General features: G+C 48.5%; 2 long non-coding RNA genes across 2 annotated transcripts; both read right to left on the bottom strand.

Annotated features, from left to right (window-relative positions):
• Positions 1 to 19,235: 19,235 nt before the first annotated feature.
• LOC135977863 (uncharacterized) lies at positions 19,236 to 42,763 on the bottom strand. Its single transcript, XR_010595307.1, has 3 exons — positions 42,233 to 42,763; positions 27,390 to 27,655; positions 19,236 to 19,396 (listed from the first exon to the last, which is right to left on the bottom strand). It is a non-coding gene; the product is annotated as an uncharacterized LOC135977863 (long non-coding RNA).
• Positions 42,764 to 52,753: 9,990 nt separating this feature from the next.
• LOC135977862 (uncharacterized) lies at positions 52,754 to 118,548 on the bottom strand. Its single transcript, XR_010595306.1, has 18 exons — positions 118,419 to 118,548; positions 116,809 to 116,932; positions 115,202 to 115,325; positions 112,532 to 112,654; positions 111,131 to 111,273; positions 110,394 to 110,512; positions 104,306 to 104,430; positions 99,724 to 99,848; positions 94,909 to 95,032; positions 92,405 to 92,528; positions 87,501 to 87,624; positions 85,997 to 86,115; positions 84,134 to 84,257; positions 78,613 to 78,736; positions 66,372 to 66,495; positions 64,734 to 64,856; positions 63,151 to 63,269; positions 52,754 to 53,067 (listed from the first exon to the last, which is right to left on the bottom strand). It is a non-coding gene; the product is annotated as an uncharacterized LOC135977862 (long non-coding RNA).
• Positions 118,549 to 144,179: the final 25,631 nt, after the last annotated feature.

The following is a 144,179-nucleotide window of genomic DNA, read 5'->3' as shown; positions in this document are numbered from 1 at the left end:
TCTCTCACAACACTTCCTGGCAGTCTGCTCCAGAACCTCACTCCTCTGATGGGTAGAAACCTTTAGTTCCCAGCCTGAATTGAATTCAAGGCCAGATAATCCCCATTTCTTCTTGATCGATTTGATTGTTAGCTTCAACAGTTCATCTCTCTCCACGTTGTTTACTCCCCTGATGCATTCGCAAAGAGCAATCACATCCCCTCTCAGCCTTCCCTTTGCTACCCAAAACAAGCTCAGTTTTTTTAGTCTCCTCTCTTACGGCAGGCCCTCCATGACCCTGATCATCCTGGGAGCCCATCTCTGAACCTGAAATTCATCCACCTCTGGCTGAGGTTGTGGGACACCCCACAGATGCCAGGACAGGAGAGCAGCCCCTCTTACAAAATATCCAGCTCCTGGGTGCTGATCCTTGGCATTGAGGAGAAGCTACAATTTGCTGCAGAAGTAGAAGAGGAGCCAGGGGAGGGATTTGAGTAGGGAGCGGACGACATGGTTGGAGAACAATTGAGGCAGCTGATTTTGCTGGCACAATGTTCGATCAGGCTCTTCATTTCTCTGGTGGGAGAGAAGAGCTTGAGAAGCAACAAAAGCACCTGGTGCCAGGGCTGAGACCCAACCAGAGTCCCCCTGACCACAGGGGAACCAGCCCCATGTAACCTCCTTGCCCAGCCACATGGCGATGGGGGAAATGACAGCAGGAAAACTTAGAGGTGTTCCAAGCCCCTGCAGCCAGAAGGATTCCTCCAGCAGTAGCCGGCAAAGCAGCAATAGCCTGCTGCCCAGACAGCCTCTGGCCTTTTCAGTTTGCTGGTTTCCTCTTTGCTCTGCTCCGTTCCCTGCCTCCCTCTGCCCTCCATGGTCCTAGGCAGGACCTGAATTGCTAATATATTGAACAATCACATTCTAAAAAACAGTGTTTCAGCCCTTCTTCTTTCATCTTAAAGGAAGAGCAGAAGCTGTGTTTATTTCCCCTTTGCTAGTCTTTTGAATACACCCCACTGGTCCCAGAAATTACCTTTGTCTTTCTTCATTTCAGATCGCAAGGTTGCTAGAAGGAGAAAAAGGCAAATTATGAGCTTTCGTTCTGCCATGGTTATGGTGATATTCCAACGGTTGAACACAATGTGTTGTGCTTGTGAAAGAGAGGGACAGATTTACAGTTAGTGGTTTAAAACACACCTGTCTCAAATGCACCGTGTGATCAAGTGGGGTCAAGTGAAGGCAGGGAGGAGTCGGCTATGTGGGATGAGGATAGAACTTGGGGGCAGAGAGGTGTGATGATCTGGCAGAATTGGGAGGGGAAAGATGAGGAAAGGAAGGAGATGTAGGACTGTTGTTTTTTTGGGGGGATGCACAGGTCAGGAAAGCCTCATCCCTTAGTGGGAGAGGTTTCAGGGGACTCCAGAAACAAGGAATAGGAAAAATTGAACTTACCAAGTTCAGCAAGAATTTCTTCTAAAAGACAAAAAAGAGGAATTAATAATGTGTAATAGCTGTTAAAAATTTTAGTACAGTGGTTCTCTCCCCACCCCTGCTACCTTCATCCATTTTGTTATGTTTGCAAAGTCAAACACAGGCAGTTTTTGTTTGTTTGTTTCCTGTTTTGGGCATGCTCTCTTGTGATGTTTTTTATCACTAGAGTTGGGCAACATTTTTCAGCTGAAATCATCATCATCGGCAGTTCCTTGGTTCGCGGATGATCTCTACCACAGATTTACTTATGGGTCCTGAGATATCTCAGGAGTCCAATCCTGGAACCACAGATCTGCCCGCAGTAGGTACAGACATTTCCTAGCGGGTCAGCTCCCCATTGTGAGAAAGTTCTTTTTCCTTCCTTCAGCTTTGAGGGAAAGGCGCTTCTCCTCGAAGCGGGCCACTACCTGATGGAGGCTGACCACTGAGGTCAGTTGGTGGCTTGCTACCCCCAGCTTGTGATGTCCACATCAGTTTTCTTGAGATACATTTTCAGTGTCTATTTGTAGCGTTTCCTCTGACCACCACGGGATCTCTGACCATGGGTGATCTGAGAGTAGATGGCTTGTTTTGGGAGGCGAGAGTATGGCATCCGCACACAATGTTCAGCCCAATGAAGCTGGTTCATGAGAATCATTGCTTAGTGCTGGTGACATTGGCTTCAGTGAGGATGCTGGCGTTAGCGTAGCAATCTTCCCATTTGATGCGAAGGATCTTCCAGAAGCATTGTCGGTGGTACCTCTCCAGACAGTTGGGTTTGCATCCCTAAAGGAGTGTAGGAGTCATATTTGTCTTATGGGTTATGTAAAAGGCCTGAGGCGGGCTGATGGAGCACTTTAGTCTTCCGAATATTGAGTCAGAGTCCTAGGCTTCGATGAGCTTGTGCAAAAAAATCCAGTGTGAACTGAAGGTCAGTCTTAGTGTGCACGAGGATGTCATCAGCATCTGGCCCTGCTGCCTTGCTGTTCTTCATTTGCATGATGGATCATGTTACTTCTTCAAGGGCAGGAGGATCAGCAAGAGATTCTCTTTCATGTCACTGAGGTATAGATTCGATGGTGGCATTAGAGACGGTTGACTCACGATTCAGGAGTGACTCAAAATGCTCCTTCCATCTGGCTTTGATGGCTTCATTGTCCTTAAAATATGTCAACCCGTCTTAGGCTCGGAGTGGTGTAGGACCATGGGATCATGGATTGTAGACTTGTTCATTTAAATTGCACAGATTACAGCTAATAGCCTTTTTGACTATTGGTACATCTGAATCAGGGCCGGCTCCAGGCACCAGCTTCTCAAGCAGGTGCTTGGGGCGGCCGTTCCGGACAGGGGCGGCAGTTCCAGGTATTCGGCAGCAATTCGGTGGAGGGTCCGTCACTCCGCCTGGGAGTGAAGGACCTCCCGCCGAATTGCCGCCGCAGATCGCGATTGCGGCTTTTTTTTTTTTTTTTTTTTGGTACAAAGGCCCATGGTTCAGAAATCCCTTTCCTAGGCCAGTGTTCTCGACTCGGCTGACACATTGTCCCTGAAAGGGTCAGTTGAGAACTCAGCGTGCGCACAGCAAGCTGGAAATCTGCACAGTGTGTGGAGCGTGTGTATGTGACTTGGAGCTTGGCAGGGCAGCAGCACTGGTTCGTGGGGTTAAGGCAGCTGGGCTGTGCAGGAGCACTCCACAAAGCAGGGTGGCAGACATGGGGTCTGCAGCTGGGAGTGTGTCTGAGAGGCCCAGAAGCACATGGGATCCTGGGGTTAGGCCCACCCACAGCAGACTGGCGTCAGTCCAGAGAGGGGGTGACACAGGGCCTTGAAGTGATTTAATTAGCTAGCAAAACACCCCTACCTTGGACCCATGAGCAGCCTTTGCCATGGGAATCACAGCGTGAGAGCGGTGAGTCGGGGATCCTTTGCAATCTTCACAAAGAGCTTTGGCAATCTCCTTACAGAACCATGTGAGCTCCTTGCCATGTTCCCCACAGACATTCCCTTCCCTTCCCCTTTTTCCTGATTTTAACCCCAGTTGTTTGATGAACTCTGCTATGCTGTCCAGCTGAGTGTTGGAAAGGTCTTTTCCAGAATGTGCATTTGGATGTTTAAAAGCGCGCTGGCGCAGCTTACTGACTCGCTCAGACCTCAGCGAAAAGAATATCCCCATTGTTATTGCTGCTTGCTGTGCACTCCACAATATCTGTGAGTGTAAGGGGGAGACATTTATGTCGGAGTGAGAGATTGAGGCAAATCGCCTGGCTGCTGATTACGTGCAGCCAGACACCAGGATGGTTAGAAGAGCACAGCAGGGCGCGGTGCGCATCAGAGAAGCTTTGAAAATGAGTTTTGTGACTGGCCAGGCTACGGAGTGAAACTTCTGTTTGTTTCTCCTTGATGAACCGTCCGCCCCCACCCCACCCGGTTCACTCTACTTCCCTGTAAACCAACCACCCCACCCTCCCCTCCCACCCTCGAGCAGCACATGCAGAGGCAATAAAGTCATGGTTACTTCACATTCATGCATTCTTTATGAATTCATCACACAACTAGGGGGATAATTGCCAAGGTAGCCCGGGATGGGTGGGGGAGTAGGGAAGGAAAAGGACACACTACAGTTTAAAACTTTAACTCTTATTGAAGGCCAACCTTCTGATGCTCGGGCAATCATCTGGGGTGGAGTGACTGGGTGGCCGGAGGCCCCCCCCACCGTGTTCTTGGGCGTCTGGTTGAGGAGGCTATGGAACTTGGGGAGGTGGGCTGTTGGTTACACAGGGGCTGTAGCGGCGGTCTCTGCTCCTGCTGCCTTTCCTGCAGCTCAACCATACGCTGGAGCACATCAGTTTGATGCTCCAGTAGACAGAGCATTGACTCTTGCCTTCTGTCTGCAAGCTGACGCCACCTATCATCTTCAGCCCGCCACTTGCTCTGTTCATCCCGCGATTCAGCCCGCCACCTCTCCTCTCGTTCATATTGTGCTTTTCTGCACTCTGACATTGACTGCCTCCATGCGTTCTGCTGTGCTCTGTCAGCGTGGGAGGACATCTGGAGCTCCGAGAACATATCAGCCCGAGTCTGCCGTTTTCTCCTTCTAATCTTCACTAGCCTCTGTGAAGGAGAAACATTTGCAGCTGGTGGAGGAGAAGGGAGAGATGGTTAAAAAAGACACATTTTAGAGAACAATGGGTACACTCTTTCACGTTAAATTTTGCTGTTCACATTACACAGCACATGTACTTTCGTTACAAGGTCACATTTTTCCTCTTATATTGAGGGCCTGCCGGTTTGGTGTGAGAGATCACTCACGCAGTGCCAGGCAACAGATTTCGGCTTGCAGGCAGCCATGGTAAGCCACTGTCTTTTGGCTTTTTTAACCTTCTTAACATGTGGGAATGGTTTCAAACAGTGGCACCCTCCTTTCCCATACCAAGCACCCGTTGGGTTGGCCATTTAAAAGGGGCTGCGGTTTCCGGGTTAACATGCAGCACAAACCCAACTAACACCCCCCCCCCAAATCTCTGGGATGATCACTTCACCCCTCCCCCCCACGGCGTGGCTAACAGTGGGGAACATTTCTGTTCAGCAGAGCAGGAACGGGCACCTCTGAATGTCCCCTTAATAAAATCGCCCCATTTCAACCAGGTGACCGTGAATGATATCACTCTCCTGTGGATAACAAAGAGCGATAAGGAATGGATGTTGTCTGCATGCCAGCAAACACCGAGAACATATGCTGCCATGCTTTGTTATGCAATGATTCCAGACTATGTGCTACTGGCCTGGCGTGGTAAAGTGTCCTACCATGGCGGACGGGATAAGGCAGCCCTCCCCAAAAAACCTTTTGCAAAGGCTTTGGGAGTACATGAAGGAGAGCTTTCTGGAGATGTCCCTGGAGGATTTCCGCTCCATCCTCATACACGTTAACAGACTTTTCCAGTAGCTGTACTGGCCGCGATTGCCAGGGCAAATTAATCATTAATCATTAAACACGCTTGCTTTTAAACCATGTGTAATATTTACAAAGGTACACTCACCAGAGGTCCCCTGTGTGCCCTCAGGGTCTGGGACCACGCCTTGGGTGAGTTCGGGGGTTACTGGTTCCAGGTCCAGGGTGATAAACATATCCTGGCTGTTGGGGAAACCGGTTTCTCCGCTTCCTTGCTGCTGTGAGCTATCTACATTATCTTCATCCTCATCTTCCTCATAGCCCGAACCTGCTTACCTGTGTGTTTCTCCATTGAAGGAGTCAAAGCACATGGTTGGGGTAGTGGTGGCTGCACCCCCTAGCATGGCATGCAGCTCTGCGTAGAAGCGGCATGTTTGCGGCTCTGCCCCGGACCTTCTGTTTGCCTCTCTGGCTTTGTGGTAGGCTTGTCTTAGCTCCTTAATTTTCACGCGGCACTGCTGTGCATCCCTGTTATGGCCTCTGTCCTTCATGGCCTTGGAGACCTTTTCTAATATTTTGCCATTTCGTTTACTGCTACGGAGTTCAGCTAGCACTGATTCATCTCCCCATATGGCGAGCAGATCCCGTACCTCCCGTTCGGTCCATGATGGAGCTCTTTTGCGATCCTAGGACTCCATCCATGGTTACCTGTGCTGATGAGCTCTGCGTGGTCACCTGTGCTCTCCACACTGGGCAAACAGGAAATGAAATTCGAACATTCGCGGGGCTTTTCCTATCTACCTGGTCAGTGCATCTGAGTTGAGAGTGCTGTCCAGAGCAGTCACAATGAAGCACTGTGGGATAGCTCCTGGAGGCCAATAACGTCGAATTCCGTTCACACTACCCCAATTCCGACCTGCTAAGGCCGATTTTATTGCTAATCCCCTCGTTGGAGGTGGAGTAAAGAAATCGGTTTAAAGGGCCCTTTAAGTCGAAAAAAGGGACTTAGCCGTGTGAACGTGTCCAGGCTTAATTCAATTTAACGCTACTAAATTTGACCTAAACTCGTAGTGTAGACCAGGCCTCACTCCTGTTGTGTCTGTTGTGTAGATTGTGAGCTCTCTGGGCCAGGGAGTCTCTTGTTACACATCTGTGACTGGGGTTCCTAGGCACTAACACACCATCACTGATACTGATAACCATTAACAGCGAACAGGGGAATAAACAAATGTGCTGACTATACTGTGGCCTTCATCGCTCCTTCATCACTAACCCACCTCAGAGTAATACAGCACCACCCACCCCTCCTGAACTTCCCAGAGAGGGGCCACCAGTACAGATGTGGACAAGGGAGCGGGGTTGGGCAGAGGGAAGGTATTAGAGGGAATTACTGGAGACAGGCCCATCCAGCTCAGCATATCGGGGGGACCAGTAAAGGGCAGGGAGCCATTAGCTCAGCTGTAAATAGGGCCAGAGATCTCCTGCTGTTACCACTGGGCCTGCTGCCTCTGCCTAATCCTTTCTAGCAAAGTTACACAGACAACACACATGGTGACAGCCCAGCCTGGCACACCCACTCTGGCTGCCACCCCTTCCCCCACACACTGCTCGGCCTCGCTCCTATTGAATGTGGCAGTTGCGTTATAGACACACGTTACAGCTTAGCAATATCGCCTGTGTGCCCAGCACCACGTGTCCCTGCTGGGCTCCCCACTCAGCCCCTCTCCCTTCCCTTCCACTGTTCTCTGCTGCCCTTGGCTTGCCCAGCATCGCCTCGGGTTAGAAGCAAAACGAGGTCTGCATGAAGCATGGTCTGAGTATGCCTCTGCCCCACCCAGAGACCAGGGTGAAGCCCTGCCAGTCAGGTTTACTGGACCCTGCTTTAGCGCAGGGGGCTGGACTTGGTGACTTCTCCAGGGCCTATCCAGCCTGACATTTCTATCCATGAGCTCTGCTCTGTTTGAGACGCTCTGGGACTTGGAGCCTGACCAATTGCAATCAATGGTGAGATTCCCATTGGCTGCTGGGTTTGTCCCTAGGGCACATCTCATCACCCTGTGTATTGCAGTGTGTGTTGTTAGGGTCCTAGAGACCCCTGGGTTATTGTTATGGGGGCCACTGAGCTGAGCTCACAGAGTTCTGTCTCCTCTGTGACATCTCCTCTGGGTTTTGCTATCCTGCCCCTGAAAATGAAATTGTCAGAAAGTAACAACATAGATCAATGTATTTGACAAACGTATTTAGCAACTATTTATGATCAGTTCTTGGGCAGCTGACAAACCAGAATGGAGGTTGAGCTCACTGGACACATCACATGCTGCACATTATTCCCCCAGCTCTGCTTTTCAGCCCTTCTGTCCCTCCCCCACAATCCCCCTTGCCCCCCCCCCCACACACACATACACTCTCTGGGTCTTGGTCTCCTGACTTGTATTTACCCCTTAGCTCTGCCTGAGGAATTACTAGGGTTACTCCCATGTTATTTCTGTAGCCCCCTCAGTGCCCTGGGCATGTTCTATGGTTCCTGCCCTGGGAGCTTCCAGGCTGGGCTGGGTTTAGGGGCTCACTAATGGGTGTAAGCAGGGAGGAGGAGGAGACATCTGCAGGCCCAGGGCAGTAGGTCAGGGTGGGTGTTCCAGGCATGGAGGAAGATGCAAAGATAGAAGGACATTGGGCAGGGGCAGGCAAGAGGCTGGCATGGACTAACACATAGGGTGAGGGGCAAAAAGCTTCCTGGGTTCTTTCCTCTATCCCCTTCCCCTGGCCCAGCTACCAGATTCCCTTCCCCAGCTCTCCCCATTCCCCATCCCCTCTCTATTGTGCTGGGACCAACTCCCCTCACACGGCTGAGTCTGCAGCACAGAGCAGACCATCTATTCGACACTGGTGACGCCGCACCTGGAGTATTGTGTCCAGTTTTGGTCCCTCCACTACAGAAGAGATGTGGACAAATTGGAGACAGTCCAGCGGAGGGCAATGAAAATGATTAGGGTGCTAGTGCACATGACTTATGAGGAGAGGCTGAGGGAACTGGGCTTGTTTAGTCTGCAGAAGAGAAGAGTGAGGGGGGATTTGATAGCAGCCTTCAACTATCTGAAGGGGGGTTCCATAGAGAATGGAGCTAGGCTGTTCTCAATGGTGGCAGATGACAGAACAAGAAGCAATGGTCTCAAGTTGCAGTGGGGGAGGTCTGGGTTGGATATTAGGAAACACTATTTCACTAGGAGGGTGGTGAAGCACTGGACTGGGTTATCTAGGGAGATGGTGGAATCTCCATCTGTCAGGGTTCCCTCCCCACGCTGAACTCTAGGGGACAGACATGGGGACCCGCATGAAGACCCCCTAAGCTTATTTCTACCAGCTTAGGTTAAAAACTCCCCAAGGCACAAATCCTTCCTTGTACCTTGGATTAGGTAACGCTGCCACCACCAAGTGATTTAAACAGAGATTTAGGGAGGGCCACTTGGAGACCTACCTTCCCCAAATATCTCCCCAAGCCCCTACACCCCTTTTCCTGGGCAGGCTTGAGAATATATCCTCACCAATTGGTACAGGTGAACACAGACCCAAACCCTAGGATCTTAAAACAATGAAAAATCAATCAGGTTCTTAAAAGAAGGATTTTAATTAAAGAAAAGGTAAAAGAATTACCTCTGTAAAATCAGGATGGTAAGTACTTTACAGAATAACAAAAGACTCAAGAACACAGAGGATCTCCCCTCTAAGCAAAACCTTAAAGTTACAAAACCAGGCATAGTATCAGAGGGGTAGCCGTGTTAGTCTGAATCTGTAAAAAGCAACAGAGGGTCCTGTGGCACCTTTGAGACTAACAGAAGTATTGGGAGCATAAGCTTTCGTGGGTAAGAACCTCACTTCTTCAGATGCAAAACCAGGCATAAACCTCCTCTTACACAAAGGAAAACACAAGCCAAAATAAAAGTAAACTAACACATTTCCTTGCTAAATACTTACTAACTCTATAGGAGTTGGATTGCTTGCTTCCTTGATCTGACTCCAGCAAGCACACAGAACAGACAGACAAAGCCTTCCCCCCCACCCAGATTTGAAAGCATCTTGTCCCTTTATTGATCCTTTTGGTCAGGTGCCAGCTTGAGCTTCTTAACCCTTTACAGGTAAGAGGATTTTGTGCCTCTGGCCAGGAGGGACCCCATAGCACTGTATACAGAAAGGTGGTCACCCTTCCCTTTATATTCATGACACCATCCTTTTAAGGCCCAGCTTGACAAAGCCTTGGCTGGGATGATTTATTTGGTGTTGGTCCTATTTTGAGCAGGGGGTTGGACTAGATGACTTCCTGAGGTCTCTTCCAACCCTGATATTCTATGATTCCATGATGGGTACAGCAACGCTTTGGTGGTCTCAGTCCTGCTCCCTGTGGCTGTTTCACTCCTCCTCATGAGCAAAGAGTCCCTAGGGCGGTAAATGGCAGGACGTTCCCTAACACTCACTGGCCACGTCGCACTCACTGGGCCCCCGGGACTGGCTTCCTTTGGGAGTGGCCCTGAGGGAATCTGGGAATCCCCCTGACTTGGAGCTGATGCCACTGGGATGCTCTTGGAGATTGTGTGGGAGGTGCTAAAATGAGGGGCCCTAGGCCCCAGGACATTCTGAAATCCTGCTGCAATTCTCTGAATTTTATACGATTTAAAAAAAAATTGAGGACAAAAATTGCAAGTGCCCATGTGGGACTCTGTGAGTGTGTGTGTGTGGGGGGGCAGCCTGCGTTGAGCTGGCCTAGTCGTTCTTGTTCTGAAAGGGCCTCACCACTGTACCGAGTCCCTTACAATGGACAGTGTCAGTGTTATGGAGGCCCCGAGAGATTGTGGCTTGGTCTACAGATAAATGTTGTGTTGGCAAAGCTAGCTTGCTTAGGAGTTTGAACCCGCCTCACCCCCAGCCCACATAGGTATGCCAGAAAAAGCCGCCCTGTGGCCCTTTTGTTGGTACAATTTGTTCCCGTCAGGGAGCTGGTGTCATCTCTCCTGGGGAAAGCATTCTCTGCTACTATCCGCTGCATCTCCACTTGGCAGGAGGGGCTGCTGCTCATCTTGCTGCATAGACGAGGCTGAACCATCTCCTCAGCCCACAGCCTCCCAGCCTACCCATTGCAGCAGCTGCCCCCCACAGGCGCTCCCTTGCATACAGGTACATGGGGCTCCCTGCGCAGCTCCAATCCACAGCCAGGCCGTGTCAGCAACTAGCACACGATGTTCTCACGGTGATGTGATTCTGGACAGTCTGGAACCTGTCCCTTGATAATACAGGAAGCTCCATCCCTCCACCACGCTGCTCTTCCCACATCCTGGGGCTGAACAGTTGATCAGGGCTGCCACAGGAAGAGCTCCCCTTCCCCTCCCCCAGCATCCCGAAGCCGTTCTCACGGGAGGGGAGCTGCCGCCTCTGACATTACAAGAGGGTGACACAAGAGGCGATACAAGAGGCTGCTGATCTGGGCCAGGGTTACTGACCAGTGTGTGCTCTAGGGGGCCCAGAGACATTGGGGTCCCATACAGCCCCGCGGTACCAGTACAACCCTTGCCCTCCTCACATGACATACACACACCACACACACACACTGCATTTGGGGCCAGCAAATGAGTGAGGGCCAACACCTGAATGAGAAGCAGGAGGCAGTGGGATTTCGGGGAGGGGAGAGATATAATACCTTTGTGTCACATGTGGATTCTTCAGCCACCCCCTCTCCTGCCTGCAGCCACTGCCCCCTCTCCTCCCCACCCAGAGAAGGGCCGTAGGCCTGGCTGCTTCCCCCCAGCCTGGCTGGCCAAACTCGGCAGTACAGCCAGTGTAGACATGCCCCAGAGCCAGGCAGGCCTGGAGTTATTGCCTGGGCAGATTCCTGGCACATGGCTCTGCTGGCTTCTGCCTTCAGCCACCCCCACGCCCCCACAGATTCCCTGCAGCAGTGGATCCTTCCCAGAGATCTCCTGCTCTAACTACTGGGCCTGCTGCCTCTGCCTAATCCCTTTCTAGCAAGGTCTCACCGAAAATGCACATGGTGACAGCCCAGCCTGGCACACCAACTCTGGCTGCCCCCTCCCCCCCCACCACACACACACATACCCCTCTTCCCCTGTGCTATACTCTGCCTTGCTCCTATTGAATGTGGCAGCTGCATTATAGACAAACACGTTACATCTCAGCAATAGTACCTGTGTGCCCAGCACCCCATGTCCCTGCTGGGCTCCCTGCTGAGTCCCTCTCCCTTCCCTCCTGCTGTTCTCTGCTGCCCTCGGCTTACCCAGCATTGCCTCCTGTGAGCAGCAAAATGAGGTCTGCACAAAGCCTTGTCTGAGGATGCCCCTCCCCCACTGCACCCAGAGACAAGGGTGAACCCCTGTCAGTTTATTGGACCTTGCCTCAGTGCAGGGGGCTGGACTTGGCAGGGCCACCCGGGGTGGGGGAGAAGTGGGGCAATTTGCCCCAGGCCCTGCAAGGGCCCCGCGAGCCCTGGCCCGGTGGTGGTCCAGGTCTTTGGTGGCATTTCGGCGGTGGGGGGTCCTTCAGTGCTGCCGAAGACGCGGAGCGACTGAAGGGCCCCCCGCCGCCGAAATGCCACTGAAGACCCGGACCGCCGCCGGGTGAGTACAAGTGCTGCAGCTCCCCCGCTTTGCCCAAGGCTCCCTGAATCCTCTGGGCGGCCCTGGGACTTGTTGACATCTCCAGGGCCCTTCCAATCCCACATTTGGAACTAGTGGTCACCAAATGAAATTAATAGGCAGCAGCTTTAAAACTAATATAAGGAAGTATTTCTTCACACAATGCACAATCAACCTGTGGAACTCCTTGCCAGAGGATATTGTAAAGGCCAAGACTATAACAGGGTTCAGAAAAGAACTAGATAAGTTAATGGAGGATAGATCCATCAATGGCTATTAGCCAGGGTGGGCAGGGATACAAAACCATGCTCTTGAAGTGTCCCTAGCCTCTGTTTGCCAGAGGCTGGGAATGGGCAACAGGGGATGGATCACTTGATGATTACCTGTTCTGTTCATTCGCTCTGGGACACCTGGCATTGGCCACTGTTGGAAGACAGGATACTGGGCTAGATGGACCACCGGTCTGACCCAAAGTGGCCAGTTTTATGTTCTTATGACATTTCTTATCAGTGGGCTCTGACGTATCTGAGACTCTCTGGGCCTTGGAACTGACCCTAGCGCACAGCTCATCACCTGTGTATTGCTATGTGCATTGTTAGGGTCCTAGCAACCCCTGGGCTATTGTTACAGGGGGGCACTGAGCTGAGCTCACAAAGTTCTGTCTCCTCTGTGAAATCTCCTCTGGGTTTCCGCCACCCTGTCCCTGAAAATGAAAATGTCAGAAAGTAACAACAGCCCTTGCGCTGACCCGAGTGATTCTGCAGGGACACGGTGGTCCAGAGTCTGACGTTCACAGCCCAGCCCAATCCAGGCTCAGATAAGACTCAGGTGCAGCTTTCACTTTGAATGTGGCAAACCCCAAGTTCCTGAAGAGGAAGGAGCAAAGAGAAACTAACAATGTGATTTTATCAGCTGTTCTTTTATGTGGCCATATTATTGTTTCCAAGGAAAGAGGTGAGAATGGGAGAGAAAAATCCTATTTAAAAATTAAGGGGAAAAGCTATCAAGACACCCTAGTTACTGTCCAACTGTTCCCGATCATTACTCAGGGCATTCTCCCCTCCCCCATCATTTACAATCCAGCTGAGATGATGACCTTGGATAACAGCAGCAGAAAGGGGCAAGTGACGAGCATCAGGGACAAAGGGTAACAATAAGCATCAGTTGATTGAGCTGCAGAGGGGAGCGATGTCCAGTGGGAGCCTCTGGGGGTCAGAGTCTCCTTTTTTATTGCACATCATTGAACTCTTATCTGACAGAGAGGCCCTGAGTTGGGGTAATAGCAAGGCTGAGCCCATGTGCTCCAGAAAACACTGATAGGAAATGATAATTAAACACTCCACTGCCTGTGCTGACAGAGCTCAGGGGCTCTGAGATGCTTCAGGTGCAGCTCTGAAAGAAGTTCCAGTGTCAGGCTGCACAATTCCTTGCCCTGCTACAGACGCCCTGGGTGGCCTTAGGCAAGTCACTTGGGCCCAAAGTTTCAAAGGTGTTTTGATGTCTAAAGATGCAGATAGGTATCTAGTGGGATTTTCAAAGGTGTCTGGGCACTGAGCTTCCAATGGGAGTTAGGCACCTCGATGCTGTTGAAAATCCCACTAGACACCCAACTGCATCTTTAGGTGCCCACAGACCTTCCAAACTCTGCCCTTAGTCTCTGTCCCAGGTTTGTAAAGCTATTTAGGCACTTAAAGATTCAGACAGAAGCCGAGTGGTATTTTCAAGAGTGCCTGTGTGAGTGAGGTGCCTGGCTCCCATGAACTCCCTTCAGCTGTGATCCTGCCCCTTCTCTATTCGCCCCAGGTATAATCAGTCGAAGGCGCTTCCTGGTAGGAATGGCCATGCAAACCAGGGATTTCTGCTGAATGTTATAAAATATTCATGGGAAGCAATGTTTGAAAATTAAGGCCCTAATCTAACAAGCATATGCATAACTCTCACAATGCAAGGAAACCCACCAAAGCCTGAATCACAAATATTTGCACCAAAATCCTGTTTATAAGAATTAAATTCATCCATTCAGGACTCAGAAACAATCCCATGTGACCTGTGTGTCCAATCAGAACTAACCCATGCAGATCAATGTATTTGACAAACGTATTTAGCAAATATTTTTGAATAACAAATAAATCTGAAAAAATTGTGGTCAGTTTGTGGGCAGCTGAGAAACTGGAACAGAAGCTGAGCTCACTGGATACAACACATGCAGTACATTATTTCCCCCAGCTCCGCTTTCAGCCCTTCTGTCTCTCCCCCACCCCCACACTCTCTGGGTCTTGGTTTATTTACCCCTTTGCTCTGTCTGAAGAATTACTGGGGTTACTCCCATGTTATTTCTGTAGCCCCCTCAGTGCCCTGGGCATGTCGTATGGTCCCTGTCCTGGGAGCTTCCAGGCTGGGCTGGGTTTAGGGGCTCACTAATGGGTGTAAGCAAGGAGGAGGAGGAGAAGTCTGCAGGCCTGGGGCAGTAGGTCAGGGTGGGTGTTCCAGGCATGGAGGAAGGTGCAAAGATAGAAGGGGTAGGCAAGAGGCTGGGGTGGAGCTAACATGGAGAGGGGCAAAAAGCTGCATGGCTCCTTCCTGTGAGTGGGTTTCCTTCACCCAGCCAGGGCCTATTGCTCACACAGTCCTGGGGCAGGGGTCTCACTCCCCTTCCCCTGGCCCAGCTACCAGATCCCCTTCCCCAGCTCTCCCCATTCCCCCTCCATAGGGTTACCATATTTCAGCAAGCAAAAAAGAGGACGGGAGGAGCCCCGCCCCTGCCCCTCCCACTTCCCACCCCCCCAGAACCCTCAACCCTCCCCCCGTTCCTTGTCCCCTGACTGCCCCCTCCTGGGACCTCTGCCCCTAACTGCACCCCAGGACTCCACCCCCTATCTAAGCCTCCCTGCCTCTTGTCCCCTGACTGCCCCAACCCTTATCCACACCCCCACCCCCAGACAGACCCCTGGGACTCCCACGCCCCATCCAACCACTCCCCACCCCCTGACAGCCCCCCCAGAACTCCCAACCCATCTAAACCCCTCTGCTCCCTGTCCCCTGACTGCTCCGATCCCTCTCCCCACTCCTGCTCCCTGACAGCTCCCCCCCAGAACTCCCAACCCCCCACCCCTCCCGCTCCTTGTCCCCTGACTGCCCCCTCCTGGGACCCCTGCTCCTAACTGCCCTCCAGAACCCCACCTCCTACCTAAGCCTCCCTGTTCCTTATCCCCTAACTGCTCCTTCCTAAGACCCCCCCAACTGCCCCCCAGGACCCTACCCCCTACCTGTACCCTGACTGCCCAAAACTTTCTCCACTCCCCCCAAAAAGCCCCCCCCGAACTCCCGACCCCCCCCCGTTTCTTGACTGCCCCCTCCAGAACCTCCCTGCCCCTTCTCCTGCCCCCCTGGCCCCCTTACCCTGCTGCTCAGAACAGGGTGTTGGGCTCTGCGCGAGCCAGACATGTGGCTGCGCTCCCCAGCACAACACACAACACGGTCCCTGGCCCTGCACAGTGCTGCTGGAACCGGGCGCAGGGCTGCCGGGGAGGAGCTGCCGGCTCAGAATGCAGGGAGGGAGGGAGGAGGAGGAGCTCCTCTACAGCTGCTCCGGAGTCCAGCCCGTGACTTTCCTGCAGCCCTCCCAGCCGCTCGCTCTGCTCTGCCGGGGGGGGGGGGAAATCCCGGACATTTTGAGTGATTTACAAATTCCCCCCGGACGCTATTTTTAGCACAAAAAGGAGGACATGTCCGGGTAAATCCGGACGAATGGTAACCCTAGCCGACCCAGGCTGGAGACGCGCCTCCTCCCCCCACACCCTCCTTACCTGCTTCAGGCTTTCCGTGAATCAAATATTCGTGGGAAGCAGGGGAGGGGGCGGAGTTGGGGCGGGGACTTTGGAGAAGGGGCGGAGTTGGGGCGGGGGAGCATGGGCGGGGCCCCGTGGAGTGTCCTCCTTTTGGAGGCTCAAAATATGGTAACCCTAGACCGGGTCGGCCCGCCCAGCACTGCCAGTCCCCGGCCGAGCACCCGCGGCCCAGCCTCGCCGACCGCCGGCCCCCGAGCCCCCGGCCCGGCACCGCCGGCCCCCGAGCCCCCGGCCCGGCCCGGCCGACCTCCGTCCCCCGAGCCCCCGGCCCCCGAGTCCCCGGCCCGGCACCGCTGGCTCCCGAGCCCCCGAGCCCCCGGCCCGGCACCGCTGACCGCCGGCCCGCATGTCCCGATTTTCCCAGACATGTCCGGCTTTTGGGGATTTCCCCCCAGACGGGAATTTGGAGCCCAAAAAGCCGGACGTGTCCGGGAAAATCCGGACGTATGGTAACCCTACCCCTCCATCACACTGAGACCAGCTCCTCTCACAAGGCTGAGTCTGCAGCACAGAGCAGCCCTTGCAGCAGAGCCTGGTGCTCTCACACCTGCCTCCTGTGCCGTTTCACTCCTTGCCATGGGCACAGAGTCCCTAGGACAGTAAATGCCGAGGCGTTGGGACTGGCTTCTTTTGGGAGTCAGATCAGGCAGTTAATGGCCCTGAGGTGACCTGGGAATCTCTTCAAACCTAGCTTACAGCTGACCCTGCTGGGAGGCTCTGGGAGGCTGTGGGGGAGACACTAAAATGAGGGCACCTAGGTCTGCTCCACTAGGACAGTCTGAAATTTTGCTGCCATTTTATACAATTAAAAACAAAGTTGAAGCCATAAATTGTACGTGCCCATGCGGGATGCTGTGTGGGGCAAGCAGCCTGTGGTGAGTTGGTCTAGTCATTCTAGCTATTGTAATGAAACGGCCTCACTGCCATACTGCGCCCCTTGCAATCACTAACAAGACAGACAGGCAGAAATCAGCAATTTCTCAAAAGGACAATTTCCCTCTGCTTTGCACAGTCTCCTCCCCTCCACTCCCCTCCCCTCTGTCCGGCTGACAGCCCCAAATCCTCCTACCACCCTGCCTACCCCCATAGGAAGATACTCAGCAGCATTCTGGTTGTAGAAGAGGGATTTGAAATACCAGTATAGCCAACCACAAGCATAGGAGCACAGAAAATCATGAGCCTGGCCCCCAAAAGATAAAAAATAAAACATGCCTTCTGGTCTGCTTGGGGATTTTTGAACTCCTACTCCTCCACTCCGTCCCCTATCCAGCCCCTGATGTTCCCAGCCACATCCATCCCCTGAGGAGACCCCTTGCATTTGCCCCCTGGCAGGAGAAACCAGGCAAGCCAGCTGGTAAATAGATGATATGGTGGACTGGCTATTTGGACCAGGATCAGTTATGGTTGGCATCATGTTACCAGGATTGCTGACCCCAAATGTTAGAAAGTCATGAACCTGGCCCCCAAAACACCATGAAATTTATTTAAAAAAACCGAAACAAAACACATTTTCTCCCAAGACTTCTGGCCGCACTCACTTTCAAGCTTCTGTCTGCAACCAGGAGGGCTTAAAAACTGACTTTTTTTGTTTAAATAAAAACTGAGTCTCTCACCTAGTCACCTGACTCCAGGAGCTGGGGTTCTCTGTCAAACACCAAGTATCACGAGACTCACAATAAAATCGCAGGAGCCGGTGACATTGTGTTAGCTCGCTCTGTTGTTCACTTTGTGGCGCAGAGCAGGTCTGTTTGGGCCCCTCCTAGACCTTTCCCCACATCATCGCATGGGGGGAGTGGGCAGGGTTGGCCCTTTGTGAAAAGGCTGCAGGACCTATCCACAAACCAGTGACAGCCTCAGGCACCTGCACTGATCCTAGCCATCTGTGCAGAGCCCCTGGGCTTGATCACTTGATCATTGCCTATTAGGTTCACTCCCTCTGGGGCACCTGGCATTGGCCACTATCAGCAGGCAGGATGCTGGGCTGGATGGACCCTTGGTCTGACCCAGTACGGCCGTTCTTACGTTCGTATGTTCTACACTGACTCTGCTCCCTGATGCCCATCCTAGCTCCATAGCAGCATCAGTCCATTGGAGCCGCACTGCCAGGGCTCCCCTTGCCCATGGCTGCCCTGGCTCACTTGCTGAGGGGCAGGAGCTGGACTCTGAAGGAAAAATGATGCAGCACAGATTGAAAAATCCCTCCCAGGCTAGGTCTCTTCCTGGGGCCTTCATTCTTCCCCTCCCTTGGCCTGAGCCTGCCAGACAGCAGTGCCCACTCCCCCCCTCCCCAGAGGAAGGGAAGGGTGAGAAAAAAGGAACAGAGATCAACTAATTACTGGGGAGAACACAAGAAGGACAGGGCTAAGCCAGAGAGTGCCAGTGGGGTCATCAGGCAGAGAACCATGAATTATGCCTGCTGCTCTGAGGAGATGTCTGGGGAGTGACTGGATGCTGCCTGGGGAGCTCTGCCTGGACTTGTGAGGGAATGAGGAAAAGGAGAGAGCTGCATAGGCTGAGCTGGGCCAATGCCAGGCCAAGCTTATGAAGAGGTCCCTGGGCTTCCTGAGGCTTTGGGCAGGGTGACCATAAATAACCAGGGGAGGGGAGAAGAGAAGCCAGATCTGAAGGGGATGGTCGAGGTGCTGAACCCCAGCTGCAGAAGGGGCAGGGATGTGTGAGAGGCAGGCCACTGCTGTCTGTGAACACCTCAGGGCTCCATGAAGGAGCCTCCAGCTCATGTTGCCAGTGGGCTGTGGGACCCAGGTGCAGTGGGGTCTCTCCCAGGGCTTCATTTGTGCCAGGGCTTGCCAGGATTGAGCCCCAGCACCTCTAGGCTGGCCGCATCAGTTATGAAATTAAAAAAATTGCTTGAGCCCAGGCACCTTTTCATTTCAAATGACCAGTCTGCCAACGATTCTTAAACATAAACATCAGCCATAGCACAATGCTCACTGGGTGCACCAAAGTGCAAAGGAGGAACAGAAAATCAGGAATTGATACTGTTTATCCCCAAAAATGGCTTTTTGTATGAAAAAAAGAATATTTGCTTCCCTCTTTAATTTGTGAATGTGGTGAGTCCTCCATCCCATTTATTTAAAATATATAAAATTGTATTTTTATTTACAAATGTTTGCATGAAAGATATAAAACAAAATCTGAATGCCGAACACTGACGTTTTATAGCAAAGATACTATTCATTCACCAGTATAGCTCATGACCCCTATTAATCACTGAAGTATTGGTTATTCAATTATTCAATGATTAATTAGTAAGCAGGAATTGCTGCACATTGATGGTAACATGCTACTTCAGACACTGAATGAACCCAGCAGAAATGGGCTTCATTGCTGTAAACACTATGAAAAAAATGTGAGAACTAGTGGCAGTACAATTAGGCAAAGAGTCAGACCTTAGTTATGTAAGTCATAACTTAGTTTCATTTTTATATTCCAATACACTAGTGATTCTCCAGAATCCAAGAATAAAACAGTTGATGACCCAAGCACTTGGGACCAGTAGCTTTAGAGAGACGCTGGTCCATGAGGGATTCTCTGGTGAAGTGATCCATGGACTGAAAGAAAGGGAGAAACACTGATCTGCAATCATTCAGCGTCAAGGTAATGTATTGAATTCAACTCGAAGGCTGTTGATGTTTACTGACTTTAATATGTTCACTGTTGTTATATCTATTTCTAGTCATAATTCTATTTTTTAAATCTATTTTGCTATGTCTTCATAGTACACAGGCAAAAAAAAAACCTCTATGTTGAAGGCAAAAGTGAGAATAAATATAATTAATTTCAAGGTAAAAATCCTGACAAGATCATTATAGTTAAGGGGGGAAATCTGTCAAATGTTAAGAATTTCATGATCTTGGTGGTCTTGAATATATTTATCAATAACTTCGACTTGTTATTTAACAGTTCTATTTCTGTAAGGAATTGTAGCAGGGTACTGATGCAAAAGCACCTCATTATCATGTTCTTTCTTCCCTCTGGGGGTACGTCTTCACTACCCGCTGTATTGGTGGGTAGCAATCGATTTATCTGGGATCGACATATCACATCTCGTTAAGACGCGATATATCGATCCCCGAACGCGCTCACCGTGGACTCCGGAACTCCACCAGAGCGAGCGGCGGTAGCGCAGTCGACGGGGGAGCCGCGGCCGTCGATCCCGCGCCGTCTGGACCCCAGGTAATTCGATCCAAGATACTTCGACTTCAGCTATGCTATTCGCGTAGCTGAAGTTCCGTATCTTGGATCGATCCCCCCCCAGTGTAGACCAGCCCTTGGCTTTGCCCCCACCCCCCCTTCAGTGTCAGGTGAGCATTACCTCATCGTAGTCCCAAACTGACCAAAGGAAGGGAAAGGGGGTGACTCACTTGAGAGTCCAACAGATCCTTTGTTGCTGCCTAGGCCAGTGTCCTTTGTTCCTGTGAGGCTGGGCTGGGTTCATCCCATATATGCCTCGATGAGGTGTGAACTGCCCCTCTGTTCCTGGAGAGTTTTGCCTGGGCTTGTTTTAAGCCATGAGGACACATTTTCAGCCTCACAACTATATAGATGAAATTACTACCTATAACATTATTGTAACAACAATGCTCAGTGCATCATAAACCTTCTGAAGACACCCGACATGACAAACTTTGCATTGGATACCACGCAATTATATTACAAGGATGAACATGGGGTTGCAGGGTGTTCCCCCGAGATACAGAGTGTCACACCTACACAAAAGAGGAAATAGTTCTTATATAGCAATTCCCATCACTAGATCTCAAAGGGAACATTTACACTGCAACAAAAGACCCACGGCAGGGCAGCAGGAGGCACAAATCAGCTCACAGGGCTCTATCTCCAGGATTACAAATTGCAGGGCAGACATTTTGGCTTGGTCTGGAATCCAGGCTGTGAAAGCCCACAAGGAGGGAGGGTCTCAGAGCCTGGGGTCTAGTCTGATCCCAAATGTTTACACAGCAGTATTTAGCTCCACAGTCCGAGCCCTAGTCAATTGACCATGGCTCTCAGACTTGGTGCCGGGAATTATTTATTGCAGTGTAGACATACTCAAAGTGTCCTACAAAGGAGGTCAGGGAGTAATTATCATCAATTTACAGATTAAAAGCCTTTAAAATGGCTCATCTAAGAAACTGAAAAGTATCTAATGGTTATTTCCCTCCCTCTGCTCCAGAAAAAAAAATCACGTTATGCCATGAAATTGGACAGTTTTAGCACTGGCTCAAGCAGGTGGCTGGTTTTAATGATCAGAATATTAAAAGGATGCTGAAATTGCCATTATTTGAAACACTACCTATGATTCCCGGTGAGGAAAATGTAGCTCATATAAAAAATCTTTGTCAACAAAGCTGTGAGATTCATTTTCCCTGTTGCATTGATAGAGGGCGTATGTTGGGGCCAGCAATGGTTGAGGAGATTGAAGGCTCTTGTATATAGTTGCAGCACTAAACACTTACTTATGGTAAGCGGGTTTGTGTCAGAATTATTACTGATCACTGCCCCTTTTCCATTAAAGGGCGGGGAGAGAACATAAATCCTTTTAACCTTCTATTAAAAACACAGGGGAAGGAGAAGGGAAAGGAAAACTCTTAAAGCATTTACAACTGAAAGAACTAAATAAGACTTTCATTGTGGCTGCTTCCCATACTCCCTTTCTCTGTACAGCATTTTCTTTAGTGGAAAATCTCCTCACCTTTGTCTAAACTAGAGATCTTGGCCATATCAGACAAGTGACTTGTTTGCCAGCTATAGCAGGGGTGTAAATGGTCATCTAGACACTCTAGAAATGTTTGTTCCTGGCTGGACTATCCTTGGGCTCTGGTGCTGAAGAAGGATTGAATGACCTTGTTGGGGACATGAGGTAGATACAGTAAGATGGTTGCTTTGGGGGTGTTGAATTCCAGTCCTGTTTCTTTTAAAGACAAGACAAAACAAAGCAGACACACACAGGAGAAGAAATATAAGAAGGCCCAGCTTCTGTCCCTATTATTTGCCATTTAGCAGCTGCAAATTCCAAGAGTTTTATTAGTAGAGCAGTGCAAAGAACTGACTTTTAATTTTGCTGGCAGTTCCAAAAAATTTGGCGGGGGGGAATGTTTTAGGTAACCCTGAATGAAAAAAAATTCAAAATTTTGGCCTATAAAATTTTTTTTTCAGTGACATGAAGTGTTTGACATGAAATGTAACATTTCATTTTGTTTTGGAGCTTTTAAAATGTTTTTATATATTTTAAATAAAATTGAAGAAAATTTAAAAAAAAAGTCATTTTGAATTGAGAAATCAAATGTTTCCATTCAACAATGTCAAAACAAAACAATTTCCTTTTTTCTGCATGTTTGTTGGTTTGTTTTTCACCAAAATAATTCTGCAAAATTAACATGAATTCGCAAAATGTTTTAGTCAGCCTAAATCTGCATTTTTTACTGGAAAAAGAGGTTCAGACAAAAGGTTTCACGCAGCTCTACTTATTAACCTGAGATTTAGCTGTTACTGGCTGGGGTGAAAGCATGGCTCTCAGGTTGTCTCTTTCAGTACAGCAGAGTTGCAAAGGTGGAGTTTTTCTGGCTGCCTAAGCTAGACTCTCATGAGACGGAAGGCAAAACAAGAAAAAGAGGAAGCGTAATGTGGAGTGCTCCTGTGTGGGAAGGAAAAATGATGTGCTAGAGCATGGGTGATATTAGGAACTTCAGGTTCTCATCATCCCAGGCATTGCCCAGGATTCAGCTGAACCCAATGGAGATTGTCCCAGTTTTGGGGTTAACTGCACCTGTTCCCCCTTCCTGGCCTCCAGCCATCATCCCACTATGAGCAGGATGATTTAGTTGGGGTTGGTCCTGCTTTGAGCAGGGGGTTGGACTAGATGACCTCCTGAGGTCCTTCCAATCCTGATATTCTATGATTCTATAACCCCTGTCCCTCTCCCTCCAGACCACAATTTTAGGGCTGCAGTCCCCCGGCAATTCCCTGTGACTACCCTAGCAGGTCTGACTTTAGGTTAGCACCTGCAGTTCTGCTCTCCCCCAGGGATAATGACAGGGTTACCAGTGACTAGCCAGCTTTCACAGAACACAGTATCTTGATTTAGTACAAGTGTATGTCAAAGAAAACCTATCCTAAAACAATAGACAGCACAGATATTAACCTTAGCCAGTGTCACCCATCATCCACAGGGAGTCCTGGTAGGTCCATACACTGGTCCAGAGTGAGTCTGACCTAAGTCAGATCAGGCTGAATCGTTATACTATTTGGGGCCTTTGTCGTCAGGCCTCCAGGACCAGGTAAAACCAATCAGTGCTACTTCTCCCCAGGACCAAAGCTTCAAAGGTGCTGGGTGTCTGAGTAACTGGCATTGGGACTTGCATTCATTACCCTCCCCACCCTGCAGTGAGTCCAGATTCTGCTGAAAACTCACTCAGCGAGCCAGAAAAACACAGCTGCATATACCGATTATTGATACAGCAGTCTGTGAACATCCCCTGTGCCCATAGTGGCTATCACATCTCAGTAGAACAGTCTTTGAAGTTTCCATGCTTGCAAGGTCTCACGTTTGTCACAGTGATCTTGTCTGGTTGCTTCCTCTTGTCTGGTCAGGACATCTTTCAAGATGTGATGGCTAAATGAGTGGGCTGATTTTCGGAGATGCCAAGCTCCCATAATTACTTCTGAAATCAATGGGGACTGTAGGTTCTCAGCACCTCTGAGAATAAAGCCACTTACTTTGATACCTAAGTAAAGATTTAGGTGCCTAATTTTAGACACTAAGAGTAACATTTTCAAAAGTATCTAAGTGATTTCAGTGTCTAAGTCCCATTGAAAGTCTAGAACAATATTTTTGGAATAAGAAATTACAATATGAATATTAGTACTAGAAGTTCTCATATTAATTATGATATTAAAATGAATATAGAATCCTAGAATATCAGGGTTGGAAGGGACCTCAAGAGGTCATCTAGTCCTACCTCCTGCTCAAAGCAGGACCAATTCCCAGCTAAATCATCCCAGCCAGGGCTTTGTCAAGCCGGGCCTTAAAAACCTCCAAGAAAGGAGACTCCACCACCTCCCTAGGTAACGCATTCCAGTGCTTCACCACCCTTCTAGTGAAATAGTGTTTCCTAATATCCAACCTGGACCTCCCCCACTGCAACTTGAGACCATTGCTCCTTGTTCTGTCATCTGCCACCACTGAGAACAGCCGAACTCCATCCTCTTTGGAACCCCCCTTCAGGTAGTTGAAGGCTGCTATCAAATCCCTCCTCATTCTTCTCTTCTGCAGACTAAACAATCCCAGTTCCCTCAGCCTTTCCTCATAAGTCATGTGCTCCAGATCCCTAATCATTTTTGTTGCCCTCCGTTGGACTCTTTCCAATTTTTCCACATCCTTCTTGTAATGTGGGGCCCAAAACTGGACACAGTATTCCAGATGAGGCCTCACCAATGTCGAATAAAGGGGAACGATCACGTTCCTCGATCTGCTGGCAATGCCCCTACTTATACATCCCAAAATGCCGTTAGCCTTCTTGGCAACAAGAGCACACTGTTGACTCATATCCAGGTTCTTGTCCACTGTGACCCCTAGGTCCTTTTCTGCAGAACTGCTACCTAGCCATTTGGTCCCTAGTCTGTAGCAGTGCGTGGGATTCTTCCGTCCTAAGTGCAGGACTCTGCTCTTGTCCTTGTTGAACCTCATCAGGTTTTTTTTGGCCCAATCCTCTAATTTGTCTAGGTCCCTCTGTATCCGATCCCTACCCTCTAATGTATCTACCACGCCTCCTAGTTTAGTGTCATCTGCAAACTTGCTGAGAGTGCAGTCCACACCATCCTCCAGATCATTAATAAAGATATCAAACAAAACCGGCCCCAGGACCGACCCTTGGGGCACTCCGCTTGAAACCGGCTGCCAGCTAGACATGGAGTCATTGATCACTTCCCGTTGAGCCCGACGATCTAGCCAGCTTTCTATCCACCTTACAGTCCATTCATCCAGCCCATACTTGGCGGCAAGAATATTGTGGGAGTCCGTATCAAAAGCTTTGCTAAAGTCAAGGAATAACACATCCACTGCTTTCCCCTCATCCACAGAGCCAGTTATCTCATCATAGAAGGCAATTAGGTTAGTCAGGCACGACTTCCCCTTCGTGAATCCCTGCTGACTGTTCCTGATCACTTTCCTCTCCTCTAAATGTTTCATAATTGATTCCTTGAGGACCTGCTCCATGATTTTTCCAGGGACGGAGGTGAGGCTGACTGGCCTGTAGTTCCCCGGATCCTCCTCCTTCCCTTTTTTAAAGATGGGCACGACATTAGCCTTTTTCCAGTCATCCGGGACCTCCCCCGATCGCCATGAGTTTTCAAAAATAATGGCTAATGGCTCTGCAATCTCACCCGCCTACTCCTTTAGCACCCTCGGATGCAGCGCATCCGGCCCCATGGACTTGTGCACGTCCAGTTTTTCTAAATAGTCCTGAACCACTTCTTTCTCCACAGAGGGCTGGTCACCTTCTCCCCATATTGTGCTGCCCAGTGCAGCAGTCTGGGAGCTGACCTAGTTCGTGAAGACAGAGGCAAAAAAATCATTGAGTACATTAGCTTTTTCCACATCCTCGGTCACTAGGTTGCCTCCCTCATTCAGTAAGGGGCCCACACTTTCCTTGACTTTCTTCTTGTTGCTAACATACCTGTAGAAACCCTTCTTGTTACTCATAACATCTCTTGCTAACTGCAACTCCAAGAGTGATTTGGCCTTCCTGATTTCACTCCTGCATGCCTGAGCAATATTTTTATACTCCTCCCTGGTCACTTGTCCAATCTTCCACTTCTTGTAAGCTTCTTTTTTGCGTTTAAGATCAGCAAGGATTTCACTGTTTAGCCAAGCTGGTCGCCTGCCATATTTACTATTCTTTCTACACATCGGGATGGTTTGTTCCTGCGACCGCAATAAGGATTCTTTAAAATACAGCCAGCTCTCCTGGACCCCTTTGCCCTTCATGTTATTCTCCCAGGGGATCCTGCCCATCTGTTCCCTGAGGGAGTCAAAGTCTGCTTTTCTGAAGTCCAGGGTCCGTATTGTGCTGATCTCCTTTCTTCCTTGTGTCAGGATCCTGAACTCGACCATCTCATGGTCACTGCCTCCCAGGTTCCCATCCACTTTTGCTTCCCCTACTAATTCTTCCCTGTTTGTGAGCAGCAGGTCAAGAAAAGCTCTGCCCCTAGTTGGTTCCTCCAGCACTTGCACCAGGAAATTGTCCCCTACACTTTCCAAAAATTTCCTGGATTGTCTGTGCACCGCTGTATTGCTCTCCCAGCAGATATCAGGGTGATTAAAGTCTCCCATGAGAACCAGGGCCTGCGATCTAGCAACTTCTGCTAGTTGCCAGAAGAAAGCCTCGTCCACCTCATCCCCCTGGTCTGGTGGTCTATAGCAGACTCCAACCATGACATCACCCTTGTTACTCACACTTCTCAACTTTATCCAGAGACTCTCAGGTTTTTCTGCAGTTTCATACAGGAGCTCTGAGCAGTCATACTCCTCTCTTACATACAACGCAACTCCCCCACCTTTTCTGCCCTGCCTGTCCTTCCTGAACAGTTTATATCCATCCATGACAGTACTCCAGTCATGTGAGTTATCCCACCAAGTCTCTGTTATTCCAATCGCATCATAGTTCCCTGACTGTGCCAGGACTTCCAGTTCTCCCTGCTTGTTTCCCAGGCTTCTTGCATTTGTGTATAGGCACTTAAGATAACTCATCGATCGTCCCTCTTTCTCAGCATGAGACAGGAGTCCTCCCCTCTTGCGCTCTCCTACTCGTGCTTCCTCCCAGGATCCCATTTCCCCACTTACCTCAGGGCTTTGGTCTCCTTCCCCCGGTGAACCTAGTTTAAAGCCCTCCTCACTAGGTTAGCCAGCCTGCTGGCGAAGATGCTCTTCCCTCTCGTCGTTAGGTGGAGCCCGTCTCTGCCTAGCACTCCTCGTTCTTGGAACACCATCCCATGGTCAAAGAATCCAAAGCCTTCTCTCCAACACCACCTGCGTAGCCATTCGTTGAGTTCCATGATTCGACGGTCTCTACCCAGGCCTTTTCCTTGCACAGGGAGGATGGACGAGAACGCCACTTGCGCCTCAAACTCCTTTATCCTTCTTCCCAGAGCCACGTAGTCTGCAGTGATCCGCTCAAGGTCATTCTTGGCACTATCATTGGTGCCCACGTGGAGAAGCAGGAAGGGGTAGCGATCCGAAGGTTTGATGAGTCTCGGCAGTCTCTCCGTCACATCGTGTATCCTAGCTCCTGGCAAGCAGCAGACCTCTCGGTTTTCCCGGTCGGGGCGGCAGATAGATGACTCAGTCCCCCTGAGGAGGGAGTCCCCGACCACCACCACCCTCCTCCTCCTCTTGGGAGTGGTGGTCGTGGAACCCCCATCCCTAGGACAGTGCATCTTTTGCCTTCCAATCGGTGGAGTCTCCTTCTGCTCCCTTCCCTCAGATGGGTCATCTAGTCCACTCTCCGCATTAGTACCTGTAGAGAGAATATGGAAACGATTGCTCACCTGTATCTCCATTGCTGGTGCATGGACGCTCCTCTTCTTCTGGAGGTCACATGCTGCCAAACCTCTTCACAATCCTTCTGTCCCTGCTGCGCCTGTTCTGAATCTTCAGAACATTGTGGCCGTAGAAGCATCTCCTGACGTCTGTCCAGGAAATCTTCATTTTCCCTTATGCAACGCAGAGTCGATACTCGTTTCTCCAGGCCTCGAACCTTCTCTTCCAATATGGAGACCAGCTTGCCCTTCGTACAGACAAAGTCGCTTCTGTCCTGTGGAAGAAAGACAAACATGGCACAACCTGTGCAGGTGACAACAGCTGATCGCTCACCTTCCATATCACCGTCCTCTTAAGAGCTTCCTCAACTGTTGCAGGAACTACTCAGAGAAACCCATAGATGAAAGCCTCAGTGGGCTCTGCCCAGGCAAACTCCCGCTTTTAGCCTCTGCTGTTCGCCGCTCAGCTGGTTCGCTGCTGACTGGCCTTATATACCAGTCAGGCCCCCTCAAGGCCCACCTGGAACAAAGCACTCCCAATTCACACTTTTCAAACAACCAAGCAAGCAATCAAGCACACGGTCAAACTGACCAACTGTCCCAGCAGCAGACACTCAGATACTCACCAACACAGCCCCCCTAATGCAGCACTTAGCGTACCTCCTCTCGGACAGCTCCCAGGCAAACTTCCTCTGTTAGCCTCTGCTGTTCGCCGCTCAGCTGGTTTGCTGCTGACTGCCCTTATATACCAGTTAGGCCCCATTATATAATAAATATATAATATATATAATAAAAAAATAATAAAATATTGTGCTTAGCTGTCGGTTAATTTTAGATAGCAATTGGATTTTTAAATTAAATTGGTAGAAGAAGAACCATCCTTTGAATTTGCACTGGCCTTTCTGTCTCTGTCATATATTCCTAGAGCAGCTTCTCTCGATGGAGTGACACTTCTGGGCCTAGCCAGTGAGCACAGTCATGGGATCAAATAGCTCTTAAGTCTTGGCATGACCAGCAATGGTCCTAAAACTTTAGGATGCAGAAAGTCACCTTCCTGGAGCTGTGAGCCAAACATTGTCTTGACCTGCAGTGCTAGAACACCAATTAGCATGGAGACATGCGTGGCAATTGCAGTGTGGAGCTTATCTCTTCAGATTGCTGCCACTTGGTGGTGAACCAGTTTGGTGTGGGGAAATCCACAGTGAGGGAAGTTGATGGAGGTGTGCAAAGCTCTTCCCTCCATATATGCTGTTGCATAAGGTGATCAGGCTAGGTAATATTCAAACCAAGTAGCTCAGGTTTTCCAGCTGCGGTGAGGCTAGCGTTGTGATCACTTTGCCCATTCTTTGCCTATCTCATCAAGCATTTGTCCATGAACAAGATGGGGTAATTCTCCATGGTTTTGCAGGCCTCATTGGATCACTGGAGCAAATTCACGGACATTAATGTTGGATGGCTGGGAAAAGCACTGTGTTTTCATAATTATCGTGTGGTAATTGAATTGTGTGGTTTCTATACTTGTGATAAAATATATCAGTCTGTGAGCTATTCATAGATGTTAAGGTCCCAACAGAACATTACATCATCTATTCTGACCTCCCTTCTATCAATCCCATACCATTAAATTTCACCAAGTTAGCTCTGTATGGAACCCAATAATTTGTGTTTGACTAAAGCGTCTTTCAGAAAGGAATCTAGGCTTGATTTGACGACATCAAGAGATTGAAAAACCACCACTTCCTTTAGTAGTTTGTTCCAATGGTTAATCACCCTCACTGTTAAAAATGTGAGCTACTATTTCTAATCTGAATTGTTCTGCCTTTTACTTCTAGTCATTGGTCGTTGTTAGGACTTTCTCTGCTAGATTAAAGAGCTCTTTAATACGCAGTATTTTCTCCCCACAAATGTTCTTGTGCAGTGTATTCACACTGTATTCACATCACCTCTCAATCTTCTTTTTGATAAGCGCAACAGATTCAGCTCTTTAAATGTGTCCTTTTCAGTCATTTTCTCCTGCCCTTGAATTATAGTTCCAGCTCTTTTCTGTGCCCTCTCCAATTTTTCATAATCCTTTTTAAAATGTGGACCCCAGAATTGGATGCAGTATTTCAATATCAGTCTCTCCAATGCTGGATACAGAGGTAAAAATCACTACCCCCCCTGTTTTACACCCCAGGGTCACATTAGCTCTTTTTGAAACAGCATTACAGTGGGAGATCATGTTAAGTTATTTGGCCACTGTCACCAGCTGAATCCTTTTCAGAGTCACTGCAGTACCTGTTTGCTTGCCCTTTGAACAATCATATAACTATAGCTGATTAATAAATCCTTCCATTCTTATAACAACCAAAGCAAATACTTGTGTTTTTATTGCTAGAAAAAAACGTCTTCAACATTGAGTAAAGTTTTCAAAAGTGCCTAAGAGCCAGATTTTCAAATATATTTAGGTGCCTAAACATGCAGCTCGGTGCATAGCAAGATTTTCAAAAGAACCTGGGCACCTAATTCCCATTATCAGAGCTGTATATGAGAAGATGAGAATCAGGTCCAAGAGTCTTCAAACTTGAAACTGTTCACTGCCAGCCTATCAGACCTGAAGAACTGAGTCTGTTAGCACTAATGCTGCCTTTTTAACAACACTGTGTGTTTATTATTCTTTAAGGGGATTTTGATCTCCGCCCTGTAGTCAGCACTTGGTATGGATTTACATTAGTATAACTCTCCAGTATTCTTCTGCTCTCATTCCAGGAATAGGTGAAAGCAGCACAAGGGAGGATATTTCAGTTCAGTTAAATGCATTAAATTAAAAAAGAAAACAACTTATGGACAGTTTAATATCAAGATCTACTGCTATGCGATGAGACAGCTTCAGAAAGTGAAGCTGGATACAGAAGTTAAAACTGTCAACTGAAAACAGACTCTCCTTAAGTAATGGACTATTAGAGAACTGAGAGCCCCTCAGAGTCTCTGAAACTGCTCAAAACAGTTTTTCAGGGTTCAGCAGGTAACTGAAACCTGAACCTTAACTATAGCATGGATATCACACTTGTATACTTAAATACTTAATATATTTTAGAGAAGACTTACAAAAATACCGAAAACCCTAATATTTAATACTAATTGGGCCAGAAAGCAAGTGCAAATGGCTCTGTAGGCCAGGGACTAGGATGCTCACCAGGGAGGGCTGCACATCTGGGTCTCAGACTCTGTGCATATGGCTATTTAATTATTTATACAAGGATAGCTTCGACAGGAGAGATTGCAAAGCACCCCCTTAGAAGAGCCCGCAGCCCTGCAGTTAGGTCACTTGCCTAGGAAAGGGGAGAGGAGGGATTCAAAGCTGGGCTGCCTGCAGTTCTTCTGAGTGACTTATTAACTGGGCTATCAGTGATCAGAGGGGCACCGCCTCCTCCTCAGTGATTAGAATGATTGGAAAAAGGCAACTATAGTGCCCATCTTTAAAAAAGGGAAGAAGGAGAACCCGGGGAACTACAGGTGGTCAGTCTCACCTCACTACCTGGAAAAATCATGGAGTAGGTCCTGAAGGAATCAATTTTGAAGCACTTGGAGGAGAGGAAGGTTATCAGGAACAGTCAACATAGATTCACCAAAGGCAAGTCAACCTGATTGCCTTCTATGATAAGATAAATGGCTCTGTGGATATGGGGAAATCAGTGGACGTGATATAGCTTGACTTTAGCAAAGCTTTTGATACAGTCTCCCACAGTAGTCTTGCCAGCAAGTTAAAAAAGTATGGATTGGATATATGGACAATAAGGTGGATAGAAAGCTGGCTGGATTGTCGGGCTTAACAGGTAGTGTCTATTTGGCAGCCGGTAGCAAATGTGGAGTGCCCCAGGGGTTGGTCCTGGGGCAGGTTTTGTTTAGTATCCTCATTAATGATATGGATGATGGTCTGGATTGCACACTCAGCAAGTTCATGGATGACACTAAGCTGGGGGGATAGGTAGATACTCTGGAGGGTAGGGATAGGATACAGAAGGACCTAGAGATATTGGAGGATTGGACCAAAAGAAATCTGATGAGGTTCAACAATGACAAGTGCAGAGTCCTGCACTTAGGACGGAAGAATACCAAGCACTGCTACAGACTAGGGACCAAATGGCTAGACAGCAGTTCAGCAGAAAAGGACCTAGGGGTTACAGTGGACGAGAAACTGGAATTGAGTCCACAATGTGCCCTTGTTGCCAAGAAGGCTAACAGCATTTTGGGCTGTATAACTAGGAGCATTGCCAGCAGATTGAGGGATGCGATCATTCCCCTCTATTCAGCATTGATGAGGCCTCATCTGGAATACTGTGTCCAGTTTTCAGCCCCACACCACAAGAAGGATGTGGACAAATTGGAAAGAGTCCTGGAGAGGGCAACAAAAAGAATCAGAGAGCTGGGGCACATGACTTACGAGGAGAGGCTAAGGGACCTGGGCTTGTTTAATCTGCAGAAGAGAAGAGTGAGGGGGATTTGATAGCAGCCTTCAACTATCTGAAGGGGGGGTTCCAAAGAGGATGGAACTAGGCTATTTTCAGGGGTGGTAGATGACAGAACAAGGAGCAATGGTCTCAAGTTGCAGTGGAGGAGGTTTAGGTTGGATATTAGGAAACACTGTTTCACTAGGAAGGTGGTGAAGCACTGGAATGGATTACCAAGGGAGGTGGTGGAATCTGCTTCCTTAGAGGTTTTTAAGTTCCGCCTTGACAAAGCCCTGGCTGGGATGATTTAGTTAGTGTTGGTCCTGCTTTGAGCAGGGAGTTGGACTAGATGACCTCCTGAGGTTTCTTCCAACCCTAATCTTCTATGATTCTATGATAACCATGCTCAGAAACTTATCAAATTCCATTTTCCAACTCATTCTGTTGCTTACCCCACAACTCCTGCGGGGACGCTGCTCCAGAATCTCCCTCCTCTGATCATAGAATCCTAGAATATCAGGGTTGGAAGGGACCTCAGAAGGTCATCTAGTCCAACCCCTTGCTCAAAGCAGGACCAATTCCCAACTAAATCATCCCAGCCAGGGCTTTGTCAAGCCTAACCTTAAAAACCTCTAATGAAGGAGATTCCACCACCTCCCTAGGTAACCCATTCCAGTGCTTCACCACCCTCCTAGTGAAATAGTGTTTCCTAATATCCAACCTAAACCTCCCCAACTGCAACTTGAGACCATTGCTCCTTGTTCTGTCATCTGCCACCACTGAGAACAGCCGAGCTCCATCCTCTTTGGAACCCCCCTTCAGGTAGTTGAAGGCTGCTATCAAATCCCCCCTCATTCTTCTCTTCTGCAGACTAAGCAATCCCAGTTCCCTCAGCCTTTCCTCATAAGTCATGTGCTCCAGCCCCCTAATCATTTTTGTTGCCCTCCGCTGGACTCTTTCCAATTTTTCCACATCCTTCTTGTAGTGTGGGGCCCAAAACTGGACACAGTACTCGAGATGAGGCCTCACCAATGTCGAATAGAGGGGAACGATCACGTTCCTCGATCTGCTGGCAATGCCCCTACTTATACAGCCCAAAATGCCGTTAGCCTTCTTGGCAACAAGGGCACACTGTTGACTCATATCCAGCTTTTTGTCCACTGTAACCCTTAGGTCCTTTTCTGCAGAACTGCTGCCTAGCCACTCAGTTCCTAGTCTGTAGCAGTGCATGGGATTCTTCCGTCCTAAGTGCAGGACTCTGCACTTGTCCTTGTTGAACCTCATCAGGTTTCTTTTGGCCCAATCCTCTAATTTGTCTAGGTCCCTCTGTATCCTATCCCTACCCTCCAGCTTATCTACCACTCCTCCCAGTTTAGTGTCATCTGCAAACTTGCTGAGAGTGCAGTCCATGCCATCCTCCAGACCATTAATGAAGATATTGAACAAAACCTGCCCCAGGACCGACATGGAGCCGTTGATCACTACCTGTTGAGCCCGACGATCTAGCCAGCTTTCTAGATGGGCACAAAGCTTCAGTTTCCAGCCTGAATTTCATTCAGGGCCAGTTATACTCCATTTATTCTTTTGACAAATTTGTTCATTAACTCCAGTTCCTCCTCTCCCTCTCTGGTGTTCTCTTCCCCAGTACATTTACACAGAGCTAGCACATCCCCTCTCAGCCCTTCCTTTGCTAGGTAAATCAAGCTCAGTTCTTTTAGTCTCCTCTCCTAAAGGTACGTCTTCACTACCCGCCGTATTGGTGGGTAGCAATTGATTTATCCGGGATCGATATATCGCGTCTCGTTAAGACGCGATATATCGATCCCCAAACGCGCTCACCGTCGACTCCGGAACTCCACCAGAGCGAGCGGCGATAGCGCAGTCGACGGGGGAGCCGCGGCCGTCGATCCCGCGCTGTCTGGACTCCAGGTAATTTGATCCAAGATACTTCGATCCAAGATATTCGCGTAGCTGAAGTTGCGTATCTTGGATCGATCCCCCCCACAATGTAGACCAGCCCTTAGACAGTCACTCCATGTCTCTGATCATCCTGGGAGCCCATCTCTGCACCTTTCCAGTTTGAATTAATTCCCCTCTGGCTGAGGTTGTGGAACAGCCCACAAACCCCAGGGCAGTAGAGCAGCCCCTCTGACAAAGTATGCAGTTCCTGGGTGTTGAGCCTTGAAGTTGAGGAAAAGCTATAATTTTTGCAGAAGTAGAGAAGGAGCCAGGGGAGGGATTTGAGTAGGGAGGGGATGACATGGTTGGAGCACAATTGAGGCAGCTGATTTTGTTGTCACAATGTTTGATCAGGCTCTTCATTGTTCTGGTGGGAGAGGCGATCTTGAGAAGCAACAAAAGAAGATGGTGCAAGGGGTGAGACTCAAGCAGAGTGCCCCTGGCCACAGGGGAAACAACCCATGTAACCTCCTTGCCTACCACATGGGCATGAGGAAGATGAAAGCAGGAAAACTTTCCAAGCCCCTGCAGCCAGAAGGATTCTCCAGCAGTAGCCTTTGCTTCTCCCTTGAACACACCCCTTTGGTCCCAGAAATTACCTTTGTCTTCATTTCAGATCACACAGAGGAAGAAAAAAAGGCAAATTATGAGCTTTCATTCTGCCATGTTCATGGCGATAGTCCAACTGTTGAACACAATGTGCTGGGCTTGTGAAAGAGAGGGACAGATTTACAATCAGTGGTTTAAAACACACCTGTCTTCAATATGCCGTGTGATCCGGTGGGATCCAGGGGAGGCAGGGAGAAGTCATTGGCTGTGGGGATGACGATAGAACTTGGAGGCAGAGAGGTGTGATGGGCTGGGGGAGTTGGGAGAGGGAAGCATAGGAAAGGGAGTCACAGTAGGAGTCTTTGTTGGGTGGGAGGGTCATGGGCGAGGGAAGCCCCGTCCCTTAGTGGGAGGTGTTTCAGGGGACTATGGAAGAAGGAAGAGGGAAAATGGAACTTAAAAATTTCAGCAAGAATTTCCTCTAAAAGAGAAAAAAAATTACTAATGTCTGTTAGCTGTTATGAAGTTGTAGTATAGTGGTCCGTTCCCTGCCCTCTCACTCTGTACGATTTTCAAATTTTTGCAAAGTCAAACACTAGTAATTGTCATATGTTTCTTTGTTTGTTGGTTTTCTGGTTTTGGAATGCACTTTTCTGCCATTGTTTCATTTTTCCCTTGAAATATTTTTTGTATGAAAATGCATATTTGGGTCAACCAAAACATTTCATGACTTCATGTTGTTTTTTATCATTGTTTCAGTGGAGAACAAAAAAAAGCCTTTTTGGGGGGAATATTAAAACATTCATTTTGAGATTTGCAAATTGAAAGATCAGTTTTGGCGCTAGATTCGCAGGGGAATTACACACCATACACCAAATAGGGATAATGGTGCCTCCTTATACCAACAGACCAGTGATTTTTTTTCAATCAACAATCTGTAAGTGAGGAGGCAATTGATCGACTGCCCCAGTTTGATATCACCATATCTCTTACTGACTGAAACTGCGAAAGCAATTGACCTGCTGTCAAATGGTAAAGAACCTGGAGCAGAAGTGATACCAGCAGAAGTCTACAAGGTCAGAGGCTTGCACATGGCTCTGAAACTGACTGAATTTTTCCAGTCAATGTGGGCTCTAAAACTATACCCCAGGAACAAAAGGCTGCATCTATTGTCCACTTGTACAAGTGGAAAGATAACAGACAGACCTGCAACAACTGTTAGGGCATCTCCTTATCAAGATCCAGCAAAATTCTTGCCAGAATTGCCTTGAACAAGGGCTCCTGCCTGCGTGTCAGTGTGGCTTCAGAAAAAGGTGCGGAACCACAGATATGGTGTCTGCTGCGTCTCAACTTCAGGAGAAATGTCAGGAACAGAACTCCAACCTGTATATGACTTTCTGTAGAGGGGCGGACTCACCCCTGCGGCGCCTCCTGCTGGTCTCTTCTGGGAATTAGCTCGATTTCCAGCCCAGAGCACCCTCTGCAGGCCGGTGATCCGCCTGTCCTTTGGCCCCCGTGTCCTTCCCGGACACTGGTGCCCTTTTATCTGGGGTGCTGCCCCCTGGCAGTACACCCCTCAGTACTAGGGTCTCCCCTCCCCGGGGAACGCCCACCCACTAGCCTTACCTTGCCTCCGAATAAGGCCACTGCCAGTCACCAACTAGCCCCCGCTCCCCGGGGCAGACTGCAGTATAGGCCACTCATCTCAGGCAAGGTTAGGTTTGGACCTGCTGCCTGGGCCTACCCCTGGGCTGCCCTCTGCAACCCCCAGTACTCCTTGGCCTCCTACTAGGCCGCAGCCTGGGGCTTTCCAGGCTGGAGATCCCCAGCTCCTCAGCCTGTCCCCAGCCCTGCTCCACTCAGGTACTCTGTCTCTAGCTCACTGCAGCCAGGCCCTTCTCCCTCTGAAGGCAGAGAGAGATTGCTTGGCCTCTGGCTCATAGCCTTTTTATATAGGGCCAGATGAGGCCTGATTGGGGTGTGGCCCAGCTGCAGCTGCTTCCCAATCAGCCCAGCTTAGCACCTCCCAGCCACAACCCTTCCCCTTGGGCTGTTTTAAGCCCTTCAGGGCAGGAGCGAGGTAACCACCCCGCTACACTTTCATTGACCTGACAAAGCATTGGATGCAGTCAGTCGGGAGGGCCTTTGGAAAATCATGGCAAAATTCAGTTTCCCAGAGAAATTCATTGCAGTGGTTCATCAATTTCATGATGGCTCGTGCTGTGGAAGATGGTGAGTCATCTGAACCATTCCCAGTCACCAAGGGAGTCAAGCAGGGCTGTGTGCTGGCACCAGCGCTCTTCAGTATGATGTTTTCTGGCATATTACAGATGCGTTTGGTGACTGTGACGTCTGGATTGGCATCAGATACCGGACTGATGGGAAACTCTTCAATCTGAGGAAACTACAGGCAAAGCCAAAGGTACAGGAAGTGGCTGTTCATGATCTGTTTGCTGATGACTGTTCCCTGAATGCCAGATTTGAGTCTGACGTGTAGCAAAGTGTGGACTAGTTCTCTTCAGCCTGTGACACTTTTGGTCTCACAATCAACATCAAGAAGAGAAAAGTGATGTCCAGCCTGCTGCACCAGGAAAGCCTGATATAGGGCCTGCTATTACAGTGAATGGCCAAGCCCTCCGGGCAGTGGACAAGTTCAGCTATCTGGGCAGTGCACTGTTGTGTGAAGTTCACATGGATAATTAAACCAACACCAGAATTGACAAAGCAAGTGTAGCCTTTGGGAGCACAGAGACATTAGCCAACAAACAAAACTGAACATCTACAAAGTCATCATGTTGCCAACTCTGAGGTATCCATGCAAAACCTGGACAGTGTACCTGAATTACTTTCACATGGGCTGTCTGAGGAAACTGATGAGGATAAGATGGTAAGACAACGTTCCAGATATTGAGGTTCTCAGATGGGTAGGCACTCCAAGCATGAAATCACAGGGGAGATGGGCAGGCCATGTCACCAGACTGTCAGATGAGTCATTGTCAGAGAAGATCTTTTATGGTGAGTTAAAGGAGAGAAAGTGCTCTCAGGGAGGCCAGAATAAAAGTTTCAAAGATTCCCTCAAATTATCCTTGAGGTGTTTCAACATTGACCCAGAGTTTTGGGAAGATCTCGCTCATGCTCGTTCTACCTGGTGAAGTCTCATGCATTCTGGAGCTACCGTCTATGAGCAGAGGAGAACTGCTGAGGCGGAGCAGAAGTGCCAGCAAGGTAACTCTCGTAAGAGCAGCATGTCCATTGTTAATCTAGTTACTCACAGTGGCATTTCTTGTTCAGTTTGCCATAGACAGTTCAAAGCTCTAATTGACCTGATCAGCCACTCACGTGTTCCCAGAAACCAAACCAACCAGTGATGTCATGGTCATCTCCAAACTCGAAGGACAAACAACAGGAAGCCACCCCGGGGCAGAGCGCGGCACAGGCAGCGGCACTGCGATCAATTCTGCTGCCACCGGCACCGATACAAGACTTGCTACCGCCTAACAAGCTGAATCCAGCACCGGTCAGTGCTCCAACAGTTGACTGCAACCCCAAGGCGGGACCAGCGCAACTCCTGTGTCCTGCTCACATAGCAGTTTCTTCGGCACCACAGTCGCCACTGCTCGACACCGAACACACCCCGAGCTACATAGCATGGTACCATCCTTTATCTCCTGCACCATGCATAGTGGTGAGGAAGGATATGTTCAGGACAACGCTCATCCCCATCAGAGATGAGACCTACATGGAATGGAAAGCCTAAGCCTCATTCCTCCGAGCATTCACTGCCCTGGTATGCACAGCAGTAGCCTTACCCATTACCACCTTACCCCATGCAATGGCCACAATGGGGTCCTTGGCCCACATACCAGATCCCCTATCCTTCCCCAGCAACAGGAGGTTCCAGAGTACATCCATCATTACCACACAGAGAAACCTCTTACCCTCCTGAGACAGAGATAGAAGAGAAGAAATACTATCTCAGGCAGACCCGGATGATTCACCACCTGCCCCTTACTCATCTTCTGCACCAGACAAAGCGGTGACGCCGTCTATCCCTACGACACCAGATGACCTGAAACAGTTCCAAGAACTCTTCAAAAGAGTAGCAAATAGCCAAGAAATTTCCTTACATGAGGTGCAGAAGAAACAACATAGGTTGTTAAAAAACTTACAACCAGCATCATTGACCAAGATTGCCCTCCCCATTGAAGAGGCTATAATAGAGCCTGCGGAGGTAATATGGCAAACAGTGGCATCGGTATCCCCGACTAACAAAAGATCTGACAGAAAATACTTCGTTCCAGCCAAAGACATGGAATTTTTGTTTTCACACCATCAAGCCTGCTTTCTAGTAGTAGAGGCTGCTAATCAGTGTAGCAAACAGCCTCATTTACGCTCCTCACTGCCAGATAAAGAACACAAGAGATTGAACCTCTTTGGGCGGAAAGTTTACTCGTCAGCCACTCTTCTGCTTAGAGTTGCTAACTATTCTGCTCTACTAGCAAATTACGACTACTCTAACTATGGTAAAATACAAGAGCTCGTGGAAGACCTCCCCAAGCATAAACGTCCTCAACTCAACGCCATTATCAACGAGGGTCAGTTAATATCAATGGATCAATGGATGTAGCGGACATAGCTGCCTAAAGAACCACAACAGCTGTGGTTATGAGAAGAACATCATGGTTGCAGACTTTGGGAATTCCAAAAGAACTACAGCTAAAAGTGGAGGACCTCCCCTTCGATAGGGATAAACTATTCTCGTCTCCATACCATGAAGGCCTTCTGAACAATGCTGCATACACTAGGCAAACACCCACCGCCTGACAAACGCCCTCACTTTACACCAAACCAGGTCACGAGACACCTCATTTAACCGTCAACAACCACGATACTTCACTCAGAACAGACCCAAACAACGGGCTCAGAGATGACGAGCTACACAGAACCAGACCTCGTCCACCCGTCCATTTACATCTAAGCCACAATTTTGAGGTCTTGGTCGAGGGTATGCACCACCTCCCATATCTCTAGTGACAACAGATACCCCATTCCACAGTTTTGGTCACCGCCTATGCCCATTTTACCATGCCTCAGCTGCGATAACCACAGATCAATGGGTTTTGGAGATCATACAATCCGGCTACACCAGTCCTTTCACAGCCATTCCCCCTACCCTCCCTCGTATCCCATCCTTCTTCAGGGACCCCTATCACGATCACCTTCTACAACAGGAAGTAGACTACCTCCTACTGCTGGGTGCTGTAGAACCAGCACCACATCAATACCAAGGGAGGGGTTCTTATTCCAAATATTTCCTGACAGAGAAGAAAGGAGGGGATGGAGACCAATCTTAGATCTCCGAAAACTCAACAGGTTCGTATGCAACCACAGGTACAAAAATGATCACTCTGGCCACAATAATCCCAGCGCTAGATGGTTTGCAGCCCTTAACCTCCAAGATGCATACTTCCATATTACAATACATCCTGCCCACAGATGGTTCCTGAGGTTCACAGGCGGACCCAATCACTACCAATACAGGGTCTTTCCCTTCGGACTGTCCACTGTTCCCTGCGTAGTCTCAAAAACGCTCTGGTAGTAGCAGCACATTTATGACACAATGGAGTCATAATCTTTCCCTATTTGGATGATTGTCTTCTCAGAGGTGCAAACCGAGAAGAAACGGCAGGCATGCTGAAGACCACAATAGACCCGGTTCACCAACTAGATCTACAGATGAACGAAAAGAAATCCACCCTGGAACCAACCCAGCAATTGGAGTTTATTGTAGCCGACCTAGACTCCATACAAGCCAAGGCAATATTGCCAAACCACAGTTTCACTGCATTGACCAATCTTATTTACACGGTGATCATCAGACCACAAACTTCAGTGAGGACATGCCTTCAGATTCTGGGACATATGTCAGCTACAACTTTCGTAGTAAAGTATGCCAGACTCCATATACGCTGTCTGCAGCACTGGTTGAACATGGTCTATGCACCCAGCAAACACTATCTCAACAGATGTGTGACACTACCACCAAATATTATCCTCACCCTACAATGGTGGACACAGCCAGGGAATGTATGCTCCGGGATTCCCTTTCAACAAGACACCCCCCGCATCAGTGACTATTACAACAGATGCCTCCCGTGACAGTGCCCCCTATAAGGCTTTATGGAATATGCTTATGAATGTATATATGACATAACTAGAATATGTTTTATGCTACATATGTCATGTAACATATCTCTGTAAAGGTTATGATCGACACAATCTATTAATCCTATTTGTATGCATGTATCATTTTTGTACTTGAAGTTAGGAATATTGGCGGTATACTTGCTTGATTTCTATTGAGAAGGGAATGTGCAAATTAAATGCCCAATCAAGAACCACTTAAGCCAACAACGAACTCGAAGATGCCAATCCACATTGAAGCTTTCCCAGGAATGTGGCTTGTCTGGTAAGAAATTCAGTCATGAATGCACATGTGACTTGCCCATGTGACTCCAAAACTCCATCTTGGAGCTGGATTTTGCATAGGAGAGAGGAAGGGGGTCTCCCCCCACAAGGGAAAGTCTAGTTAAGCCTTTGGGAGACCCCTCAATTTTGTCTTCAGCTGGCTAAAGAGAGAGCCTCTCTACTCCCAAGGATACCTGAAAGAAATTGGAACAAAGGACAGTAACTACAGGGGGTGAGAATGATTGTTGGACCCAGACTAGAAGGAGACTAGTCTGTAAAAGGAAGCTTATTGAAACTGGTGAGGTTTCATCTGTATTCAGATTTCTTAGACATAGACTTGCGTGTTCTATTTTATTTTGCTTGGAAATTGACTTTGTTCTCTCTGTTACTACTTGGAACCACTTAAATCCTACTTTCTGTATTTAATAAAATCACTTTGTACTTATTAATTAACTCAGAGTATGTATTAATACCTGGGGGGCAAACAGCTGTGCATATCTCTCTATCAGTGTTATAGAGGCGAACAATTTATGAGTTTACCCTGTATACATTTTATACAGGGTAAAATGGATTTATTTGGGGTTTGGACCGCATTGGCACTTTGGCATCTGAGTGGTAAAGACAGGAGCACTTCTGTAAGTTTCTTTCAGTTAAGTCTGCAGCTCTGGGGCAAGTAATTCAGACCCTGGGTCTGTGTTGGAGCAGACTGGCATGTCTGGCTCAACAAGACAGGGTGCTGGAGTCCTAAGCTGTCAGGGCAGGAAAGTCTTGGCACATTGGTTGGCAAGTCCTAAGGGAGTTTTCTGTGATCCAATCTGTCACACCTACCTGATGGGTTGGGGTACCCACTTGGGTCATCACAATGTACAAGGCAAGTTGTCTGCGATGGAAAATCACCTACATTTCAATCTCCTGGAACTCTGGACGGTACACAATGGATGCCGACACTTCCCTCCACTCACACATGAACCCTCAATCTCTATTCTCACCGACAATGTGGAGTGCATGTTTTATATCAATCGCCAAGGAGGAGCCAGGTCTCACTCGCTATGTGTAAAAGCCATGAATTTATGGAGCTTCTGCATCCGCAACAATATAAACATCACAGCATCATACCTACCAAGGTGCCAAAACACTACAGCCGACAACCTCAGCAGGCACTTCTCACAGGAACACGAGTGGGAAATCCACAACAGGGTTCTCAACACACTATTCCGAAAATGGGGTCACCCAGTAATCGACCTTTTCGCCTCAGCAACAAATCACAAATGTCCACTATTTTGCTCCAGGGCATGGAATGCCTTCCTCATCCCATGGAATGTGTCACTCATGTATGTCTTCCCGCCGTTACCACTGATCCCATGGGTCATCCGCAAGATACGACTCGACACCGCATACATCATTCTCATTGTCCCCACATGGCCCAGACAGACTTGGTTTCCGTACCTCTCACGTCTAGCAGTCTGTGCCCCACAACTGCTGCCTTTCCAGATGGACTTCCTGTCCCAGAACAAGGGCCTGACGCTCCATCCAGACCCAGCGAAACTCCATCTCAAAGCGTGGCTCCTCTTTGGTTCCAACATGGGGAATTGAACTGTTCGGAGAAAGTAAAATAGGTAAAAAAAAGTTGCCTCACCACTAACAATACTTACTGCCACAAGTGAAGAAGATTCTCCCTTTGGTGTCACCAATGACAGCTGGATGCAACCAAGGCGCTTCTATCGATGATCCTAGGCTACCTACTAGAAATGAAGGAAACGGGGTTAGCCATAAGCTCTATTAAAGTACACCTCGCTGCCATTACGGCCCTCCATGAACAGAGAGAAGGGGCTTCAATATTCATTCACCCGATTACACGGTGCTTTCTAGCAGGTATACAGAACATGTACCCAGAAGTACACCAACCTGCACCACCATGGGCTCTCAATCTTGTGTTCAAATGTTTCACAAGACCACCCTTTGAGCCTCTAACAACCTACTCGCTCCTTCACGTGTCACTGAAGGTCGTATTACTAGTGGCAATCACGTCTGCCAGACGTGTCAGCAAAATAGGAGCATTGATGACTGAATGACTGTACACTGTATTTACCAAAGACAAAATCATGTCATGTCCTCACCCAAAATTCTTGCCCAAAGTGGCTACAAATGTTCATATTACCCAAACCATACACTTACCTGCCTTCCAGCCCAAGCCACATAATGACTCCCGAGAAGCAACATTGCACATGCTGGATGTCAGACTGGCTGTAGCCTTCTACTTGGACAGAACTAAACCATTTCGCAAGTCACCAAGACTATTCGTCTCTACAGCAGAGTGCTCCAAGGGCTCTACAATATCGACGCAGAGACTGTCTAAAATGGGTCTCTACCTGTATTCAAACTTGCTACCACCTGCATCACAAAGAACCCACCGTGGGCATCAGATCCCACTCAACGCGAGCCACGGTGACATCGATTGCACTCTTGAACAATGTCCCCTTAATAGATGTTTGTAGAGCTGCAACCTGGACATCGGAGCTCACTTTTGTAAAGCATTACGCTATCACCCAAGGCCTAGTCTCAGACTCTATTGTTGGCCTTACAATGCTCTCATAACACACTTATACATAACTCCTAACCCCTACCACCCTGGAGGGGTACTGCTTTACAAGCACCTTGAGTGGCGCACCCACAGGGACACCACTCGATGAAGAAGAAGAAGTTACTCACCATGTGCAATAACTATGGTTCTTTGAGTTGTGTGTCCCTGTGGGTATTCCACTACCCACTCTCCTCTCATCTACTTCCAGTAGAGAAGGAACTGAGGGGACAGTCAGGGGGGCGCACGCTATAGGAGGTGCCAGTGGCTGCCCTTCCCCCTACCCAGTACTGCTGCGAGAAATCTCTGATCTCCAGCGCACAGACGCACCGACACCTAGAGTGGAGCACCCACAGGGACACACATCTCGAAGAACCATCGTTACTGCACAAGATGAGTAATTTCTTCTTACACTAAATCGATATCATCACACAGTAAAAATCACAGTACACTGGCCAAAACACAGTATTCACAAGGCCTCTCATTTTCAGTTTTTATTTTAAAATGTCCTGGGAATTTATTTAATGTAAAAGTGGGTGAAAATTGGTGCAAAAAAAATAACTTCACAGTTTCCTGGGACAATAATGGGGGCCGGGAGGACAGAAGAAAAGTCAGAGTATTGAAAGTAAAAACAGTTTAATGCTTTAATGTATTTAATAACTGTATTTAGCTGATAGCTGAAAATACAGTCCAGCTTGAGAGAATGCTTAAAGAACTGACTGCGAAAAGTAGTCAAATAGGATTAAAAATGAACCAGTCGAAAACAAAATATATGAGATCAGATGTTCTGCCAAGAACCCAAATTACTCAGGGAGAAGAGCAGATCCAAGAGGCTGACAAATACGTTTATTTGGGCCAGGAAGTCAAGATGCGCCACGATCAGAAAGGCAAACTGTCGCGCAGGAAAAAAAGCTGGATGGTGCACATTCAACGACATCAGGGACATCTTCCAAGGAAAGATCAGCAAAACAACTCGTGCAAATCTTTTTAACTTGACCGTGCTTCCAGCGATGCTATATGGCAGCGAAACACGGTCGCTGATGAAGACTGAAAAATATCAACTGTCTGTCACACAGAGGGCAATGGAATGAACATTTTTGGGCATTTCGCTCCGCAATCGCATCCCCAATGAAATAATTAGGCAGCAGTCTGGAGTCTGAGATGTTGTCAAAAGCAAGCTCCACAAAATGCGGTGGGCGGGACATGTGGCCTGACTCAGTGACAACAGATGGACTGCAGCTATATCTGAGTGGCATCCGCGAGAACTGAAACAGCCATGCGATTGGCCTCCGGTGGGATGATTTCTTAACAAGGACCTATGGACAAACATGGCGAAGGATGGCCAGAGCAAGAGAAGATTAGAAGATGTGTTGTGATCGGCTCAGTCTTAAAGCAACTAGTATGTACAAGTATGCAAGTGGAACCCTTCTGCCAGTCAATACAACACAAAACTGGTTTGAGCCTCCACCCAGTGACCTGGGCACCTCTAGAGGAAATACTGCCCCTCTCACAAACAGAGTCTGAGTGTAGCAGACAAACTTTTAATGAAAGGAGGGAAGTAACTCAGCATTAATTTGGGAAAATGGAGGGTTCATAACATAAACCATGAGCAAAAGACCCACCTACAAATAAGTTGGGCTGTGTCCTTCTCCCTCAGGTTCTTAAGTCCAGCAACCCAAAAGTCCCTTTCACGTGTCCGTCCCTTTTCTGCACACCACACTACCCGCCGGCTCAGCGGGTAGCAATCGATGTATCGGGGATTGATTTATCGTGTGTAGTATAGACATGATAAATTGATCCCTGATTGTTCTCCCATCGACTGCTGAACTCCAGCTTGGCGAGAGGCGGAAGCAAAGTCGACGGGGGAGCCGCGGCCATCGATCCCGCGCCGCAAGGACGCAAAGTAATTCTAAGTTGATCTAGGATATGTCGACTTCAGCTACACTATTCTCGTAGCTGAAGTTCCGTATCTTAGATCGACCCCCCGTCCCCCAATGTGGACCAGGCCTTACAGTGCAGACCCAGAGTCCAGAGGTGCATCTGCAGAATTCACCTCCCACCCTGGGTGGAGGGCGCGGGTAAAAGAGGCACATTACTCGCTCTGTTGCCCGAGCACTTGCGTGCCGCTCCTCTTTGCCAGCTGCATTGACAGCCGATTGGTGCCCCGCTCTTCTTCGTCACTGCGCCTCACCTCCGGGCTCTGCCAATTGCCACCTCGCCAGCTGACTGTCAGTCACCTTCTACTGCCACCTGCCTCTCATGCTGTGACGTCTGCAGGTCAGTCTCTTAGTGATTTTCAGCTCTGGGCACAAACACGGTCCCACCACAAGCAATTTTAGCTCTCAGTGATTTTTAGCTCTTAGCAGGGTGGGCAGAGACACTGCCCAACCACAACTGATTTCAGCTCCAACTGAGATTTTAAAATAACGAAGGGGCTCCTAATGAAGTCTATTTAGCTCTCTCTTTGAACAGTGGGGAGGAACAGGTTAAACCAGACCAGAGACCCTTAAGAAGACTCCACACTTCCTGATTGGTACATCTGTCCCCCCTTACTTTCATAGGCCTCTGGCATTCCAGGCCCTGGCTTAACAAGCTGGTCAGCTGATGGTGACCCCCCTCATTTGGGACAGGTTAAGCACAGTTCTGCTCCCCGTTGTTCCTACAATAATGACATCATTGAAACAATATTTCACTACTCCTTCATTCAGTACTAGAGTGATTTGTAACCCAGCACCAGCCAAAGTTGATTTATTTGAGCAACACAGCTCCATCTGCTGTATATCTAGGCAGAGTAGGGGCATGGCTACACTCGAAACTCCAAGGCGCCGCTGCAGGAGCGCTCCCACGGCAGCGCTTTGAGGTGCGAGTGTGGTCGCGGCGCCAGCACTGGGAGAGAGCTCTCCCACCGCTGCAGGTACTCCACCTCCCCAAGGGGATTAGCTTACAGCGCTGGGAGCGCGGCTCCCAGTGATGGGGCACTGTTTACACTGGCATTTTACAGCGCTGTAACTTGCTGCACTCAGGGGGGTGTTTTTTCACACCCCTGAGCGAGAAAGTTGCAGCGCTGTAAAGCGCCAGTGTAGCCATAGCCTAGGTGTGTTCATGTAAACAGTTTTTTCCTGAACTCTCTCCCACTCCCAGCTAGCTGTCGGGAATTCATTCAGACCCTGCTTACATATGTGGATGCGTGTGTGTGTGTAGATCTTCCACTACATTGCCTTATTTTAACAGACAGCATCACCTTTCCATTTAGGCTAATTTGTTATTGACATAAACACATTTATCTAATATAATGTATTGGCTGTTCTTAACATAATCTGTATTTTCATATACTGGAGAGGTCCAAAAATTGGATGAAAATAGTAAAAACTGAATAACAGCTTTTGTAAAACCCAGGCAATTAAAAAAAATTTGAAAAACTAAAACCGAAGGGCCTTAAGTATTCATAGATTATTACAGGAAGCTCCAAGTGCTTCACACACCTTCAGTCTGGAGAGTCACTACAGCAGCCTAATGAGGCCAGGAGGACTAGATAATGAGGTGAAAGCTGAAGAATAAAAGCCCATCTTTGGAGATACTGGATTACAGCTGCCCTCATCTCAGAGCTTCGCGCCTTCAGCGTTAGCCTCCAAGAGATTCAGTAGCTTGTGTCAGTTCTCTGAGGGACTGGCAGTTGAGCCAGTTCTCTGGGCTAGGGCCCTGTCTCTACACTCTTTGTTTGGGATGCCTCTGAGTTCTGGCCAGGAGTGAATCTGCATTAGCCTATTGACCATGGAGTTACTCAAGGCATCCAGACAATATTTGCACAGCTACACTCTGTTCAGAAGAGAATGAATCCCTCCCTCTTCCCATATGAAGGGGTGGTCCATCGTTCAGTCTGTTTCAGAGCACTCCCCTGTCTAGACTGTGACTGTTCCCAGTCCATCTCCTGTAACTCACATTTCCAGGTGTCTGTCATCCCGTGTGGGGATCCAGGAATGATACGCACCCTGGGCCCCAATGACATTTATTGCCTGTTAAAGGCTCTCTGCACTAGGGCCCTTGAAGGCCTTTCCATGAACTGTGAGACAACTGGCCAGTCTCTCCCAGTCTAGGCCAAGCATTTCCCCACTTGTCTAACAGTTTTCAACACCACCAAACCCAGGTCAGATCCAATCTCCTTTTGTGGTAGGGGCAAAACATCCTTCAAGTTTATTCCTTTGGCTCTGGATGAACGTCGGTTCTTCTCAGGGGAGGAGGTTGGCGTTTGGTGAAAGCAGCGGCGTGTGTCTTACATACTGTGAGGATGTTCCTTACTGCAGTATTTATAACATACCCACATGTGTCCCCAGCTGGGACAGGATTGTACCAGCTGGGAAAAGGTTGGGACTGGCAGGTGGCGTCACTGTCACGATTTTCTAAGTATTCTCCATCAATTTCCCGTTTGTTCAATGTGCCACATCTCAGTCCCTCACCTGCTCTCATATATTCATTGCTCTGTCACATTCCTGATGTGGGTGTTTACCGAGGACTGTGATTGCTGGTTCAGGATTTGCGGATAGTGTAGGCAGATATCTGTTTATCATCATAAATGAGACACAGCTATTCTGGGGGACCAGTAGCGATTCTGCCCCTGTGAGGATGGCAATAGGAACTGGGAATATGGCAGCACCTCACAGCTCCTCCACCTAACTGCCCTTGTCTCTGTGCCTTACTGAGCTCCAGATCAGTGCTCCCATTCATAACATCCCATGGACCCTGGCGGTGCCTGAGTAGCACCATTGAGCTGGGAGATACTTGATGCTGGTTGGCAGAGGTGGAGGGAGGGTAAAGTAATGCAATCTCCCTGAGGGACCACTGAGGGCAGGGATTGAAGGGGGCACCGTTAAGTTTGTCTGTCTGTGTTGGGGGCAGGGGTCCTCTTGACAGCAAAGCAGAAAATGCTGAATGTAGAGTGCTGAGAATTAAACTCTCCCATTTGGGAAGGGCATGAGGGCCCCCCCCCCCCCCAAAATCCTGCCTCCCTACTTCAGCATTGGTGTGAGGGTGAAAGGGGTTTGAAGTACGGCAGAGCATATGCTGTGGCAGGTCTTACCAAGCTGAGATGGTGTTGAGCTAGCCTCCAAGGTAGTAGGTAGTCTGACCATACCTCTATTAAGCTAGGGCAACCTGGCCAAAGTGGAGGGGGTACCGCAGCTACAGGACACAAGGGTTGGCACCCCGAATGCACTGCTGCAAGATTCTCCTGCCAAACAAGCCACACAATGCAGAATAAACTGGAAAACAGCTCAGACTCATGCGTCAGCCTGACCTGGGATAACACAGGACGAAAAACAGAGGCTAGTCTAACTATTTGTTGCAAGTCACAACACAAGAACACTGTCATCCGATTCATATATCGACATTTACATTGAAGTCAGAAAATCAATAAAAGCCGAGGTCATAGGGTTATGTGAAACAAGAATAAAAGACATGCATCTGATGAAGTGGGCATTCACCCACAAAAGCTTATGCTCCACTACATCTGTTAGTCTTTAAGGTGCCACAGGACTCTTTGTTGCTTTTTACAGATCCAGACTAACACGGCTACCCCTCTGACACAAGAATAAAAGACCTCATTGCACAATGGAAAAGCTGAGAGCAAGTATTCCTAGGAAGATCACTTGACAATAGAGCAAGGATTGGCGGTGTAGGAGTCATTGTCAGGAAAGAAACAGTTCCAAGGATAGTTAGCGGCAACATCGTGTCACCCCAAATAGCAGGTCTCACGCTTCAGATAAAATGAAGGAGAACGATTCAAATTATTCAGGTGTATGCTCCCACGCAGCAAGAGGAAGATGAAGAAATGGACCATATCTACGAAGAGCTGGAGGAGGTAATGCAGAAAAGATCCACCTACACAATTATCCAAGGGGACTTCAATGCAATAGTAAGTGGAAAAAAGATTGAAAAAGAAAAGTATGTGAGAAAATTCAGTAAAGGTGTAAGAAATGATTGTCTGGTTGCATTCGGAGAGGCAAACCATCTCCACATAATGAACACAATATTTGAAAAAGAACCTTGTCGGCAGTGGACAAGGAAACATCTGGATGGAGTCGCACAGAATCAGATTGATTATATAAAGACGGATACCAGAAGAATCTTTAATGATGTAGCGACAATACGAGAACGAATCATTTTCACAGGATCAGCCCGCTCAAAATATGTTCCGCTCAAAATATGTGTTGACAATGTCTATGAAGTTGAGAGATAGCCAGAAACTGAAGCAAAAATGGCACTTCAACGAAGAGGCATTTGTACAGGAAGTGAGTGAAATGAACCTTGAGTATAAAGGTCAACAAGGACATCGATGAGGCCTCTGAATAGTTTATCTCACAGCTAATCTCAGCAGCTAAGAAGGGAAAAGCATTGAAAATGTTGGGATGCAAGCAGAGGATCAGTGAGGAAATTGTGAATCTGATGGCAAGGACGGTGCGCATGAAATTAGAAGGAAAAATGGGCAAAGAATACAGAACACTGTGCAAAGGAATTTGTGTGAAGATCAAAGAAGACTACAAAGACTTTAGAAAAGAGAAATTCATAGAGGCGGCTGAAAAGAGTGAGTCTGAAGAAGGTAGAAAGAGATGTTAGACTGAAACGGATAATCCCAGAAGCGCTGTTGTATAGCACATGATTGGATTTTTGGTGTCCTAAGAGATTTGTGCACATGTTTAATTAACTGGTGGCAACAGCTAATTTCCTTTGTTTTCTTTCTCAGCTCTTCCCCAAAGGGGGCGGAGGTGAAAGGGCTTGAGGGTACCTCACCAGAAGGAATTCCCAAGGGTGTCTTCTTGGGTTCCAAAAAGGGTTTTGCATTTGGTTGATGGCAGTGTTTACCAAGCCAAGGTCAGAGAGAAACTGTAACCTTGGGAGTTTAGAAGCCTGGAGTGGCCAGTATTAACTTTTAAAATCCTTGCGGGCCCCCACCCTCTGCACTCAAAGTGCCGGAATGGGGAATCAGCCTTGACAAGGCAATATCAGGTTGCGCGTGCAAACCATCCCCCAAGTATATCTGCTTCTGATCTACCACAGTAGCTTGTATCTTTTTATTAGTCAGTTTGTTAGGTATTTGTTCTCCATTTGATAGAAAATAAAGGTATATATATTGTGATACAGCATGGCCAGATGGCAGCAGGAGAGTGATAGATGGGCTATATGGAAGCCCCAGAATGTTGAGAACCATATTTCCTGTAGAGGGAAGAGACGCTGCTACAGTTTAATTAGTGCACCTGAAGCCAATTAGACCAATTAGAGCACCTGAAGCCAGTCACCTGATAAAAACCCCCCTGCTTCAATCAGACAGTTGGAGGAACTGAAGCAGAGTGCTTTGTTGTTGGAGCAGAGAGCAGTTTGAAGGAGAGCAGTTTGGAGGGAAGCAGAGGAGAGTTTGGAAAAGTGCAGTGGCGGGCCAGAAGCCCAAGACCCTTGGTAAAGGGAAACCCAGCTTGTACCGAGCAGAGGAACTCCACAGACACAAGGGGTTGGGAGAAACTTAGCCCAAGCAGAGAGAGGGCAGGAAGCTCCACAAGCTGAAGGGCCAGAGAGGAAAGTAGCCCAGGGGAAGGAATCACTAGTTCAAGTGGTTTGCCACTATACCAAGGGCCCCTGGGCTGGGACCCGGAGTAGAGGTCGGGCTGGGGTCCCTCCCTCTCCACTCCCTTTTCTGGGATACTAGTGGGACAGTTAATACCCCAGATCGGGGTGAGAAATGGCGCCCTGAACACCCTCACAAGAAGAGAAAGTGCGGGATCCATCACAGACTCCCCTGTAAGGGGCATGTCCGCTTCATTCAGCTCAAATGCTGCCTCTCTTGTAAAGATGCCTGGGTGAATCATACATGCTGCAGAAGTGCAATGTATGCCTAGGCCTGAACTATAGGGCTGGGAAGAACCAGGCAGTCAAACTTTGACACCTTATGATGGAGAATTCCCTCCAGCCTGCTCCTGAGTCAGGTCAGGAAACCCCTGGACGTCAGTTACCAGGGGCAAATAGGGCCCTTCCACCTCAGCTCAGCATTCTTCTGGGAAGGAGAAATTCTCAGAGCCTTCCTCTGAAGTCTCCCAGAAGAGCAAATCTAGTGCCCTTCCCAGGGGTTCCTCCACAAAAAGAATTCACTCCAGCCAGATCTACAGCCTCTGAGAGGTTTTCCTCAAGGTGGAAGAGGCTCCTCCAATATGGTGGACATGGGAAAATGCCACGATTCTAAGTCCAACCAGAGCTCTGGGAAGACCCTGGTAGCACCAAACAAGAAGGAGCAGTACTGTCATCTCAGACTCCACTCTCAATATCCTTACCAACTGCTGAGGTACCATGAAAGCCTTCAACCTCATCTGCACCAGCCCCGTGGCACCCCAGGACTCCATTGCCATCAGAAAAGGACAGACACCTCTCGGTACCACAAAAGCTCTCGGTACCTCAGGACGTCAGACTACAAAAGGAATTGGTGATGAGTGCTGAACCTCAGTCTCTGTTGGTAGCAGCCACAGAGCACCTTTCGGTATCGAGAATCCCCCATCTCCAGATCCCTTTGCCTCCCCGGTGCCATTGTCCCGCCAGTCCCATTCTCTGGGAGCTGCTCCAGATGACCTTCCGTCTACCTCCTCTCTTTTTGTGCAAGGTTCTCCAAAGCATCCTCACACACACACACCCCTTTCCCAAAGGGGCAGGGGAGATGTTTTGGGACCTCATCGATCCTGGTGGGAGCAGCTCCGGATGCTACCCCCTTCCCAGTAATGGCCTCAAGGGACATATTGGAATCCCTATACTGCCTATTGTCAGCAGTTCTCTAGGTCCCAGCCCCATCCCATTGGGATGACAGGGAGACCCAAACTTCCCCTCCCCAGCAGCAAGAGGAAACATTTCAGGAACAGCAGTCCAGGGCAGACAAAGAAGCCACATCTCAGACCTCCTTCCCAGATGAGGCCCTGATGCCTTTCTGCTAGTTCATGATTTTTGCCAGTTCCAGGACCACATTAAGCCAGTGCCAGAATCTGCAGATACCACTGGAAGAACTTGGAGAACTCCAACACAAGCTGCTGGATATTCTGCACTCTGTGACGCCATCAGGAGTCACCTTTCCCATTAATGAGGCTCTATGGGAACCCACTAGAACCATCTGGCAAATCCCAGCTACGGTGACACCCACTTGTAGGAGGGCTAACAAATAATACTATGTCCCCTCCAAGGACTCTGAATTGCTGTTTTCCAACCTCTCTTTGTTGATGTGGTGAACACCATTACAAATCCACCCCATATGACAGAGACCAAAAGCATCTGGACCCCACTAGGCTGGAAGGCCTATTCATCAGCTATGCTGCAATTCCTCTATGCAAATTACCCAGCATTTATGGCCAAATACTTTACCAACTATACATAATTTGAGTCATTTATTGAATGCCTTCACTCGGATCAAAGAGAACAATTCCAGGCAATTGTTGCTGAGGGTCAGTTGTTGGCAAGAATGTCTTTGCAGGCAGCTCTTGATGATACAGACACTGCATCTCTGTGGCGGCAGTTCTGTGCCGGGCTTCCTGGCTGATATTGTCTGGCTTCCCCAGGGAAATTCAGAATACAGTTGAGGCTCTTCAATTTGGCAGATGAAAGTTGTTTGCAGAGAACACTGACAAGTCATTAAATCCCCTTAAAGATTCCAGGACCATATTATGCACTTTGGGCATCTACACTCCTGCAAACAAACAGAGATTCAGTGGATCACCAATGGCTCAAAAATCCCTTTCATACTTATACCTCAGCTCACAGAGTCAGCGAGATTGGTGCATTCATGGCAGCCCCTCCCCACACCCCCTTTCAATGTTTCACAAGGAGAAGGTCTCCTTCCGACTGCATCCCAGCTTTCTCCCTAACGTGACTTCCAATTTTCACCTGAATCAGACCATATAGCTGCCAGTTTTCTTCCCAAAACCACATACTTCCCACCAGGAGACAGTTCTCCACACTCCAGATGTCAGGAGGGCAGAAGCCTTCTACCTTGACAGAACTAAACCATTTCACAAATCCAATAGACTATTCATTTTGATTGCAGATAGATTTAAGGGATTTGTCATTTCCATCCAGAGACTTTTGAATCACAACTTGATACCAAGCTGTCGCCATTACACTCCCTATCAGTATTTTGGCACATTCAACCAGATCACAGTCTACATCTATAGATCTACTTTAAAATGTGCCCATTTCAGACAGCTGCAGGACCGATATGTGGTCTTCAGTAGATATTTTCGCTAGACACTATGCATTAGTCGATGTCTCCAGGTCTGATGCTGCAGTCAGCAACGCAATTTTCTCTTCTGTTCTGGACTCCATTCCAAAGCTTCTTCCTCCTACTGGGGATACTGCTCAGAAATCACCCTGAGCGGTAGTAGGGATAGGACTTGAAGAAGAAAAAGGGGTTACTCCCCCTGTGTAGTAACTGTAGTTCTTTGAGATGTGTCCCCCTCTGGATGCCCCACTACCCGTCCGCCTCCCCTCTGCTTCAGAGTTTCTGCTCAGACTTGGTGGTGCAGAAGAAACTCAGCGGACTGTTTGGCCATGCAGCCTGATATGGCCTAGACCAGGGGTTCTCAAACTGGGGTCAGGACCCCTCAGGGAGTCGCGAGGTTATTACATGGGAGGTCGTGAGCTGTCAACCTCCACCCCAAATCCCGGTTTGCCTCCAGCATTTATAATGGTTAATTTAAAAAAAATAAATTTTAATTTATAGGGGAGGGGGTCGCACTCAGAAGCTTGCTATGTGAAAGGGGTCACCAGTACAAAAGTTTGAGAGCCACTGGCCTAGATGCAGGGCACAAGGGGCACACGCAGGCCCAGTGTGGTGCACCCCTAGGGACACACCCTCTAGAAGAACTACAGTTACTGCACAGGAGAGTAACCCCTTCTTTTGGTTTCGTGGGTTTCCTTAAAGCTGATTTGACTTGTGATGTGCTGCCACTTTGCTTTAATCTGATTCACATGCAGCAGTTCACAGAGAAAATCAAGTTCACCCAGGGCTCCATGTCTAAACTCTAAGCACAAGATTATGATATTGTGCTGCCATTACAAAATGAGATTAGGCCCAGCTCCACAAAGGGACGTTGGCCCGACGGTCTGAATACACAACAGGAGTTAGGCACAGTGATGCTGAGCGTCACAACACTTCACTTCTAGGCACCTAGAAAAATCACTGGGATTCACAAAGCCTGAGTTAGGCGCCTGAGCTCCTGCACAACAAATGGGGGAGAGACTGACGCCTTAGACTGTGAGTCACAAAACCCTGCAGAAGGCAGGTGTGACATACCCAGGGGACAATCTAGACTAGTGCGTAGCTGTGTCACCCTTTCCCCCTAACCTGGGGTTCCCTTTTCACTGCTTTGCTGCTGTACGCACCAGTCAGGACTGCTCACAAACAGCCTCCAGCATGCAAGTCCCTCCCAGCTACGTCTGTGTGTGTGCAGCAGCCAGCCAGTAGGGTTGCCAGGCATCCAGTTTTCCACCAGAACGCCTGGTCGAAAAGGGCCCCTGGTGGCTCTGGTGGACTGTTAAAAGTCCAGTCGGCGGTGCAGCAGGGGCTTGGGACTAAGGCAGGCTCCTTGCCTGCCCCACCGCCACGTGGCTCCTAGAAGTGGCCACTAAGTCCCTGTGGCCCCTAAGTGCTCCAATGTGTAGAGGGTACAGTGACCAATGTGTAGAGCTGCAGGACCACCCATGTGCCCAGAGGCTGCAGGGTCTTGGCAGCTGCTTCCTCGCAGCTGCAGTAACTGCAGCTGGAACCCCGCACCCCTCATCCCTGGCCCCACCCCAGAGCCTGCACCCCCCAGGCCAGAGTCCTCGCCTCCCCCTCCAATCCTCTGCCCCAGCCCGGTGAAAGTGAATGAGGGTGAAGAAGAGTGAGCAACGATTGGAGAGGGGCATGAAGCAAGCAGAGGCGGGGCCTCGGAGAAGGAGCAGGGCATAGGCGGGGCCTCGAAGAAGAGAGAGGACAGGGCAGAGGTGTTCTGTTTTGTGTGATTAGAAATTTGGCAATCCTACCAGCCAGCCACACCTTGGTTATATTTCAGGGTGTTCCCCCAGCAATATCTGTCCTGTAATGCCAAGCCCTCTCTGCACAAGACAAATTCATAAAAAGTCCATATTTCTTTAAAAGAAATAATATGCACAATTTGTTACACCAAATTGAGTTTCCCAGACACTTCAATTTAATCACACTCGATTAGATATAACAATTAAACAAGTTTATTAACTACAAAGAGAGTGATTTTAAGTGAATACAAGTAAGGAGGCATAAACGTCCAAAATGGTTAGAAGAAAAATGACGATAAAACACAATTGGCGCCTAACTTAACAAATTGTGTTACATTCAAAGCAAAGCTCTCAACAGTCTTACTGGCCAAATTTCATCCAGGATCTAGTCTTCTGTTTAATGGCTGCTTCCTTTGTCCCTTCTCTTACCGTGCATAGAGTAGGGTTACCATACGTCTGGATTTTCCCGGACATGTCCGGCTTTTTGGGCTCCAAATCCCCGTCCGGGGGGAAATTCCCAAAAGCCGGACATGTCCGGGAAAATCGGGACATGCGGGCCGGCGGCCGGCGGTCAGCGGTGCCGGGCCGGGGGCTCGGGAGCCAGCGGTGCCGGGCCGGGGGCTCGGGGGCCGGCGGCTCGGGGGACGGAGGTCGGCCAGGCCGGGCCGGGGGCTTGGGGGACGGAGGTCGGCCGGGCCGGGCCGGGGGCTCGGGGGACGGCGGTCGGCGAGGCTGGGCCGGGGGTGCTCGGCCGGGGGCCGGCAGTGCTGGGCGGGCCGGAGGTGCTCGGCTGGGGGCCGGGCCGGGGACTGGCAGTGCTGGGCGGGCCGACCCTAGGGTTACCATATTTTGAGCCTCCAAAAGGAGGACACTCCACGGGGCCCCGCCCATGCCCCCCCGCCCCAACTCTGCCCCTTCCCCAAAGTCCCCGCCCCAACTCCGCCCCCTCCCCTGCTTCCCACGAATATTTGATTCACGGGAAGCCTGAAGCAGGTAAGGAGGGTGTGGGGGGAGGAGGCGCGTCTCCAGCCTGGGTCGGCTAGGGTTACCATTCGTCCGGATTTACCCGGACATGTCCTCCTTTTTGTGCTAAAAATAGCGTCCGGGGGGAATTTGTAAATCACTCAAAATGTCCGGGATTTCCCCGCCCCCTCTCCCCCCCCGGCAGAGCAGAGCGAGCGGCTGGGAGGGCTGCAGGAAAGTCACGGGCTGGACTCCGGAGCAGCTGTAGAAGAGCTCCTCCTCCTCCCTCCCTCCCTGCATTCTGAGCCGGCAGCTCCTCCCCGGCAGCCCCGCGCCCGGCTCCAGCAGCACTGTGCAGGGCCAGGGACCGTGTTGTGTGTTGTGCTGGGGAGCGCAGCCACATCTCCGGCTCGCGCAGAGCCCAACACCCTGTTCTGAGCAGCAGGGTAAGGGGGCCAGGGGGGCAGGAGAAGGGGCAGGGAGGTTCTGGAGGGGGCAGTCAAGAAACGGGGGGGGGGGGGTCGGGAGTTCGGGGGGGGCTTTTTGGGGGGAGTGGAGAAAGTTTTGGGCAGTCAGGGTACAGGTAGGGGGTAGGGTCCTGGGGGGCAGTTGGGGGGGGGTCTTAGGAAGGAGCAGTTAGGGGATAAGGAACAGGGAGGCTTAGGTAGGAGGTGGGGTTCTGGAGGGCAGTTAGGAGCAGGGGTCCCAGGAGGGGGCAGTCAGGGGACAAGGAGCGGGAGGGGTGGGGGGTTGGGAGTTCTGGGGGGGAGCTGTCAGGGAGCAGGAGTGGGGAGAGGGATCGGAGCAGTCAGGGGACAGGGAGCAGAGGGGTTTAGATGGGTTGGGAGTTCTGGGGGGGGGCTGTCAGGGGGTGGGGAGTGGTTGGATGGGGCGTGGGAGTCCCAGGGGTCTGTCTGGGGGTGGGGGTGTGGATAAGGGTTGGGGCAGTCAGGGGACAAGAGGCAGGGAGGCTTAGATAGGGGGTGGAGTCCTGGGGGGCAGTTAGGGGCAGGGGTCCCAGGAGGGGGCAGTCAGGGGACAAGGAACGGGGGGAGGGTTGAGGGTTCTGGGGGGTGGGGGGTGGGAGGGGCAGGGGCGGGGCTCCTCCCGTCCTCTGTTTTGCTTGCTGAAATATGGTAACCCTAGCTAAGCAGAACTCAAGTTTTACTATATAGTCTGCAGTCAATCAGGAAGTAGGGGGGAATGGGAACAGAGACTGTGGGTGGGGGAATTGGGATCATGTTTTGCTAAGGGCAGGAATGGGAACAGGGAATGGGAACAGGAACAGGGACACAGGCAAGGCTCTGTGGTGTCAGAGCTGGGAAGGGGGACACTAGGGTACGTCTTCACTACGCGCCGTATCGGCGGGTAGCAATCGATTTATCTGGGATCGATATATCGATCCCCGAACGTGCACACCGTCGACTCCGGAACTCCACCAGAGTGAGCGGCGGTAGTGCAGTTGACGGGGGAGCGACGGCCACCGATCCCGTGCTGTCTGGACCCCAGGTAATTCGATCCAAGATACTTCGACTTCAGCTATGCTATTCACGTAGCTGAAGTTGCGTATCTTGGATTGAGAAGGAAACTGGAATCATGCTTCCTGGAAGTTCATCGAATTGTTTGCACCTTCGGACTTTGGGTATTGTTACTCTCTGTTCATGCGAGAAGGACCAGGGAAGTGAGAGGGTGAAGGAATAAGCCCCCTAACAATGTTCCCTCAGTTATTGCCAGGCATGAATGTACATTAGCCTACTCAGTTTTGAATTACACAGAGCATCAGCATCCCTCCCTCCCCCTTTTCCAGTACGATGTCCATCATTCACTTGGTGAGGAAAGCTTCCTTGTCCATCGTGATTACCCCGCATTGCCTCCCCGTAACTCACATTTCCAGGTGTGTGGGGAACCATGTTTGGCCTGCTGGGTGCACAGCTCGGCCCCAGTTACATTTGTCTGCCTATTGACTGATCTTCCTTCAGTGGCTCCCGAAGGCCTCTCGATGAAGTGTCAGACAAATGTCTGCTCTATTTCTATCAGTGTCATAGCTTTCAACAACACTGAATCCGATAAGATACAATGTCTTGGCAGATGGTATCCAAGCCATCAGAGTGTTCTTCTCCTTAAAGTATTGAGTCAGGGTAAATGGTGATTCTGAATTGCTTTATATGGCGTATTCTGTATTATTGATTCTATCTAAATAATCTTCATTCCTGGGGAGTGAAGATTCTTGGTAATCAGAATGCAGGTCAAGATAAAACCCATACAGTTTATCTGATTTTTATTTATCTTGCCTCTTGTTAGGTGTTGAGGTTGGGGGTTCTGTCGAAAGCAGCTGTGTGTGTTACATACTGTGAGAATGTTCTTGACTTGTAATATTTATAACATACCCATACGTGTTCATATTAGGGGTCAGGAATGTACCAGCTGGGGGAAGGATAGGATTGGAAATTTAGTTGAAATTTCAGATATTTAGTGGTTTGGTTTGGTTTAATATTTATATAACACATTCGTCTAGTGTGTGTTTTTTCTAATATTAAACCTGACACAAAGTTAACAGAGTTGTCAGTTTGAGATGCTTTGAAGGGAAGGATTTTCATGGGAACAAGGGACACTTCGGTACCCAACTCCCACTATTTAAATTTGAGAAGGCTCTGAATAGAGATTGACTGAAACATATTTTAAGGACTTTATTTGAGTGTTAGAGTAGAAGCTCCCAGGTTATTTACTGTCTATTCATTTCTGCTTGTTTGTTTGTACCGCGATCCTGCCCAAATTTTGTAAATCTCATTAATTCCTAATATAGACTGAAAGTGCATACTATTCAGAGTGTCTATGTTCAGGGGAGTTCTCATCGCTCACTTTCTCCTTGTTTCAGGGAGGAGCAGAGCCACAAGACACCAAGGTAAGTTCAGGGCCGCCCAGAGGATTCAGGGGGCCTGGGGCAAAGCAATTTTGGGGGCCCCTTCCATAAAAAAAAGTTGCAATACTATAGAATACTATATTCTCGTGGGGACCCCTGTGGCCATGGGGCAAATTGCCCCATTTGCCTCCCCCCACCCCCCGGGTGGCCCTGGGAAAAATAAACATTTAAAAACCTTCCACATCTCAGCACAAACTCAGTTTTGAGAAAACTTCTTTTCAAGTCACCTTTACAAGGTATCACTGGTTCTCAGCATCAGCTAGTGCTAAAAGGCACTAAAAGGTTGGGAAAATATTTTCCGTCAAAACTTTTTTTGGATCGAAAACTTAGGGGTTTTTAAAAAGCAGAAAAAATCACGGACAATGTCTGCTTTCCTTCAAAATTTGTTGTGGTTTTTTTTTAATTGAAAAGCTGAAATTAGTCTGCCAAAACCTGAACATGGTTTGGGGTTTCAGAAATGTGTGGCCAAATATTTGCTGCTTGCTGTGTTTGATTGTTTAAAGAAACAATAAAAAATTCTGCTTAAAAAAAATCTAAAACTTTTGAACCACCTCAGCTTGTGACCAAACGCCTGAGCCCATCCAGTCAGAGATTCTTCCAGGTTTCTGATACTCTGCTGGCTTCCTTGACTCATATCTGTCTCCAGAACTTTGGGTTCATTTAGATTAGAACATAAGAAAGGCCGTACTGGGTCAGACCAAAGGTCCGTCCAGCCCAGTATCCTGTCTACCGACAGTGGCCAATGCCAAGTGCCACAGAGGAAGTGAACCTAACACGTAATGATCAAGTGATCTCTCTCCTGCCATCCATCTCCACCCTCTGACAAACAGAGGCTAGGGACACCATTTGAGAAGTGAAAGGGATGGTAGCCCTAAGGGAAAAAAAACAGCTTGACTCATTGTGTTAAATAGCTGTCTGCAAGCCTCCAACTGCTGAATGAGCTTTAGGGTAGGGAAGGCTGTGCCTCCCCAAACAGCCTGGCCCTGCCCCCTATCTGACCCCCACCCACTTCCTGCCCCCCAACTGCCCCCTCAGAATCCCTGACCTATCCTTCTCCTTGTCCCCCCAACGCCCTCCCCAACCAGATGGATCAGACTGAGTAGGTTCCAAAACCTCTTGGAGGCTCTTACCTTGTAAACTGGGACATCTGTTTTCTAGTAAAATCAGTAAAAGGAAAGGAGAAAACTCGAAAGAGGCTCCTGCTCGCACTCAAATACGTGAACCCTAATATTCTCTTAGGCCTCAAAGAGAGACCTCGAGAAGGAGACTTGCTGAAGCAAAGCCACAGGGGTCTCTGAGGTTTCCCTGGTCCTGCGCGCCTGTCCTGCCTGGCTGATGTCAGCATCTCTCTCTGAGGTCACCACCTCCCTAACACCTTTGACCAATAGGCTGAGGTCCTGCAAAAGGCCTTTGTGATGTCACTGCCACACCCACCCATCCCGTGAAGTGCTAATCACCTGCTGCTGAACAGACACTTTGAAGGTTTGAGCTACTCTCTACAGATCACCCCACTCAATGCGTCTTCATTCTAGGAAGCAAGCCGGCTAGACGGTAAAACATCAGAGGCTGCTCTCAATGCTACACTCAGTGTTTCCAAAATTAGTAGACTTTATGGCCAGAAAAGACCTTTAGAGCATCGCATCTAACCCCCTGCATATCATGGGCTTCCTGTATAGTACAATAGTTACTTTTTGGGCACACACATTCCAGAAAGGCATCTAGTCTTCAATCAATGACATCAAGAGATGGAGAATCCACCACTTTCCCATTTAGTGAGTGCCAGGGGGCTCCATTTCCACTTCCACTAGCTCCCCATTTACAGTGAGCCAGAGCAGTACCTGCAGCAGGGAGCGGGAGTTGCTGATGGCCCCGCAACCCAGTGAAGTGGGTTGCGGGGAAGTTGAGATCTTGCCCCAAGTCATCCCAGACACTAATGCCAAGCCACAGGATGGCAGCATCTAGTGTCAGTGGAGTCCGAACACTATTTCAACCCCACAGTTTTCGATGAACTTCCCACAAGGGGAGGTGATGAGCACCCCCAGCAACACACACACACACACCACTCCTGGTGGTGGGAGGGGAACAGGAGAAAGGACAAAAGAAGTAAGAGATGAAGAGAAAGGAAGGAGGGATGGAGGAAAAGGTAAAACAAAAAGGACAAACCCTAATGTCCCCAGTGATTCTACGGCACAAAATCCAAGGGATGGAATAAAATTCTGCCATCTTAAACTACTGTTTTCCATGCCTAGAATTCAGCTGGCACCACGTGGATCAGACTGAGCAGCTGCCAAAACCTCTTGGAGGCTCTTACCTTCTAAACAGGGACGTCTGTTTTCTAGTAAAATCAGTAAAAGGAAAGGAGAAAACTCGAAAGAGGCTCCTGCACGCACTCACGTACGTGAACCCTAATACTCTCTCAGTCCTCAAAGAAAGACCTCGAGAAGGAGACTTGCTGAAGCAAAGCCACAGGGTCTCTGAGGTTTCCCTGGCCCTGTGCTCCTGTCCTGCCAGGCTGATGTCAGCATCTCTCTCTGAGGTCACCACCTCCCTAACACATTTGACCAATAAGCTGACATCCTGCAAAAGGCCTTTGTGATGTCACTGCCACACCCAACCAAACCCTGAAGTGCTAATGTCCTGCTGCTGGCCTGACACTTTGAAGGTTTGAGGTTGTCATAACTATAAAGGGAAGGGTAACAGCTGTCCTGTGTACAGTACTATAAAATCCTCCTGGCCAGAGACTCCAAAATCCTTTTCCCTGTAAAGGGTTAAGAAGCTCAGGTAACCTGGCTGGCATCTGACCTAAAGGACCAATAAGGGGACAAGATACTTTCAAATCTTGGGGAGGGGAAGGCTTTTGTTTGTGTTCTTTGTTTGTGTGGGTGTTCGCCCTCGGGACTGAGAGGGACCAGACATCAATCCAGGTTCTCCACATCTTTCTAAACAAGTCTCTCCTATTTCAAACAAGGCGTGTTAGTCTTCCTTTGTTTTCTCAACTTGTAAATGTACCTTTTCCTAGAGTGTTTATCTTTGTTTGCTGTACTTTGAACCTAAGACTAGAGGGGAGTCCTCTGAGCTCTTTAAGTTTGATTACCCTGTAAGGTTAATTTCCATACTGATTTTACAGAGATGATTTTTACCTTTTTCTTTAATTAAAAGCCTTATTTTTAAGAACCTGATTGATTTTTCCTTGTTTTAAGATCCAAGGAGTTTGAATCTTGATTCACCAGGAGTTGGTGGGAGGAAGGAGGGGAATGGTTAATTTCTCCTTCTTTTAGATCCAAGGGGGTTGGATCTGTATTCACCAGAAGTTGGTGGGAGGAAGGAGGGGGGATGGTTTATTTCTCCTTGTTTTAAGATCCAAGGGGTTTGGATCTGTATTCACCAGGGAATTGGTGAAAGGTTTCTCAAGGCTACCCAGGGGAGGAAATTAGCCTTGGGATGGTGGTTAAGCTTAGAAGTTTTCATGCAGGCCCCTACATTTGTACCCTAAACTTCAAAGTGGGGATACAGCCTTGACACAGGTACTCTCTGTGGATCACCCCACTCAATGCGTCTTCATTCTAGGAAGCAAGCCGGCTAGACAGTAAAACATCAGACGCTGCTCCCAATACTACACTCAGTGTTTCCAAAATTAGTAGACTTTATGGCCACAAGAGACCTTTACAGCATCTCATCTAAGCCCCTGCATATCATAGGCCTCCTGTATAGTACAATAGTTACTTTTTGGGCACACACATTCCAGAAAGGCATCTAGTCTTCATTCAATGACATCAAGAGATGGAGAATCCACCACTTTCCCTTTTAGTGAGTGCCAGGGGGCTCCATTTCCCCTTCCACTAGCTCGCCATTTACAGGGAGACAGAGCAGTACCTGCAGCAGGGAGCGGGAGTTGCTGAAGGCCTCAGAGGCGCAGCCCCTGCAGTGTCTCAGGCACCTGGCGCAAGTGGCGGATGATGCGGGTGCATCACTTTGGCCGTGACGTCCTCCTCCTGCAAAGGAACGAGAACCTGTCAGAGACTCAAACGCCCCGAGGAATCAGGGGGAATTAAGGGCACCTGGAACCAGCAGTATTTAAACTGACTACCTGCCCACCACTGAGGGATGAATTCACCTCCTGAACCCCAGAATGGAGTCTTCTTGTCCTTTCTAGTAACCTCCAGTGCCAACCCACCACCTTGTAGGGTGAGCTCCTGCTACCTCCCCCTCAGTACCCTTGACAGCTGTTCTACCTCCAAACCACAGCTCAAGTTATCAGAACCCTCTTCTCCACCCCAACCCAGGTTGCGCAGGGAGGCGGCCCTAGCAGGGGGGGCAGGAGGGATTCTGCCAGCAGTGAAGTGGGTTGCGGGGAAGTTGAGATCTTGCCCCAAGTTATCCCAGACACTAATGCTAAGCCACAGGATGGCAGCATCTAGTGTCAGTGGAGTCCAAGCACTATTTGAACCCGACAGTTTTGGATCAATTTCCCACAAGGGGAGGTGAAGAGCACCCCCAGCAACACACACACCACTCCTGGTGGTGGGAGGGGAACAAGAGAAAGGACAAAAGAAGTAAGAGATGAAGAGAAAGGAAGGAGGGATGGAGGAAAAGGTAAAATGAAACGGACAAACCCTAGTGTCCCCAGTGATTCTACGGGACAAAATTCCAGGGAGGGAATAAAATTCTGCCACCTTAAACTACTGTTTTCCATGCCGAGAATTCAGCTGGCACCAGATGGATCAGACTGAGCAGGTTCCAAAACCTCTTGGAGGCTCTTACCTTCTAATTTTCAAGTAAAATCAGTAAAAGGAAAGGAGAAAACTCGAAAGAGGCTCCTGCTCGCACTCACATACGTCAACCCTAACACTCTCTCAGTCCTCAAAAAGAAACTTCGAGAAGGAGACTTGCTGAAGCAAAGCCACAAGGGTCTCTGAGGTTTCCCTGGTCGTAAGCCCCTGTCCTCCCTGGCTGAAGACAGCATCTCTTTCTGAGGTCACCACCTCCCTAACACCTTTGACCAGTACGCTGAGGTCCTTGAAAAAGCCTTTGTGATATCACTGCCACACCCAACCAAACCCTAAAGTGCTCATGTCCTGCTGCTGGCCTGACACTTTGAAGGTTTGAGCTACGCTCTGTGGATCACACCACAAAATTCGTCTTCATTCTAGGAAGCAAGCTAGCTAGACAGTAAAACATCAGAAGCTGCTCCCAATACTACACTCAGTGTTTCCAAAAGTAGGAGACTTTCTGGCCAGAAGAGACCTTTACAGCATCTCATCTAACCCCCTCCATATCATAGGCTTCCAGTATAGTACAATAGTTACTTTTTGGGCACACACGTTCCAGAAAGGCATCTAGTCTTCAATCAATGACACCAAGAGTTGGAGAATCCACCACTTTCCCTTTTAGTGAGTGCCAGGGGGCTCCATTTCCCCTTCCACTACCTCCCCATTTACAGTGAGCCAGAGCAGTACCTGCAGCAGGGAGAGGGAGTTGCTAAGGCCTCAGAGGAACAGCCCCTGAAGTGTCTCAGGCACATGGCGTAAGTGCCGGATGATGCGGAGCTGGTGCATCCCTTTGGCCGAGACGTCCTCCTCCTGCAAGGGAAGAGGAACCTGTCAGAGACTCAAATGCCCCGAGGAATCAGGGGCAATTAAGGACACCTGGAACCAGCAGTATTTACACCCAGCACCTGCCCACCACTGAGGGAGGAATTCACCTCCTGAACCCCAGAATGGAGTCGTCTTCTCCTTTCTAGTAATTTCCAGTGCCAACCCCCGTCCTTGTAGGGTGAGCTCCTGCTACCTCCCCCTCAGTGCCCTTGACAGCTGTTCCACCTCCAAACCACAGCTCAAGTTATCAGAACCCTCTTCTCCACCCCGACCCAGGTTGGGCAGGGAGGCGGCTCTAGCAGGGGGGGCAGGTGGGATTCTGGCAGCAGTGAAGTGGGTTGCGGGGAGGTTGAGATCTTGCCCCAAGTCATCCCAGACACTAATGCTAAACCACACGATGGCAGCATCTAGTGTCAGTGGAGTCCAAGCACTATTTCAACCATACAGTTTTGGATCAACTCCCAACAAGGGGAGGTGAAGAGCACCCCCAGCAACACACACACACACACACACACACACACACACACACACACACACACATATACCACTCCTGGTGGTGGGAGGGGAACAAGAGAAAGGACAAAAGAAGTAAGAGATAAAGAGAAAGGAAGGAGGGATGGAGGAAAAGGTAAAACGAAAAGGACAAACCCTAATGTCCCCAGTGATTCTACCAGACAAAATCACAGGGAGGGATTAAAATTCTGCCACCTTGAACTAGTGTTTTCCATGCCTAGAATTCAGCTGGCACCAGATGGATCAGACTGAGCAGGTTCCAAAACCTCTAGGAGGCTCTTACTTTCTAAACAGGGATGTCTGTTTTCTAGTAAAATCAGTAAAAGGAAAGGAGACAACTCGAAAGAGGCTCCTGCTCTCACTCAAATACGTGAATCCTAACACTCTCTCAGTCCTCAAGAGAAACCTCGAGAAGGAGACTTGCTGAAGCAAAGCCACAGGGGTCTCGGAGGTTTCCCTGGCCATGCGCCCCTGTCCTGCCTCGCTGATGGCAGCATCTCTCTCTGAGGTTACCACCTCCCTAACACCTTTGACCAATATGCTGAGGTCCTGCAAAAGACCTTTGTGATATCACTGCCACCAATCAAACCCTTAAGTGCTAATGTCCTGCTGCTGGCCTGACACTATGAAGGTTTGGGCTACTCTCTGTGGATCACCCCACTCAATGCGTCTTCATTCTAGGAAGCAAGTGGGCTAGACAGTAAAACATCAGAGGCTGCTCCCAATGCTACACTCAGTGTTTCCAAAATTAGTAGACTTTATGGCCACAAGAGACCTTTAGAGCATCTAATCTAAGCCCCTGCATGTCATAGGCTTCCTGTATAGTACAATAGTTACTCTTTGGGCAGACACATTCCAGAAAGGCATCTAGTCTTCATTCAATGACATCAAGAGATGGAGAATCCACCACTTTCCCTTTTAGTGAGTGCCAGGGGGTTCCATTTCCCCTTCCACTAGCTCCCCATTTACAGTGAGCCAGAGCAGTACCTGCAGCAGGGAGCGGGAGTTGCTGATGGCCTCAGAGGCACAGCCCCTTCAGTGTCTCAGGCACCTGGCACAAGTGCCGGATGATGCGGAGCTGGTGCATCACTTTGGCCGTGACGTCCTCCTGCTGCAAGGGAACGAGAACCTGTCAGAGACTCAAACGCCCCGAGGAATCAGCGGGAATTAAGGGCACCTGGAACCAGCACTACTTCCACCCATCACCTGCCCACCACTGAGGGATAAATTCACCTCCTGAACCCCAGAATGGAGTCTTCTTGTCCTTTCTAGTAACCTCCAGTGCCAACCCCCCTCCTTCTAGGGTGAGCTCCTGCTTCCTCCCACTCAGTGTTCTTGACAGCTGTTCCACCTCCAAACCAAACCTCAAGTTATCAGAACCCTCTTCTGCACCCGCAACCAGGTTGGGCATGGAGGCGGCTCTAGCGGGGGGGCAAGAGGGATTCTGCCAGAAGTGAAGTGGGTTGAGGGGAGGTTGAGATCTTGCCCCAAGTCATCCCAGACACTAATGCTAAGCCACAGGATGGCAGCATCTTGTGTCAGTGGAGTCCAAGCACTATTTCAACCCCACAGTTTTAGAGGAACTTCCCACAGGGAGAGGTGAAGAGAACCCCCAGCAATACACACACAGACACACACACACACCACTCCTGGTGGTGGGAGGGGAACAAGAGAAAGGACAAAAGAAGTAAGAGATGAAGAGAAAGGAAGGAGGGATGGAGGAAAAGGTAAAATGAAAAGGACAAACGCTAATATCCCTAGTGATTCTACGGGATAAAATCCCAGGGACGGAATAAAATTCTGCCACCTTGAACTAGTGTTTTCCATGCCTAGAATTCAGCTGGCACCAGATGGATCAGACTGTGGAGGTTGCAAAACCTATTGGAGGCTCTTACCTTCTCAACAGGGAAGTCTGTTTTCATAGAATCATAAAATCATACAATATCAGAGTTGGAAGGGACCTCAAGAGGTCATCTAGTCCAACCCCCTGCTCAGAGCAGGACCAATTCCCAGCTAAATCATCCCAGTCAGGGCTTTGTCAAGCCGGGCCTTAAAAACCTCCAAGGAAGGAGACTCCATTTTTTTCCCCATCTTATATGGAACCAATCACCAGAGACCCCAACCATCAAAAAATCACCAAATGTGCTTTGTTGCTTCTAACTGATTTCTAGTAAAATCAGTAAAAGGAAAGGAGAAAACTCGAAAGAGGCTCCTGCTCCCACTCACATACGTGAACCCTAATACTCTGTCAGTCCTCAAAGAGAGACCTCGAGAAGGAGACTTGCTGAAGCAAAATCACAGGGGTCTCTGAGGTTTCCCTGGCCCTGCCCCCCTGTCCTGCTTGGCTCATGTCAGCATCTCTCTCTGAGGTCACCACCTCCCTAACACCTTTGAGCAATTCACCTCCTCAACCCCAGAATGGAATCTTCTTGACCTTTCTAGTAACCTCCAGTGCCAACCCCACTCCTTGTAGGATGAGCTCCTGCTACCTCCCGCTCAGTGCCCTTGACAGCTGTTCCACCTCCAAACCACAGCTCAAGTTATCAGAACCCTCTTCTCCACCCCCACCCAGGTTGGGCAGGGAGGCGGATCTAGGAGGGGGGGCAGCAGGGATTCTGAAAGCAGAAAAGTGCGTTGCGGGGAGGTTGAGACCTTGCCCGAAGTCATCCCAGACAGTAATGTTAAGCCACAGGATGGGAGCATCTAGTGTCAGTGGAGTCCAAGCACTATTTCAACCTCACAGTATTGGATCAACTTTCCACAAGGGGAGGTGAAGCGCACCCCCAGCAACACACACACACCCCACTCCTGGTGGTGGGAGGGGAACAGGAGAAAGGACAAAAGAAGTAAGAGTTGAAGAGAAAGGAAGGAGGGATGGAGGAAAAGGTAAAACGAAAAGGACAAAACCTAATGTCCCCAGTGATTCCACGGGACAAAATCCCAGGGAGGGAATAAAATTCTGCCACCTTGAGCTAGTGTTTTCCATGCCTAGAATTCAGCTGGCACCAGGTGGATCAGACTGAAAAGGTTACAAACCTCTCCGAAGCTCTTACCTTCTTAACAGGGACGTCTGTTTTCTAGTAAAATCAGTAAAGAGAAAGGAGAAATCTCGAAAGAGGCTCCTGCTCGCACTCACGTACGTCAGCCCTAATACTCTCTCAGTCCTCAAAGAGAGACCTCGAGAAGGAGACTTGCTGAAGCAAAGCCACAGGTGTCTCTGAGGTTTCCCTGGCCCTGTGCTCCTGTCATGCCTGGCTGATGTCAGCATCTCTCTCTGAGGTCACCACCTCCCTAACAACTTTGACCAATAGGCTGAGCTCCTGCAAAAGTCCTTTGTGATGTCACTGTCACACCCAACCATCCCCTGAAGTGCTAATGTCCTGCTGCTGGCCTGACACTATGAAGGTTTGAACTACTCTCTGGGGATCACCCCACTCCATGCGTCTTCATTCTACGAAGCAAGCCGGCCAAACAGTAAAACATCAGAGGCTGCTCCCAATGCTACACTCAGTGTTTCCAAAATTAGTAGACTTGATGGGCAGAAGAGACCTTTAGAGCATCTAATCTAAGCCCCTGCATATCATAGGCTTCCTGTATAGTACAATAGTTACTTTTTGGGCACACACATTCCAGAAAGGCATCTTGTCTTGATTAAATGACATCAAGAGATGGAGAATCCACCACTTTCCCTTTTAGTGAGTGCCAGGGGGCTCCATTTCCCCTTCCACTAGCTCGCCATTTACAGGGAGCCAGAGCAGTACCTGCAGCAGGGAGTGGGAGTTGCTAAGGCCTCAGAGGAACAGCCCCTGCAGTGTCTCAGGCACCTGGCACAAGTGCCAGATGATGCGGAGCTGGTGCATCACTTTGGCCGTGGGGGGGGGGAGGCTTTTGTTTGTGTTCTTTGTTTTGGTTGTGCGTTCGCTCTCGGGACTGAGGGGGACCAGACATCAATCCAGGTTCTCCACATCTTTCTAAACAAGTCTCTCCTATTTCTAACTTCTAAGTAAATAGCCAGGCAAGGCGTGTTAGTTTTCCTTTGTTTTCTCAACATGTAAATGTACCTTTTACTAGAGTGTTTATCTTTGTTTGCTGTACTTTGAACCTAAAACTAGAGGGGAGTCCTCTGAGCTCTTTAAGTTTGATTACCCTGTATGGTTATTTCCATACTGATTTTACAGAGATGATTTTTACCTTTTTCTTTAATTAAAAACCTTCTTTTTAAGAACCTGATCGATTTTTTCCTTGTTTTAGATCCAAGGGGGTTGGATCTGTATTCACCAGGAGTTGGTGGGAGAAAGAAGTGGGAATGGTTAATTTCTCCTTGTTTTAAGATCCAAGGGGTTTGGATCTGTATTCACCAGGGAATTGGTGAAGGTCTCTCAAGGCTACCCAGGGAAGGAAATTAGCCTTGGGATGGTGGCAGCGGACCAGAGCTAAGCTGGTAGTTAAGCTTAGAAGTTTTCATGCAGGCCCCTACATTTGTACCCTAAAGTTCAAAGTGGGGATACAGCCTTGACATGGTGGTAGCGGTGGGATCATTTTAAACCCAAAGCCAGTGAGATTTTTTTTTCTTTCTAGCTGCTTGAAAAGCAGAGCTGGAGATAGATGCATATCTTCTCTCTCCTTGCCTGAAGGCAGAGGTGTTAAGTTTTTTTAACAAGGTCCTTTGTTAAGAGAAGTGTTCAAATGAGCAAACGACAGGGTAAAAGGAATTTACAAGCTGAATTGGTTTTTTTTTCTTTTTACATCCTCGGGAGTAGCTAGTTAGAAAGTCTCTCTTAACTCAGCAGCAGCCAGAGCTGAGAGCTTCCCAGTTTCAGTCAACTGCAGAGGGGGTGACCCAGCACAAGAAAACAGGAAAATGACTACCAAAGAAGTAGCTAAAAAAATAGAACTGGCCAAACTAAAAGCAGAAGAAAATGAAAGAAAACATCAGAGACTGCTTCAATTAACAAAACTCAAGACACAGCAGAGAAAAAGAGAAGAAAAAGCCAAAGAGGAGGCCCACAAGAGAGAGATGAAGTTGAAAGAAAAAGAAATGGAGCTGAAAAAAAAAAGAGATGGAGGAGAGAGAAAAAGAAAGGAAGCATGAACTGGAAGTAGCAAAGGCTAAGCAAGCTTTCACCCCCATCCCTGTTCCTGAGCCGTCCACCAGGGCCCCGGCTGTGTTACCAGAGACCCAGACAAAGGTGGTGGAACCGGATCCCCTGCCAACGACTGCAACAGCCGTAGTGAATCCAATCCCAGAGACCCAGCCAAAGCCAGTCCCAGAACCGGAACTGGCAACGCAACCAGCACCAGGACCATTGCCAGCACTGAGTCCAGCGCTTGCAAACCCGTCTACAACTCCAACGCCAGAGGGCACCAGCGAGCCTGACCTGGCGGAAGCAGCAGATAACCCTACCCAAGAGGCTCAGCCAGAGCCTGAGATACCACATAGTGCACCAGTGGACAGCGGATCACAGTCAATGGAAACAGCCCCAGCACCTGCATCACTTCCAGAGGGACCAAGCCCCAGTCCACAATCCAAGGAGGAACTGATGTCTCCAGCATCAAGGAAACAGTTCCAGGCCGAGCAGGAAGCAGATAACAGCCTTCAGAAAGTTTGGGCGGCGGCGTGGAGCACCCCACCGCCTCTCAGCTCTTCTAACCGATCCCGGTTTGTTATAGAACAAGGACTTTTATACAAGGAGACTCTTTCTGGTGGGCACCAGAAAAACTGGCATCCTCAAAGACAGTTGGTAGTTCCCACTAAGTATCGGGTAAAGCTCTTGAGCTTAGCCCACGATCATCCCAGTGGCCATTCTGGGGTGAACAGAACCAAGGACCGGTTGGGGAAGTCCTTCCACTGGGAGGGAATGGGCAAGGACGTTGCTAATTATGTCCGGTCTTGTGAGGTGTACCAACGAGTGGAAAAGCCCCAAGACCAGGTTAAAGCCCCTCTCCAGCCACTACCCATAATTAAGGTCCCATTTCAGCACGTAGCTGTGAATATTCTGGGTCCTTTTCCCAAAAAGACACCCAAAGGAAAGCAGTACGTACTGACTTTCATGGATTTTGTTACCCGATGGCCGGAAGCAGTACCCTTAAGCAACACCAGGGCTAAAAGTGTGTGCCAGGCATTAACAGACATTTTTGCCGGGGTAGATTGGCCCTCCAACATCCTTGCAGATTCGGGAACTAATTTCCTGGCAGGGACCATGAAAAACCTGTGGGAAGCTCATGGGGTGAATCACTTGGTTGCCACCCCTTACAACCATAAAACCAATGGCCTGGTGGAGAGGTTTAATAAAACTTTGGGGGCCATAATATGTAAATTCATAAATGAACACTCCAATAATTGGGACCTAGTGTTGCAGCAGTTGCTTTTCGCCTACAGGGCTGTACCACATCCCACTTTAGGGTTTTCACCATTTGAACTTGTGTATGGCCGCGAGGTTAAGGGGCCATTACAGTTGGTGAAACAGCAATGGGAGGGGCTTACGCCTTCTCCAGGAACTAACATTCTAAACTTTGTAAGCAACCTACAAAGCACCCTCCGACACTCTTTAGCCCTTGCTAAAGAAAACCTAAAAAATGCTCAGAAAGAGCAAAAGGCCTGGTATGATAAACATTCCAGAGAACGGTCCTTCAAAGTAGGAAACCAAGTCATGGTCTTAAAGGCGCTCCAGGCCCATAAAATGGAAGCGTCGTGGAAAGGACCATTCGCGGTCCAGGAGCGCCTAGGAGCTGTTAATTATCTCATAGCCTCCCCCACCTCCAACATAAAGCCCAAGGTATACCATGTTAATTCTCTTAAGCCCTTTTATTCCAAAAAATTAAACGTTTGCCAGTTTACAGCCCAGAAAACAAATAACGCAAAGTGGCCTAAAGGTGTCTATTACGAAGAAAAAAAGGATGGTGGCGTAGAAGAGGTGAACCTCTCCACGACCCTTGGACGTCTGCAGCGACAGCAGATCAAGGAGCTGTGCACAAGCTTTGCACCAATTTTCTCAGCCACTCCAAAACGGACCGAACGGGCATACCACTCCATTAACACAGGTAATGCTCACCCAATTAGAACCCCACCCTACCAGGAGTCACCTCATGACAAAACTGCTATACAAAGGGAGATCCAGGACATACTACTGATGGGTATAATCCGCCCCTCTAATAGGTGGTGGGAGGGGAACAGGAGAAAGGACAAAAGAAGTAAGAGATGAAGAGAAAGGAAGGAGGGATGGAGGAAAAGGTAAAACGAAAAGGACAAACCCTAATGTCCCCAGTGATTCTACGGGACAAAATCCCAGGGAGGGAATAAAATTCTGACACATTAAACTAGTGTTTTCCATGCCTAGAATTCAGCTGGCACCAGATGGATCAGACTGAGCAGGTTCCAAAACCTCTTGGAGGCTCTTACCTTCTCAACAGGGACGTCTGTTTTCTAGTAAAATCAGTAAAAGGAAAGGAAAAAACTCGAAAGAGGCTCCTGCTCGCACTCAAATACGTGAACCCTAATACTCTCTCAGTCCTCAAAGAGAGACTTGGAGAAGGAGCGGCGAACAGCAGAGGCTAAGAGCGGGAGTTTGACTGGGAGTTCGCTTGGGGAGAGCTCACTGAGGCTTACATCTGCAGGTTTCTCTGAGTAGTTCCTGCAACAGTTGAGGAAGTTCTTAAGAAGACGGTGATGTGGAAGGTGAGCGATCAGAGATGACCTTGAGCGGATCACTGCAGACTATGTGGCTCTGGGAAGAAGGATAAAGGAGTTTGAGGCGCAAGTGGTGTTCTCGTCCATCCTCCCTGTGCAAGGAAAAGGCCGGGGTAGAGACCGTCGAATCGTGGAAGTCAACGAATGGCTACACAGGTGGTGTTGGAGAGAAGGCTTTGGATTCTTCAACCATGGGATGGTGTTCCAAGAAGGAGGAGTGCTAGGCAGAGACGGGCTCCACCTAACGAAGAGAGAGAAGAGCATCTTCGCCAGCAGGCTGGCTAACCTAGTGAGGAGGGCTTTAAACTAGGTTCACCGGGGGAAGGAGACCAAAGCCCTGAGGTAAGTGGGGAAATGGGATCCTGGGAGGAAGCACAAGCAGGAGAGCGCAAGGGGGGAGGACTCCTGTCTCATGCTGAGAATGAGGGACGATCGATGAGTTATCTTAAGTGCCTATACACAAATGCAAGAAGCCTGGGAAACAAGCTGGGAGAACTGGAAGTCCTGGCACAGTCAGGGAACTATGATGTGATTGGAATAACAGAGACTTGGTGGGATAACTCACATGACTGGAGTACTGTCATGGATGGATATAAACTGTTCAGGAAGGACAGGCAGGGCAGAAAAGGTGGGGGAGTTGCGTTGTATGTAAGAGAGGAGTATGACTGCTCAGAGCTCTGGTATGAAACTGCAGAAAAACCTGACAGTCTCTGGATAAAGTTGAGAAGTGTGAGCAACAAGGGGGATGTCATGGTTGGAGTCTGCTATAGACCACCAGACCAGGGGGATGAGGTGGACGAGGCTTTCTTCTGGCAACTAGCAGAAGTTGCTAGATCGCAGGCCCTGGTTCTCATGGGAGACTTTAATCACCCTGATATCTGCTAGGAGAGCAATACAGCGGTGCACAGACAATCCAGGAAGTTTTTGGAACGTGTAGGGCACAATTTCCTGGTGCAAGTGCTGGAGGAACCAACTAGGGGCAGAGCTTTTCTTGACCTGCTGCTCACAAACAGGGAAGAATTAGTAGGGGAAGCAAAAGTGGATGGGAATCTGGGAGGCAGTGACCATGAGATGGTCGAGTTCAGGATCCTGACACAAGGAAGAAAGGAGAGCAGCAGAATACGGACCCTGGACTTCAGAAAAGCAGACTTTGACTCCCTCAGGGAACAGATGGGCAGGATCCCCTGGGAGAATAACATGAAGGGCAAAGGGGTCCAGGAGAGCTGGCTGTATTTTAAAGAATCCTTATTGCGGTTGCAGGAACAAACCATCCCGATGTGTAGAAAGAATAGTAAATATGGCAGGCGACCAGCTTGGCTAGACAGTGAAATCCTTGCTGATCTTAAACGCAAAAAAGAAGCTTACAAGAAGTGGAAGATTGGACAAATGACCAGGGAGGAGTATAAAAATATTGCTCAGGCATGCAGGAGTGAAATCAGGAAGGCCAAATCACACTTGGAGTTGCAGCTAGCAAGAGATGTTAAGAGTAACAAGAAGGGTTTCTTCAGGTATGTTAGCAACAAGAAGAAAGTCAAGGAAAGTGTGGGCCCCTTACTGAATGAGGGAGGCAACCTAGTGACCGAGGATGTGGAAAAAGCTAATGTACTCAATGCTTTTTTTGCCTCTGTCTTCACGAACAAGGTCAGCTCCCAGACTGCTGCACTGGGCAGCACAATATGGGGAGAAGGTGACCAGCCCTCTGTGGAGAAAGAAGTGGTTCGGGACTATTTAGAAAAACTGGACGTGCACAACTCCATGGGGCTGGATGCGCTGCATCCAAGGGTGCTAAAGGACTTGGCGGATGAGATTGCACAGCCATTAGCCATTATTTTTGAAAACTCATGGCGATCGAGGGAGGTCCCGGATGACTGGAAAAAGGCTAATGTCGTGCCCATCTTTAAAAAAGGGAAGGAGGAGGATCCAGGGAACTACAGGCCAGTCAGCCTCACCTCAGTCCCTGGAAAAATCATGGAGCAGGTCCTCAAGGAATCAATTATGAAACACTTAGAGGAGAGGAAAGTGATCAGGAACAGTCAGCATGGATTCACGAAGGGGAAGTCGTGCCTGACTAACCTAATTGCCTTCTATGATGAGATAACTGGCTCTGTGGATGAGGGGAAAGCAGTGGATGTGTTATTCCTTGACTTTAGCAAAGCTTTTGATACGCTCTCCCACAGTATTCTTGCCACCAAGTTAAAGAAGTATGGGATGGATGAATGGACTGTAAGGTGGATAGAAAGCTGGCTGGATCGTCGGGCTCAACGGGTAGTGATCAATGGCTCCATGTCTAGTTGGCAGCCGGTTTCAAGCGGAGTAGTGCCCCAAGGGTCGGTCCTGGGGCCGGTTTTGTTTAATATCTTTATTAATGATCTGGAGGATGGCTTTTTCTTCTCTTTTTCTCTGCTGTGTCTTGAGTTTTGTTGATTGATGCAGTCTCTGATGTTTTCTTTCATTTTCTTCTGCTTTTAGTTTGGCCAGCAACACACACACACACACACACACATATACCACTCCTGGTGGTGGGAGGGGAACAAGAGAAAGGACAAAAGAAGTAAGAGATAAAGAGAAAGGAAGGAGGGATGGAGGAAAAGGTAAAACGAAAAGGACAAACCCTAATGTCCCCAGTGATTCTACCAGACAAAATCACAGGGAGGGATTAAAATTCTGCCACCTTGAACTAGTGTTTTCCATGCCCAGAATTCAGTTGGCACCAGATGGATCAGACTGAGCAGGTTCCAAAACCTCTTGGAGGCTCTTACTTTCTAAACAGGGATGTCTGTTTTCTAGTAAAATCAGTAAAAGGAAAGGAGACAACTCGAAAGAGGCTCCTGCTCTCACTCAAATACGTGAATCCTAATACTCTCTCAGTCCTCAAGAGAAACCTCGAGAAGGAGACTTGCTGAAGCAAAGCCACAGGGGTCTCTGAGGTTTCCCTGGCCATGCGCCCCTGTCCTGCCAGGCTGATGTCAGCATCTCTCTCTGAGGTCACCACCTCCCTAACACATTTGACCAATAAGCTGACATCCTGCAAAAGGCCTTTGTGATGTCACTGCCACACCCAACCAAACCCTGAAGTGCTAATGTCCTGCTGCTGGCCTGACACTTTGAAGGTTTGAGGTTGTCATAACTATAAAGGGAAGGGTAACAGCTGTCCTGTGTACAGTCCTCAAGAGAAACCTCGAGAAGGAGACTTGCTGAAGCAAAGCCACAGGGGTCTCTGAGGTTTCCCTGGCCATGCGCCCCTGTCCTGCCTGGCTGATGTCAGCATCTCTCACGGAGATCACCACCTCCCTAACACCTTTGACCAATACGCTGAGGTCCTGAAAAGGCCTTTGTGATGTCACTGCCACGCCCACCCATCCCCGGAAGTGCTAATGTCCTGCTGCTGGCCTGACACTTTGAAGGTTTGAGCTACTCTCTGTGGATCACCCCACTCAATGCGTCTTCATTCTAGGAAGCAATCCGGCTAGACGGTAAAACATCAGAGGCTGCTTCCAATGCTACACTCAGTGTTTCCAAAATTAGGAGACTTTATGGCCACAAGAGACCTTTAGAGCATCTCATCTAAGCCCCTGCATATCATAGGCTTCCTGTATAGGACAATAGTTACTTTTTGGGCAGAAACATTCCACAAAGGCATTTAGTCTTCATTCAATGACATCAAGAGATGGAGAATCCACCACTTTCCCATTTAGTGAGTGCCAGGGGGCTCCATTTCCCCTTCCACTAGCACCCCATTTACAGTGAGCCAGAGCAGTACCTGCAGCAGGGAGTAGGAGTTGCTGATGTTCACAAAGGCACAGCCCTTGCAGTGTCAACTTCGCACGAGGGGAGGTGAAGAGCACCCCCAGCAACACACACACACACACCACTCTTGGTGGTGGGAGGGGAACAAGAGAAAGGAAGGAGGGATGGAGGAAAAGGTAAAACGAAAAGGACAAACCCTAATATCCCCAGTGATTCTACGGCACAAAATCCCAGGTGGGCTATAAAATTCTGCCACCTTGAACTAGTGTTTTCCATGCCTAGAATTCAGCTGGCACCAGATGGATCAGACTGAGCAGGTTAAAAACCTCTCCAAGGCTCTTACCTTCTCAACAGGCACGTCTGTTTTCTAGTAAAATCAATAAAAGGAGAAAACTCGAAAGAGGCTCCTGCTCGCACTCACATACGTCTCCCACAGTATTCTTGCCGCCAAGTTAAAGAAGTATGGGCTGGATGAATGGACTGTAAGCTGGATAGAAAGCTGGCTGGATCGTCGGGCTCAACGGGTAGTGATCAATGGCTCCATGTCTAGTTGGCAGCCAGTTTCAAGCGGAGTGCCCCAAGGGTCGCTCCTGGGGCCGGTTTTGTTTAATATCTTTATTAATGATCTGGAGGATGGTGTGGACTGCACTCTCAGCAAGTTTGCAGGTGACACTCAACTAGGAGGCGTGGTAGATACACTCGAGGGTAGGGATCGGATACAGAGGGACCTAGACACATTAGAGGATTGGGCCGAAAAAAACCTGATGAGGTTCAACAAGGACAAGTGCAGAGTCCTGCACTTAGGACGGAAGAATCCCATGCACTGCTACAGACTAGGGACCGAATGGCTAGGTAGCAGTTCTGCAGAAAAGGACCTAGGGGTCACAGTGGATGAGAAGCTGGATATGAGTCAACAGTGTGCTCTTGTTGCCAAGAAGGCTAACGGCATTTTGGGCTGTATAAGTAGGGGCATTGCCAGCAGATCGAGGAACGTGATCGTTCCCCTTTATTCGACATTGGTGAGGCCTGATCTGGAATACTGTGTCCAGTTTGGGGACCCACACTACAAGAAGGATGAGGAAAAATTGGAAAGAGTCCAGCGGAGGGCAACAAAAATGATTAGGGGTCTGGAGCACATGACTTATGAGGAGAGGCTGAGGGAACTGGGATTGTTTAGTCTCCAGAAGAGAAGAATGAGGGGGGATTTGATAGCAGCCTTCAACTACGTGAAGGGGGGTTCCAAAGAGGATGGAGCTCGGCTGTTCTCAGTGGTGGCAGATGACAGAATAAGGAGGAATGGTCTCAAGTTGCAGTGGGGGAGGTCCAGGTTGGATATCAGGAAAAACTATTTCACTAGGAGGGTGGTGAAACACTGGAATGCGTTACCTAGGGAGGTGGTGGAGTCTCCTTCCTTGGAGGTTTTTAAGGCCCGGCTTGACAAAGCCCTGGCTGGGATGATTTAGCTGGGAATTGGTCCTGCTTTGATCAGGGGGTTGGACTAGATGACCTCTTGAGGTCCGTTCCAACTCTGATATTCCATGATTCTATGATTCTAACAGGGACGTCTGTTTTCTAGTAAAATCAGTAAAAGGAAAGGAGAAAACTCGAAAGAGGCTCCTGCTCGCACTCACATACGTCAACCCTAACACTCTCTCAGTCCTCAAAGAGAGACCTCGAGAAGGAGACTTGCTGAAGCAAAGCCACAGGGGTCCACCACTTTCCCTTTTAGTGAGTGCCAGGGGGCTCCATTTCCCCTTCCACTAGCACCCCATTTACAGTGAGCCAGAGCAGTACCTGCAGCAAGGAGCAGGAGTTGCTGATGTTCACAGAGGCACAGCCCCTGCAGTGTCTCAGGAATCTGGCGCAAGTGCCGGATGATGCGGAGCTGGTGCATCACTTTGGACGTGACGTCCTCCTGCTGCAAGGGAACGAGAACCTGTCAGAGACTCAAACGCCCCGAGGAATCAGCGGGAATTAAGGGCACCTGGAACCAGCACTACTTCCACCCATCACCTGCCCACCACTGAGGGATAAATTCACCTCCTGAACCCCAGAATGGAGTCTTCTTGTCCTTTCTAGTAACCTCCAGTGCCAACCCCCCTCCTTGAAGGATGAGCTCCTGCTATCTCCCCCTCAGTGCCCTTGACAGCTGTTCCACCTCCAAACCACAGCTCAAGTTATTAGTACCTTTGGACACAGACTGGCTAACCTAGTGAGGAGGGCTTTAAACTAGGTTCGAACGGGACAGGTGAGCAAAGCCCACAGGTAAGTGGGGAACATGGAGACCGGGGAGATGGGTCAAAAACGAGAGGGAGTGTGGGCTATATTGTCAGAGGGAAAGGAGGGTCAGGACAAAACTGGGAGGAAAGATCAAACCAGTATCTTAGATGCCTATATACAAATGCGAGAAGTATGGGGAATAAGCAGGAAGAACTGGAAGTGCTAATAAATAAATACAACTATGACATTGTTGGCATCACTGAAACTTGGTGGGATAATACACATGATTGGAATGTTGGTGTGGATGGGTACAGCTTGCTCAGGAAGGATAGACAGGGGAAAAAGGGAGGAGGTGTTGCCTTGTATATTAAAAATGTACACACTTGGACTGAGGTAGAGATGGACATAGGAGACGGAAGTGTTGAGAGTCTCTGGGTTAGGCTAAAAGGGGTAAAAAACAAGGGAGATGTCATGCTAGGAGTCTACTACAGGCCACCTAACCAGGTGGAAGAGGTGGATGAGGCTTTTTTTAAGCAACTAACAAAATCATCCAAAGCCCAAGATTTGGTGGTGATGGGGGACTTCAACTATCCGGCTATATGTTGGGAAAATAACACAGCGGGGCACAGACTATCCAACAAATTCCTGGACTGCATTGGAGACAACTTTTTATTTCAGAAGGTTGAAAAAGCTACTAGGGGGGAAGCTGTTCTAGACTTGATTTTAACAAATAGGGAGGAACTCGTTGAGAATTTGAAAGTAGAAGGCAGCCTGGGTGAAAGTGATCATGAAATCATAGAGTTTGCAATTCTAAGGAAGGGTAGAAGGGAGAACAGCAAAATAGAGACAATGGATTTCAGGAAGGCAGATTTTGGTAAGCCCAGAGAGCTGATAGGTAAGGTCCCATGGGAATCAAGACTGAGGGGAAAAACAACTGAGGAGAGTTGGCAGTTTTTCAAAGGGACACTATTAAGGGCCCAAAAGCAAGCTATTCCGCTGGTTAGGAAAGATAGAAAATGTGGCAAAAGACCACCTTGGCTTAACCATGAGATCTTGCATGATCTAAAAAATAAAAAGGAGTCATATAAAAAATGGAAACTGGGACAGATTACAAAGGATGAATATAGGCAAACAACACAGGAATGCAGGGGCAAGATTAGAAAGGCAAAGGCACAAAATGAGCTCAAACTAGCTACGGGAATAAAGGGAAACAAGAAGACTTTTTATCAATACGTTAGAAGCAAGAGGAAGACCAAAGACAGGGTAGGCCCACTGCTTAGTGAAGAGGGAGAAACAGTAACAGGAAACTTGGAAATGGCGGAGATGCTTAATGACTTCTTTGTTTCGGTCTTCACCGAGAAGTCTGAAGGAATGCCTAACATAGTGAATGCTAATGGGAAGGGGGTAGGTTTAGCAGATAAAATAAAAAAGAAACAAGTTAAAAATCACTTAGAAAAGTTAGATGCCTGCAAGTCACCAGGGCCTGATGAAATGCATCCTAGAATACTCAAGGAGCTAATAGAGGAGGTATCTGAGCCTCTAGCTATTATCTTTGGAAAATCATGGGAGACGGGAGAGATTCCAGAAGACTGGAAAAGGGCAAGTATAGTGCCCATCTATAAAAAGGGAAATAAAAACAACCCAGGAAACTACAGACCAGTGAGTTTAACTTCTGTGCCAGGGAAGATAACGGAGCAAGTAATTAAGGAAATCATCTGCAAACACTTGGAAGGTGGTAAGGTGATAGGGAACAGCCAGCATGGATTTGTGAAGAACAAATCACGTCAAACCAATCTGATAGCTTTCTTTGATAGGATAACGAGCCTTGTAGAGAAGGGTGAGGCTGTGGATGTGGTATACCTAGACTTTAGTAAGGCATTTGATACGGTCTCGCATGATATTCTTATTGATAAACTAGGCAAATACAATTTAGATGGGGCTGCTATAAGGTGGGTGCATAACTGGCTGGATAACCGTACTCAGGGAGTTGTTATTAATAGTTCCCAATCCTGCTGGAAAGGCATAACGAGTGGGGTATCGCAGGGGTCTGTTTTGGGACCGGCGCTGTTCAATATCTTCATCAACGACTTAGATATTGGCATAGAAAGTACGCTTATTAAGTTTGCGGATGATACCAAACTGGGAGGGATTGCAACTGCTTTGGAGGACAGGGTCATAATTCAAAATGATCTGGACAAATTGGAGAAATGGTCTGAGTTAAACAGGATGAAGTTTAACAAAGACAAATGCAAAGTGCTCCACTTAGGAAGGAACAATCAGTTTCACACATACAGAATGGGAAGAGACTGTCTAGGAAGGAGTACGGCAGAAAGGGATCTAGGGGTTATAGTGGACCACAAGCTAAATATGAGTCAACAGTGTGATGCTGTTGCAAAAAAAGCAAACCTGATTCTGGGATGTATTAACAGGTGTGTTGTGAGCAAGACACGAGAAGTCATTCTTCCGCTCTACTCTGCTCTGGTTAGGCCTCAGCTGGAGTATTGTGTCCAGTTCTGGGCACCGCATTTTAAAAAAGATGTGGAGAAATTGGAAAGGGTCCAGAGAAGAGCAACAAGAATGATTAAAGGTCTTGAGAACATGACCTATGAAGGAAGGCTGAAAGAATTGGGTTTGTTTAGTTTGGAAAAGAGAAGACTGAGAGGAGACATGATAGCAGTTTTCAGGTATTTCAAAGGGTGTCATAAGGAGGAGGGAGAAAACTTGTTCACCTTAGCCTCTAAGGATAGAACCAGAAGCAATGGGTTTAAACTACAGCAAGGGAGGTCTAGGTTGGACATTAGGAAAAAGTTCCTAACTGTCAGGGTGGTTAAACACTGGAATAAATTGCCGAGGGAGGTTGTGGAATCTCCATCTCTTGAGATATTTAAGAGTAGGTTAGATAAATGTCTATCAGGGATGGTCTAGATGGTATTTGGTCCTGCTATGCGGGCAGGGGACTGGACTCGATGACCTCTCGAGGTCCCTTCCAGTCCGATAATCTATGAATGTATGAAAAAAACACTGTTCTCCACCCCCACCAAGGTTGGCCAGGGAGGCGGCTCTAGCGGGGGGGCAGGAGGGATTCTGGCAGCAGTGAAGTGGGTTGCGGGGAAGTTGAGATCTTGCCCCAAGTCATCCCAGACACTAATGCTAAGCCACAGGATGGCAGCATCTAGTGTCATTGGAGTTCAACCACTATTTCAACCCCACAGTTTTGGATCAACTTCCCACAAGGGGAAGTGAAGAGCACCCCCAGCAACACACACACACACACCATTCCTGGTGGTGGGAGGCTAACAGGAGAAAGGACAAAAGAAATAAGAGATGAAGAGAAAGGAAGGAGGGATGGAGGAAAAGGTAAAACAAAAAGGACAAACCCTAATGTCCCCAGTGATTCTACGGCACAAAATCCAAGGGATGGAATAAAATTCTGCCATCTTAAACTACTGTTTTCCATGCCTAGAATTCAGCTGGCACCAGATGGATCAGACTGAGCAGCTGCCAAAACCTCTTGGAGGCTCTTACCTTCTAAACAGGAACGTCTGTTTTCTAGTAAAATCAGTAAAAGGAAAGGAGAAAACTCGAAAGAGGCTCCTGCACGCACTCACGTACGTCAACCCTAACACTCTCTCAGTCCTCAAAGAGAGACCTCGAGAAGGAGACTTGCTGAAGCAAAGCCACAGGGTCTCTGAGGTTTCCCTGGCCCTGTGCTCCTGTCCTGCCAGGCTGATGTCAGCATCTCTCTCTGAGGTCACCACCTCCCTAACACATTTGACCAATAAGCTGACATCCTGCAAAAGGCCTTTGTGATGTCACTGCCACACCCAACCAAACCCTGAAGTGCTAATGTCCTGCTGCTGGCCTGACACTTTGAAGGTTTGAGGTTGTCATAACTATAAAGGGAAGGGTAACAGCTGTCCTGTGTACAGTCCTCAAGTACTATAAAATCCTCCTGGCCAGAGACTCCAAAATCCTTTTCCCTGTAAAGGGTTAAGAAGCTCAGGTAACCTGGCTGGCATCTGACCTAAAGGACCAATAAGGGGACAAGATACTTTCAAATCTTGGGGAGGGGAAGGCTTTTGTTTGTGTTCTTTGTTTGTGTGGGTGTTCGCCCTCGGGACTGAGAGGGACCAGACATCAATCCAGGTTCTCCACATCTTTCTAAACAAGTCTCTCCTATTTCAAACAAGGCGTGTTAGTTTTCCTTTGTTTTCTCAACTTGTAAATGTACCTTTTCCTAGAGTGTTTATCTTTGTTTGCTGTACTTTGAACCTAAGACTAGAGGGGAGTCCTCTGAGCTCTTTAAGTTTGATTACCCTGTAAGGTTAATTTCCATACTGATTTTAAAGAGATGATTTTTACCTTTTTCTTTAATTAAAAGCCTTATTTTTAAGAACCGGATTGATTTTTCCTTGTTTTAAGATCCAAGGAGTTTGGATCTTGATTCACCAGGAGTTGGTGGGAGGAAGGAGGGGAATGGTTAATTTCTCCTTCTTTTAGATCCAAGGGGGTTGGATCTGTATTCACCAGAAGTTGGTGGGAGGAAGGAGGGGGGATGGTTTATTTCTCCTTGTTTTAAGATCCAAGGGGTTTGGATCTGTATTCACCAGGGAATTGCTGAAAGGTTTCTCAAGGCTACCCAGGGGAGGAAATTAGCCTTGGGATGGTGGTTAAGCTTAGAAGTTTTCATGCAGGCCCCTACATTTGTACCCTAAACTTCAAAGTGGGGATACAGCCTTGACACAGGTACTCTCTGTGGATCACCCCACTCAATGCGTCTTCATTCTAGGAAGCAAGCCGGCTAGACAGTAAAACATCAGAGGCTGCTCCCAATACTACACTCAGTGTTTCCAAAATTTGTAGACTTTATGGCCAGAAGAGACCTTTAGAGCATCTAATCTAACCCGCTGCATATCATAGGCCTACTGTATAGTACAAGAGTTACTTTTTGGGCACACACATTCCAGAAAGGCATCTAGTCTTCATTCAATGACATTAAGAGATGGAGAATCCAACACTTTCCCTTTTAGTGAATGCCAGGGGGCTCCATTTCCCCTTCCACTAGCTCCCCATTTACAGTGAGCCAGAGCAGTACCTGCAGCAGGGAGCGGGAGTTGCTGAAGGCCTCAGAGGAACAGCCCCTTCAGTGTCTCAGGCACCTGGCGCAAGTGCCGGATGATTCCGAGCTGGTGCATCCCTTTGGCCGTGACGTCTTCCTGCTGCAAGGGAATGAGAACCTGTCAGAGACTCAAACGCCCCGAGGAATCAGGGGGAATTAAGGGCACCTGGAACCAGTAGTATTTCCACCCAGCACCTGCCCACCGCTCAGGGATGAATTCACCTCCTGAACCCAAGAATGGAGTCTTCTTGTCCTTTCTAGTATCCTGCAGTGCCAACCCCCCTCCTTGTAGGATTAGCTCCTGCTACCTCCCGCTCAGTGTTTTTGACAGCTGTTCCACCTCCAAACCACACCTCAAGTTATCAGAACCCTGTTCTCCACCCCCACCCAGGTTGGCCAGGGAGGCTGCTCTAGCAGGGGGGCAGGAGGGATTCTGCCAGAAGTGAAGTGGTTTGAGGGGAGGTTGAGATCTTCCCCAAGTCATCCCAGACACTAATGCTAAGCCACAGGATGGCAGCATCTTGTGTCAGTGGAGTCCAAGCACTATTTCAACCCCACAGTTTTGGATCAACTTCCCACAATAGGAGGTGAAGATCACCCCCAGCAACACGCACACACACACACACACCACTCCTGGTGGTGGCAGGGGAACAGGAGAAAGGACAAAAGAAGTAAGAGATGAAGAGAAAGGAAGGAGGGATGGTGGAAAAGGTAAAATGAAAAGGACAAACCCTAATGTCCCCAGTGATTCAACGGGACAAAATCCCGTGTGGACTACAAAATTCTGTCACCTTGAACTAGTGTTTTCCATGCCTAGAATTCAACGGGCACCAGGTGGATCAGACTGAGAAGGTTCAAAAACCTCTCGGAGGCTCTTACCTTCTAAACAGGGACGTCTGTTTTCGAGTAAAATCAGTAAAAGGAAAGGAGAAAACTCGAAAGAGGCTCCTGCTCGCACTCACATACGTGAACCCTAATACTCTCTCAGTCCTCAAAGAGAGACCTCGAAAAGGAGACTTGCTAAAGCAAAGCCACAGGGGTCTCTGAGGTTTCCCTGGCCCTGCGCCCCTGTCCTGCCTGACTGATGTCAGCATCTCTCTCTGAGGTCACCACCTCCCTAACACCTTTGACCAATACGCTGAGATACTGCATGTAGCGGGGCGGCCTGGCTCCCAGGTGCCCCAGGAAGTCAAGGCCACCGCGGCCTGTCCCCACCCCCCGGAAGTCAAGGGGCGGGACAGGAAGTATAAAGGCCAAGCCACAGCGCTCAGTAGCTGGCCGGCAGCGGGAGAGGACAGACGCTGGTGCCCGAGCTCCCGCGGACCTGAGCCTGCCGAGAGCCCGGTATCCTGAGGAGGACTGGCCGGAAGGGACGAGCCCCACCCCGGAACTACTACACTGCAAAAGGCCTTTGTGATGTCACTGCCACACCCACTCATCCCCTGAAGTGCTAATGTCCTGCTGCTGGCCTGACACTTTGAAGGTTTCAGCTACTCTCTGAGGATCACCCCACTCGATGCGTCTTCATTCTAGGAAGCAAGCCGGCTAGACAGTAAAGCATCAGAGGCTGCTCCCAATGCTACACTCAGTGTTTCCAAAATTACTACACTTTATGGCCAGAAGAGACTTTTAGAGCATCTCATCTAACCCCCTCCATATCATAGGCCTCCTGTATAGTACAATAGTTACTTTTTGGGCACACACATTCCAGAAAGGCATCTAGTCTTCATTCAATGACATCAAGAGATGGAGAATCCACCACTTTCCCTTTTAGTGAGTGCCAGGGGGCTCCATTTCCCCTTCCACTAGCTCGCCATTTACAGGGAGACAGAGCAGTACCTGCAACAGAGAGCGGGAGTTGCTGAAGGCCTCAGAGGCGCAGCCCCTGCAGTGTCTCAGGCACCTGGCGCAAGTGGCGGATGATGCGGGTGCATCACTTTGGCCGTGACGTCCTCCTCCTGCAAGGGAACGAGAACCTGTCAGAGACTCAAATGCCCCGAGGAATCAGGGGCAATTAAGAACACCTGGAACCAGCAGTATTTACACCCTGCACCTGCCCACCACTGAGGGATGAATTCACCTCCTGAACCCCAGAATGGAGTCTTCTTGTCCTTTCTAGTAATCTCCAGTGCCAACCCCCGTCCTTGTAGGGTGAGCTCCTGCTACCTCCCCCTCAGTGCCCTTGACAGCTGTTCCACCTCCAAACCACAGCTCAAGTTATCAGAACCCTCTTCTCCACCCCCACCCAGGTTGGGCAGGGATGCGGCTCTAGCAGGGGGGGCAGGTGGGATTCTGGCAGCAGTGAAGTGGGTTGCGGGGAGGTTGAGATCTTGCCCGAAGTCATCCCAGACACTAATGCTAAACCACACGATGGCAGCATCTAGTGTCAGTGAAGTCCAAGCACTATTTCAACTATACAGTTTTGGATGAACTCCCCACAAGGGGAGGTGAAGAGCACCCCCAGCAACACACACACAAACACACACACACAAACCACTCCCGGTGGTGGGAGGGGAACAGGAGAAAGGACAAAAGAAGTAAGAGATGAAGAGAAAGGAAGGAGGGAGGGAGGAAAAGGTAAAACGAAAAGGACAAACACTAATGTCCCCAGTGATTCTACGGGACAAAATCACAGGGAGGGAATAAAATTCTGCCACCTTGAACTAGTGTTTTCCATGCTTAGAATTCAGCTGGCACCAGGTGGATCAGACTGAACAGGATACAAACCTCTCCGAGGCACTTACTTTCCTCAAAGAGAGACCTCAAGGAGGAGACTTGCTGAAGCAAAGCCAGAGGGGTCTCTGAGGTTTCCCTGGCCCTCATGTCAGCATCTCTCTCTGATGTCAGCATCTCTCTCTGAGGTCACCACCTCCCTAACACATTTGACCAATAAGCTGACGTCCTGCAAAAGGCCTTTGTGATGTCACTGCCACACCCAACCAAACCCTGAAGTGCTAATGTCCTCCTGCTGGCCTGACACTTTGAAGGTTTGAGCTACTCTGTGTGAATCACCCCACTCAATGGGTCTTCATTCTAGGAAGCAAACCGGCTAGACAATAAAACATCAGAGGCTGCTCCCAATGCTACACTCCGTGTTTCCAAAATTACTACACTTTATGGCCAGAAGAGACCTTTAGAGCATCTAATCTAAGCCCCTGCATATCATGGGCTTCCTGTATAGTACAATAGTTACTTTTTGGGTACAAACATTCCAGAAAGGTATCTAGTCTAAATTAAATGACATTAAGAGATGGAGAATCCATCACTTTCCCTTTGAGTGAGTGCCAGGGGGCTCCATTTCCCCTTCCACTAGCTCCCCATTTACAGTGAGCCAGAGCAGTACCTGCAGCAGGGAGCGGGAGTTCCTGAAGGCCTCAGAGGCGCAGCCCGTGCAGTGTCTCAGGCACGTGGCGTAAGTGCAGGATGATGCGGATCTGGTGCATCATTTTGGCCGTGACGTCCTCCTGCTGCAAGGGAACGAGAACCTGTCAGAGACTCAAACGCCCCGAGGAATCAGGGGGAATTAAGGGAACCTGGAACCAGCAGTATTTCCACCCAGCACCTGCCCATCAATGAGAGATGAATTCACCTCCTGAACCCCAAAATGGAGTCTTCTTCTCCTTTCTAGAAACCTCCAGAGCCAACCCCCCTCCTTGTAGGGTGAGCTCCTGCTACCTCCTGCTCAGTGCCCTTCACAGATATTCCACCTCCAAACCACAGCTCAAGTCATCAGAACCCTCTTCTCCACCCCGACACAGGTTGGGCTGGGAGGCGGCTCTAACAGGGTGTGCAGGAGGGATTCTGACAGCAGTGAAGTAGGTTGCAGGGAGGTTGAGATCTTGACCCAAGTCATCCCAGACACTAATGCTAAGTCACACAATGGCAGCATCTACTGTCAGTGGGGTCCAAGCACTATTTCAACCCCACAGTTTTGGATCAACTCCCCAGAAGGGGAGGAGAAGAGAACCATCAGCACCACACACACACACACACACACACACACACACACACACACACACCACTCCTGGTGGTGTGAGGGGAACAAGAGAAAGGACAAAAGAAGTAAGAGATGAAGAGAAAGGAAGGAGGGATGGAGGAAAAGGAAAAGGACAAACCCTAATGTCCCCATGTCGGACATCAGGAATGGTAACATACATAAGCCAGTATGTGAACACTTCAATCTCCCTGGTCATTCTATTACAGATTTAAAAGTCACTATCATGAACAAAAAAAACTTCAGAAACAGACTTCAAAGAGAAACAGCAGAACTAAAATTCATTTGCAAATTCAACACCATTAATCTGGGCTTGAATAGGGACTGGGAGTGGCTGGCTCACTACAGAAGCAGCTTTTCCTCTCCTGGAATTGACACCTCCTCATCTATTATTGGGAGTGGACTACATCCACCCTGATTTTTGAATTGGCCCTGTCAACACTGGTTCTCCACTTGTGAAGTAACTCCCTGCTCTCCATGTGTCAGTATATAATGCCTGCATCTGTAACTTTCACTCTATGCATCCGAAGAAGTGAGGTTTTTACTCACGAAAGCTTATGCCCAAATAAATCTGTTAGTCTTTAAGGTGCCACCAGACTCCTTGTTGTTTTTGTAGATACAGACTAACATGGCTACCCCCTGATACTTGACACCATGCAAGGCACTAAATTTAGCCGTATGGAGTGGAAATCCATCAACCCCAACAAAAAACTTGCACAGATACAGACAGACATCATCTTCCTCTCCAAATGCAAACAGATGGACATCATACCAAAAGGACTGAAGGTAAAAAATCCATTGCAATCAACATACTACACTGAGTATGGTGAGAGATTGTGCCACACACTCTCTCAAAGAAACTGAGGAACCACCTGATCAGCATCCTGTACAGCAGACAGGAGAAGATCAAGAATGAGCTCTCAGAACTGGAGACTCTCATACAATACCAGCCTTCTACACAAACTTCCACGTGGCTGGACTTTACAAAAATGAGACAAGCCATTTACAATGCACACTTCACTTCTCTACAGAGGAAAAAGGACTGTAAGTTATCTAAACTAATACCTGCCACTAGGGGCTATAACAATGGTACCCTCAACTCATCTAACAACATTGTCAATCTTTCCAACCACACGCTTAGCCCAGCAGAAGAGTCTGTCCTATCTCGGGGACTCTCTTTCTGTCCCACCGTCCCCACGAACATGATACAGTTCTGCGGTGATCTGGAAGCCTACTTTCCTCGTCTCCGACTCAAGGAATATTTTCAACGCACCACTGAACAGTGCACTGACCCACAGGAACCCTCCTACCAACACTACAAAAAGAAGAATTCTGCGTGGACTCCTCCTGACGGTCGAAATGACAGACTGGACCTCTACATAGAGTGTTTCCGCAGACGTGCACAGGCTGAAATTGTGGACAAACAACATCACTTGTCCCATAACCTCAGCCGTACAGAACGCAATGCCATCCACAGCCTCAGAAACAACTCTGACATTATCATCAAAGGGGCTGACAAAGGAGGTGCTGTAGTCATAATGAACAGGTCAGATTATGAACAGGAGGCTGCCAGGCAACTCTCCAAGACCACATTCTACAGGCCACTATCCTCTGATCCCACTGAGGAATACCAAAAGAAACTACACCATCTGCTCAAGAAACTCCCAGCTATAGTACGGGAACAAATCTACATGGACACACCCCCAGAACCCCGACCAGGGGTATTCTATCTGCTACCCAAGATCCATAAACCCGGAAACCCTGGACGCCCCATCATCTCAGGCATTGGCACTCTGACGGCAGGATTATCTGGCTATTTGGCCTCTCTCCTCAGGCCCTATGCTACCAGCACTCCCAGCTATCTTCGAGACACCACCAACTTCCTGAGGAAACTACAATGCATTGATGTTCTTCCTGGAAACACCATCCTGGCCACCATGCATGTAGAAGCACTTTATACCAATATTCTACATGAGGATGGACTACAAGCTGTCAGGAACAGTATCCCTGATGAGGCCACAGCAAGCCTGGTGGCTGAGCTTTGTGACTTTGTCCTCACCCACAACCACTTCAGATTTGGGGACAACTTATACCTTCAAGTCAGTGGCACTGCTATGGGTACTCGCATGGCCCCACAGTATGCCAACATTTTTATGGCTGACTTAGAACAACGCTTCCTCAGCTCTCGTCCCCTAGTGCCCCTCCTCTACTTGCCCTACATTGACGACATCTTCATCATATGGACCCACGGAAAGGAGGCCCTTGAAGAATTCCACCTGGACTTCAACAATTTCCACCCCACCATCAACCTCAGCCTGGACCAGTCCACACAAGAGATCCACTTCCTGGACACTACAGTACAAATAAGTGATGGTCACATAAACACCACCCTATACCGGAAACCTACTGACCGCTAAACATACCTACATGCCTCCGGCTTCCATCCAAGACACATCACACGATCCATTGTCTACAGCCAAGCCCTAAGATACAACCGAATTTGCTCCAACCCCTCAGACAGAGACAAACACCTACAAGATCTTTATCAAGCATTCGTAAAACTACAATACCCACCTGGGGAAGTGAGGAAACAGATTGACAGAGCAAGACGGGTACCCAGAAATCACCTACTACAGGACAGGCCCAACAAGGACAATAACAGAACACCACTGGCCATCACATACAGCCCCCAGCTAAAACCTCTCCAGCGCATTATCCACGATCTACAACCTATCCTGGAAAATGATCCCTTACTCTCACAGACCTTGGGAGGCAGGCCAGTCCTCGCTTACAGACAACCCCCCAACCTGAAGCAAATACTCACCAGCAACTACACACCACACCACAGAAACACCAACCCAGGAACCTATCCCCGTAGCAAACCTCGTTGCCTACTCTGTCCCCATATCTACTCTGGCAACAGCATCAGAGGACCCAACCACATCAGCCACACCATCAGGGACTCATTCACCTGCACATCCACTAATGTCATATATGCCATCATGTGCCAGCAATGCCCCTCTCCCATGTACATTGGCCAAATCGGACAGTCCCTCCGCAAAAGAATAAATGGACACAAATCGGACATCAGGAGTGGTAACATACATAAGCCAGTAAGTGAACACTTCAATCTCCCTGGTCATTCTATTACAGATTTAAAAGTCACTATCATTGAACAAAAAAACTTCAGAAACAGACTTCAAAGAGAAACAGCAGAACTAAAATTCATTTGCAAATTCAACACCATTAATCTGGGCTTGAATAGGGACTGGGAGTGGCTGGCTCACTACAGAAGCAGCTTTTCCTCTCCTGGAATTGACACCTCCTCATCTATTATTTGGAGTGGACTACATCCACCCTGATTTTTGAATTGGCCCTGTCAACACTGGTTCTCCACTTGTGAAGTAACTCCCTGCTCTCCATGTGTCAGTATATAATGCCTGCATCTGTAACTTTCACTCTATGCATCCGAAGAAGTGAGGTTTTTACTCACGAAAGCTTATGCCCAAATAAATCTGTTAGTCTTTAAGGTGCCACCAGACTCCTTGTTGTTTTCCTAATATCCCCAGTGATTCTACGGGACAAAATCCCAGGGAGGGAATAAAATTCTGCCACCTTAAACTAGTGTTTTCCATGCCTAGAATTCAGATGGCACCAGGTGGATCAGACTGAACAGGTTACAAACCTCTCCGAGGCACTTACTTTCTCAACAGGGACTTCTGTTTTCTAGTAAAATGGGTAAAAGGAAAGGAGAAAACTCGAAAGAGGCTCCTGCTCACACTCACATATGTGAACCCTAATACTCTCTCAGTCCTCAAAGAGAGCTCGAGAAGGAGACTTGCTGAAGCAAAGCCACAGGGGTCTCTGAGGTTTCCCTGGCCCTGCGCCCCTGTTTTGCCTGGCTGATGTGAGCATCTCTCTCTGAGGTCACCACCTCCCTAACAACTTTGACCAATAGGCTGAGCTCCTGCAAAAGGCCTTTGTGATGTCACTGCCACACCCACCCATCCCCTGAAGTGCTAATATCCTGCTGCTGGCCTGACACTTTGGAGGTTTGAGCTACTCTCTGTGGATCACCCCACTCAATGCGTCTTCATTCTAGGAAGCAAGCCGGTTAGACAGTAAAACATTAGAGGCTGCTCCCAATGCTACACTCAGTGATGGAGAATCCACCACTTTCCCTTTCACTGAGTGCCAGGGGGCTCCATTTCCCCTTCCACTAGCTCCCCATTTACAGTGAGCCAGAGCAGTACCTGCAACAGAGAGCGGGAGTTGCTGAAGGCCTCAGAGGCACAACCCCTGCAGTGTCTCAGGCACCTGGCGCAAGTGATGGATGATGCGGAGCTGGTGCCTCACTTTGGCCGTGACGCCCTCCTGCTGCAAGGGAATGAGAACCTGTCAGACTCAAACGCCCCGAGGAATCAGGGGGAATTAAGGGCACCTGGAACCAGCAGTATTTCCACTCAGCACCTGCCCAACACTGAGGGATGAATTCACCTCCTGAATCCCAGAATGGAGTCTTCTTGTCCTTTCTAGTAACCTCCAGTGCCAATCCCCCTCCTTCTAGGGTGAGCTCCTGCTACCTCCCCCTCAGTGTCCTTGACAGCTGTTCCACCTCCAAACCACAGCTTAAGTCATCAGAAACCTCTTCTAGACCCCCACCAAGGTTGGGCTGGGAGGCGGGTCTAGCAGTGGGGGCAGGAGGGATTCTGGCAGCAGTGAAGTGGGTTGCGGGGAGGTTGAGATCTTGCCCAAGTCATCCAAGACACTAACGCTAAGCCACAGGATGGCAGCATCTAGTGTCTGTGGAGTCCAAGCACTATTTCAACCCCACAGTTTTGGATGAACTTCCCACAAGAGGAGGTGAAGATCATCCCCAGCAACACACACACACACACACACACACACACACCACTCCTGGTGGTGGCAGGGGAACAGGAGAAAGGACAAAAGAAGTAAGAGATGAAGAGAAAGGAAGGAGGGATGGTGGAAAAGGTAAAACGAAAAGGACAAACCCTAATGTCCCCAGTGATTCCACGGGACAAAATCCCGTGTGGACTACAAAATTCTGTCACCTTGAACTAGTGTTTTCCATGCCTAGAATTCAACGGGCACCAGGTGGATCAGACTGAGCAGGTTCAAAAACCTCTTGGAGGCTCTTACCTTCTAAACAGGGACGTCTGTTTTCTAGTAAAATCAGTAAAAGGGAAGGAGAAAACTCGAAAGAGGCTCCTGCTCTCACTCACATACGTGAACCCTAATACTCTCTCAGTCCTCAAAGAGAGACCTCGAGAAGGAGACTTGCTAAAGCAAAGCCACAGGGGTCTCTGAGGTTTCCCTGGCCCTGCGCCCCTGACTGATGTCAGCATCTCTCTCTGAGGTCACCACCTCCCTAACACCTTTGACCAATAGGCTGAGATACTGCATGTAGCGGGGCGGCCTGGCTCCCAGGCGCCCCAGGAAGTCAAGGCCACCGCGGCCTGTCCCCACCCCCCGGAAGTCAAGGGGCGGGACAGGAAGTATAAAGGCCAAGCCACAGCGCTCAGTAGCTGGCCGGCAGCGGGAGAGGACAGACGCTGGTGCCCGAGCTCCCGCGGACCTGAGCCTGCCGAGAGCCCGGTATCCTGAGGAACGGTCTGAGCTTCCCCCCGCCAAGGGCCCAGAGGGAGTGACAGACCTACCTGCTGCTCGGGGCCCGGAGCAGCCCATGATCTGCGACCCAGCAGACGGAACTCAGGAGGAACAGGTACCCATGGAGGAGGAGATGGGAAGTGGCCCGGGGATAGCAGACCCCGAACCCATGTCAGTGTGTTGCGGTCAGGATCCCCACTGACTGCGCGGCAGACGGACTGCTGCGGATAGGGCCCCGGGCTGGAACACAGTGGAGTGGGTGGGCCTGTGTTCCCCCTTGCCACCCCGTGCTGGGTGGCAGTCTCTCCTCCTCCTTGTCCAAGGGGCCTGGGCCTCTGACTGACGATTGGTTTGCTGCCCCGCCCTGACCTAGGGCCTGGGCTAACCCAAACTGACCCAGCTCCTGCTACAAGGCCTGGGCCGCTGACTGACTACTGGTTTGTTCCCCGCCCTGACCCAGGGCCGGAGCTGTTGATTGTGTGCTCAGTCCCTGCATAAGGGCCTGAGCTCTGAACTGTTGATTGTGTGCTCAGTCCCTGCACAAAGGCCTGAGCGCCGAACTGCTAATTGTGTGCTCAGCCCCTACCCAAAGGTCTGGGCCCTAGACTGTTATTCGCTTTGTAGCGGGGCGGCCTGGCTCCCAGGTACCCCAGGAAGGGACGAGCCCCACCCCGGAACTACTACACTGCAAAAGGCCTTTGTGCAGGGACTGCCACACCCACCCATCCCCTGAAGTGCTAATGTCCTGCTGCTGGCCTGACACTTTGAAGGTTTCAGCTACTCTCTGTGGATCACCCCACTCGATGCGTCTTCATTCTAGGAAGCAAGCCGGCTAGACAGTAAAGCATCAGAGGCTGCTCCCAATACTACACTCAGTGTTTCCAAAATTACTACACTTTATGGCCAGAAGAGACCTTTAGAACATCTCATCTAACCCCCTGCATATCATAGGGTTCCTGTATAGTACAATAGGTACTTTTTGGGCACACACATTCCAGAAAGGCATCTAGTCTTCATGAAATGACATCAAGAGATGGAGAATCCACCACTTTCCCTTTTACTGAGTGCCAGGGGGCTCCATTTCCCCTTCCACTAGCACCCCATTTACAGTGAGCCAGAGCAGTACCTGCAGCAGGGAGCGGGAGTTGCTGATGGCCTCAGAGGCACAGCCCCTGCAGTGTCTAAGGCACCTGGCACAAGTGCCGGATGATGCGGAGCTGGTGCATCACTCTGGCCATGACGTCCTCCTGCTGCAAGGGAACGAGAACCTGTCAAAGACTCAAACCCCCCGAGGAATCAGGGGGAATTAAGGGCACCTGGAACCAGCAGTATTTAAACTGACTACCTGCCCACCACTGAGGGATGAATTCACCTCCTGAACCCCAGAATGGAGTCTTCTTGTCCTTTCTAGTAACCTCCAGTGCCAACCCACCACCTTGTAGGGTGAGCTCCTGCTACCTCCCCCTCAGTACCCTTGACAGCTGTTCTACCTCCAAACCACAGCTCAAGTTATCAGAACCCTCTTCTCCACCCCCACCCAGGTTGGGCAGGGAGGCGGCTCTAGCAGGGGGGGCAGGAGGGATTCTGCCAGCAGTGAAGTGGGTTGCGGGGAGGTTGAGATCTTGCCCCAATCATCCCAGACACTAATGCTAAGCCACAGGATGGCAGCATCTAGTGTCATTGGAGTTCAAGCACTATTTCAACCCCACAGTTTTGGATCAACTTCCCACAAGGGGAGGTGAAGAGCACCCCCAGCAACACACACACACACACACACACCGCTCCTGGTGGTGGCAGGTGAACAGGAGAAAGGACAAAAGAAGTAAGAGATGAAGAGAAAGGAAGGAGGGATGGAGGAAAAGGTAAAACGAAAATGACAAACACTAATGTCCCCTGTGATTCTACGGGACAAAATCCCACAGAGGGAATAAAATTCTGCCACCTTAAACTAGTGTTTTCCATGCCTAGAATTCAGCTGGCACCAGATGGATCAGACTGAGCAGGTTCCAAAACCTCTTGGAGGCTCTTACCTTCTAAATAGGGACGTCTGTTTTCTAGTAAAATCCGTCAAAGGAAAGGAGAAAACTCCAAAGAGGCTCCTGCTCGCACTCACACATGTGAACACTAATACTCTCTCAGTCCTCAAAGAGAGACCTCGAGAAGGAGACTTGCTGAAGCAATAACAGACACTTGGTGGGATAACTCACATGACTGGAGTACTGTCATGGATGGATATAAACTGTTCAGGAAGGACAGGCAGGGCAGAAAAGGTGGGGGAGTTGCATTGTATGTAAGAGAGGAGTATGAGTGCTCAGAGGTCCGGTATGAAACTGTAGAAAAACCTGAGAGTCTCTGGATAAAGTTGAGAAGTGTGAGCAACAAGGGGGATGTCACGGTTGGAGTCTGGTATAGACCACCAGACCAGGGGGATGAGGTGGACGAGGCTTTCTTCTGGCAACTAGCAGAAGTTGCTAGATCGCAGGCCCTGGTTCTCATGGGAGACTTTAATCACCCTGATATCTGCTAGGAGAGCAATACAGCGGTGCACAGACAATCCAGGAAGTTTTTGGAAAGTGTAGGGCACAATTTCCTGGTGCAAGTGCTGGAGGAACCAACTAGGGGCAGAGCTTTTCTCGACCTGCTGCTCACAAACAGGGAAGAATTAGTAGGGGAAGCAAAAGTGGATGGGAACCTGGGAGGCAGTGACCATGAGATGGTCGAGTTCAGGATCCTGACACAAGGAAGAAAGGAGAGCAGCAGAATACGGACCCTGGACTTCAGAAAAGCAGACTTTGACTCCCTCAGGGAACAGATGGGCAGGATCCCCTGGGAGAATAACATGAAGGGCAAAGGGGTCCAGGAGAGCTGGCTGTATTTTAAAGAATCCTTATTGCGGTTGCAGGAACAAACCATCCCGATGTGTAGAAAGAATAGTAAATATGGCAGGCGACCAGCTTGGCTAAACAGTGAAATCCTTGCTGATCTTAAACGCAAAAAAGAAGCTTACAAGAAGTGGAAGATTGGACAAATGACCAGGGAGGAGTATAAAAATATTGCTCAGGCATGCAGGAGTGAAATCAGGAAGGCCAAATCACACTTGGAGTTGCAGCTAGCAAGAGATGTTAAGAGTAACAAGAAGGGTTTCTTCAGGTATGTTAGCAACAAGAAGAAAGTCAAGGAAAGTGTGGGCCCCTTACTGAATGAGGGAGGCAACCTAGTGACTGAGGATGTGGAAAAAGCTAATGTACTCAATGCTTTTTTTGCCTCTGTCTTCACGAACAAGGTCAGCTCCCAGACTGCTGCACTGGGCAGCACAATATGGGGAGAAGGTGACCAGCCCTCTGTGGAGAAAGAAGTGGTTCGGGACTATTTAGAAAAACTGGACGTGCACAACTCCATGGGGCTGGATGCGCTGCATCCGAAGGTGCTAAAGGACTTGGCGGATGAGATTGCACAGCCATTAGCCATTATTTTTGAAAACTCATGGCGATCGAGGGAGGTCCCGGATGACTGGAAAAAGGCTAATGTAGTGCCCATCTTTAAAAAAGGGAAGGAGGAGGATCCGGGGAACTACAGGCCAGTCAGCCTCACCTCAGTCCCTGGAAAAATCATGGAGCAGGTCCTCAAGGAATCAATGATGAAACACTTAGAGGAGAGGAAAGTGATCAGGAACAGTCAGCATGGATTCACCAAGGGGAAGTCGTGCCTGACTAACCTAATTGCCTTCTATGATGAGATAACTGGCTCTGTGGATGAGGGGAAAGCAGTGGATGTGTTATTCCTTGACTTTAGCAAAGCTTTTGATACGCTCTCCCACAGTATTCTTGCCACCAAGTTAAAGAAGTATGGGATGGATGAATGGACTGTAAGGTGGATAGAAAGCTGGCTGGATCGTCGGGCTCAACGGGTAGTGATCAATGGCTCCATGTCTAGTTGGCAGCCGGTTTCAAGGGGAGTAGTGCCCCAAGGGTCGGTCCTGGGGCCGGTTTTGTTTAATATCTTTATTAATGATCTGGAGGATGGTGTGGACTGCACTCTCAGCAAGTTTGCAGATGACACTAAACTAGGAGGCGTGGTAGATACGCTAGAGGGTAGGGATCGGATACAGAGGGACCTAGACAAATTAGAGGATTGGGCCAAAAAAAACCTGATGAAGTTCAACAAGGACAAGTGCAGAGTCCTGCACTTAGGACGGAAGAATCCCATGCACTGCTACAGACTAGGGACCGAATGGCTAGGTAGCAGTTCTGCAGAAAAGGACCTAGGGGTCACAGTGGACGAGAAGCTGGATATGAGTCAACAGTGTGCTCTTGTTGCCAAGAAGGCTAACGGCATTTTGGGCTGTATAAGTAGGGGCATTGCCAGCAGATCGAGGAACGTGATCGTTCCCCTTTATTCGACATTGGTGAGGCCTCATCTGGAATACTGTGTCCAGTTTTGGGCCTGTGGAAGCAGAGAAAGAGCTCACAGGAAGGGGATGCAATGCATGACAGTTCGTTAGCAAGAGTTAGGCTAACTGTAACCCTAATAACGCGAGATTTGTAGAAGCGAGGAATGTGTGAGGCGGGTGAGAAAGAACTTTGTAAGAAGTCATTATGACCTGGTATAGATAAGGTGTAGAAGACCTTGTGTAGATAAGGTATAGAAAATATTGTATGTTGGCAAGAGTCAAAACAAGTGAAGAAATGAGATATCAAGATGGCCTATGTAGAAACAAAACGCAGCTGTCCCTCGTTATTTCTGTAATGAAAGGTATAAATGCTTGCTGTAATTAGTTAGCTGGGAGAGACCTGCTTAGCTCTCTCCCTCTGGGCAATTGTGAGAGTTAATAAAGCATCTGACTTGCTGTACCTAAACAAATAGTGAGAACTCTGTTTTTCTCCGACAGGCCCCACACTACAAGAAGGATGTGGAAAAATTGGAAAGAGTCCAGTGGAGAGCAACAAAAATGATTAGGGGTCTGGAGCACATGACTTATGAGGAGAGGCTGAGGGAACTGGGATTGTTTAGTCTCCAGAAGAGAAGAATGAGGGGGGATTTGATAGCAGCCTTCAACTACCTGAAGGGGGGTTCCAAAGAGGATGGAGCTCGGTTGTTCTCAGTGGTGACAGATGACAGAACAAGGAGCAATGGTCTCAAGTTGCAGTGGGGGAGGTCCAGGTTGGATATTAGGAAACACTATTTCACTAGGAGGGTGGTGAAGCACTGGAATGCGTTAACTAGGGAGGTGGTGGAGTCTCCTTCCTTGGAGGTTTTTAAGGCCCGGCTTGACAAAGCCCTGGCTGGGATGATTTAGTTGGGAATTGGTCCTGCTTTGAGGACGGGGTTGGAGTAGATGACCTCTTGAGGTCCCTTCCAACCCTGATATTCTATGATTCTATGAAAGTCACAGGGGTCTCTGAGGTTTCCCTGGCCCTAAGCCCCTGTCCTGCCTGGCTGATGTCAGCATCTCTCTCTGAGGTTACCACCTCCCTAACACCTTTGACCAATAGGCTGAGGTCCTGAAAAGGCCTTTGTGATGTCACTGCCACACCCACCCATCCCCGGAAGTGCTAATGTCCTGCTGCTGGCCTGACACTTTGAAGGTTTGAGCTACTCTGTGTGGATCACCCCACTCAATGCGTCTTCATTCTAGGAAGCAAGCCGGCTAGACAGTAAAACATCAGAGGCTGCTCCCAATACTACACTCAGTGTTTCCAAAATTTGTAGACTTTATGGCCACAAGAGACCTTTAGAGCATCTCATCTAACCCCTTGCATACCATAGGCTTGCTGTATAGTACAATAGTTACTTTTTGGGCACACACATTCCAGAAAGGCATCTAGTCTTCCTTCAATGACATCAAGAGATGGAGAATCCACCACTTTCCCTTTTAGTGAGTAACAGGGGGCTCCATTTCCCCTTCCACTAGCTCCCCATTTACAGTGAGACAGAGCAGTACCTGCAGCAGGGAGCGGGAGTTGCTGATGGCCTCAGAGGCACAGCCCCTGCAGTGTCTCAGGAATCTGGCGCAAGTGCCGGATGATGCGGAGCTGGTGCATCACTTTTGGCCGTGACGTCCTCCTGCTGCAAGGGAACGAGAACCTGTCAGAGACTCAAACGCCCCGAGGAATCTGGAGGAATTAAGGGCACCTGGAACCAGCAGTATTTCCACCCAGCACCTGCCGACCACTGAGGGATAAATTCACCTCCTGAACCCCAGAATGGAGTCTTCTTGTCCTTTCTAGTAACCTCCAGTGACAACCCCCCTCCTTGAAGGATGAGCTCCTGCTATCTCCCCCTCAGTGCCCTTGACAGCTGTTCCACCTCCAAACCACAGCTCAAGTTATTAGTACCTTTGGACACAGACTGGCTAACCTAGTGAGGAGGGCTTTAAACTAGGTTCGACGGGGACAGGTGAGCAAAGCCCACAGGTAAGTGGGGAACATGGAGACCGGGGAGATGGGTCAAAAACGAGAGGGAGTGTGGGCTATATTGTCAGAGAGAAAGGAGGGTCAGGACAAAACTGGGAGGAAAGATCAAACCAGTATCTTAGATGCCTATATACAAATGCGAGAAGTATGGGGAATAAGCAGGAAGAACTGGAAGTGCTAATAAATAAATACAACTATGACATTGTTGGCATCACTGAAACTTGGTGGGATAATACACGTGATTGGAATGTTGGTGTGGATGGGTACAGCTTGCTCAGGAAGGATAGACAGGGGAAAAAGGGAGGAGGTGTTGCCTTGTATATTAAAAATGTACACACTTGGACTGAGGTAGAGATGCACATAGGAGACGTTGAGAGTCTCTGGGTTAGGCTAAAAGGGGTAAAAAACAAGGGAGATGTCATGCTAGGAGTCTACTACAGGCCACCTAACCAGGTGGAAGAGGTGGATGAGGCTTTTTTTAAGCAACTAACAAAATCATCCAAAGCCCAAGATTTGGTGGTGATGGGGGACTTCAACTATCCGGCTATATGTTGGGAAAATAACACAGCGGGGCACAGACTATCCAACAAATTCCTGGACTGCATTGGAGACAACTTTTTATTTCAGAAGGTTGAAAAAGCTACTGGGGGGAAGCTGTTCTAGACTTGATTTTAACAAATAGGGAGGAACTCGTTGAGAATTTGAAAGTAGAAGGCAGCCTGGGTGAAAGTGATCATGAAATCATAGAGTTTGCAATTCTAAGGAAGGGTAGAAGGGAGAACAGCAAAATAGAGACAATGGATTTCAGGAAGGCAGATTTTGGTAAGCTCAGAGAGCTGATAGGTAAGGTCCCATGGGAATCAAGACTGAGGGGAAAAACAACTGAGGAGAGTTGGCAGTTTTTCAAAGGGACACTATTAAGGGCCCAAAAGCAAGCTATTCCGCTGGTTAGGAAAGATAGAAACTGTGGCAAAAGACCACCTTGGCTTAACCATGAGATCTTGCATGATCTAAAAAATAAAAAGGAGTCATATAAAAAATGGAAACTGGGACAGATTACAAAGGATGAATATAGGCAAACAACACAGGAATGCAGGGGCAAGATTAGAAAGGCAAAGGCACAAAATGAGCTCAAACTAGCTACGGGAATAAAGGGAAACAAGAAGACTTTTTATCAATACATTAGAAGCAAGAGGAAGACCAAAGACAGGGTAGGCCCACTGCTTAGTGAAGAGGGAGAAACAGTAACAGGAAACTTGGAAATGGCGGAGATGCTTAATGATTTCTTTGTTTCGGTCTTCACCGAGAAGTCTGAAGGAATGCCTAACATAGTGAATGCTAATGGGAAGGGGGTAGGTTTAGCAGATAAAATAAAAAAAGAACAAGTTAAAAATCACTTAGAAAAGTTAGATGCCTGCAAGTCACCCGGGCCTGATGAAATGCATCCTAGAATACTCAAGGAGCTAATAGAGGAGGTATCTGAGCCTCTAGCTATTATCTTTGGAAAATCATGGGAGACGGGAGAGATTCCAGAAGACTGGAAAAGGGCAAATATAGTGCCCATCTATAAAAAGGGAAATAAAAACAACCCAGGAAACTACAGACCCCAGTGAGTTTAACTTCTGTGCCAGGGAAGATAATGGAGCAAGTAATTAAGGAAATCATCTGCAAACACTTGGAAGGTGGTAAGGTGATAGGGAACAGCCAGCATGGATTTGTGAAGAACAAATCATGTCAAACCAATCTGATAGCTTTCTTTGATAGGATAACGAGCCTTGTGGATAAGGGTGAGGCTGTGGATGTGGTATACCTAGACTTTAGTAAGGCATTTGATACGGTCTCGCATGATATTCTTATTGATAAACTAGGCAAATACAATTTAGATGGGGCTACTATAAGGTGGGTGCATAACTGGCTGGATAACCGTACTCAGAGAGTTGTTATTAATAGTTCCCAATCCTGCTGGAAAGCCATAACGAGTGGGGTATCGCAGGGGTCTGTTTTGGGACCGGCGCTGTTCAATATCTTCATCAACGACTTAGATATTGGCATAGAAAGTACGCTTATTAAGTTTGCGGATGATACCAAACTGGGAGGGATTGCAACTGCTTTGGAGGACAGGGTGACAGATAATTCAAAATGATCTGGACAAATTGGAGAAATGGTCTGAGTTAAACAGGATGAAGTTTAACAAAGACAAATGCAAAGTGCTCCACTTAGGAAGGAACAATCAGTTTCACACATACAGAATGGGAAGAGACTGTCTAGGAAGGAGTACGGCAGAAAGGGATCTAGGGGTTATAGTGGACCACAAGCTAAATATGAGTCAACAGTGTGATGCTGTTGCAAAAAAAGCAAACCTGATTCTGGGATGTATTAACAGGTGTGTTGTGAGCAAGACACGAGAAGTCATTCTTCCGCTCTACTCTGCTCTGGTTAGGCCTCAGCTGGAGTATTGTGTCCAGTTCTGGGCACCGCATTTTAAAAAAGATGTGGAGAAATTGGAAAGGGTCCAGAGAAGAGCAACAAGAATGATTAAAGGTCTTGAGAACATGACCTATGAAGGAAGGCTGAAAGAATTGGCTTTGTTTAGTTTGGAAAAGAGAAGACTGAGAGGAGACATGATAGCAGTTTTCAGGTATTTAAAAGGGTGTCATAAGGAGGAGGGAGAAAACTTGTTCACCTTAGCCTCTAAGGATAGAACCAGAAGCAATGGGTTTAAAGTGCAGCAAGGGAGGTCTAGGTTGGACATTAGGAAAAAGTTCCTAACTGTCAGGGTGGTTAAACACTGGAATAAATTGCCGAGGGAGGTTGTGGAATCTCCATCTCTTGAGATATTTAAGAGTAGGTTAGATAAATGTCTATCAGGGATGGTCTAGATGGTATTTGGTCCTGCCATGCGGGCAGGGGACTGGACTCGATGACCTCTTGAGGTCCCTTCCAGTCCGATAATCTATGAATGTATGAAAAAAACACTGTTCTCCACCCCCACCCAGGTTGGCCAGGGAGGCGGCTCTAGCAGGGGGGGCAGGAGGGATTCTGGCAGCAGTGAAGTGGGTTGCGGGGAAGTTGAGATCTTGCCCCAAGTCATCCCAGACACTAATGCTAAGCCACAGGATGGCAGCATCTAGTGTTAGTGGAGTCCAAACACTATTTCAACCCTACAGTTTTCGAGGAACAGGAGAAAGGACAAAAGAAGTAAGAGATGAAGAGAAAGGAAGGAGGGATGGAGGAAAAGGTAAAACAAAAAGGACAAACCCTAATGTCCCCAGTGATTCTACGGCACAAAATCCAAGGGATGGAATAAAATTCTGCCATCTTAAACTACTGTTTTCCATGCCTAGAATTCAGCTGGCACCACGTGGATCAGACTGAGCAGCTGCCAAAACCTCTTGGAGGCTCTTACCTTCTAAACAGGGACGTCTGTTTTCTAGTAAAATCAGTAAAAGGAAAGGAGAAAACTCGAAAGAGGCTCCTGCACGCACTCACGTACGTGAACCCTAATACTCTCTCAGTCCTCAAAGAAAGACCGCGAGAAGGAGACTTGCTGAAGCAAAGCCACAGGGTCTCTGAGGTTTCCCTGGCCCTGTGCTCCTGTCCTGCCAGGCTGATATCAGCATCTCTCTCTGAGGTCACCACCTCCCTAACACATTTGACCAATAAGCTGACATCCTGCAAAAGACCTTTGTGATATCACTGCCACCAATCAAACCCTTAAGTGCTAATGTCCTGCTGCTGGCCTGACACTATGAAGGTTTGAGCTACTCTCTGTGGATCACCCCACTCAATGAGTCTTCATTCTAGGAAGCAAGTGGGCTAGACAGTAAAACATCAGAGGCTGCTCCCAATGCTACACTCAGTGTTTCCAAAATTAGTAGACTGTATGGCCACAAGGGACCTTTAGAGCATCTAATCTAAGCCCCTGCATATCATAGGCTTCCTGTATAGTACAATAGTTACTCTTTGGGCACACACATTGCAGAAAGGCATCTAGTCTTCCTTCAATGACATCAAGAGATGGAGAATCCACCACTTTCCCTTTTAGTGAGTGCCAGGGGGCTCCATTTCCCCTTCCACTAGCTCCCCATTTACAGTGAGCCAGAGCAGTACCTGCAGCAGGGAGCGGGAGTTGCTGATGGCCTCAGAGGCACAGCCCCTGCAGTGTCTCAGGAATCTGGCGCAAGTGCCGGATGATGCGGAGCTGGTGCATCACTTTTGGCCGTGACGTCCTCCTGCTGCAAGGGAACGAGAACCTGTCAGAGACTCAAACGCCCCGAGGAATCAGCGGGAATTAAGGGCACCTGGAACCAGCACTACTTCCACCCATCACCTGCCCACCACTGAGGGATAAATTCACCTCCTGAACCCCAGAATGGAGTCTTCTTGTCCTTTCTAGTAACCTCCAGTGCCAACCCCCCTCCTTGAAGGATGAGCTCCTGCTATCTCCCCCTCAGTGCCCTTGACAGCTGTTCCACCTCCAAACCACAGCTCAAGTTATTAGTACCTTTGGACACAGACTGGCTAACCTAGTGAGGAGGGCTTTAAACTAGGTTCGAACGGGACAGGTGAGCAAAGCCCACAGGTAAGTGGGGAACATGGAGACCGGGGAGATGGGTCAAAAACGAGAGGGAGTGTGGGCTATATTGTCAGAGGGAAAGGAGGGTCAGGACAAAACTGGGAGGAAACATCAAACCAGTATCTTAGATGCCTATATACAAATGCGAGAAGTATGGGGAATAAGCAGGAAGAACTGGAAGTGCTAATAAATAAACACAACTATGACATTGTTGGCATCACTGAAACTTGGTGGGATAATACACATGATTGGAATGTTGGTGTGGATGGGTACAGCTTGCTCAGGAAGGATAGACAGGGGAAAAAGGGAGGAGGTGTTGCCTTGTATATTAAAAATGTACACACTTGGACTGAGGTAGAGATGGACATAGGAGACGGAAGTGTTGAGAGTCTCTGGGTTAGGCTAAAAGGGGTAAAAAACAAGGGAGATGTCATGCTAGGAGTCTACTACAGGCCACCTAACCAGGTGGAAGAGGTGGATGAGGCTTTTTTTAAGCAACTAACAAAATCATCCAAAGCCCAAGATTTGGTGGTGATGGGGGACTTCAACTATCTGGCTATATGTTGGGAAAATAACACAGCGGGGCACAGACTATCCAACAAATTCCTGGACTGCATTGGAGACAACTTTTTATTTCAGAAGGTTGAAAAAGCTACTGGGGGGAAGCTGTTCTAGACTTGATTTTAACAAATAGGGAGGAACTCGTTGAGAATTTGAAAGTAGAAGGCAGCCTGGGTGAAAGTGATCATGAAATCATAGAGTTTGCAATTCTAAGGAAGGGTAGAAGGGAGAACAGCAAAATAGAGACAATGGATTTCAGGAAGGCAGATTTTGGTAAGCTCAGAGAGCTGATAGGTAAGGTCCCATGGGAATCAAGACTGAGGGGAAAAACAACTGAGGAGAGTTGGCAGTTTTTCAAAGGGACACTATTAAGGGCCCAAAAGCAAGCTATTCCGCTGGTTAGGAAAGATAGAAACTGTGGCAAAAGACCACCTTGGCTTAACCATGAGATCTTGCATGATCTAAAAAATAAAAAGGAGTCATATAAAAAATGGAAACTGGGACAGATTACAAAGGATGAATATAGGCAAACAACACAGGAATGCAGGGGCAAGATTAGAAAGGCAAAGGCACAAAATGAGCTCAAACTAGCTACGGGAATAAAGGGAAACAAGAAGACTTTTTATCAATACATTAGAAGCAAGAGGAAGACCAAAGACAGGGTAGGCCCACTGCTTAGTGAAGAGGGAGAAACAGTAACAGGAAACTTGGAAATGGCGGAGATGCTTAATGACTTCTTTGTTTCGGTCTTCACCGAGAAGTCTGAAGGAATGCCTAACATAGTGAATGCTAATGGGAAGGGGGTAGGTTTAGCAGATAAAATAAAAAAAGAACAAGTTAAAAATCACTTAGAAAAGTTAGATGCCTGCAAGTCACCCGGGCCTGATGAAATGCATCCTAGAATACTCAAGGAGCTAATAGAGGAGGTATCTGAGCCTCTAGCTATTATCTTTGGAAAATCATGGGAGACGGGAGAGATTCCAGAAGACTGGAAAAGGGCAAATATAGTGCCCATCTATAAAAAGGGAAATAAAAACAACCCAGGAAACTACAGACCCCAGTGAGTTTAACTTCTGTGCCAGGGAAGATAATGGAGCAAGTAATTAAGGAAATCATCTGCAAACACTTGGAAGGTGGTAAGGTGATAGGGAACAGCCAGCATGGATTTGTGAAGAACAAATCATGTCAAACCAATCTGATAGCTTTCTTTGATAGGATAACGAGCCTTGTGGATAAGGGTGAGGCTGTGGATGTGGTATACCTAGACTTTAGTAAGGCATTTGATACGGTCTCGCATGATATTCTTATTGATAAACTAGGCAAATACAATTTAGATGGGGCTACTATAAGGTGGGTGCATAACTGGCTGGATAACCGTACTCAGAGAGTTGTTATTAATAGTTCCCAATCCTGCTGGAAAGCCATAACGAGTGGGGTATCGCAGGGGTCTGTTTTGGGACCGGCGCTGTTCAATATCTTCATCAACGACTTAGATATTGGCATAGAAAGTACGCTTATTAAGTTTGCGGATGATACCAAACTGGGAGGGATTGCAACTGCTTTGGAGGACAGGGTCATAATTCAAAATGATCTGGACAAATTGGAGAAATGGTCTGAGTTAAACAGGATGAAGTTTAACAAAGACAAATGCAAAGTGCTCCACTTAGGAAGGAACAATCAGTTTCACACATACAGAATGGGAAGAGACTGTCTAGGAAGGAGTACGGCAGAAAGGGATCTAGGGGTTATAGTGGACCACAAGCTAAATATGAGTCAACAGTGTGATGCTCTTGCAAAAAAAGCAAACCTGATTCTGGGATGTATTAACAGGTGTGTTGTGAGCAAGACACGAGAAGTCATTCTTCCGCTCTACTCTGCTCTGGTTAGGCCTCAGCTGGAGTATTGTGTCCAGTTCTGGGCACCGCATTTTAAAAAAGATGTGGAGAAATTGGAAAGGGTCCAGAGAAGAGCAACAAGAATGATTAAAGGTCTTGAGAACATGACCTATGAAGGAAGGCTGAAAGAATTGGCTTTGTTTAGTTTGGAAAAGAGAAGACTGAGAGGAGACATGATAGCAGTTTTCAGGTATTTAAAAGGGTGTCATAAGGAGGAGGGAGAAAACTTGTTCACCTTAGCCTCTAAGGATAGAACCAGAAGCAATGGGTATAAAGTGCAGCAAGGGAGGTCTAGGTTGGACATTAGGAAAAAGTTCCTAACTGTCAGGGTGGTTAAACACTGGAATAAATTGCCGAGGGAGGTTGTGGAATCTCCATCTCTTGAGATATTTAAGAGTAGGTTAGATCAATGTCTATCAGGGATGGTATTTGGTCTTATAGACTCATAGACTTTAAGGTCAGAAGGGACCATTATGATCATCTGGTCTGACCCCCTGCATGCTGCAGGCCACAAGACCCTTCCCTGGACTGTGCCGTTGAAGTCCCCAATCCTGTGTTTTAGTGACTTCAATCGGCAGGGACCCTCCTGCTAGTGATCCCTGCCCCATGCTGCGGAGGAAGGCGAAAAACCTCCAGAGGCTCAGCCAATCTACCCTGGAGGAAAATTCCTTCCCGACCCCAAATATGGCGATCAGTAAGACCCCGAGCATGTAGGCAAGAGTCTCTAGCCTGACCCTTGTTTGCCATTATGCTATTTACGTACCATTGCTTGGTTTTCCTCGGCTACTATGTTTTACCATTAAACCATTCCCTCCATAAACTTATCCAACTTAATCTTAAAACCAGACAGGTCCGTTGCTCCCACCGTTTCCCTCGGAAGGCCGTTCCAATATTTCACCCCTCTGACGGTCAGAAACCTTCGTCTGATTTCAAGCCTGAACTTCCCCATGGCCAGTTTATATCCATTGGTTCTCGTGTCCACATTAGTACTCAGCTGAAATAATTCCTCACCCTCCCTTGTATTTATCCCTCTGATATATTTAAAGATAGCAATCATATCCCCCCTCAGCCTTCGTTTTGTCAGACTAAACAACCCGAGCTCCTCTAATCTCTTTTCATACGACAGGTTTTCTAGCAGGGGGGGCAGGAGGGATTCTGGCAGCAGTGAAGTGGGTTGCGGGGAAGTTGAGATCTTGACCCAAGTCATCCCAGACACTAATGCTAAGCCACAGGATGGCAGCATCTAGTGTCAGTGGAGTCCAAACACTATTTCAACCCCACAGTTTTCGATGAACTTCCCACAAGGAGAGGTGATGAGCACCCCCACCAACACACACACACAGACACACACACCACTCCTGGTGGTGGGAGGGGAACAGGAGAAAGGACAAAACAAGTAAGAGATGAAGAGAAAGGAAGGAGGGATGGAGGAAAAGGTAAAACAAAAAGGACAAACCCTAATGTCCCCAGTGATTCTACGGCACAAAATCCAAGGGATGGAATAAAATTCTGCCATCTTAAACTACTGTTTTCCATGCCTAGAATTCAGCTGGCACCACGTGGATCAGACTGAGCAGCTGCCAAAACCTCTTGGAGGCTCTTACCTTCTAAACAGGGACGTCTGTTTTCTAGTAAAATCAGTAAAAGGAAAGGAGAAAACTCGAAAGAGGCTCCTGCACGCACTCACGTACGTGAACCCTAATACTCTCTCAGTCCTCAAAGAAAGACCCCGAGAAGGAGACTTGCTGAAGCAAAGCCACAGGGTCTCTGAGGTTTCCCTGGCCCTGTGCTCCTGTCCTGCCAGGCTGATGTCAGCATCTCTCTCTGAGGTCACCACCTCCCTAACACATTTGACCAATAAGCTGACATCCTGCAAAAGGCCTTTGTGATGTCACTGCCACACCCAACCAAACCCTGAAGTGCTAATGTCCTGCTGCTGGCCTGACACTTTGAAGGTTTGAGGTTGTCATAACTATAAAGGGAAGGGTAACAGCTGTCCTGTGTACAGTACTAAGAAATCCTCCTGGCCAGAGACTCCAAAATCCTTTTCCCTCTAAAGGGTTAAGAAGCTCAGGTAACCTGGCTGGCATCTGACCTAAAGGACCAATAAGGGGACAAGATACTTTCAAATCTTGGGGAGGGGAAGGCTTTTGTTTGTGTTCTTTGTTTGTGTGGGTGTTCGCCCTCGGGACTGAGAGGGACCAGACATCAATCCAGGTTCTCCACATCTTTCTAAACAAGTCTCTCCTATTTCAAACAAGGCGTGTTAGTTTTCCTTTGTTTTCTCAACTTGTAAATGTACCTTTTCCTAGAGTGTTTATCTTTGTTTGCTGTACTTTGAACCTAAGACTAGAGGGGAGTCCTCTGAGCTCTTTAAGTTTGATTACCCTGTAAGGTTAATTTCCATACTGATTTTACAGAGATGATTTTTACCTTTTTCTTTAATTAAAAGCCTTATTTTTAAGAACCTGATTGATTTTTCCTTGTTTTAAGATCCAAGGAGTTTGGATCTTGATTCACCAGGAGTTGGTGGGAGGAAGGAGGGGAATGGTTAATTTCTCCTTCTTTTAGATCCAAGGGGGTTGGATCTGTATTCACCAGAAGTTGGTGGGAGGAAGGAGGGGGGATGGTTTATTTCTCCTTGTTTTAAGATCCAAGGGGTTTGGATCTGTATTCACCAGGGAATTGGTGAAAGGTTTCTCAAGGCTACCCAGGGGAGGAAATTAGCCTTGGGATGGTGGTTAAGCTTAGAAGTTTTCATGCAGGCCCCTACATTTGTACCCTAAACTTCAAAGTGGGGATACAGCCTTGACACAGGTACTCTCTGTGGATCACCCCACTCAATGCGTCTTCATTCTAGGAAGCAAGCCGGCTAGACAGTAAAACATCACAGGCTGCTCCCAATACTACACTCAGTGTTTCCAAAATTTGTAGACTTTATGGCCACAAGAGACCTTTAGAGCATCTCATCTAAGCACCTGCATATCATAGGCCTCCTGTATAGTACAATAGTTACTTTTTGGGCACACACATTCCAGAAAGGCATCTAGTCTTCATTCAATGACATCAAGAGATGGAGAATCCACCACTTTCCCTTTTAGTGAGTGCCAGGGGGCTCCATTTCCCCTTCCACTAGCACCCCATTTACAGTGAGACAGAGCAGTACCTGCAGCAGGGAGCGGGAGTTGCTGAAGGCCTCAGAGGCGCAGCCCCTGCAGTGTCTCAGGCACCTGGCGCAAGTGGCGGATGATGCGGGTGCATCACTTTGGCCGTGACGTCCTCCTCCTGCAAGGGAACGAGAACCTGTCAAAGACTCAAACGCCCCGAGGAATCAGGGGGAATTAAGGGCACCTGGAACCAGCAGTATTTAAACTGACTACCTGCCCACCACTGAGGGATGAATTCACCTCCTGAACCCCAGAATGGAGTCTTCTTGTCCTTTCTAGTAACCTCCAGTGCCAACCCACCACCTTGTAGGGTGAGCTCCTGCTACCTCCCCCTCAGTACCCTTGACAGCTGTTCTACCTCCAAACCACAGCTCAAGTTATCAGAACCCTCTTCTCCACCCCAACCCAGGTTGCGCAGGGAGGCGGCCCTAGCAGGGGGGGGCAGGAGGGATTCTGCCAGCAGTGAAGTGGGTTGCGGGGAAGTTGAGATCTTGCCCCAAGTTGTCCCAGACACTAATGCTAAGCCACAGGATGGCAGCATCTAGTGTCAGTGGAGTCCAAGCACTATTTGAACCCGACAGTTTTGGATCAACTTCCCACAAGGGGAGGTGAAGAGCACCCCCAGCAACACACACACCACTCCTGGAGGTGGGAGGGGAACAAGAGAAAGGACAAAAGAAGAGATGAAGAGAAAGGAAGGAGGGATGGAGGAAAAGGTAAAACGAAAAGGACAAACCCTAGTGTCCCCAGTGATTCCATGGGACAAAATTCCAGGGAGGGAATAAAATTCTGCCACCTTAAACTACTGTTTTCCATGCCGAGAATTCAGCTGGCACCAGATGGATCAGACTGAGCAGGTTCCAAAACCTCTTGGAGGCTCTGTGGAAGCAGAGAAAAGAACTGACAGAAGGGAACTGCAATGCATGATGGTTGTTAGCAAGAGTCAGGCTTCGTAGAAGGGAACTGCAATGCATGATGGTTGTTAGCAAGAGTCAGGCTTCGTTAGCAAGAGACAGTCTTTGTTAGCAAGAGTCAAGCTAGCTGTGACCCTGATAACCCTGATAACGCGAGATTTGTAGAAGCGAGGATTGTGTGAGGATTGTGTGAGACGGGTGAGAAAGAGCTGTGTAAGAAGTCATTGTGACCTCAGTATAGATAAGGTGTAGAAGACCTTGTGTAGATAAGGTATAGAAACTAATTGTATGTAGGCAAGAGTCAAAACAAGTAAGGAAATGAGATATCAAGATGGCCTATGTATAAACAAAATGCAGCTGTCCCTCATTATTTCTGTAATGAAAGGTATAAATGCTTGCTGTAATTAGTTACCAGGGAGAGACCTGCTTTGCTCTCTCCCTCTGCACATGTGAGAGTTAATAAAGCATCTGACTTGCTGTACCTAAAACAAAATAGTGAGAACTCAGTTTTTCTCCGACAGCTCTTACCTTCTAATTTTCAAGTAAAATCAGTAAAAGGAAAGGAGAAAACTCGAAAGAGGCTCCTGCTCGCACTCACATACGTCAATCCTAACACTCTCTCAGTCCTCAAAAAGAAACCTTGAGAAGGAGACTTGCTGAAGCAAAGCCACTGGGGTCTCTGAGGTTTCCCTGGTCGTAAGCCCCTGTCCTCCCTGGCTGAAGACAGCATCTCTCTCTGAGGTCACCACCTCCCTAACACCTTTGACCAGTACGCTGAGGTCCTTGAAAAAGCCTTTGTGATATCACTGCCACGCCCAACCAAACCCTAAAGTGCTCATGTCCTGCTGCTGGCCTGACACTTTGAAGGTTTGAGCTACGCTCTGTGGATCACACCACAAAATTCGTCTTCATTCTAGGAAGCAAGCTAGCTAGACAGTAAAACATCAGAGGCTGCTCCCAATACTACACTCAGTGTTTCCAAAAGTAGGAGACTTTCTGGCCAGAAGAGACCTTTACAGCATCTCATCTAACCCCCTCCATATCATAGGCTTCCAGTATAGTACAATAGTTACTTTTTGGGCACACACATTCCAGAAAGGCATCTAGTCTTCAATCAATGACATCAAGAGTTGGAGAATCCACCACTTTCCCTTTTAGTGAGTGCCAGAGGGCTCCATTTCCCCTTCCACTAGCTCCCCATTTACAGTGAGCCAGAGCAGTACCTGCAGCCGGGAGAGGGAGTTGCTAAGGCCTCAGAGGAACAGCCCCTGCAGTGTCTCAGGCACATGGCGTAAGTGCCGGATGATGCGGAGCTGGTGCATCCCTTTGGCCGTGACGTCCTCCTCCTGCAAGGGAACGAGAACCTGTCAGAGACTCAAATGCCCCGAGGAATCAGGGGCAATTAAGGACACCTGGAACCAGCAGTATTTACACCCAGCACCTGCCCACCACTGAGGGATGAATTCACCTCCTGAACCCCAGAATGGAGTCGTCTTCTCCTTTCTAGGAATCTCCAGTGCCAACCCCCGTCCTTGTAGGGTGAGCTCTTGCTACCTCCCCCTAAGTGCCCTTGACAGCTGTTCCACCTCCAAACCACAGCTCAAGTTATCAGAACCCTCTTCTCCACCCCCACCCAGGTTGGGCAGGGAGGCGGCTCTAGCAGGGGGGGCAGGTGGGATTCTGGCAGCAGTGAAGTGGGTTGCGAGGAGGTTGAGATCTTGCCCCAAGTCATCCCAGACACTAATGCTAAACCACACGATGGCAGCATCTAGTGTCAGTGGAGTCCAAGCACTATTTCAACCATACAGTTTTGGATCAACTCCCAACAAGGGGAGGTGAAGAGCACCCCCAGCAAAACACACACACACACACACACACACACACACACAACTCCTGGTGGTGGGAGGGGAACAAGAGAAAGGACAAAAGAAGTAAGAGATGAAGAGAAAGGAAGGAGGGATGGAGGAAAAGGTAAAACGAAAAGGACAAACCCTAATGTCCCCATTGATTCTACCAGACAAAATTACAGGGAGGGATTAAAATTCTGCCACCTTGAACTAGTGTTTTCCATGCCTGCCTAGAATTCAGCTGGCACCAGATGGATCAGACTGAGCAGGTTCCAAAACCTCTTGGAGGCTCTTACTTTCTAAACAGGGATGTCTGTTTTCTAGTAAAATCAGTAAAAGGAAAGGAGACAACTCGAAAGAGGCTCCTGCTCTCACTCAAATACGTGAATCCTAATACTCTCTCAGTCCTCAAGAGAAACCTCGAGAAGGAGACTTGCTGAAGCAAAGCCACAGGGGTCTCTGAGGTTTCCCTGGCCATGCGCCCCTGTCCTGCCTCGCTGATGGCAGCATCTCTCTCTGAGGTTACCACCTCCCTAACACTTTTGACCAATATGCTGAGGTCCTGCAAAAGACCTTTGTGATATCACTGCCACCAATCAAACCCTTAAGTGCTAATGTCCTGCTGCTGGCCTGACACTATGAAGGTTTGAGCTACTCTCTGTGGCTCACCCCACTCAATGCGTCTTCATTCTAGGAAGCAAGTGGGCTAGACGGTAAAACATCAGAGGCTGCTCCCAATGCTACACTCAGTGTTTCCAAAATTAGTAGACTTTATGGCCACAAGAGACCTTTAGAGCATCTAATCTAAGCCCCTGCATATCATAGGCTTCCTGTATCGTACAATAGTTACTCTTTGGGCACACACATTCCAGAAAGGCATCTAGTCTTCATTCAATGACATCAAGAGATGGAGAATCCACCACTTTCCCTTTTAGTGAGTGCCAGGGGGTTCCATTTCCCCTTCCACTAGCACCCCATTTACAGTGAGCCAGAGCAGTACCTGCAGCAGGGAGTGGGAGCTGCTGATGTCCACAGAGGCACAGCCCTTGCAGTGTCAACTTCCCACAAGGGGAGGTGAAGAGCACCCCCAGCAACACACACACACACAGACACACCACTCCTGGTGGTGGGAGGGGAACAAGAGAAAGCAAGGAGGGATGGAGGAAAAGGTAAAACGAAAAGGACAAACCCTAATGTCCCCAGTGATTCTATGGCACAAAATCCCAGGTGGGCTATAAAATTCTGCCACCTTGAACTAGTGTTTTCCATGCCTAGAATTCAGCTGGCACCAGATGGATCAGACTGCAGACTGAGCAGGTTAAAAACCTCTCCAAGGTTCTTACCTTCTCAACAGGCACGTCTGTTTTCTAGTAAAATCAATAAAAGGAGAAACTCGAAAGAGGTTCCTCCTCGCACTCACATACTTGAACCCTAATACTCTCTGAGTCCTAAAAAGGGAGACCTCGAGAAGGAGACTTGCTAAAGCAAAGCCAAAGGGGTCTCTGAGGTTTCCCTGGCCCTGCGCTCCTGTCCTGCCTGGCTGATGTCAGCATCTCTCTCTCAGGTAACCACCTCCCTAACACCTTTGACCCATAGGCTGAGGTCCAGGATAAGGCCTTTGTGATATCACTGCCACACCCAACCAAACCCTAAAGTGCTAATGTCCTGCTACTGGCCTGACACTTTGAAGGTTTGAGCTACTCTCTGTGGATCACCCCACTCAATGCATCCTCATTCTAGGAAGCAAGCGGGCTAGACAGTAAAACATCAGAGGCTGCTCCCAATGCTACACTCAGTGTTTCCAAAATTAGTAGACTTTATGGTCAGAAGAGACCTTTAGTGCATCTAATCTAACCCGCTGCATATCATAGGCTTACTGTATAGTACAATAGTTACTCTTTGGGCACACACATTCCAGAAAGGCATCTAGTCTTCATTCAATGACATCAAGAGATGGAGAATCCACCACTTTCCCTTTTAGTGAGGGCCAGGGGGCTCCATTTCCCCTTCCACTAGCTCCCCATTTACAGTGAGCCAGAGCAGTACCTGCAGCAGGGAGCGGGAGTTGCTGAAGGTCTCAGAGGAACAGCCCCTGCAGTGTCTCAGGCACCTGGCGCAAGTGCCGGATGATGCGGAGCTGGTGCATCACTTTGGCCGTGACGTCCTCCTGCTGCAAGGGAACGAGAACCTGTCAGAGACTCAAGGGCCCCGAGGAATCAGGGGGAATTAAGGGCACCTGGAACCAGCAGTATTTCCACCCACCACCTGCCCACCGCTGAGGGATGAATTCACCTCCTGAACCCCAGAATGGAGTCTTCTTGTCCTTTCTAGTATCCTCCAGTGCCAACCCCCCTCCTTGTAGGATTAGCTCCTGCTACCTCCCCCTCAGTGTTCTTCACAGTTGTTCCACCTCCAAACCAAACCTCAAGTTATCAGAACCCTCTTCTGCACCCCCAACCAGGTTGGGCATAGAGCTCTAGCGGGGGGGCAGGAGGGATTCTGCCAGAAGTGAAGTGGGTTGAGGGGAGGTTGAGATCTTGCCCCAAGTCATCCCAGACACTAATGCTAAGCCACAGGATGGCAGCATCTAGTGTCAGTGGAGTCCAAGCACTATTTCAACCATACAGTTTTGGATGAACTCCCCACAAGGGTAGGTGAAGAGCACCCCCAGCAACACACACACACACACACACCACTCCTGGTGGTGAAAGGGGAACAGGAGAAAGGACAAAAGAAGTAAGAGATGAAGAGAAAGGAAGGAGGGATGGAGGAAAAGGTAAAACGAAAAGGACAAACCCTAATGTCCCCAGTGATTCTACGGGACAAAATCCCAGGGAGGGAATAAAATTCTGCCATCTTAAACTACTGTTTTCCATGCCTAGAATTCAGCTGGCACCAGATGGATCAGACTGAGCAGGTTCCAAAACCTCTTGGAGGCTCTTACCTTCTAAATAGGGATGTCTGTTTTCTAGTAAAATCCGTCAAAAGGAAAGGAGAAAACTCGAAAGAGGCTCCTGCTCACACTCACATACGTCAACCCTAACACTCTCTCAGTCCTCAAAGAGAGACCTCGAGAAGGAGACTTGCTGAAGCAAAGCCACAGGGGTCTCTGAGGTTTCCCTGGCCCTGTGCTCCTGTCCTGCCTGGCTGATGTCAGCATCTCTCTCTCAGGTAACCACCTCCCTAACACCTTTGACCCATAGGCTGAGGTCCAGGATAAGGCCTTTGTGATATCACTGCCACACCCAACCAAACCCTAAAGTGCTAATGTCCTGCTACTGGAATGACACTTTGAAGGTTTGAGCTACTCTCTGTGGATCACCCCACTCAATGCATCCTCATTCTAGGAAGCAAGCGGGCTAGACAGTAAAACATCAGAGGCTGCTCCCAATGCTACACTCAGTGTTTCCAAAATTAGTAGACTTTATGGTCAGAAGAGACCTTTAGAGCATCTAATCTAACCCGCTGCATATCATAGGCTTACTGTATAGTACAATAGTTACTCTTTGGGCACACACATTCCAGAAAGGCATCTAGTCTTCATTCAATGATATCAAGAGATGGAGAATCCACCACTTTCCCTTTTAGTGAGGGCCAGGGGGCTCCATTTCCCCTTCCACTAGCTCCCCATTTACAGTGAGCCAGAGCAGTACCTGCAGCAGGGAGCGGGAGTTGCGGAAGGCCTCAGAGGAACAGCCCCTGCAGTGTCTCAGGCACCTGGCGCAAGTGCCGGATGATGCGGAGCTGGTGCATCACTTTGGCCGTGACGTCCTCCTGCTGCAAGGGAACGAGAACCTGTCAGAGACTCAAAGGTCCCGAGGAATCAGGGGGAATTAAGGGCACCTGGAACCAGCAGTATTTCCACCCACCACCTGCCCACCGCTGAGGGATGAATTCACCTCCTGAACCCCAGAATGGAGTCTTCTTGTCCTTTCTAGTATCCTCCAGTGCCAACCCCCCTCCTTGTAGGATTAGCTCCTGCTACCTCCCCCTCAGTGTTCTTCACAGCTGTTCCACCTCCAAACCAAACCTCAAGTTATCAGAACCCTCTTCTGCACCCCCAACCAGGTTGGGCATCGAGGCGGCTCTAGCGGGGGGGCAGGAGGGATTCTGCCAGAAGTGAAGTGGGTTGAGGGGAGGTTGAGATCTTGCCCCAAGTCATCCCAGACACTAATGCTAAGCCACAGGATGGCAGCATCTAGTGTCAGTGGAGTCCAAGCACTATTTCAACCATACAGTTTTGGATGAACTCCCCACAAGGGGAGGTGAAGAGCACCCCCAGCAACACACACACACACACACACCACTCCTGGTGGTGAAAGGGGAACAGGAGAAAGGACAAAAGAAGTAAGAGATGAAGAGAAAGGAAGGAGGGATGGAGGAAAAGGTAAAACGAAAAGGACAAACCCTAATGTCCCCAGTGATTCTACGGGACAAAATCCCAGGGAGGGAATAAAATTCTGCCATCTTAAACTACTGTTTTCCATGCCTAGAATTCAGCTGGCACCAGATGGATCAGACTGAGCAGGTTCCAAAACCTCTTGGAGGCTCTTACCTTCTAAATAGGGACGTCTGTTTTCTAGTAAAATCCGTCAAAGGAAAGGAGAAAACTCGAAAGAGGCTCCTGCTCACACTCACATACGTCAACCCTAACACTCTCTCAGTCCTCAAACAGAGACCTCGAGAAGGAGACTTGCTGAAGCAAAGCCACAGGGGTCTCTGAGGTTTCCCTGGCCCTGTGCTCCTGTCCTGCCAGGCTGATGTCAGCATCTCTCTCGGAGGTCACCACCTCCCTAACACCTTTGACCAATAGGCTGACGTCCTGCAAAAGGCCTTTGTGATATCACTGCCACACCCACCCTTCCCCGGAAGTGCTAATGTCCTGCTGCTGGCCTGACACTTTGAAGGTTTCAGCTACTCTCTGTGGATCACCCCACTCAATGCCTGTTCATTCTAGGAAGCAAGCCGGCTAGACGGTAAAACATCAGAGGCTGCTCCCAATGCTACACTCAGTGTTTCCAAAATTAGGGGACTTTATGGCCAGAAGAGACCTTTAGAGCATCTCATCTAACCCCTTGCATACCATAGGCTTGCTGTATAGTACAATAGTTACTCTTTGGGCACACACATTCCAGAAAGGCATCTAGTCTTCCTTCAATGACATCAAGAGATGGAGAATCCACCACTTTCCCTTTTAGTGAGGGCCAGGGGGCTCCATTTCCCCTTCCACTAGCTCCCCATTTACAGTGAGCCAGAGCAGTACCTGCAGCAGGGAGCGGGAGTTGCTGATGGCCTCAGAGGCACAGCCCCTGCAGTGTCTCAGGAATCTGGCGCAAGTGCCGGATGATGCGGAGCTGGTGCATCACTTTTGGCCGTGACGTCCTCCTGCTGCAAGGGAACGAGAACCTGTCAGAGATTCAAACGCCCCGAGGAATCAGCGGGAATTAAGGGCACCTGGAACCAGCACTACTTCCACCCATCACCGGCCCACCACTGAGGGATAAATTCACCTCCTGAACCCCAGAATGGAGTCTTCTTGTCCTTTCTAGTAACCTCCAGTGCCAACCCCCCTCCTTGAAGGATGAGCTCCTGCTATCTCCCCCTCAGTGCCCTTGACAGCTGTTCCACCTCCAAACCACAGCTCAAGTTATTAGTACCTTTGGACACAGACTGGCTAACCTAGTGAGGAGGGCTTTAAACTAGGTTCGACGGGGACAGGTGAGCAAAGCCCACAGGTAAGTGGGGAACATGGAGACCGGGGAGATGGGTCAAAAACGAGAGGGAGTGTGGGCTATATTGTCAGAGGGAAAGGAGGGTCAGGACAAAACTGGGAGGAAAGATCAAACCAGTATCTTAGATGTCTCTATACAAATGCGAGAAGTATGGGGAATAAGCAGGAAGAACTGGAAGTGCTAATAAATAAATACAACTATGACATTGTTGGCATCACTGAAACTTGGTGGGATAATACACATGATTGGAATGTTGGTGTGGATGGGTACAGCTTGCTCAGGAAGGATAGACAGGGGAAAAAGGGAGGAGGTGTTGCCTTGTATATTAAAAATGTACACACTTGGACTGAGTTGGAGATGGACATAGGAGACGGAAGTGTTGAGAGTCTCTGGGTTAGGCTAAAAGGGGTAAAAAACAAGGGAGATGTCATGCTAGGAGTCTACTACAGGCCACCTAACCAGGTGGAAGAGGTGGATGAGGCTTTTTTTAAGCAACTAACAAAATCATCCAAAGCCCAAGATTTGGTGGTGATGGGGGACTTCAACTATCCGGCTATATGTTGGGAAAATAACACAGCGGGGCACAGACTATCCAACAAATTCCTGGACTGCATTGGAGACAACTTTTTATTTCAGAAGGTTGAAAAGCTACTGGGGGGAAGCTGTTCTAGACTTGATTTTAACAAATAGGGAGGAACTCGTTGAGAATTTGAAAGTAGAAGGCAGCCTGGGTGAAAGTGATCATGGAATCATAGAGTTTGCAATTCTAAGGAAGGGTAGAAGGGAGAACAGCAAAATAGAGACAATGGATTTCAGGAAGGCAGATTTTGGTAAGCTCAGAGAGCTGATAGGTAAGGTCCCATGGGAATCAAGACTGAGGGGAAAAACAACTGAGGAGAGTTGGCAGTTTTTCAAAGGGACACTATTAAGGGCCCAAAAGCAAGCTATTCCGCTGGTTAGGAAAGATAGAAAATGTGGCAAAAGACCACCTTGGCTTAACCATGAGATCTTGCATGATCTAAAAAATAAAAAGGAGTCATATAAAAAATGGAAACTGGGACAGATTACAAAGGATGAATATAGGCAAACAACACAGGAATGCAGGGGCAAGATTAGAAAGGCAAAGGCACAAAATGAGCTCAAACTAGCTACGGGAATAAAGGGAAACAAGAAGACTTTTTATCAATACATTAGAAGCAAGAGGAAGACCAAAGACAGGGTAGGCCCACTGCTTAGTGAAGAGGGAGAAACAGTAACAGGAAACTTGGAAATGGCGGAGATGCTTAATGACTTCTTTGTTTCGGTCTTCACCGAGAAGTCTGAAGGAATGCCTAACATAGTGAATGCTAATGGGAAGGGGGTAGGTTTAGCAGATAAAATAAAAAAAGAACAAGTTAAAAATCACTTAGAAAAGTTAGATGCCTGCAAGTCACCCGGGCCTGATGAAATGCATCCTAGAATACTCAAGGAGCTAATAGAGGAGGTATCTGAGCCTCTAGCTATTATCTTTGGAAAATCATGGGAGACGGGAGAGATTCCAGAAGACTGGAAAAGGGCAAATATAGTGCCCATCTATAAAAAGGGAAATAAAAACAACCCAGGAAACTACAGACCCCAGTGAGTTTAACTTCTGTGCCAGGGAAGATAATGGAGCAAGTAATTAAGGAAATCATCTGCAAACACTTGGAAGGTGGTAAGGTGATAGGGAACAGCCGGCATGGATTTGTGAAGAACAAATCATGTCAAACCAATCTGATAGCTTTCTTTGATAGGATAACGAGCCTTGTGGATAAGGGTGAGGCTGTGGATGTGGTATACCTAGACTTTAGTAAGGCTTTTGATACGGTCTCGCATGATATTCTTATTGATAAACTAGGCAAATACAATTTAGATGGGGCTACTATAAGGTGGGTGCATAACTGGCTGGATAACCGTACTCAGAGAGTTGTTATTAATAGTTCCCAATCCTGCTGGAAAGCCATAACGAGTGGGGTATCGCAGGGGTCTGTTTTGGGACCGGCGCTGTTCAATATCTTCATCAACGACTTAGATATTGGCATAGAAAGTACGCTTATTAAGTTTGCGGATGATACCAAACTGGGAGGGATTGCAACTGCTTTGGAGGACAGGGTCATAATTCAAAATGATCTGGACAAATTGGAGAAATGGTCTGAGTTAAACAGGATGAAGTTTAACAAAGACAAATGCAAAGTGCTCCACTTAGGAAGGAACAATCAGTTTCACACATACAGAATGGGAAGAGACTGTCTAGGAAGGAGTACGGCAGAAAGGGATCTAGGGGTTATAGTGGACCACAAGCTAAATATGAGTCAACAGTGTGATGCTCTTGCAAAAAAAGCAAACCTGATTCTGGGATGTATTAACAGGTGTGTTGTGAGCAAGACACAAGAAGTCATTCTTCCGCTCTACTCTGCTCTGGTTAGGCCTCAGCTGGAGTATTGTGTCCAGTTCTGGGCACCGCATTTTAAAAAAGATGTGGAGAAATTGGAAAGGGTCCAGAGAAGAGCAACAAGAATGATTAAAGGTCTTGAGAACATGACCTATGAAGGAAGGCTGAAAGAATTGGCTTTGTTTAGTTTGGAAAAGAGAAGACTGAGAGGAGACATGATAGCAGTTTTCAGGTATTTAAAAGGGTGTCATAAGGAGGAGGGAGAAAACTTGTTCACCTTAGCCTCTAAGGATAGAACCAGAAGCAATGGGTTTAAAGTGCAGCAACGGAGGTCTAGGTTGGACATTAGGAAAAAGTTCCTAACTGTCAGGGTGGTTAAACACTGGAATAAATTGCCGAGGGAGGTTGTGGAATCTCCATCTCTTGAGATATTTAAGAGGAGGTTAGATAAATGTCTATCAGGGATGGTATTTGGTCTCATAGACTCATAGACTTTAAGGTCAGAAGGGACCATTATGATCATCTGGTCTGACCCCCTGCATGCTGCAGGCCACAAGACCCTTCCCTGGACTGTGCCGTTGAAGTCCCCAATCCTGTGTTTTAGTGACTTCAATCGGCAGGGACCCTCCTGCTAGTGATCCCTGCCCCATGCTGCGGAGGAAGGCGAAAAACCTCCAGAGGCTCAGCCAATCTACCCTGGAGGAAAATTCCTTCCCGACCCCAAATATGGCGATCAGTAATACCCCGAGCATGTAGGCAAGAGTCTCTAGCCTGACCCTTGTTTGCCATTATGCTATTTACGTACCATTGCTTGGTTTTCCTCGGCTACTATGTTTTACCATTAAACCATTCCCTCCATAAACTTATCCAACTTAATCTTAAAACCAGACAGGTCCGTTGCCCCCACCGTTTCCCTCGGAAGGCCGTTCCAATATTTCACCCCTCTGACGGTCAGAAACCTTCGTCTGATTTCAAGCCTGAACTTCCCCACGGCCAGTTTATATCCATTGGTTCTCGTGTCCACATTAGTACTCAGCTGAAATAATTCCTCTCCCTCCCTTGTATTTATCCCTCTGATATATTTAAAGATAGCAATCATATCCCCCCTCAGCCTTCGTTTTGTCAGACTAAACAACCCGAGCTCCTCTAATCTCTTTTCATACGACAGGTTTTCCATTCCTCTGATCATCCTAGTCGCCCTTCTCTGCACCCGTTCCAATTTGAGTTCATCTTTTTTAAACATGGGAGACCAGAACTACACACAGTACTCCAAATGAGGTCTCACCAGCGCCGTATACAACGGAAGCAGGACCTCCTTATCCCTACTAGATATACCTCGCCTAATACATCCCAAGACCGCATTGGCTTTTTTCACAGCCACGTCACATTGTCGACTCATAGTCATCCTGCGGTCTACAAGGACCCCTAGGTCCTTCTCCTCTTCCGTTACTTCTAACCAATGCGTCCCCATCTTGTAACTAAAATTGTTATTAGTCATCCCCAAGTGCATCACCTTACACTTTTCACTATTAAATTTCATCTTATTTCTGACACTCCAATTCACAAGCTCATTCAAGTCTCCCTGCAGAATATCCCTATCCTCCTCCGAATTTGCAACTCCTCCCACCTTCGTATCATCCGCAAACTTTATCAGCCCACTCTTGCAATCGGTTCCGAGGTCAGTTATAAATAGATTAAATAAAATGGGTCCCAAAACCGAACCTTGAGGCACTCCACTAGTAACCTCCCTCCAACCCGACAGTTCACCCTTTAATACGACCCGCTGCATTCTCCCCATTAACCAATTCTTTATCCACCTCTGGATTTTCATATCGATCCCCATGTTTTCCAGTTTAACCAATAATTCCTCATGGGGTACAGTATCAAACGCTTTACTGAAATCCAGGTATATTAGGTCCACCGCATTTCCCTTATCTAATAAGTCCGTTACATGGTCCTGCCATGCGGGCAGGGGACTGGACTCGATGACCTCTCGAGGTCCCTTCCAGTCCTAGAATCTATGAACGTATGAAAAAAACACTGTTCTCCAACCCCACCCAGGTTGGCCAGGGAGGCGGCTCTAGCAGGGGGGGCAGGAGGGATTCTGGCAGCAGTGAAGTGGGTTGCGGGGAAGTTGAGATCTTGACCCAAGTCATCCCAGACACTAATGCTAAGCCACAGGATGGCAGCATCTAGTGTCAGTGGAGTCCAAACGCTATTTCAACCCCACAGTTTTCGATGAACTTCCCACAAGGAGAGGTGATGAGCACCCCCAGGAACACACACACACACACACACACACACACACACACAACTCCTTGTGGTGGGAGGGGAAGAGGAGAAAGGACAAAAGAAGTAACAGATGAAGAGAAAGGAAGGAGGGATGGAGGAAAAGGTAAAACAAAAAGGACAAACCCTAACGTCCCCAGTGATTCTACGGCACAAAATCCAAGGGATGGAATAAAATTCTGCCATCTTAAACTACTGTTTTCCATGCCTAGAATTCAGCTGGCACCACGTGGATCAGACTGAGCAGCTGCCAAAACCTCTTGGAGGCTCTTACCTTCTAAACAGGGACGTCTGTTTTCTAGTAAAATCAGTAAAAGGAAAGGAGAAAACTCGAAAGAGGCTCCTGCACGCACTCACGTACGTGAACCCTAATACTCTCTCAGTCCTCAAAGAAAGACCCCGAGAAGGAGACTTGCTGAAGCAAAGCCACAGGGTCTCTGAGGTTTCCCTGGCCCTGTGCTCCTGTCCTGCCAGGCTGATGTCAGCATCTCTCTCTGAGGTCACCACCTCCCTAACACATTTGACCAATAAGCTGACATCCTGCAAAAGGCCTTTGTGATGTCACTGCCACACCCAACCAAACCCTGAAGTGCTAATGTCCTGCTGCTGGCCTGACACTTTGAAGGTTTGAGGTGGTCATAACTATAAAGGGAAGGGTAACAGCTGTCCTGTGTACAGTACTAAGAAATCCTCCTGGCCAGAGACTCCAAAATCCTTTTCCCTCTAAAGGGTTAAGAAGCTCAGGTAACCTGGCTGGCATCTGACCTAAAGGACCAATAAGGGGACAAGATACTTTCAAATCTTGGGGAGGGGAAGGCTTTTGTTTGTGTTCTTTGTTTGTGTGGGTGTTCGCCCTCGGGACTGAGAGGGACCAGACATCAATCCAGGTTCTCCACATCTTTCTAAACAAGTCTCTCCTATTTCAAACAAGGCGTGTTAGTTTTCCTTTGTTTTCTCAACTTGTAAATGTACCTTTTACTAGAGTGTTTATCTTTGTTTGCTGTACTTTGAACCTAAGACTAGAGGGGAGTCCTCTGAGCTCTTTAAGTTTGATTACCCTGTAAGGTTAATTTCCATACTGATTTTACAGAGATGATTTTTACCTTTTTCTTTAATTAAAAGCCTTATTTTTAAGAACCAAGGAGTTTGGATCTTGATTCACCAGGAGTTGGTGGGAGGAAGGAGGGAAATGGTTAATTTCTCCTTCTTTTAGATCCAAGGGGGTTGGATCTGTATTCACCAGGGAATTGCTGAAAGGTTTCTCAAGGCTACCCAGGGAAGGAAATTAGCCTTGGGATGGTGGTTAAGCTTAGAGGTTTTCATGCAGGCCCCTACATTTGTACCCTAAACTTCAAAGTGGGGATACAGCCTTGACACAGGTACTCTCTGTGGATCACCCCACTCAATGCGTCTTCATTCTAGGAAGCAAGCCGGCTAGACAGTAAAACATCACAGGCTGCTCCCAATACTACACTCAGTGTTTCCAAAATTTGTAGACTTTATGGCCACAAGAGACCTTTAGAGCATCTCATCTAAGCCCCTGCATATCATAGGCCTCCTGTATAGTACAATAGTTACTTTTTGGGCACACACATTCCAGAAAGGCATCTAGTCTTCATTCAATGACATCAAGAGATGGAGAATCCACCACTTTCCCTTTTAGTGAGTGCCAGGGGGCTCCATTTCCCCTTCCACTAGCTCGCCATTTACAGGGAGACAGAGCAGTACCTGCAGCAGGGAGCGGGAGTTGCTGAAGGCCTCAGAGGCGCAGCCCCTGCAGTGTCTCAGGCACATGGCGCAAGTGCCGGATGATGCGGAGCTGGTGCATCACTTTGGCCGTGACGTCGTCCTGCTGCAAGGGAACGAGAACCTGTCAGAGACTCAAACGCGCCGAGGAATCAGGGGGAATTAAGGGCACCTGGAACCAGCAATATTTAAACTGACTACCTGCCCACCACTGAGGGATGAATTCACCTCCTGAACCCCAGAATGGAGTCTTCTTGTCCTTTCTAGTAACCTCCAGTGCCAACCCACCACCTTGTAGGGTGAGCTCCTGCTACCTCCCCCTCAGTACCCTTGACAGCTGTTCTACCTCCAAACCACAGCTCAAGTTATCAGAACCCTCTTCTCCACCCCAACCCAGGTTGCGCAGGGAGGCGGCCCTAGCAGGGGGGGCAGGAGGGATTCTGCCAGCAGTGAAGTGGGTTGCGGGGAAGTTGAGATCTTGTCCCAAGTTGTCCCAGACACTAATGCTAAGCCACAGGATGGCAGCATCTAGTGTCAGTGGAGTCCAAGCACTATTTGAACCCGACAGTTTTGGATCAACTTCCCACAAGGGGAGGTGAAGAGCACCCCCAGCAACACACACACCACTCCTGGAGGTGGGAGGGGAACAAGAGAAAGGACAAAAGAAGTAAGAGATGAAGAGAAAGGAAGGAGGGATGGAGGAAAAGGTAAAACGAAAAGGACAAACCCTAGTGTCCCCAGTGATTCCACGGGACAAAATTCCAGGGAGGGAAGAAAATTCTGCCACCTTAAACTACTGTTTTCCATGCCGAGAATTCAGCTGGCACCAGATGGATCAGACTGAGCAGGTTCCAAAACCTCTTGGAGGCTCTTACCTTCTAATTTTCAAGTAAAATCAGTAAAAGGAAAGGAGAAAACTCGAAAGAGGCTCCTGCTCGCACTCACATACGTCAACCCTAACACTCTCTCAGTCCTCAAAAAGAAACCTCGAGAAGGAGACTTGCTGAAGCAAAGCCACAGTGGTCTCTGAGGTTTCCCTGGTCGTAAGCCCCTGTCCTCCCTGGCTGAAGACAGCATCTCTCTCTGAGGTCACCACCTCCCTAACACCTTTGACCAGTACGCTGAGGTCCTTGAAAAAGCCTTTGTGATATCACTGCCATACCCAACCAAACCCTAAAGTGCTCATGTCCTGCTGCTGGCCTGACACTTTGAAGGTTTGAGCTACGCTCTGTGGATCACACCACAAAATTCGTCTTCATTCTAGGAAGCAAGCTAGCTAGACAGTAAAACATCAGAGGCTGCTCCCAATACTACACTCAGTGTTTCCAAAAGTAGGAGACTTTCTGGCCAGAAGAGACCTTTACAGCATCTCATCTAACCCCCTCCATATCATAGGCTTCCAGTATAGTACAATAGTTACTTTTTGGGCACACACATTCCAGAAAGGCATCTAGTCTTCAATCAATGACATCAAGAGTTGGAGAATCCACCACTTTCCCTTTTAGTGAGTGCCAGGGGGCTCCATTTCCCCTTCCACTAGCTCCCCATTTACAGTGAGCCAGAGCAGTACCTGCACCAGGGAGAGGGAGTTGCTAAGGCCTCAGAGGAACAGCCCCTGCAGTGTCTCAGGCACATGGCGTAAGTGCCGGATGATGCGGAGCTGGTGCATCCCTTTGGCCGTGACGTCCTCCTCCTGCAAGGGAACGAGAACCTGTCAGAGACTCAAATGCCCCGAGGAATCAGGGGCAATTAAGGACACCTGGAACCAGCAGTATTTACACCCAGCACCTGCCCACCACTGAGGGATGAATTCACCTCCTGAACCCCAGAATGGAGTCGTCTTCTCCTTTCTAGGAATCTCCAGTGCCAACCCCCGTCCTTGTAGGGTGAGCTCCTGCTACCTCCCCCTCAGTGCCCTTGACAGCTGTTCCACCTCCAAACCACAGCTCAAGTTATCAGAACCCTCTTCTCCACCCCCACCCAGGTTGGCCAGGGAGGCGGCTCTAGCAGGGGGGGCAGGTGGGATTCTGGCAGCAGTGAAGTGGGTTGCGGGGAGGTTGAGATCTTGCCCCAAGTCATCCCAGACACTAATGCTAAACCACACGATGGCAGCATCTAGTGTCAGTGGAGTCCAAGCACTATTTCAACCATACAGTTTTGGATCAACTCCCAACAAGGGGAGGTGAAGAGCACCCCCAGCAACACACACACACACACACACACACACACACACACACACACACACACACACACACACACACACACACACACCACTCCTGGTGGTGGGAGGGGAACAAGAGAAAGGACAAAAGAAGTAAGAGATAAAGAGAAAGGAAGGAGGGATGGAGGAAAAGGTAAAACGAAAAGGACAAACCCTAATGTCCCCAGTGATTCTACCAGACAATATTAAGGGAGGGATTAAAATTCTGCCACCTTGAACTAGTGTTTTCCATGCCTAGAATTCAGCTGGCACCAGATGGATCAGACTGAGCAGGTTCCAAAACCTCTTGGAGGCTCTTACTTTCTAAACAGGGATGTCTGTTTTCTAGTAAAATCAGTAAAAGGAGAAACTCGAAAGAGGTTCCTCCTCGCGCTCACATACTTGAACCCTAATACTCTCTGAGTCCTAAAAAGGGAGACCTCGAGAAGGAGACTTGCTAAAGCAAAGCCAAAGGGGTCTCTGAGGTTTCCCTGGTCCTGCGCTCCTGTCCTGCCTGGCTGATGTCAGCATCTCTCTCTCAGGTAACCACCTCCCTAACACCTTTGACCCATAGGCTGAGGTCCAGGATAAGGCCTTTGTGATATCACTGCCACACGCAACCAAACCCTAAAGTGCTAATGTCCTGCTGCTGGCCTGACACTTTGAAGGTTTCAGCTACTCTCTGTGGATCACCCCACTCGATGCGTCTTCATTCTAGGAAGCAAGCCGGCTAGACAGTAAAGCATCAGAGGCTGCTCCCAATGCTACACTCAGTGTTTCCAAAATTACTACACTTTATGGCCAGAAGAGACCTTTAGAACATCTCATCTAACCCCCTGCATATCATAGGCTTCCTGTATAGTACAATAGGTACTTTTTGGGCACACACATTCCAGAAAGGCATCTAGTCTTCATGAAATGACATCAAGAGATGGAGAATCCACCACTTTCCCTTTTACTGAGTGCCAGGGGGCTCCATTTCCCCTTCCACTAGCACCCCATTTACAGTGAGCCAGAGCAGTACCTGCAGCAGGGAGCGGGAGTTGCTGATGGCCTCAGTGGCACAGCCCCTGCAGTGTCTAAGGCACCTGGCACAAGTGCCGGATGATGCGGAGCTGGTGCATCACTCTGGCCATGACGTCCTCCTGCTGCAAGGGAACGAGAACCTGTCAAAGACTCAAACGCCCCGAGGAATCAGGGGGAATTAAGGGCACCTGGAACCAGCAGTATTTAAACTGACTACCTGCCCACCACTGAGGGATGAATTCACCTCCTGAACCCCAGAATGGAGTCTTCTTGTCCTTTCTAGTAACCTCCAGTGCCAACCCACCACCTTGTAGGGTGAGCTCCTGCTACCTCCCCCTCAGTACCCTTGACAGCTGTTCTACCTCCAAACCACAGCTCAAGTTATCAGAACCCTCTTCTCCACCCCCACCCAGGTTGGCCAGGGAGGCGGCTCTAGCAGGGGGGGCAGGAGGGATTCTGCCAGCAGTGAAGTGGGTTGCGGGGAGGTTGAGATCTTGCCCCAATCATCCCAGACACTAATGCTAAGCCACAGGATGGCAGCATCTAGTGTCATTGGAGTTCAAGCACTATTTCAACCTCACAGTTTTGGATCAACTTCCCACAAGGGGAGGTGAAGAGCACCCCCAGCAACACACACACACACACACACACACACACACACACACACCACTCCTGGTGGTGGCAGGTGAACAGGAGAAAGGACAAAAGAAGTAAGAGATGAAGAGAAAGGAAGGAGGGATGGAGGAAAAGGTAAAACGAAAATGACAAACACTAATGTCCCCTGTGATTCTACGGGACAAAATCCCACAGAGGGAATAAAATTCTGCCACCTTAACCTAGTGTTTTCCATGCCTAGAATTCAGCTGGCACCAGATGGATCAGACTGAGCAGGTTCCAAAAAGCTCTTGGAGGCTCTTACCTTCTAAATAGGGACGTCTGTTTTCTAGTAAAATCCGTCAAAGGAAAGGAGAAAACTCCAAAGAGGCTCCTGCTCGCACTCACACATGTGAACACTAATACTCTCTCAGTCCTCAAAGAGAGACCTCGAGAAGGAGACTTGCTGAAGCAATAACAGACACTTGGTGGGATAACTCACATGACTGGAGTACTGTCATGGATGGATATAAACTGTTCAGGAAGGACAGGCAGGGCAGAAAAGGTGGGGGAGTTGCATTGTATGTAAGAGAGGAGTATGAGTGCTCAGAGGTCCGGTATGAAACTGTAGAAAAACCTGAGAGTCTCTGGATAAAGTTGAGAAGTGTGAGCAACAAGGGGGATGTCACGGTTGGAGTCTGGTATAGACCACCAGACCAGGGGGATGAGGTGGACGAGGCTTTCTTCTGGCAACTAGCAGAAGTTGCTAGATCGCAGGCCCTGGTTCTCATGGGAGACTTTAATCACCCTGATATCTGCTAGGAGAGCAATACAGCGGTGCACAGACAATCCAGGAAGTTTTTGGAAAGTGTAGGGCACAATTTCCTGGTGCAAGTGCTGGAGGAACCAACTAGGGGCAGAGCTTTTCTCGACCTGCTGCTCACAAACAGGGAAGAATTAGTAGGGGAAGCAAAAGTGGATGGGAACCTGGGAGGCAGTGACCATGAGATGGTCGAGTTCAGGATCCTGACACAAGGAAGAAAGGAGAGCAGCAGAATACGGACCCTGGACTTCAGAAAAGCAGACTTTGACTCCCTCAGGGAACAGATGGGCAGGATCCCCTGGGAGAATAACATGAAGGGCAAAGGGGTCCAGGAGAGCTGGCTGTATTTTAAAGAATCCTTATTGCGGTTGCAGGAACAAACCATCCCGATGTGTAGAAAGAATAGTAAATATGGCAGGCGACCAGCTTGGCTAAACAGTGAAATCCTTGCTGATCTTAAACGCAAAAAAGAAGCTTACAAGAAGTGGAAGATTGGACAAATGACCAGGGAGGAGTATAAAAATATTGCTCAGGCATGCAGGAGTGAAATCAGGAAGGCCAAATCACACTTGGAGTTGCAGCTAGCAAGAGATGTTAAGAGTAACAAGAAGGGTTTCTTCAGGTATGTTAGCAACAAGAAGAAAGTCAAGGAAAGTGTGGGCCCCTTACTGAATGAGGGAGGCAACCTAGTGACTGAGGATGTGGAAAAAGCTAATGTACTCAATGCTTTTTTTGCCTCTGTCTTCACGAACAAGGTCAGCTCCCAGACTGCTGCACTGGGCAGCACAATATGGGGAGAAGGTGACCAGCCCTCTGTGGAGAAAGAAGTGGTTCGGGACTATTTAGAAAAACTGGACGTGCACAACTCCATGGGGCTGGATGCGCTGCATCCGAGGGTGCTAAAGGACTTGGCGGATGAGATTGCACAGCCATTAGCCATTATTTTTGAAAACTCATGGCGATCGAGGGAGGTCCCGGATGACTGGAAAAAGGCTAATGTAGTGCCCATCTTTAAAAAAGGGAAGGAGGAGGATCCGGGGAACTACAGGCCAGTCAGCCTCACCTCAGTCCCTGGAAAAATCATGGAGCAGGTCCTCAAGGAATCAATTATGAAACACTTAGAGGAGAGGAAAGTGATCAGGAACAGTCAGCATGGATTCACCAAGGGGAAGTCGTGCCTGACTAACCTAATTGCCTTCTATGATGAGATAACTGGCTCTGTGGATGAGGGGAAAGCAGTGGATGTGTTATTCCTTGACTTTAGCAAAGCTTTTGATACGCTCTCCCACAGTATTCTTGCCACCAAGTTAAAGAAGTATGGGATGGATGGATGAATGGACTGTAAGGTGGATAGAAAGCTGGCTGGATCGTCGGGCTCAACGGGTAGTGATCAATGGCTCCATGTCTAGTTGGCAGCCGGTTTCAAGCGGAGTAGTGCCCCAAGGGTCGGTCCTGGGGCCGGTTTTGTTTAATATCTTTATTAATGATCTGGAGGATGGTGTGGACTGCACTCTCAGCAAGTTTGCAGATGACACTAAACTAGGAGGCGTGGTAGATACGCTAGAGGGTAGGGATCGGATACAGAGGGACCTAGACAAATTAGAGGATTGGGCAGAAAAAAACCTGATGAAGTTCAACAAGGACAAGTGCAGAGTCCTGCACTTAGGACGGAAGAATCCCATGCACTGCTACAGACTAGGGACCGAATGGCTAGGTAGCAGTTCTGCAGAAAAGGACCTAGGGGTCACAGTGGACGAGAAGCTGGATATGAGTCAACAGTGTGCTCTTGTTGCCAAGAAGGCTAACGGCATTTTGGGCTGTATAAGTAGGGGCATTGCCAGCAGATCGAGGAACGTGATCGTTCCCCTTTATTCGACATTGGTGAGGCCTCATCTGGAATACTGTGTCCAGTTTTGGGCCTGTGGAAGCAGAGAAAGAGCTCACAGGAAGGGGATGCAATGCATGACAGTTCGTTAGCAAGAGTTAGGCTAACTGTAACCCTAATAACGCGAGATTTGTAGAAGCGAGGAATGTGTGAGGCGGGTGAGAAAGAACTGTGTAAGAAGTCATTATGACCTGGTATAGATAAGGTGTAGAAGACCTTGTGTAGATAAGGTATAGAAAATATTGTATGTTGGCAAGAGTCAAAACAAGTGAAGAAATGAGATATCAAGATGGCCTATGTATAAACAAAACGCAGATGTCCCTCGTTATTTCTGTAATGAAAGGTATAAATGCTTGCTGTAATTAGTTACCTGTGAGAGACCTGCTTAGCTCTCTCCCTCTGGGCAATTGTGAGCGTTAATAAAGCATCTGACTTGCTGTACCTAAACAAATAGTGAGAACTCTGTTTTTCTCCGACAGGCCCCACACTACAAGAAGGATGTGGAAAAATTGGAAAGAGTCCAGTGGAGAGCAACAAAAATGATTAGGGGTCTGGAGCACATGACTTATGAGGAGAGGCTGAGGGAACTGGGATTGTTTAGTCTCCAGAAGAGAAGAATGAGGGGGGATTTGATAGCAGCCTTCAACTACCTGAAGGGGGGTTCCAAAGAGGATGGAGCTCGGTTGTTCTCAGTGGTGGCAGATGACAGAACAAGGAGCAATGGTCTCAAGTTGCAGTGGGGGAGGTCCAGGTTGGATATTAGGAAACACTATTTCACTAGGAGGGTGGTGAAGCACTGGAATGCGTTAACTAGGGAGGTGGTGGAGTCTCCTTCCTTGGAGGTTTTTAAGGCCCGGCTTGACAAAGCCCTGGCTGGGATGATTTAGTTGGGAATTGGTCCTGCTTTGAGGACGGGGTTGGAGTAGATGACCTCTTGAGGTCCCTTCCAACCCTGATATTCTATGATTCTATGAAAGTCACAGGGGTCTCTGAGGTTTCCCTGGCCCTAAGCCCCTGTCCTGCCTGGCTGATGTCAGCATCTCTCTCTGAGGTTACCACCTCCCTAACACCTTTGACCAATAGGCTGAGGTCCTGAAAAGGCCTTTGTGATGTCACTGCCACACCCACCCATCCCCGGAAGTGCTAATGTCCTGCTGCTGGCCTGACACTTTGAAGGTTTGAGCTACTCTGTGTGGATCACCCCACTCAATGCGTCTTCATTCTAGGAAGCAAGCCGGCTAGACAGTAAAACATCAGAGGCTGCTCCCAATACTACACTCAGTGTTTCCAAAATTAGTAGACTTTATGGCCACAAGAGACCTTTAGAGCATCTAATCTAAGCCCCTGCATATCATAGGCTTCCTGTATAGTACAATAGTTACTCTTTGGGCACACACATTCCAGAAAGGCATCTAGTCTTCATTCAATGACATCAAGAGATGGAGAATCCACCACTTTCCCTTTTAGTGAGTGCCAGGGGGTTCCATTTCCCCTTCCACTAGCACCCCATTTACAGGGAGCCAGAGCAGTACCTGCAGCAGGGAGTGGGAGTTGCTGATGTCCACAGAGGCACAGCCCTTGCAGTGTCAACTTCCCACAAGGGGAGGTGAAGAGCACCCCCAGCAACACACACACACACACACACCACTCCTGGTGGTGGGAGGGGAACAAGAGAAAGCAAGGAGGGATGGAGGAAAAGGTAAAACGAAAAGGACAAACCCTAATGTCCCCAGTGATTCTACGGCACAAAATCCCAGGTGGGCTATAAAATTCTGCCACCTTGAACTAGTGTTTTCCATGCCTAGAATTCAGCTGGCACCAGATGGATCAGACTGCAGACTGAGCAGGTTAAAAACCTCTCCAAGGTTCTTACCTTCTCAACAGGCACGTCTGTTTTCTAGTAAAATCAATAAAAGGAGAAACTCGAAAGAGGTTCCTCCTCGCACTCACATACTTGAACCCTAATACTCTCTGAGTCCTAAAAAGGGAGACCTCGAGAAGGAGACTTGCTAAAGCAAAGCCAAAGGGGTCTCTGAGGTTTCCCTGGCCCTGCGCTCCTGTCCTGCCTGGCTGATGTCAGCATCTCTCTCTCAGGTAACCACCTCCCTAACACCTTTGACCCATAGGCTGAGGTCCAGGATAAGGCCTTTGTGATATCACTGCCACACCCAACCAAACCCTAAAGTGCTAATGTCCTGCTACTGGCCTGACACTTTGAAGGAATGAGAACCTGTCAGAGACTCAAACGCCCCGAGAAATCAGCGGGAATTAAGGGCACCTGGAACCAGCACTACTTCCACCCATCACCTGCCCACCACTGAGGGATAAATTCACCTCCTGAACCCCAGAATGGAGTCTTCTTGTCCTTTCTAGTAACCTCCAGTGCCAACCCCCCTCCTTGAAGGATGAGCTCCTGCTATCTCCCCCTCAGTGCCCTTGACAGCTGTTCCACCTCCAAACCACAGCTCAAGTTATTAGTACCTTTGGACACAGACTGGCTAACCTAGTGAGGAGGGCTTTAAACTAGGTTCGACGGGGACAGGTGAGCAAAGCCCACAGGTAAGTGGGGAACATGGAGACCGGGGAGATGGGTCAAAAACGAGAGGGAGTGTGGGCTATATTGTCAGAGGGAAAGGAGGGTCAGGACAAAACTGGGAGGAAAGATCAAACCAGTATCTTAGATGTCTATATACAAATGCGAGAAGTATGGGGAATAAGCAGGAAGAACTGGAAGTGCTAATAAATAAATACAACTATGACATTGTTGGCATCACTGAAACTTGGTGGGATAATACACATGATTGGAATGTTGGTGTGGATGGGTACAGCTTGCTCAGGAAGGATAGACAGGGGAAAAAGGGAGGAGGTGTTGCCTTGTATATTAAAAATGTACACACTTGGACTGAGGTAGAGATGGACATAGGAGACGGAAGTGTTGAGAGTCTCTGGGTTAGGCTAAAAGGGGTAAAAAACAAGGGAGATGTCATGCTAGGAGTCTACTACAGGCCACCTAACCAGGTGGAAGAGGTGGATGAGGCTTTTTTTAAGCAACTAACAAAATCATCCAAAGCCCAAGATTTGGTGGTGATGGGGGACTTCAACTATCCGGCTATATGTTGGGAAAATAACACAGCGGGGCACAGACTATCCAACAAATTCCTGGACTGCATTGGAGACAACTTTTTATTTCAGAAGGTTGAAAAAGCTACTGGGGGGAAGCTGTTCTAGACTTGATTTTAACAAATAGGGAGGAACTCGTTGAGAATTTGAAAGTAGAAGGCAGCCTGGGTGAAAGTGATCATGAAATCATAGAGTTTGCAATTCTAAGGAAGGGTAGAAGGGAGAACAGCAAAATAGAGACAATGGATTTCAGGAAGGCAGATTTTGGTAAGCTCAGAGAGCTGATAGGTAAGGTCCCATGGGAATCAAGACTGAGGGGAAAAACAACTGAGGAGAGTTGGCAGTTTTTCAAAGGGACACTATTAAGGGCCCAAAAGCAAGCTATTCCGCTGGTTAGGAAAGATAGAAAATGTGGCAAAAGACCACCTTGGCTTAACCATGAGATCTTGCATGATCTAAAAAATAAAAAGGAGTCATATCAAAAATGGAAACTGGGACAGATTACAAAGGATGAATATAGGCAAACAACACAGGAATGCAGGGGCAAGATTAGAAAGGCAAAGGCACAAAATGAGCTCAAACTAGCTACGGGAATAAAGGGAAACAAGAAGACTTTTTATCAATACATTAGAAGCAAGAGGAAGACCAAAGACAGGGTAGGCCCACTGCTTAGTGAAGAGGGAGAAACAGTAACAGGAAACTTGGAAATGGCGGAGATGCTTAATGACTTCTTTGTTTCGGTCTTCACCGAGAAGTCTGAAGGAATGCCTAACATAGTGAATGCTAATGGGAAGGGGGTAGGTTTAGCAGATAAAATAAAAAAAGAACAAGTTAAAAATCACTTAGAAAAGTTAGATGCCTGCAAGTCACCCGGGCCTGATGAAATGCATCCTAGAATACTCAAGGAGCTAATAGAGGAGGTATCTGAGCCTCTAGCTATTATCTTTGGAAAATCATGGGAGACGGGAGAGATTCCAGAAGACTGGAAAAGGGCAAATATAGTGCCCATCTATAAAAAGGGAAATAAAAACAACCCAGGAAACTACAGACCCCAGTGAGTTTAACTTCTGTGCCAGGGAAGATAATGGAGCAAGTAATTAAGGAAATCATCTGCAAACACTTGGAAGGTGGTAAGGTGATAGGGAACAGCCAGCATGGATTTGTGAAGAACAAATCATGTCAAACCAATCTGATAGCTTTCTTTGATAGGATAACGAGCCTTGTGGATAAGGGTGAGGCTGTGGATGTGGTATACCTAGACTTTAGTAAGGCTTTTGATACGGTCTCGCATGATATTCTTATTGATAAACTAGGCAAATACAATTTAGATGGGGCTACTATAAGGTGGGTGCATAACTGGCTGGATAACCGTACTCAGAGAGTTGTTATTAATAGTTCCCAATCCTGCTGGAAAGCCATAACGAGTGGGGTATCGCAGGGGTCTGTTTTGGGACCGGCGCTGTTCAATATCTTCATCAACGACTTAGATATTGGCATAGAAAGTACGCTTATTAAGTTTGCGGATGATACCAAACTGGGAGGGATTGCAACTGCTTTGGAGGACAGGGTCATAATTCAAAATGATCTGGACAAATTGGAGAAATGGTCTGAGTTAAACAGGATGAAGTTTAACAAAGACAAATGCAAAGTGCTCCACTTAGGAAGGAACAATCAGTTTCACACATACAGAATGGGAAGAGACTGTCTAGGAAGGAGTACGGCAGAAAGGGATCTAGGGGTTATAGTGGACCACAAGCTAAATATGAGTCAACAGTGTGATGCTCTTGCAAAAAAAGCAAACCTGATTCTGGGATGTATTAACAGGTGTGTTGTGAGCAAGACACGAGAAGTCATTCTTCTGCTCTACTCTGCTCTGGTTAGGCCTCAGCTGGAGTATTGTGTCCAGTTCTGGGCACCGCATTTTAAAAAAGATGTGGAGAAATTGGAAAGGGTCCAGAGAAGAGCAACAAGAATGATTAAAGGTCTTGAGAACATGACCTATGAAGGAAGGCTGAAAGAATTGGCTTTGTTTAGTTTGGAAAAGAGAAGACTGAGAGGAGACATGATAGCAGTTTTCAGGTATTTAAAAGGGTGTCATAAGGAGGAGGGAGAAAACTTGTTCACCTTAGCCTCTAAGGATAGAACCAGAAGCAATGGGTTTAAAGTGCAGCAAGGGAGGTCTAGGTTGGACATTAGGAAAAAGTTCCTAACTGTCAGGGTGGTTAAACACTGGAATAAATTGCCGAGGGAGGTTGTGGAATCTCCATCTCTTGAGATATTTAAGAGGAGGTAGGATAAATGTCTATCAGGGATGGTATTTGGTCTCATAGACTCATAGACTTTAAGGTCAGAAGGGACCATTATGATCATCTGGTCTGACCCCCTGCATGCTGCAGGCCACAAGACCCTTCCCTGGATTGTGCCGTTGAAGTCCCCAATCCTGTGTTTTAGTGACTTCAATCGGCAGTGCTAGTGATCCCTGCCCCATGCTGCGGAGGAAGGCGAAAAACCTCCAGAGGCTCAGCCAATCTACCCTGGAGGAAAATTCCTTCCCGACCCCAAATATGGCGATCAGTAATACCCCGAGCATGTAGGCAAGAGTCTCTAGCCTGACCCTTGTTTGCCATTATGCTATTTACGTACCATTGCTTGGTTTTCCTCGGCTACTATGTTTTACCATTAAACCATTCCCTCCATAAACTTATCCAACTTAATCTTAAAACCAGACAGGTCCGTTGCCCCCACCGTTTCCCTCGGAAGGCCGTTCCAATATTTCACCCCTCTGACGGTCAGAAACCTTCGTCTGATTTCAAGCCTGAACTTCCCCACGGCCAGTTTATATCCATTGGTTCTCGTGTCCACATTAGTACTCAGCTGAAATAATTCCTCTCCCTCCCTTGTATTTATCCCTCTGATATATTTAAAGATAGCAATCATATCCCCCCTCAGCCTTCGTTTTGTCAGACTAAACAACCCGAGCTCCTCTAATCTCTTTTCATACGACAGGTTTTCCATTCCTCTGATCATCCTAGTCGCCCTTCTCTGCACCCGTTCCAATTTGAGTTCATCTTTTTTAAACATGGGAGACCAGAACTACACACAGTACTCCAAATGAGGTCTCACCAGCGCCGTATACAACGGAAGCAGGACCTCCTTATCCCTACTAGATATACCTCGCCTAATACATCCCAAGACCGCATTGGCTTTTTTCACAGCCACGTCACATTGTCGACTCATAGTCATCCTGCGCTCTACAAGGACCCCTAGGTCCTTCTCCTCTTCCGTTACTTCTAACCAATGCGTCCCCATCTTGTAACTAAAATTGTTATTAGTCATCCCCAAGTGCATCACCTTACACTTTTCACTATTAAATTTCATCTTATTTCTGACACTCCAATTCACAAGCTCATTCAAGTCTCCCTGCAGAATATCCCTATCCTCCTCCGAATTTGCAACTCCTCCCACCTTCGTATCATCCGCAAACTTTATCAGCCCACTCTTGCAATCGGTTCCGAGGTCAGTTATAAATAGATTAAATAAAATGGGTCCCAAAACCGAACCTTGAGGCACTCCACTAGTAACCTCCCTCCAACCCGACAGTTCACCCTTTAATACGACCCGCTGCATTCTCCCCATTAACCAATTCTTTATCCACCTCTGGATTTTCATATCGATCCCCATGTTTTCCAGTTTAACCAATAATTCCTCATGGGGTACAGTATCAAACGCTTTACTGAAATCCAGGTATATTAGGTCCACCGCATTTCCCTTATCTAATAAGTCCGTTACATGGTCCTGCCATGCGGGCAGGGGACTGGACTCGATGACCTCTCGAGGTCCCTTCCAGTCCTAGAATCTATGAACGTATGAAAAAAACACTGTTCTCCACCCCCACCCAGGTTGGCCAGGGAGGCGGCTCTAGCAGGGGGGGCAGGAGGGATTCTGGCAGCAGTGAAGTGGGTTGCGGGGAAGTTGAGATCTTGACCCAAGTCATCCCAGACACTAATGCTAAGCCACAGGATGGCAGCATCTAGTGTCAGTGGAGTCCAAACGCTATTTCAACCCCACAGTTTTCGATGAACTTCCCACAAGGAGAGGTGATGAGCACCCCCAGCAACACACACACACACACACACACACACACACACACACACACCACTCCTTGTGGTGGGAGGGGAAGAGGAGAAAGGACAAAAGAAGTAAGAGATGAAGAGAAAGGAAGGAGGGATGGAGGAAAAGGTAAAACAAAAAGGACAAACCCTAACGTCCCCAGTGATTCTACGGCACAAAATCCAAGGGATGGAATAAAATTCTGCCATCTTAAACTACTGTTTTCCATGCCTAGAATTCAGCTGGCACCACGTGGATCAGACTGAGCAGCTGCCAAAACCTCTTGGAGGCTCTTACCTTCTAAACAGGGACGTCTGTTTTCTAGTAAAATCAGTAAAAGGAAAGGAGAAAACTCGAAAGAGGCTCCTGCACGCACTCACGTACGTGAACCCTAATACTCTCTCAGTCCTCAAAGAAAGACCCCGAGAAGGAGACTTGCTGAAGCAAAGCCACAGGGTCTCTGAGGTTTCCCTGGCCCTGTGCTCCTGTCCTGCCAGGCTGATGTCAGCATCTCTCTCTGAGGTCACCACCTCCCTAACACATTTGACCAATAAGCTGACATCCTGCAAAAGGCCTTTGTGATGTCACTGCCACACCCAACCAAACCCTGAAGTGCTAATGTCCTGCTGCTGGCCTGACACTTTGAAGGTTTGAGGTGGTCATAACTATAAAGGGAAGGGTAACAGCTGTCCTGTGTACAGTACTAAGAAATCCTCCTGGCCAGAGACTCCAAAATCCTTTTCCCTCTAAAGGGTTAAGAAGCTCAGGTAACCTGGCTGGCATCTGACCTAAAGGACCAATAAGGGGACAAGATACTTTCAAATCTTGGGGAGGGGAAGGCTTTTGTTTGTGTTCTTTGTTTGTGTGGGTGTTCGCCCTCGGGACTGAAAGGGACCAGACATCAATCCAGGTTCTCCACATCTTTCTAAACAAGTCTCTCCTATTTCAAACAAGGCGTGTTAGTTTTCCTTTGTTTTCTCAACTTGTAAATGTACCTTTTACTAGAGTGTTTATCTTTGTTTGCTGTACTTTGAACCTAAGACTAGAGGGGAGTCCTCTGAGCTCTTTAAGTTTGATTACCCTGTAAGGTTAATTTCCATACTGATTTTACAGAGATGATTTTTTCCTTTTTCTTTAATTAAAAGCCTTATTTTTAAGAACCAAGGAGTTTGGATCTTGATTCACCAGGAGTTGGTGGGAGGAAGGAGGGAAATGGTTAATTTCTCCTTCTTTTAGATCCAAGGGGGTTGGATCTGTATTCACCAGGGAATTGCTGAAAGGTTTCTCAAGGCTACCCAGGGAAGGAAATTAGCCTTGGGATGGTGGTTAAGCTTAGAGGTTTTCATGCAGGCCCCTACATTTGTACCCTAAACTTCAAAGTGGGGATACAGCCTTGACACAGGTACTCTCTGTGGATCACCCCACTCAATGCGTCTTCATTCTAGGAAGCAAGCCGGCTAGACAGTAAAACATCACAGGCTGCTCCCAATACTACACTCAGTGTTTCCAAAATTTGTAGACTTTATGGCCACAAGAGACCTTTAGAGCATCTCATCTAAGCCCCTGCATATCATAGGCCTCCTGTATAGTACAATAGTTACTTTTTGGGCACACACATTCCAGAAAGGCATCTAGTCTTCATTCAATGACATCAAGAGATGGAGAATCCACCACTTTCCCTTTTAGTGAGGGCCAGGGGGCTCCATTTCCCCTTCCACTAGCTCCCCATTTACAGTGAGCCAGAGCAGTACCTGCAGCAGGGAGCGGGAGTTGCTGAAGGCCTCAGAGGAACAGCCCCTGCAGTGTCTCAGGCACCTGGCGCAAGTGCCGGATGATGCGGAGCTGGTGCATCACTTTTGGCCGTGACGTCCTCCTGCTGCAAGGGAACGAGAACCTGTCAGAGACTCAAAGGTCCCGAGGAATCAGGGGGAATTAAGGGCACCTGGAACCAGCAGTATTTCCACCCACCACCTGCCCACCGCTGAGGGATGAATTCACCTCCTGAACCCCAGAATGGAGTCTTCTTGTCCTTTCTAGTATCCTCCAGTGCCAACCCCCCTCCTTGTAGGATTAGCTCCTGCTACCTCCCCCTCAGTGTTCTTCACAGCTGTTCCACCTCCAAACCAAACCTCAAGTTATCAGAACCCTCTTCTGCACCCCCAACCAGGTTGGGCATCGAGGCGGCTCTAGCGGGGGGGCAGGAGGGATTCTGCCAGAATTGAAGTGGGTTGAGGGGAGGTTGAGATCTTGCCCCAAGTCATCCCAGACACTAATGCTAAGCCACAGGATGGCAGCATCTAGTGTCAGTGGAGTCCAAGCACTATTTCAACCATACAGTTTTGGATGAACTCCCCACAAGGGGAGGTGAAGAGCACCCCCAGCAACACACACACAAACACACACACACACCACTCCTGGTGGTGAAAGGGGAACAGGAGAAAGGACAAAAGAAGTAAGAGATGAAGAGAAAGGAAGGAGGGATGGAGGAAAAGGTAAAACGAAAAGGACAAACCCTAATGTCCCCAGTGATTCTATGGGACAAAATCCCAGGGAGGGAATAAAATTCTGCCATCTTAAACTACTGTTTTCCATGCCTAGAATTCAGCTGGCACCAGATGGATCAGACTGAGCAGGTTCCAAAACCTCTTGGAGGCTCTTACCTTCTAAATAGGGACGTCTGTTTTCTAGTAAAATCCGTCAAAAGGAAAGGAGAAAACTCGAAAAAGGCTCCTGCTCACACTCACATACGTCAACCCTAACACTCTCTCAGTCCTCAAAGAGAGACCTCGAGAAGGAGACTTGCTGAAGCAAAGCCACAGGGGTCTCTGAGGTTTCCCTGGCCCTGTGCTCCTGTCCTGCCAGGCTGATGTCAGCATCTCTCTCGGAGGTCACCACCTCCCTAACACCTTTGACCAATAGGCTGACGTCCTGCAAAAGGCCTTTGTGATATCACTGCCACACCCACCCTTCCCCGGAAGTGCTAATGTCCTGTTGCTGGGCTGACACTTTGAAGGTTTCAGCTACTCTCTGTGGATCACCCCACTCAATGCCTGTTCATTCTAGGAAGCAAGCCGGCTAGACGGTAAAACATCAGAGGCTGCTCCCAATGCTACACTCAGTGTTTCCAAAATTAGGGGACTTTATGGCCAGAAGAGACCTTTAGAGCATCTCATCTAACCCCTTGCATACCATAGGCTTGCTGTATAGTACAATAGTTACTTTTTGGGCACACACATTGCAGAAAGGCATCTAGTCTTCCTTCAATGACATTAAGAGATGGAGAATCCACCACTTTCCCTTTTAGTGAGGGCCAGGGGGCTCCATTTCCCCTTCCACTAGCTCCCCATTTACAGTGAACCAGAGCAGTACCTGCAGCAGGGAGCGGGAGTTGCTGAAGGCCTCAGAGGCGCAGCCCCTGCAGTGTCTCAGGCACATGGCGCAAGTACCGGATGATGCGGAGCTGGTGCATCACTTTGGCCGTGACGTCGTCCTGCTGCAAGGGAACGAGAACCTGTCAGAGACTCAAACGCGCCGAGGAATCAGGGGGAATTAAGGGCACCTGGAACCAGCAATATTTAAACTGACTACCTGCCCACCACTGAGGGATGAATTCACCTCCTGAACCCCAGAATGGAGTCTTCTTGTCCTTTCTAGTAACCTCCAGTGCCAACCCACCACCTTGTAGGGTGAGCTCCTGCTACCTCCCCCTCAGTACCCTTGACAGCTGTTCTACCTCCAAACCACAGCTCAAGTTATCAGAACCCTCTTCTCCACCCCAACCCAGGTTGCGCAGGGAGGCGGCCCTAGCAGGGGGGGCAGGAGGGATTCTGCCAGCAGTGAAGTGGGTTGCGGGGAAGTTGAGATCTTGTCCCAAGTTGTCCCAGACACTAATGCTAAGCCACAGGATGGCAGCATCTAGTGTCAGTGGAGTCCAAGCACTATTTGAACCCGACAGTTTTGGATCAACTTCCCACAAGGGGAGGTGAAGAGCACCCCCAGCAACACACACACCACTCCTGGAGGTGGGAGGGGAACAAGAGAAAGGACAAAAGAAGTAAGAGATGAAGAGAAAGGAAGGAGGGATGGAGGAAAAGGTAAAACGAAAAGGACAAACCCTAGTGTCCCCAGTGATTCCACGGGACAAAATTCCAGGGAGGGAAGAAAATTCTGCCACCTTAAACTACTGTTTTCCATGCCGAGAATTCAGCTGGCACCAGATGGATCAGACTGAGCAGGTTCCAAAACCTCTTGGAGGCTCTTACCTTCTAATTTTCAAGTAAAATCAGTAAAAGGAAAGGAGAAAACTCGAAAGAGGCTCCTGCTCGCACTCACATACGTCAACCCTAACACTCTCTCAGTCCTCAAAAAGAAACCTCGAGAAGGAGACTTGCTGAAGCAAAGCCACAGTGGTCTCTGAGGTTTCCCTGGTCGTAAGCCCCTGTCCTCCCTGGCTGAAGACAGCATCTCTCTCTGAGGTCACCACCTCCCTAACACCTTTGACCAGTACGCTGAGGTCCTTGAAAAAGCCTTTGTGATATCACTGCCATACCCAACCAAACCCTAAAGTGCTCATGTCCTGCTGCTGGCCTGACACTTTGAAGGTTTGAGCTACGCTCTGTGGATCACACCACAAAATTCGTCTTATCAGAACCCTCTTCTCCACCCCCACCCAGGTTGGCCAGGGAGGCGGCTCTAGCAGGGGGGGCAGGTGGGATTCTGGCAGCAGTGAAGTGGGTTGCGGGGAGGTTTTTGGAAAGTGTAGGGCACAATTTCCTGGTGCAAGTGCTGGAGGAACCAACTAGGGGCAGAGCTTTTCTCGACCTGCTGCTCACAAACAGGGAAGAATTAGTAGGGGAAGCAAAAGTGGATGGGAACCTGGGAGGCAGTGACCATGAGATGGTCGAGTTCAGGATCCTGACACAAGGAAGAAAGGAGAGCAGCAGAATACGGACCCTGGACTTCAGAAAAGCAGACTTTGACTCCCTCAGGGAACAGATGGGCAGGATCCCCTGGGAGAATAACATGAAGGGCAAAGGGGTCCAGGAGAGCTGGCTGTATTTTAAAGAATCCTTATTGCGGTGCCTGACTA

Source organism: Chrysemys picta, unplaced genomic scaffold, assembly GCF_011386835.1.
Source record: "Chrysemys picta bellii isolate R12L10 unplaced genomic scaffold, ASM1138683v2 scaf51, whole genome shotgun sequence".
NCBI lineage: Eukaryota > Metazoa > Chordata > Testudines > Emydidae > Chrysemys > Chrysemys picta.
Note: the sequence above shows the minus strand (reverse complement) of the source record. Positions and strands in the feature narration are given on the sequence as shown.